This window comes from Tasmannia lanceolata, unplaced genomic scaffold, assembly GCF_043159265.1.
Source record: "Tasmannia lanceolata isolate RefF3 unplaced genomic scaffold, GAP_Taslan_0.1 ptg000003l, whole genome shotgun sequence".
Taxonomy (NCBI): Eukaryota; Viridiplantae; Streptophyta; class Magnoliopsida; order Canellales; family Winteraceae; genus Tasmannia; species Tasmannia lanceolata.
In genome coordinates this window covers 2084749-2228927 of record NW_027518680.1, presented here as the reverse complement: position 1 = coordinate 2228927, position 144179 = coordinate 2084749, and the positions used below count along the sequence as shown (strand labels likewise).

Below are 144179 nucleotides of genomic sequence, written 5' to 3'. Positions count from 1 at the left end.
ACATGTTACTTATTCATTTAATAATTGATCACAAAGCAAGCAAGCATACTGTTAACGTACCAACTTCTCCAAAAGCTTAAGCTGTTGGAGAAAGGCGTTATTTATCTTTTATACTTTAACACTCCCCCGCACGTGTGGCCCACTTGGCAAACACGTGGCGCATGTGGTCACACTTTGGGCCGACCATCGCATGTGGATTTTTGCTATCCAGGAGGTTTGAACACAAGACCTTGGGCTCTGATACCATGTTAACGTACCAACTTCTCCAAAAGATTAAGCTGTTGGAGAAAGGCGTTATTTATCTTTTATACTTTAACACATACTAATACGCATTTCTTCTTAATATCAATTTTATTTCTTGTTTTTTACTCCTTCCATTTTAGTTTGTATATTATGCTTAGTGAGGGGAAAGCTTCCATCATGGTATGTGTGCAAGTAGTTCATAAGTATAGATAACTTGTTCATATGAATTTTAATTTGAACTCGACTATGTAGATGCAAGATTTCCTACACGTATGTTCTCTTTGATTCTTGTATCTCATTTTTGACACTGATGTAAATCTGTGTTATTTCTTAGCTTTCTTAATGGATCATATGTGCCTGTCAAGGGCTTATGAGCAACTGGGGTAACTTCCTTCCCCCTTATCATATAGGCTACTTCCGAACTGATGCTGGGTCTTCCAGAAGTGAATGACAAGCCACTATGGACGTGCCAATTCACCCAGTTCGAAATGCAGTTTACACTTCAGCTTGGGAACACATAAAAATCCCTTAACTATTTGTTCCAATTCGGGCGAATTTTGGTTCACATAATGAAGTTTCTAATCGGACTATTTGTTCCCGAAGTATTGGAATCTGACATGGGTACTTCACCCATTCAGAAGATTCCGTATAGCATGGGTCATTTTCCTTGATTGTTTTTCACAATAATGTTTTCTTGGAAATGTTTTAAAGGGAGAGAACCGAATGAGGGAGATAAAAAAGTGAGCTAGCTTAATAAGTAATTCCACCTCGAACAAATCTAGTTATACAAAAGGATGGGTGTCTTGAGAGTAGACACTGACTTGGATAGACCAATATTTGCCTGGTGATCTCTTTTCCTTCACTCCTTAATGTATGTATGTGATTGAGTCATTCACCTCTAGTTTGATACTAAAAAGATTTCCGTAGATTCAATTCCAAACTCATCAGATTACTTTATGGGCTATTGAGTGAGTGCGTATTCATCTTCGTCAATCCATGAAAGCAGGGATGCATCTTGAGAAATAGTCAGAGCTCAAGAAGCAGAGTTGTGACCTCATTATTTATCAAATCTATAACCAGGGGAGCGACACAACATTTTCTTGTTTTCCCTGTGACTTTTATGTGTTCTTATATTTTCCTTTATTCGCATGCCAAAATCCCTATAGATTATTTAATGCATCATTCAGATTGAGGTTATCCAAAGAGAGTTTCATAACATCTGTTACAACTTTCTTGGGCAGGGAAGAGTACTCTCTTGAATCAACTTTTCCGTACCAATTTTCGGGAGATGGATACTTTTAAGGGGAGGTAAGTTTTCACATTATTGTTTTCTTACTTTAGACGGCCTCAACTTTATTTAGTGATGCTTGAGTTGAACTTTTTGAATGTTGGAAAAAATAAAGATTGCATCCGTATATGTTCAGGTCCCAAACTACTAAAGGTATTTGGATGGCAAAGTGTGTTGACGTCGACCCTTGTACAATTGTGATGGATTTGGAGGGTACTGATGGAAGGGAACGAGGAGAGGTGTTTATCCAAATCTTTATACCCTTTGACATTATCATTTATTTTCATGGCCTTACCTCAACAGAGGAATTAATGATATCATGTTATCACTTCATTTTAGGCGTTATCTTTATGCATTGCTGGTGATAACCACCCAATCAATATTATTATGGAATTTACTGAGTTGTAATGCTCTAATTTTAGTGTTGTTGACCACTTGATAGAACATATATATACAACTGAACCATATACCCTTTGCTGATAATGTCATAATGAAAAGTGACTATCATGCAGAATGCTTCTAGAAGATGGATGAAAATCAAGCTTATAATGGAATTTGGGAAAGTTAGATGATCACTATTTTCAGCAAGAACCAACCTTGAAGGAAATGGCTGATTACATAACTCAACTCAACTAAGCCTTTGTCCCAAACTAGTTGGGGACGGCTAATTACATACTAATTAAATTTTAGAAATATTTTAGTAAAGAGGAACAGGGAAATTACTGACATGGTTCATGGTTCATTTAAAATATAGGTAGCTATGGTGATTCTGAAAGAAAAAACTCTACAGTTAAACAAAATTAATGGCTAATTACTGGCATGGTTCATGGTCCAGAAAGGAAGAAAGTTAAAAAACTCTACAGTTCACAGAGACCTTCCATGTGGATATTCCGAAATTTCTGTAGCAGGAAGAGAAAGCCTTCTCTTAGAGCCACCGAATATTTAATGATGTCTAGAGGAAATACAGAACATGGACATAAATTTAATTTTTCCGTTGTCATTTCGTTTCTGAATCATTTAATTGTAGGAACCTCGATGAATAATTAGAGGTGTTCTCTTTTATTAGAGAATGCAATTAATGACCATTAGAGTTGGAATTGTAAAGTTCCCAAAAATTAAGCTAACCTCTTCTTAAAGAGGGAAATTTGATCTCAATATGTTTATTCTATCATGTTGTAATGGTTAATGAATTGCTAGGGCTTAATGAGTCTTTTGGTGTTCCAATAAGACAGCTTATAATTTCTCTTCCTTGTTCATTCTTCTCATTCTTAAACAAACCTCATTACTTTACTGAAATGGTCAGGGTTATGTTCTGTGTGTGTGTGTGTTTTTTATAATAATTTATTTTTAGAATTGATTGTTTACAGTGTCTTATGACAAATGCATAGCAAGTAATTCTTGCCTTTTTATTTGGATTCTGGTTACATTATTGAACTGAAGTTGAATAAAATCTAGATTCCCACTTACTCCGTATTATGTATTGTTTATGCTATTTTCAGGATGACACTGCATTTGAGAAGCAGAGTGCACTTTTTGCTCTTACAGTTTCAGATATAGTGCTTATAAATATGTTAGTATTTTACTTTATTAAAGTTCGCCATTTATTAGAAAGAAATAAAAATGAACCAAGGCGGCTTCTTTCTTCCTCTTGTACATTTTCCTGCTATTTTCTTGATGTCAGGTGGCGAGCAAGGTTTAAAATTTCGGTTTCGGTTTCGGACATAACCGAAACCGAAATTTGGTGAGAAAATGAATTTCAAACTTTTGCCGAAATTCCGGCTGAAATTACCAAAATTTTGGCCGAAAATTTGGAAAAAATCTGGCCGAAATATCGGTTTCAGGTAGTTTTGGTTATGGTCTTAATTTCAGATTGCGGTCGAAATTTAAAACCATGGCAGCGAGATGCTTTGTTAGTTTCCACTGGTAGACTCTCTGAAATACTTTTCGTTGTTTTAGGTGGTGTCATGATATTGGCCGTGAACAGGCTGCAAACAAGCCTCTTCTAAAGACAGTATTCCAGGTATTTTTGGTGCATATGCATGCAAGCAACCATTAAATTGAAAGATTCCAATTGTTGACTTTGGTTATGAATTTGTTACAACAGGCCATGATGCGGTTGTTTAGTCCTCGTAAAACAACTTTACTATTTGTCATACGTGACAAAACTAAGGTGCATATTCCAGTTTCTATCCTCTATTGAGAGGGGTAGTTGGATAAAACTCTTCTATTTTTATAGGTAGTTATTTTTGTGTAATTGCTTCTTACATTGTCTATTCTTTTATTGGGTATACGCAGACCCCATTGGAAAATTTGGAACCTGTTCTGAGGGAAGATATTCAGAAGGTACTGATCCACTCTTTCTGTTCTCTCAATCGATTTTCATATCATTGTTCCTAATGTTGTGGCCTGACCCGATATTTTGCTTGCAGATATGGGATTCTGTTCCCAAACCACAAGCTCACAAGGAAACCCCACTTAGTGAATTTTTTAATGTAAGATAGTTTAACCTCACCAATATAACCTGTATTTTTCTTTAATTACCCATAACTGCTTCTGTACTTGCATGGATTTTTTATTATTCCTTGAAATGGCTAGGTTCAAGTTGTTGCTCTTTCAAGTTATGAAGAGAAGGAAGAGCAATTTAAAGAGCAGGTAATTTACCAGATTTGATGCCAATGATTTCATCAATGTAATCTGCATTCAGTAAAACCTCTTTCCAAACTTTTAGTGTTCGATATTATTACCTTGAAGATGTAAGTTTATCTTGTAACCTGTATCATGTTCTTCTAGAATGCTATACAGGAGTCTAGTAGCTATCATTTGTTGGCAAACTTCTTTTGACATGTGATTATTAGTTTTGACTTTAATTTAATCACTAATGAAGGTCGCAAGTCTAAGACAACAATTTTTTCATTCTATTACTCCCGGTGGACTTGCTGGAGATCGGCGGGGCGTCGTTCCTGCCTCAGGATTTTCTTTTAGTGCACAAGAAATCTGGAAAATAATCAAGGAGAACAAGGACCTTGATCTTCCTGCCCACAAGGTCATGATGTAAATAATATCTTTGTTGGAAGCTACATTAAAAGATGTGGATTCTCTTTGTGTTGACTTTACATCATTCTATTTGTAGGTTATGGTTGCTACTGTACGTTGTGAAGAGATTGCCAATGAAAAGCTTAGTCATTTCACTGCTAATGAGGTATTTGATGTTCATCATGTACTGTGTAACATTTGTATCGTAATGTGACATTTGTAATGAAATCAGAAATTCTTTGAAAACATTGCAGGATTGGCTTCTGTTGGAAGAGGGTGTAAAATCTGGCCCAGTTCCAGTCTTTGGAAAGCAGCTCAGCTTAATCCTGGAAAGATGTCTATCAGAGTGAGCATTCTTTTTTGGCCCCAAAAGGACATAAATCTGTTTTCCAGTTTCTGTGATGTAGTTTTACCATGACTTGTTTTACTTCAACTTTGTGCTTACTACCTGTCTTCATTTCACAAAAAATGGATGTCCATGTATTATTACACATTAGTCTTAGCACGCCAATTCACTTTGCTAGATAGTTTTCATAGAAATTGATCTCATAGACATGTATTATGTTTTATACTTTTAAGTATCGTTTTATATCTTTAAACCTTTTTGGCTTCTTTTCTACTGTGAAATAAGCATTTTCAGTTTTCTTCACCTTAAGTAACCTATTTTTAATCACTTTCTGTTTACTAAAATCAACCACCCCCACCCCCCAACCCCATCCGCCCAACAATCATTTTCCTGAATAACTTATAATGCTCCTCTACCCATTTTACCCTTAGCTAAAGACAGACTTTTGTTTTGGTAGCAAAATAAAGAGGCACCTATAAAAGAAAAAGTATATATTAAATGGAAAAATACTGAATTATTTCCATGAAAAGTTCCTAAATGGCTTGTAATGTAAGGGTAATTTAGTCATACTGAATGTAATTTGTATGTCACTTATGTGACTTAAATAGAAAATTTGTTTTGGATGTTCCCATGAACCTTTTTTTTTTTGAATGGTGTTCCCATGAACCTTGTGGATTGGATTGTCATAATATTCATACTCATATTATAACATAATCCCTTTATATGGCACATAATTCATTACTTCTACGTCTTCCCTGTTACTAATGGCAACATAAAGCTAAAACCTGAATTACCATTAAAAAAAGCTAAAACTTGAATTTTTCTTATAATTTAATGTACTTAATTAGTTGTAATAGAAGGCTCTAAACATTTAAAAAATTTGTTTGTCAACACATCCATTTTTATGGTAGTAAGAGTAGCTTGCAAAGCTGTAACATATGTACCTAGTTCTAATGCCGAGACACGTTATCTTCTTCTGTAGGTATGACATGGAAGCTAATTATTTTGAGGAAGGTGTCAGGACTGCAAAGCGGCAGCAGTTGGAAGCAAAATTACTGCATGTATGTTATACATACCTCTACTCTTCTAAGAATTTGTCGATATGTTTTTTTTTTTTAGTAACTATACATATCCACAATGAAGTCTTCAATACCATTACCATAAACATAATTGGAATTTCCTCTCTCTTCCATAGTGGTTTTCATTTCTTCTGTCAACAGGAGTTTCTGGAAACTATACATTTTCTAGCTTCTGCTTATATTGATGCATATATAAGCACTAGATTAGTTAATTAATAATCGTCAACAGGTAAGGCTTGCTACTAGCACAACAAAGAGCAACCACGGCATGAGTGTCTGTCCGGGATGAGGTCAATCACGTGGATGTGATTGGGTGCCCTGATTATCTGGAGATTAGGATGATTAACCTGCTAAGATCGAAGATAGGGAATCTGAGATGAGTCAAACAAACCTAACAATCATTGAGGATAATTCTGCTTGGTGTAAATAAATCTAATTCAAGGTCATTGTCAGTTTTCTAGAATTACACCATGACGTGTATCATCCAACACGTGTTGGAGACCATAGCCTATGCACAAAGATTAATCACTAATTCCTATTAATGTGAGAGAAGGTGGTTCTTTAGGTAACCCTTGTGCCGTCAGCAACTCGTCAGTCGTCACCTTGTTAGGAAGTTGAAGTTTGATGATTTATATTTTGGCATGCTTACCTGTGGTTGTGATTGATTATGCTGTTGGGGCTTTGATATGAAACCCTAGTTGGAGTTTATAAAAAAACACATCTATAGTTTCATTTTACTCTTTAAAAAACCCTTCTCTCTTTATGTTCTTTTTCCCTAAGTTCTCATCTTCCACCTTGATCTCAGTCATCCATCGTTATTGTTCTGAGATTTAACGAGTGCAAAGGTACAAACACCCGAGAGGTGCATGTATGCACACCCTTCAACCTTCTTAGTATCAATTGTCTTCTGTCAGGTGCCACTCAAAAAAAAAAAAAAAAAAAAACTTCTGTCAAATTGTGGTCTCGATTGTGATAATTTGTGGCTACATGTCTAGTTAAGAAGATCTACGGTGGAATAATTTTATAAATCCGCTTCCACAACCAATCAAACAACTGAACTTTGTTCAGAAACTTTGAGGAAGAATATTTTTCTTTTAGACAGTTTTGAAGCTCCATTCATAACTTTATGGTGTGAGACTCTGACTGCTGGGAATAGAAATCAGGTATGGTTTTCTAGAGATCTTGAGAGGTGGAGACATTGAGAATTTGTGTGGGAACTTTAGGCTTGAGGGTGCAATTGAAAGGGAAGAAAATATCAAAAGGGAAGAGAATGAGAGAAGAAAGAGAAAAGGCAGGGGTATCATATGTAAGAAAGAAGAGAGACAGAGATGGAAGAGGGAATTGAGGGGCAAAACTAGGGTTACATTGGGTGCGCGCCTCAACTTAAATGAGGTGCAGAAGAGCAAAGAAAGGGAAGAAAAGGCCAAGGAAATTTGTAGGTATTAGGGAAGGGGAATTTGGGTTTTTGTGGAGAGGAAAAAATATAGGAAGAATGTTGAAAGATGGATTAAAGGAAAAGAGATATTTTATCAACAGGATGTGAATGAGAAAGGGAATGAGAAGATATATGCCCTTGAAATAAGAAGAGAAGTATGTGGAAGTGAACAAAGTACCTCTTACAGTTGATGGATTCTACCGTTGAGGCGTTGAGGTCTTGCCTGCCTTGGTACCAATACCATGTACAAACTGCTTGCATCAAATAGCATAGGGAAGAGAAGAGATGAGGAGAGGAGAGAATTCAAGGGGAGATAGATAATCATTTTATTAAGTCATAAAAAAATTTCACAATGAGACCTAGATACAATTTTTGAACCAAATGACTAAACTACCCTTAATGACGGGCAGTAGCACATAGCATTGCCTATACATATTTCTATCAAGAAGCAATTCTTTTGTTTTCATTGATCACTGTATATGAGATTTGCATAAATAGACAACATTTTTAGGACTTTCTTTCATGTACAGCATTTCAAGAAGTTAAACATGTATCTGAGATACAAATAAATCTGTTGGAGATGTCTCCAAATGCATGCCTGAATTGTTGCAGGTGCCAATTTCTGATCAAACAGATGGTTTCCAGTTTTGGCATGTCCAGTAACTTTGGTTCATAATTACATTAATTACCATCAGTATAGAAAAGTTACCAGTCCAGGGTATCTATCTGGAGTTCTTCTCATTCTTAAATTCCTAAGTTAGAAACTATGTTACTTTTCATGGGTTTCAATCATTTTTGAGTGATATAAGTTTGCTTAAATCAAGAAAATGTACGTCTACACTTTTTTTTATTGTCATATTTTGCTGAACTTTGTAGCTAGTCCACCCTGCTTATCAATCCATGTTGGGGCACCTGCGGTCAAGAACTCTGGATAATTTTAAGGAAGCATATGATAAGGTTCTGAATAAAGGGGAAGGATTTGCTGTGGCTTCTCGTGATTGCACTCAATCTTTTATGTCAATATTTGATGAAGGAGTTGCAGGTACTTGTGTACATCAGATTATTTATTTTTCATATTCTTTCGCTTTTAAATTTTAATTCTGATCATCACATAGAGTCAGCTTGCAATAAAATTGAATGTCTTTTGTGTAAGTTCATCCCATTTTATATTGAATCAGCTATCACTAACCTTCTCAAAACAGTATGTTCCAATTTCTCTTCCTTATCCTCTCAGTAGCTGCTAGCCAGTCCTGTTGGATCCATATAAAATTAGTCCCAAGGGTTTGTTTTTTTAGGAATCGTTGAAGGTTCATTTTTTACTCTGAAAGATGGTACTTATGGAATTATAAGCCTTCATTTTGAAACTTCCTACATCAATAACATATCATGCCAATTGAGGCCTGGCCATAACACATTCTAGTAATGCATGATTTGGGACATGATAATAATATTTTCTTTCTGAATGAACAAGACAACGCTCACAGACCGAGCTGCTCACAAGCAAAGAAACAAAAACAACGCCATGTCACGGGGGCTAAAATTTTGATCCAATCGGAAAGACCTTAGAAGCTAAACATGATAAGCATGGAATGTGGGCTCACAGAGTGTGCTTATATAGAACAACTCTAAACATGGACTTCCTCATTTTTATGTCAGTTCATCCTATTTTATATAAACCTTTCGTGTAATTACAATCAACTCTAATGAGTGTTTATATAGAGTAATCATAGAAAGCTAAAGATAAACATGGAAAAAGAAAAAAAATAGAATAATTCCAATCTAACCTAGCTACCTCATCTGGTCTAGTTGCCTAAAACAATGCCCAGATGATCCAACAGTGAGTTTTGGTGATCTCGTATACTCTTACATCCAACGGTGAGATCTCGTCAGTATATTTTAAGAGTGGCGAGAGTGAGGGTAACTGGTGATGAGAGGCAAGATGCCAGGGTGTTCCGTTGACGCATGGTGTTAATGGTCTTGAGGAAGACGATGGCAGTCATGAGTGATGACGATCGTCGAGGCTGGCATGTCCACGATTGTTGGTGAATGAGATTGCGGCATCGATGATGTTGATCGGGGATGAGCGGACTACTAGATCAAGCATCCGGCAAAAAACAAAGCTACTCGAGTAGTTTTCAAGGCACCATCCGTTGAACCTGCTCTGATACCATGTTAGAAAACAATTTCACTAATATTTCTTATGATTACAATCGACCCTAATGAGTTTTTTTGTAGAACACTCAAAGGACTTTCACAAAAAGATAATGATAAACATGGAAATAGATTAGAACAGAATAATCCTAATCTAACACAGCTACCTCATCTAGTGTAGTTGTGTAATCTAACACCTAGATGATTCAATGTTGAGATCTGGTGATCTCATATACTCAACATTGAGACCTCATATTCTCTAGCAAAACTAAACGACTGTGATTTGAAATGATCATCTTTGGAACATCATGCCGCTTTACCACTTCTTTGGAATAGACCCATCAAAATCAAGGAACTGACCTTTTCTTCTTTCCTAATGGCAAAATCAGTGATTCCCATAAAGTCGTGAGGTAACTGCTACATCTCTTTCCTGCATGTTCTTTAAGCAGCTTCAGATGTAATAGCTCTTGAGATGAGCTGGTGGATCTGAGCGACACAAAACCTTTATATGTTGCTTTGCCGCCATGAATGTTATGAATACGAATGATTATAATCACCTGATTTGATTTACAGAATGCATTGGCCTGCTAGAGTAAGAGTTCAATTTACAGAATTGTAGGAGGGTTAGTTGGACTTTGCTACAGAACTTTGACCCTGCCATGAATATTCTGTGGGCATAATAGTTAGTATATTACTTGGTGTAAGTTATACAATGAGATAACTATTAAAAAGGGGGGTTATACAATGAGATTGGGCATGGCTACCAAGATACCCCAAAGGTAATGGCAATTTCTTAGTAATACAACAGGACTGAAATTACCTGGTCTACAAACATAAAGTCATTACGATATCAACAAGAAAGAGGGTGGAAGTAACAAAGTCTAGCTTTGTGAAGAAATGGGTATTTCAGATGAGAATGATGAAAAAACTGAATTTTCATACGGTTTTGGGCATATAAAAGGATGTTATGACATGTCAATGGGCTGAACTTTCCCTACACATAACCAAATAAAACATTAAATTCCAACCAAAACATTCGTTTGGCACTTTTTCTTCTTTTAATCTCAAGTTTTCAAAGCATTGTTTGCCTAATTACTCATGTATAAATCTTTAGATTGCTGATTTTAGTTAAAACTGCAGATGCGGCTATTAAACAAGCGAATTGGGATTCTTCGAAAGTTCGGGAGAAGCTTCGACGTGATATTGATGCACATGTAGCTTCTGTTCGTGCTGCCAAACTGTCTGAACTTAATTCTTTGTATGAGGTATGAAATCCTGGTATTCATTTTTGTTAATGGTATTCTATCTTTCATGAGTAAAAGAGAGAAGAAGAGAAGAGATGGAGGAGAAGAGGTGAGAGAGTTGCCAATCTCCCTCTCACACGAGTATTTGAGGAAATGGTTTGTGTGCAGCTGCACAGATAAGCTATCTGTGCATGGCTGCACAAACCGCGGGCGGGGGGCGCACATTTTTTGGGGGATCCAAAGCATTCATTTGGAAGGCCCTTCCAGTGTACCAAAAATCAGCCCTTTAGGATCATCCTAACCCTGCCATTTGTGGAGGGAAAAAATGGGCAGAAACAGTGTCTGTCCATTTCCCCCTCCAACTTTGATTGGGTTAGGATGATCCTATAGGGCTGATTTTTGGTACACACCCTATCCATGGAAAAGGGCCTTCCAAATGAATGCTTTGGATCCCCCCAAAAATGTGGCCCCCACTATGGTTTGTGCAGCCATGCACAGATAGCTTATTTGTGCAACTGCACACAAACCATTTCCTATATATATATTTGCGTGTGTGTGTGTGGTGGGTGGGGGTTACGAGTAGAATGACAAGAATACCCTTATATGGGTATTTCATTACACCAACACTTCTAACAATTTTCATGGGATGGATCATTTTCTCTCAAGAAAGAACTTTTCCAGTGCTGGATATTGATTTTCTCTCTCAATATATCCATTTACTATCATCATTTTACGAATTAACGAATGAAAATTAAGTATGGATATGGAACCACTGGTGGCTAAGGAAGCTTGATATGTTTGCAGGGACAACTCAAAGCAGCTCTTGCAGAACCCGTGGAAGCTCTTCTAGATGCAGCTGGCAGTGATACCTGGCCTGCAATAAGAGTACTTCTTCACCGGGAGACTGAGTCAGCTATCTCTGGATTTTCTTCTGCCCTATCTGGCTTTGATATTGACCAAAAAACCATGGATAAAATGCTTGAAAGCCTTGCAGACTATGCAAGAAACGTGGTTGAGTTGAAGGCTAAAGAAGAAGCCGGGAGGGTCTTGAGCCATATGAAGGACAGGTAAGAGAAAAAGCTGGGATGGCCATGCATTAATTTATAGAAAGTGTTGTTTCTTGTACACAAAATGGAACTAAAAATTTAAACTGTTTGTAGGTTTGCTACATTGTTTAATCGGGATTCTGACTCAATGCCTAGAGTTTGGACTGGGAAGGAAGATATCCGAGCAATCACAAAAACTGCTCGCTCTGCGGTATATCACAACTGATTATTTGATATCTGAAAATAACCATCTGGAGTTCATTATAATTAATGTTTGAACTCCTGGTTTCTTCTAGCTTGAGGATCTCTGAATATCTTTTATTCTTGTTTGCAGTCCTTGAAGTTGCTCTCTGTTATGGCAGCAGTCCGTTTGGATGACCATGCGGATAATATTGAGAATACTCTCTCCCTTTGTCTAGTGGGTTCTGGTAACAGTGGTGTTACCGATAGGAGCATCACATCATTTGACCCACTGGCTTCTAGCACTTGGGAAGAGGTAGCATTTGTAGCTTTTGAAACTATTGATGTGTTAAATTTGTGATTATTTGTTTTAGCTATGCTAGTGTGTGTTTATGATGCAATTTGATTTCTTCAGATGCTTAGCAATGAAATCACCAATTGAAGAACAAATCTCAATCAAAAGAACAATAACTTTAATCCAAATAGCTAGAAATGGACCACAAATCATGATGGGGAAAATCGACAATAAATCAAAACAAATTCCTAACTTAGCCAAAAGACTCTCAAAAAATCCCTTGTAGGAGCTTAAATACTTCTCATACTCAACTCAACTAAGCCTAAGGATTCATTTCATAGAAGAGTGGCAAAGTTTACGGCCGGCTGCCAACCTGACGCCAAGCCTCCTCCTTTATCCTGGCTTGAGACAGGCTGTGAAAAACACAGGTGGAGTTTTAAATACTCCTCATAATAAGTCTAAAACCTAGGATTGATCCCTACCATTGATTCTAGGCCCATTCCATACAATCCCAAACAATAAATAACCACAAGGAAACGACAAATACAAAACTATAGAAGTAGTATAACTTGTTCTGAGCAATGCTCTGCCATTTCAATCCTCTCCTTTGCTAATGAGTCTGCCACTTCATTATGCTTTTCATATTGTGCTTGAGGTTAGGTAATAAATCTCTATGTAGGTCCCTTATTTCCAAAATTGTATTTGGTAAGAGTGAGAATTGACTTTGATTCCCCTTGTCCCATAACTGACCTGCCGTCTTCTCTTTGAAAATCCAGCATCCAATAGGTAAAGTTTGCACTTCCACTTTCTCCGAGTTTTAATTGCCTATAGGCCTGGAAATGCCAAGACGGCGTCCTTCAGATCAAATGCTTCTCCAATCACCGTCAACTTGGATAGCCAGTAGCCACAAGAGTTTCCACCAAATTTCGCTTAATGGTGCCTAGCGGTGTAGGTGTCTATCTAGCCTCAATCACATTCAATGTAGAGTGGCACATACAAATATCCTTCCAATGCTTATGTCTATGACCAATAGGCTGCAAAATTCTTTCTTTTCAAGATCCTTATAAATAATAGACAATTTGATTTATTTATTTTAATTTTCAAAAAAAAAAAAAATAGACAATTTGATTTTTCCATTCACTTTTCACGTAGTAGGTTCATGGCTATCAGAGATTCTTTTATTTCTTCCATTTTAGATACCCAACATATCAGAGAGAGAGAGAGAGAGATAAGCCCTTTTGCCATGTAGTAAATAGCTCAAATACCCTACCCTTAAAAACCCTGCCAAGACATTTGAGCATGGTGTCCCAATCCTTACCTTTCAATGAATAAAAATGTGATCTAAGTACTTCTTAACATGACACACATCCACTAACAAATCTGAATTCCTTACCTTTTAGTTTATTACATACATGCATTCACGTTTCTACCTAAAGGGATCCCAAAGCAAGCTACAATGAAAAACATCATTGGAATAGAACTAAAATTCTCGTGTAAATCTAGAAAGAAACCCCGTCATGGCGGCCATAGTTTTTTCTAAACCCAACCTGGTATATCAGTTTAATGTTAATAGTGCCAGATATATTTCTGTTGACTTTTCTTTAGAAAAATGAATGCAAACCCTAAATCTCCTAGGTATTTAAAATGGTATCAGTGTAGGGGTGTAACTTTACTATAATTCTATCTTGGTTATCTGCAGTTTTATGCAATTGGTGAACTAAATGATTCCCCATCTTGACACCAAGTTCTCTCTTTTCTGCTACATCCACCTAGGTGCTTCTTCATATTGAAATTTCTGAAGTTAAAAACAAACAAATAAATAAATATGAAGGACATGTTCCTAGAACCTGTTCAAAAGACAACTATAATCTAGTTCGCTATCCATCTTCAGCACTGCATTTGATGGGTTACAGAGACCATGACATGGATGCAAAAATTCCTAATCGACTATAATATAGTTTGCTGTATCTTGGATCTCTATGGTCTGGGAGATTATCATGAAATTACGGAAGCTTCAACCAACTAGAAAATGTCATAATTTCTTCTAAATTCCTAATCAAAGATTGCTGACTCTGTTATTTGAAATTTTGGTTCAGCTGTGTATCTTTTTTGTCTTGGATGAGTTCTCTCATACTGCTGACTTTTCATGCTCAGTCACTATGAGTCTTATGAGATGTTTGGATCCTAGATAACTTCAGTAGTGATCAATTATGTAACCCAGATGCTTTCATCTGGGTTCTGTACACATGACATTCTTGTGCCTTATACATTTATACCTGGATACTGTATGGTAATTGCTTAACGTATAAGTAATCATATGAGCAGAATTCATGAAAAATAAGTATACCGTTAGGGATGATCAAGGTGAGATTCTTAAAGGTTTTCCTGATCTGGTTGGCATGGCTGACTTGAGCAAAGTTGAGGCAAGAGCATTGCTTTCCACTTATCGGATCTTTTTCTGAGTTGGATGATAGATGTAAGATTTAGGGAATTTCATCTAATGTGATTTCTTGGGTGCTTTTTCATTGGCCAGGCTGGTATTTCCTTTTCATATTTGTAGAGATATGATAAGATGTAGCTGTCTCTTTGTTGAAACATGGTTCCAACCAAATTACAATGTTCTTTATGTGGAGGAATGAATCTCTACCCATTTTGTAATTTTTTTCCTTCTCTTTAGTAAGGCTCTTGTTATCATTTTTTTTTTGTTATTGTTATTATTTTTTCTTTTGTTTTACTTCCATATCCTGGACCTAACAGGTTATGAAGTTTGTGTTTGTTTCTTTAGTTCGTAAAGCATCAACGTTCTGTAAGGGCTGAATAACTAGAGGAATAGCATAAGAATCATGCTGAAGTTTAATGAAGAAATCAAATTTGGACATGTGAAACCTCAAAATAAACATGAGAATCAACATATGACTGCATGCATTGCTCACTGGTCCAAATATATAAAACAGGAAGTTTCTGGTTTTTGAGTTCCTATGAGAAAGAGTCTTATGAGTTTATACCATGAGAGAGAGAGAGAGAGAGAGAGAGAGAGATGCATTTTGGGGCAAAGAAATGCATCATTTCTTGGAAAGAATCATTTTCTAGGAATGGTCTTTATTGTATTGTGATACTTATGTTTACGGTTGATATTTTCTTACCAGGTTCCCTTGACGAAAACTTTGATTTCACCTGTCCAATGTAAATCTTTGTGGAGACAATTCAACACAGATACAGAGTACAGTGTCACTCAGGCCATTGCTGCTCAGGTAAACCTCATGTGTATTATGTTTTTCAATGCTATTTTTGTTATATTCTGTTAATTTCTTCATGTTATCCATGCTGAAATGGAAATATTATTGGCCTTTGGTTGTCATACTCATTTTCTTGTTGTAGTAATATAATCATTCTCAGTTTAACTGGTAGAATTCGTAGGTTTGATTTTAATGAATAGTGTTAACATTTAAATTGGCTGTCTTAATCGAGATGTTTTCTTGTAAGTGGTACTATGAAGTGCCTGATAGTCTTCTGAAAGTTCCTATTTTCCTGTGAGGGGTGCAAGTTATATTCCTTTCCGCTACCTAGTTTGAGTGAACTTATAAAGTTATTTGTTGAAATGCAATTCTGACAAGTCTTCTTGGATACTATGAAACAAGAATACATCAACTTTCTTTTTGCAGGCAAAGAAACTTGTGGAACATCTAATTTCTAAAACTGTAGGGTTATCTTTTTTTCGTGTTTTCAGTGGCAGCATCTAAATTAATCTATGGGTAAATGATAAAATCATTCCTCCCTTTTTCAATTTCTAAAGTCAACCTTCGAGTCATATTTCTAACTCTCCCTTCTGTTATATTGAGGTTAAGCCACTGCTTATATGGATGCTGTCATTCTGAAATCTGATATCGTTAACCCATTTTATGAAATGTACCCGAAGTTGGAGCCCACAATACCTGGCCTCTTTCCTTCCCGAACTCAGCAGTCAACGGATATAATCCCAATTTGTTCACTATCTCAGCCAAGTGATTGTCAACCCCGTCAATTATATAAGAAAAGCAATTATCGACTAAGCTCATAGTTAATCAACACCCTTTTTCTTCCCTAAAAGCAAGTGCAAACAACTAAGAATGAAACCCCTAGTATTCTCACCGAAAGTCATAATGTGAATACATACAAAGCTTGGGATAATATGATGATAATTCCTCGATTCATAATGTGAATACATACAAAGCTTGGGATAATATGATGATATTTCCGTCAATGCTCTTGCTGGAAATAAGGTAATAATTCACATAATCTGCACTCTAAAGGAATTAAGTTAATGAATCTCTCTTTATCCGAATCTATAACCCAATCCAACAATGATGGCCCAAGTTCAGAACTTACACTCCAAATAGTTTCTAGGATCTGAACCATATGCATATCAGTTTGCCAAACATGATAAGTTCCATGTAAATCCTCTACAATCTCTATATTTATTGGGTAACAACAAATCCATGAATTGGAGACAGTTTCCTATGAAACCAGGAACCTTCAAATGCGTGTGGTACCCGACTCAGTAAGATATGATAAGGATAAGGTTGTGAGATACATGTCGGATATGTCTCATCTTTATCCTTATTTTTTGCTTTGCTTTTGCTGCTATTGGTTAGGTGTTAGTCTTTCAAGTATAGACAAAAGAAAGATGACCTTTTGAACATAAACCTTCTTTTTTTCTTTTTATAAGCTAGAGAGAGGGGTCTCTAGAATAGGTGCTGATTTGTTGTATGAGAGAGGTGTGTTTACTTTTTAAAATTCAAATCCATGTTTGGTTATACTATTTTAACATTTTCTTAAAGGATTCTTATCTATATTCCACTTACCTATCGAATCCTTGCCATATCTATATCCTAATATTATATGTTGTATGAGAGATATGTGTGCGCTTTTTAAAATTCAAATCCATGTTTGGTTCATACTATTTTAACATATTCTTAAAGGATTCTTAGTTATATTCCACTTACCTATTGAATCCTTGCCATATCTGTATCCTATTACTATGGAGCTTAGAGAATCTTAGCACTAGATCCTTGCATTATCCGGTAACCGCACCCGTATCCAGGTAACATATGTTCGTTCAAAGAAGGTTGCAAAATAGTGATGTTCAATCCAAGAATGTAATCAATGAGTTGAAACCATCCCAAACCCTAGGATCGAACATAAATCTTTGCTTAGAAAATTATTTTGCGGACTGAGCATAGATTTATCAAAGTGTCTAATAGAGAGAACAGAACTCAAACAATCACAGAATGGTTTCAGGAATAAGAAGAAACTCCCTCCATCATTGCTCACCTTGTTGTTTCCAAGTAAAAAACTCAGAACTCCAACAAAACTCCACAATTTCGTACACTTCCAAACGACAGTTTGCAGAAAGCAAAGAATCGATTTTCCTTTGATTCCTGATGCTATTCAAAATCTGGGAAATCTCCTCCAAGATCTACATTCTATGGAAGACAATATGTTAGAAATCATTGTGGCTGCTATTCCCTGTTTGAACAGGGTATAAAGTATAAAGTGTATTTTCACTAATTTGATTCCTTAGAATGAACTCAGCTCCAAAGAGCATAATGGAATTCAGATCTGAATTCCAAACTAATTCCAAGCAACCATACAGTCAACAACGGAGAAAGATAGATAATGAACACTCATGAAAGCTTGTTTGATTCCTTATAATAATATCGGCACCAACAAGCATAATTGAATATGGATCTGAATTCCAAACTAAATGCAAGCAACCACTTGGTCAACAATGGAGAAGGATAGATGATGTCCATTCAATGAAATCGGTGATGTTTTTGCTTACAAATCAACTATCAAATGTGACATCTGACAGCAAATTCGATGACGTTTTCTCTGTTCAATGATCTTGAACCATGATGTTGCATCCAAGCATACATTAATGAACAAGAATAAGAAGCTTACCAAGCTACTGATCGTGCAATGATATTTCAGCAAGAAAAGTAATATGTTCATTTTGGTGGGGAAATGTTCTTAGAGATTGGAGGATAATATTATTATCAAAGACCATATAAACTCAGAGCTTGATGATCTTCTCCGAACTACTACAAACTAAACTTCAATGGCAGTTTAGACATCACATTGGGCGTAGATCTTGTGGAGGTGTATTCCCGGCCAATTGGCACGAAAGATTCAAACAGGGCAGAGAAATCAGCACTCATCACCGGGCTGCCCATCTTCAAAGGGAACTTCACCATGAAGCTCACTGGTAGTAGGGGACTCTACCAATGCACTTGCTTGGGCAAAGAGATCAAGTCCAGAGCTGTGGAAACTGTTGGAAATAATCCTTCAAGGAAGAACCTTGAGTAGTGATCTAAATCTTTCGTTTTGACAAATCCCAATACTAGCAAATGAACTAATGGATTTTTGGCAAGGGACATAGTACAATGAGCAGAACTGCATTTAAACTGCTTCTCATGTAAATGGAGGACACAAGTTCCCCATAACTCTTTTCCTTAACTTCTATGATGACATCTATTTATTGCCGAGATAACTAATTAAATATGCTATTATCTCTGTTGAAGATTTTCTGAAGCCGGTGTTTGTCGTGAGGATTTTATTGAGGGGCAATCTCTAACTGCCTTTAATTTTTATTTTTCTGGGTGGGCTTCTGTCCTTCTGTATTTTCTATTTTTCTCTTTAGGCTCTTTTTCTTTTGACGTAAAAATATTTTTATATTCATTTTTACAACATAAAACAAATTTTTCGTCCATTTTTACGTCGAAAGAAACGGAGCCTTAATGAATCTGGTTAGCTTCTTCAGGAAAAAATGCATAGATAATTGTACCCATATCACCTCCACATTCAGTAAGACAAAGCCCTAACCATCAAGCATTTCTGGTTAATTTTACTTTGCAGGAAGCCAACAAGCGTAATAACAACTGGTTGCCGCCACCATGGGCAATTCTTGCCATTGTTATCCTGGGATTCAATGAATTTATGACGCTCTTGAGGTAATTACCATGTATTTATGTAATTAGTGTGGATGCTGAATCTTTTAATTCTTGTCTCTCCCACACTGATCTATCTTACTTGACAGGAATCCTTTGTATCTTGGTGTTATATTTGTTGCTTTTCTGCTGGGCAAAGCCCTTTGGGTCCAGCTAGACATCTCAGGCGAATTCCGTAATGGCGCTGTGAGTAGTAAACAATTGAACTATTAACTATAGCCTTCTTCCTTGAAGCTTAATGTATTTTAAGAAGTCCCATTACCTGATTATCAAGCTTTATCTCTGAGTGCAGCTTCCTGGTCTTCTCTCCTTATCGACCAAGTTTCTTCCAACTGTAATGAACATACTCAAGAGACTAGCAGAGGAAGGCCATAAGGCAACAACTTCTGATCCTCAGAGGAACCCTGTGCTGGAATCGAATGGTATTAGGAATGGCACATATAGTGATTCAACATCAGACGCATCATCTAATATAACATCAACGGAGAGTGGGGCCGAGTACTCGAGCCCTCCTAGGCAAAGGCAAGATGAAAGCAATTAGAACAGCTCATTTGTACTGGATATGGTTGGTTACGACCATGCAAGAGCCCTTTCGCGTCGAGATGTGATTTCTCTTCCTTAAAGGTCGGAGAAGAATTTGACTCATACTTATATATTATGTGTTGGAATTCTCTTGTCCATTTATCTGTAAGTCTTGAGGGGCAGAGAATGATTCATCTGTTTGTGAGGGGTAGGGATAGAGCTCTCGTTTGTTGAAAGAAGGTTGAAGATGGCTTTGTCTATGAGGTTTTATTTTCTCACAGGGGAGGAGGGTTGTAATGCTCCCCACAATAGCCACTGTTCTGCTTTCTTGGTTAGGAAAGTTTGGTAGTTCTTTTCTAACTTACATTTCCCTTGCCCATTGTAAGTTGGACTTTCCATGACAAATCTGTTTTGAGTCTGTAATCTGCATGCAATGTTTGTTTTTGTTCCATGTTTTATAAAAAAATGATTTTTGTTGGGTTTCCTTTTTAGATAAGTTGGGTTTGTTTTTATCTTGTTGTCCAAAAATGCTTCATCTTCATGAGAACTTATATGGCCTTAATGGATGTTCATCGCGGGGATAGAAATACTTGGATAAGCTGTTATTAAGATTAGCTATCCTTCTTGGATATGTTTATCTTGAAATTATCTTTATCCAATGTTTATCCAATTTTTTTGTTGTAAAATTTTATCGTAGACCAAAGATTGATATTAACAGATGATAATAAGTCTATCCAAAGATAAAATAAACCTCTGCTTGCTATCTCCATGGTGAACTACCTAATTGTGAATGGGGTGCCCTAGAAATCTCTTCCATCAGGAGTCCTTATTCTCTGATAAATGGGAATTTTGTTTTTGAATCTAGACCGCCATTATCTCTAAAGAATTGATCATTTTGTAGTCACAAATAGATGAGTAATTTCATTTTAAGAGGGGAGATTTTCAAGGATAGCTCCTCTCCAAGTGGGAATGGATTCTTTGCAAGGCTAGGATGAGATATCTGTTTGGCAATCCAAACCCAGATTTTAAAATCTCATCTTATCAATCTTAAATCTAGGTAAATGATTTCTGCGCTATGGTTTTTTGAAAAACATGCGCTCCGTTTTTTGTCGTGTAGTATTTAAAGGGTTGTCAGAGGAATATTACGGTTCTCAATAAGCTCTTAAAGCTCTTAAGGCCCTTTAAATACTACACGATATTTCTGGAGCGCTGAAATCATTTCCCTAAATCTATCCATTGGTTTATCCCTCAAAAGCATGACCTCAGGAGAACCTGAGACCTTCCATTTCATTATTCAATACTCATCTATTAAACCAGTTTTTGGTGATGCTGAACTTCTGATATACCTTGCATTTTTTCTCTTTAAAAATGAAAGAATAATCAAGTTCAGGCCGTCCCAGCGAATAAATCTGCAACATCGTATTCTCTTTGAAATGGGTCCGATGGAAATTCCGCCTCTGCGAAAAATAAATCAAGTACAATACAGTATTTGTCTGGAAATCCAGAAATCAATTTACCCGATTAGACAAAGTGTTCATGCTTTTTATCCAAAGTGTTCATTCTCCTTTCCTATGTCTGGAAATACATTCTCCACTCCTATGTTTTTTTTTTACTGGCCATGCCATTTTCTTATGCTAATGTGAGAAGGCAAAGCATGAAAACTTTGGCTAATCGGGTAAATTGCTTTTACAAGAAATAGATAAAAGAAAACATAGGAAAGGAGAATGTCTTGTTTTCGTTTTTTCATTCTCAGGTGCAGAAAAAACTGTAAAACTTTGCTGAAAATGGAATGTATGGTATGATAATAGCGAAGTCAGAAAGAATAACTGAGATCTAGGATCTCCCATATTTATTGTTTGCTTACACTACGAAAATCAGAATGGGAATTCTATTGAAATGCACCATTGCTAGCCTATTCTCAAAATGACCTATCAGATCAACAGTTCTAATCCGCAAACACGTCTGATACATCTATGTAACACCACTAGCTAGTCTATCCCCAACAGAGAAAAAAAAAACCCAAGACAAAGACAGAATTATAACTTACATAATCAAGATTGTAAGATAGATCTAAAAGGCAACCATAGTTCTAATAACATCAGTCATTACAAATTCAGTACATCAAATGAGCAAAGAAGAGTAGAGCAGAAAGGAAAAATCCCATACAAAGTGCACCTTCAATTAAGCATCAACCATAAAAGATTCAGGGGCAGGAATGTCTTCATCAGATGGTGCTGCTAACTCCCACTCCCCATCTTCCCTTAGCACCATTCCCTTGTTCTTCTCAACCCACCAAGACCCTGGAACCAAATACTCATCCTTAAGCAACTGACTAGATTTATTAACGAGAGCAATGCTCCTCTTAACCTGCATCTTAAACTCCCCATCCTTCCCATTCCAACCTGCAACCACATTTAACATACCTTGAAGGTTATGCCAATCACTCGGGTTCTTCGAATCCTTCAAGTAAGGCGATTTCCTCGTGTCAATAAGCAGATCAATGCCCGTGTGTTGATAATTCAACAGCCTACTGGGGTAGTGTGGGATTATATCAATCTCGTTCCTTACGTTCAACACTCCGAGGCTTGGGAGCTTCTTCAAGATTTCACTGAAGGCCTTGTTACCAATTTGTGGTGACCCAAAAACAATGGCGCATACTGGGAATTCGGGCTTGTTTCCTACCTTAGACAGCCCATTTTCGACAATGTCAAAAGCGCTTAGTATCCCTAGACAAGCTCCAAGGCTGTGGCCTACACATGTTATACTAATGTCCTCATCTTTGTATAGTGATACCAATTCTTTGATCTTGGCTAGAACTTGGGCTCTAGCACTCAATTTTGTGAAGGTGGACTTGGGATCAACTGAATTGTAGATGGTGAGCCAACCCTTCATGACCTTGGGCGGCTCATCAGATTTGCCTAAGAGAATGTCGTACCAGTGGGAATGGCGGCTTTCTTTCGGGACTAACAATGGTTCTATTGATTCTTGCTCCGGATCAAGGACATCAATCCACTCAAGGTCTCTAGTAGTACCTGTTGAAGTGTAAATGATTAAATAACACCAACTCTAACAGATTAAGCTTTTGGAGTAATTAGTTGTTTCACATGGTATCAGAGCTATTTCCTATTTCCTATTGGCAGGTTTGGATTCTAAACCCAACTACTCCTTGATATTAAATTAAAACACATGTGTAAGGTCAACCCAAAATAGAGGGGACACAAGGACTCTAAACCCAACAACTCCTTCATATTAAAAATTCACGTGTACGGTCAAACAAAAAAAGAGGAGCTACATGTGACGGTGGAGTGTTGAAGTACAAATGATTAAATAACAATAAGGCCTTGTTCGTTTAAGATTATGACAACCTATTGTGAGTGCCAAACCGATTATTGGACCCAAAATTGCGTAATTGTAGCCCAATAATCGGTTTAGAACCCATAATCGGTTGTCATAATCTTAAGGCCCCGTTTGGTTGAGATTATGCCAACCGGTTGTGAGTGCAAAACCAATTATTTCCAATAATTGGTTTTGGTTGGCATGATCGTAAACGAACACGGCCTAATTCTCAATACCTCGCCACACAATGTAGATCTCACGTCTACCGGTCGACCGACTCGCTTCGTCTGAGGAAACTGCGATGTAGCCGATCCAATTGGATTCGCGACTCCACGCTTCACGCGAGAGGGAATGGAGGAGGAATCCTTCAGGCGCATCAACACTTGCTGTGGCATAGAGGAAGCTGGCGACTTCGTAATTGGATGCCGATTCGAGGGCGGCCTTTTGGAAGAAGGAGCGCTTGCCATATCGACTACTACCGGTGTACTTAGAGTGTTCATCGTTGTTGAATGCATCATATGTAGCTTGGCAAAGGTCTCCACATAGGAGGATGAGGTTCCTTAGGCTAAGGTTGAGAGGTTGTAGGAGACCTTCCCATTGGTTGCTCCCTAGCAATTCTGGCCAGGATGGCTCAACATGGTCTTCTTCCATGTCTAACAAATCTACCTAAGAGAGGCCTTTTAGTGGGAGATTAGAGAGAGAGAGAGAGAGAGAGAGAGAGAGTTTCAATGAAAAGTAAAGGGCTTAGTTTCAATGAAAATGCGGAGAGCAAGAGAGGAAAGGCCCTGTGGTTGAAGGTAAGTAGAGATGGCGCATAAAAAACAGGGAGGGCTAGTTTTTTAAGATATAATATGGGTGGTGATGGAAGAAAAGGGCCCCACCACAGACCCGTTTAATTTATCAAATATCTAGGCTGTTTGAAGTCTGAACACATTTAAAACTTCCACATTTGCCACTTGACCAGGTGCATCTAATCCTTCGAGTGGGCCCTACCATCATTAATGGGTCAGACCAAATCCGTAGTTTCTATGTGGAAAAGGTGATGCAGTAGGTAATTTTATATAAGGCAACAATACGAGGCCACACGGGCGAGTCGAGGCCCACCCCGAATAGACCTCTTGAAAATCCCATGTTGCAACGTAAGGGTATATTGGTCATTTAGGAAATAAGTTGAGGCTATTTTCGTCTGAAAAATACTGTCAGGTTTGGTGCCCATAAGGCCATAACCTGTGCAGGGTTGCAAAAATAAATCCTCACAAAAGCCAAAAATTTAATTTGGAAACGTTTTGAAAGTGTTTCCAGAGTCGAATCGAACCCAAGTCTCTGCATTCAAAAGTTGAAAGTGCAAAAATAACGCCGCTGCCGGGGATCGAACCCGGGTCACCCGCGTGACAGGCGGGAATACTCACCACTATACAACAACGACCGATTTGATGGAAACCTTTTGCACTTTTACTTCTTAACTCGATCTTAAAACCCTCACCCAAATAAACTTTTATCCATTCCATCTCAATCTTTCCACAAAATTATGAGAAGCCAATTAAAAAAGAAAAGACGAGTCGAGTATGTGCAGCTGGTAAAACATGATAGTGCCAACATCAGTAACCCATCTTTATCTTTTATCTTTACGAATGTAATGCCACCTTTTGTGGTTTTTGGCTTAGATTTCATAGGGATGGGACAAGGGTGACACATATACAGACATGCAATGATTCCAGTAAACATCCTCAGTCTCCAAGAATTTCAATGCTATATTGGCAACCATTGGCAACCAAACAAGGGTTTTGGCTGGCCTGGCAATCAAATGCCAAGCAAAACACCCTTTATTGAGTTAGTGAGGGTTATTGCAAAAATTGAGCTCCAACGGATTTCAGTTTCAAGGCTGGCGCACTGGGCTCGTGTAGCAGTAGACAGCATAGTTGTTAGACCATGTAGCGCTAGTCCTATGCTGCTTTGGCCCACGTGGTTCACTGCACGAGGAATAGTTGTTAGGTGTTCATTTAAAATTACCACAACAGATTGTGAGTTCTAAACCATTTATTAGACTCAAATTTAAACATAATTTTGAGTCCAATAATCAGTTTGGCACTCACAATTGGTTATTATAATCATAAACAAACAGGACCTTAGGACCTTGGGGCTTCTGCTCGGCATTGAGCCAACGCAGCACTAGGCCTCCATTTCAATTGGCTCGTGTACTGGATCAGTGGGTCCCATCAATAATTGGGCCCGTCTCGTAAAATTGATTTTGAAATTTCAATTACCAACCACATGCAGCTAGACCTGGCAAACACGACCCGTGGGCGCGGGTCGACCCGACCCACCCGCAAATTTGCGGGCACGGGTCTTAGTTTTAGTGACCCGTCAAAACTAACTCCCGCGGGTGACCCGACCCGCAAAAACACGGGTCGGGTCAGGTCAACCCGCGGGCACCTGTGGGTCACTTGGCTTTTTTAAGCGTGGTGATTTTGTTATGCTAATCTAGTTAGATGGCTTTTTTTTCTAATGCAAAGGATGATGACTTTGTCATGCTAATCTATTTTTTAAGGGTTTGATGCCTGAATAGGTTATGGCTAGCACCATAGGTTAATCCCAATCCTCCGATTTGAATGTTAGAGGGTTGATCACTTGATCCTAACCCTCTATAGATCGGAGGGTTAGGATCAACCTATCGAAATGATTTTTGGAGCAACACCTATTTAGCTTGTGGGCTATCTAATGGACGGTTTGGATCATCCCACGGTGCCGGCCATACCGTCCTCATCAAAATCCAGTGATAACATTTCCCAAAATAAACAACTGTTTGAATTTGCGGGTGACCCGCAAAAATGCGGGTAATTTCCTGACCCGCACCCGCATCACCCGCGGGTTGACCCGGCCCGACCCACCCGTTTGCTAGGTCTACATGCAGCAGGTCATAGGCATTGAAGCATGTCTCAATGGGCCATAACCATCAAAACCATCCAAAACAAAATACATCCTGGTGGGGAATTTCTAAATATTTGATTAAATCAAATGGGAGAAACTACTAGCAACTCGTGGATATTTTTTTCATGCTCTTTATCTCTCTCAACGAGCCTTGTTTTCATTAAGAACAACATTCATAATACACATGACCCCGTGTGTATGGTGATCTGGTCCGTCGATATTGTTGGCAATCTCAAATCCGGCCGTTGGTGCTACCACTATTGGATAATTCTAGACCTTTGATCAAGTACGATGAAACCGTTCAACATCAGACCTTGACCTGGACCCATTGGATCACCATGTGATAGACTAACAAATGTCATGTGTGCATTGAGTCGTCAACTTTTTTTCCTTTCATCAAGATGAGATTGTCTATTTGTCAATTATTTTTTTAAAAAAAAAAAATTTGACCCGTGGACACGAGTTCGAATGGCGTCACGGTTTTGCTCCCCGTAGACATGAGTTCGAATCCCCGAGCTTACCTGATGCACGTGGTTTACAGGTGATTGTGTGCATACGTAGGTAATAATCTTGCCCTAAACAGGGTGGGGATCCCTTATGTCAAAAAAAAAAAAAAATTTGTTATCAATACGGCCATGGGCTTGGTTGCCTATTTTAGAATATAATTTTTTTTTTTTAGTAAAAAAAACTCCATCCTCAATAAAGTGGCTCAAACTGTCGTATTTAAGTTAAGAAAATTTAACCCTAAGATAGAGGTATTTAGTAACTTTAAGAAGTTTATATTCACTTGCTTTTCTTCCCTAGGCCACCCCCTTGTAGTATAAAAAGAGTAGTCATAAATACACTAGAGGGGGTCTCACTTCCATAAGAAATGCAAAATAGGAAAATATAGCATATTGTCTGCTTGCTAAAACATCAACGTGGTGATAATGGAGTCTTGTGGGATCTTGGTATACGCCGTATGGAAGTTAGCCTTAAAAAAGAGCCTTCCTAACAAAACCCACCAAAAAAAAAAAAAACTGGGGAATAATGAAAAAGAGTCGATAATTTGGACATAGGGAAAAATATATGGGGGGTAGAATTTAAAATTCGCCCCCCATTTGTTCCACAACAAAGAGACAAAAATTGGACTACTGTTGGATCATTTAGTGGGTGTGGTTGGGCATCCAAGAGATGTGCACTGATTGGATGGCATGTACTGAATTTAAGTGTAGAGTTCATATGCAGGATCTTAACTCTAAACACTTAAAATATCATTTTTAGGCCCTGTTTGTTTTGGATTTTGAGAAGTGATTGTGAGTATAAAACTGAGTATTGGACTCAAAATTAAGGCCCTATTTGTTTTGGCCTTTGATCGAGATCGATTTTGAGTCCAATCATCAGTTTTGGACTCAAAATCCAAAACAAATAGGTCCACAATCGATTCTCAAAATCCAAAACAAGCAAGGCCTTAAAATGTTCGCTGATTAATCTCAAGAGTGGATTATTGATTGTTAATCATAACAATTCCCCAATTGAGGAAAGATACCCAGATTTGTAAGGAGGCATTGATTTCAATAATAAGCAATAAAATATAGTTATCATTATATTATAATCTATAACAATATAAAATTGTTAGAGTTTCTACTACCCCATTATCTGAAATTATTCAGGTAATATAAACAATTATCAATGAGCAACCTCTATCAATCAACAACTTCTCTTCCCCTCTATCAAGAACCTTAGTTTCATTTTCTGATACTCTAACTTAAAGATGCTGCCCGAAAAGACACAGAATTTGCCAACTTCTTTGCTAGCTCGGCGAGCATCAAGTGGAGAAATCAAGAACTTGGCTACAGTTTCTAGCAGCCTCTTGCCTGCGTTTGGAACAGTAATAGACGACGGCCACTCGCAGCTTCGGAAATATATAATCGCCCCATATGATCGACGTTATAGGTATTCTTTCCTTTTTACTTTCTTTTTGTTTTTGCCTTGTTGAAGCATCATTTAAGAGATCAGACAATGTGAAATCCTTTGCTAAGAGTCCAATACATTGATAATCGCCACTCTATATTGTTTTGACAATAAGAAGTTAGTTAATAACGTTCACTAATGTTCGGTGTGTATGCTATTCAAGGATAGGCTTGATTTCTAGACTCTCTTAAACTAGGCTATGGCTTGTTTAGGGTCTCTTTGATCGCCTCTAAAGATTATTTGCATAGAATCTTATTAGCAAATGGTTTTGAAGTTGAGTGTGATTATTTGAAAATAATAGGTGTAATATAGCTTTTAGAAATGATATAAGGCTTCTTTGGGTGCGATCAAAATTGGTCCTTAATTATTTTTAATTTAGGTTAATCTTGTCGGTAAATGGGACATTAAGGCCTCGTTCGAAGTCATTAACTATATCATTTCAAGAACTATCATAAACATTATTTGTAAATATTTTATTTGACTTGTAAACCATTTGTATATAAGATTCTATGCACAGAATTTCAAGGTATCCAATTAAAAAGGCCCATATCATTTCTAAAACAATAATAAATATTATTTGAAAATAAATTTACTTGATTTCTAAACCATTTATATATAAGATTCTATGAAAATTCAAGGCATCCAAAGCGGCCCATAGTTAATTACTTCCAAAGAGGCCTTAAACATTCCATTTCCCGACAAGATTAAATTAAAATAATTTTACTTGTAAATAATTAAGGACCAACTTTGATACAAATCAAAACCAAAGAAGCCCTTAGTTTTTTAACTTCTTATTTTTCTAGAATTTGATAGAGAATAGAATTGCATGGTCTAGTGGGTTTCTAATTTTCCTTGAAAATAGGGAAATTTTTCAATTTTTGGAATAAATTTTCTTGCATTTGGTAAACTCATTTTCCAAGGAAAATTTCTTTCAAGTTCCAGTGGAATTATTTCCTCAATATATAAAATATTCCCAGTTTCCAGGGGAAATTGTAAGCCTACTATACCCTGGACATTTTTTTTCATCCAATATTATTTTCCATGGAAGGTTTTTTCCCCTAGATCCAAACACCCCCTAGGGTGAAATTTTAGTCAATTAGGTGAGAAGGGAAGTTTAGGAAAGAGCAGTTGCTTGGGTATTATGTTTTGGATTAAAAGGGCTATTATCATCAAATTAATCAGAAGGGCATTTACTATTATTCAGTGTATATCCAGTGACCGACTTCCACTAATCTGTGTATACCAAGCTTTCTCTTTATCGACGCTATTTGGTGAGCATCCAACGAAAATCACATTCCGTTTCTTAAAAAGTAAAAAATGGACGTAAATTTTGTTTTATGTTGTAAAATTAACATAAAACAAATTTTACGTCCAAAGAAACATAGCCAAAGCAGAAGAGGTGCAATTGCAAACAAAACGTTTCTAGACACATTGGGAAGTCTTTCCCATAGTTAGCAAAACGTGATTCAGCACAAGAACAGGACGGCAAAAATTCGAGTTTAATACGGTACTGGTTCATAAAACATATTAAAAAAAACGGAAACACAAGAAAATGAGTTTAGAATTTTGTCATTTACAAAATATGGTCGGGGGCCAACAAAACGTGTTGAAAACGTTTGCCTAAAAAATAAAAATAAAAAGGAGTTTTATTCGCTGTAAAAGTTTTAAACAGAGTTCTAAACGACACACCGATAAAATGAAATTTTTTTTTTTTTAAATGCCGATTAAAACGGAGTTTTGCTAACTATGGTCTTTCCTAATTCTAGACAAATGATTGAAATCTGCCATAGATGGTTGCTTTTATTTGTTTATTTATTAGCTTTATTGGAGTGAGATTAGCCACCATTCCACTTTCACAAGTTACTATTGAGCATGAAAGGTAGTGAGATGACGAGAATGATTTTTGTACCATATTTTTGGCGAAGTATTGCTTTCAACAGGGAAAAGCAGGGCAGAAAAGTAGAAAGCGTGGTAGCCTTAAGTTCTCATATTATTTAATTACTAGCAAGAAAGAGGGTTGAGTTGGGTAAGGTGGAGGATAGAAGTGCGCCTAAGTCCAAGTCCCTCCACCCAAACTTCAGGAAATTAATGTTAATTAGCCTCCCTAAAAAGTAAAAGGGGAGATTCACTTTAAACTTATGCTGTTTGGACTGCAAGGATATTATTATAAATTGAAGGATCTAAGTAAAAATTGGATAGGTTCAGTTCAAGTTAAGAAATATTGTGCCTTTCCAAACTTTTTCGGAAAATTCCTCCAATCTATAGATGGCCTAGGAAATTGATTTTAATTGATTCACTTAATACTTCTGTAGATATTATGGTAGTGTGCAATTTCGCAAAAACACTTTTGCAGACCCTCTTTTCTGATAAGAATAAATGAGCAAGGCATTCAGCAATGAAGTGGCAGTTCTGACTTGAAAAGGAGAGGCCAGCATATTCCTGTGCGAAATTGCCTATGCAGTCCGAGATAGTATATTGTATATTATAAGGAAGTGTGTAGGGAAATCTCACAAAACCCATCCAGCATCCTTCTTAGCCCACATAGGTGGCATTTCTCTAGTGAAAAAGAGGGGCAGTGAAATGGGTTTTGCAAAGTCGCCTAGACATTCCCATATTATAGATAAATAATATGAGGAAAAGGTTTGTGAGCAGCTGCTCAGATAAGCTTATCTAAGCAGAGCTCACAAACCAATGGGGGGCCGCATTTTTTGGGGATCCAAAGCATTTATTTGGAAGGCCTTTTCACAGATAGGGTGTGTACCAAAAATCAGCACTATAGGATCATCCTAACCCTGCCATTTGTGGAGGGGAAAACTGGGCAGAAACATGGACACACAGTGTGTCTGCCCATTTTCCCCTCCACCTTTGGTTGGGTTAGGATGATTCTATAGAGCCGGTTTTTTGTACACACCCTATCCATGGAAGGGCCTTCCAAATGAATGCTTTGGATCCCCCAAAAATGTGCCTCCTATGGTTTGTGAGATCTGCTCAGATAAGCTTATCTGAGCAGCTGCTCACAAACCATTTCCTCAAATAATATAGATAAATATAATTATTTGTTTTAAGAGATCTTATATTGTGTACTCATATAGTCCCATACAGTTCCACTATAGATCGGAGGGTTGATATCATCCTATAGAAATGATTTTTTGGGAACACCTATTTACGTTGTGGCCCATCAGATCGACGGTGCTGTAGTGTAGTCCGTACAATACTTTTTGAAAAATACAGGACTATAAGGGCTTACACCATATAAAATCTCTAGTTTTAAAATCATTAACTGTGATTACTAGTAAGTTGGGAGGGGGTTACATTTTATTGTGCAGATGGTGGCAAACGTTTCTTGTAATCCTGGTCATCTACTCTGCGTGGTCATCTCCGTTCGAGGTAGCTTTCCAACATACAACATCTGGCACTTTCCTGTTCATTGATATGGTCGTCAATCTTTGCCGTTGATATCATTACCACCTTCTTTGTGGCCTACTTGGACAAATCGACCTATCTTCTCGTTGATGATCCTAAGAAGATTGCTATACGGTACACACACCCACTCTTAATTGCTAATATACAGAGAAGAGCTTGTTTCACTTCCGTCTATTCTAAGTGTGCTTCCCCAAAATCATCCTTTCAATTCAATGTTAAGGGCTGAGATTAATCTCACTAGAAAATATCTCTTTTAACCTCAGCCCTTCTCATTGATAAGAAAGGCTGATTTCTGGGTAAAGTACTTAGCTTGTTAGTTAGTACTAACTCATCTTGTTTTTATTATTTAACACGCTGTCAAAGGTTATTACAATTTCAAAAAAAAAGTCTCTAAAGTCCATTTAAAAAGAAAAGACAAGGTGAGTTAGTGTCATTATCAAAACATGGCAGCGTATTGGCACTACCAATGTTAGATATTATTTAAATAGCTGTCGAAGGTTATTACAGTTCCCAAAAAAATCGGGAAGTGATATTTACGCACCTTTTGATCACCGGGGACACCCAGCACCTGTATACGTGGCAATCAAACCCACTAGATTCTTCTGACGCCAAGTACATCAGCCCCCCTTTAGTCATTGATACCCTGGCGCTGGGTGTCCCTAGTAATCAGAAGGGGCATTAATATCACTTCCCAAAAAGATCTCATAAGCCGATTAAAAAAGAAAAGGCAAGCTGACTTTGTGCAATTATTAAAACATGGTAATGCCACCATATATGGGATTTGCTAGGGAATTATGTTGAAAGGCATTTTGGGGCTGACTTTTGCACGAGAGAACAGCCACCTCAGATGAATTAGTGAGCATGTGTGGTTGTTCTCTCGTGCAAAAGCCGTGAAATTGCCTTGTTTGGGCGATGCAAACCATTCATTTGATGGGCCCTGACATACATAGGGTGTGCTCAAAAGATCGTCTCCATAGGATCATCCTAATCCTTGATCGTCTCCACAAGTACAGTGCCACACCAGTTTAGCAAGAAATGTAAGCCAGCTTTCTCTTAGAATGATTCATAATGAAGAATAATGTACTAATTAACCAAATGTTAAGTAAGCTATGGATGCACCTCAAAATTGCACTAATAGAAATATCCCAAGATTTTGTGTCCTCCAAACGGGTAGTGTTTACATCCTATTCTTGATAATGCAAATCCTAACTCCTATTTCTTCTGGGATGTCTCCACCTTCCTAAGAAAGAAACTTGTCAGGTAAAATAGATTAATAAAAGGCAGCTCAACTTGTATTTTTATTTTTTTTCAGGTATGTTTCGAGGTTATGGTTCACCATGGACGTTGCATCAACTTTACCGTTTCAGTATATTTATCGCATTCTCACCGGAAAACTACATGGTGGTGCCGTTTTCAGTTTTCTCAATTTGCTCCGGCTATGGCGACTCCGGCGTGTTAGTGATCTTTTTGCAAGGTAGTATCATCATATTACTTTGAAATATCTGTCAAATAAATGCTATATCTATGTAATCATGTACGTAGGCAGTTGACATACATTAAAATTATAGAAGAAATGAGTTCCACAAAAAATGTTTCCTATTCTCTTCCAGCCGACAAATCAAGTAAATATCCAGTTTATATGATGAAATTATATGCTGCTTCTTTATCGGGGACTTTCTGATCTTCTTTGTAGTTGAAGCTTCAACGACCTTGGCTTCACTATTTTCCATTAAAAGTTCTGCTAAGCTTTTTACCAGCTAAAACATCATATTCTCGTCTCAAGAGATTAGAATTGCCGCCACATGATCTCCCCCATTCATGCAGGATTAAACAACCGACTCCCCCTTATCGGGGGAAGGTTTCATACCCATTTCCCAACTCCCCCTTATCGATAACATGTAAAGAAGAAAGGTTGATCCACCAATCACAGATTACAACTCTATAATACAACCATATCTCATTCTGATAATGCTGAGCTTATTCAGATTTATCAAATATCTTGATCTCATGACGATAAAATTCAACACCCAAACGTGATGCTCTGAAATTGTTACAAGGGATCCATGAAGCTTTGGAAATGGTGTTCATGCTAAAAAAATCAATTCTATCAATTCCCATGACAGACATCCTCTCAATTTCCATAGAAATCATGTCTCCACTCTCCAATAATACACTTTCAAGATAGCATGGCTCCCACATTTGCTATCATTTGGTCAATGGCTCTCTTGTTAGGTATTCCTATCCAAATGAATACCTGGGATCAATTTTTTACGAGAAAATGCAACATTGTGTGAAATGAGCATTAGAATGTGGGTGATGGTCGCTTTCTGATACCACCATTCGGCATTTTGCTATATCTCTATGTTGCAAAGTTTGTCCTCATGTGTGAATTTCTCAATCTTAGCATCTTCAAGATCTCACGTTGTCGTCCTTGGCTTCATACCAAGGTTCCATAGTGAATCTCATATCTACTCATGCTCTGATACTCAACTTGATGCAGCCAAAAGCAAGGTATTGGGGAGAAAACCTCCTTCAAGGTTTCTCTAGCTTGTCAATAATGAAGTCTTTACAGCTCTTAAATCCCCTTTTTATTTCTATGATAAACCTACACACATATGAGCTATTATAGGTACATGCGAATGTTTTTCCCTTAAAAATAATAGCATGCAAAAGTCCAAGTCGGTGTTACGTATTGAGTGACCATGGATGGTCATGCTCCAAATATCTCTTTCCCCCATAAAACGATCTTAACCCTCTAATTTGTGGACACTTCAGGCTAAATGTCAATTGCTGCTTTTTATATTTATATATGTACATAAATATGTCAGTATATACATGTAGAAAGATAGGTATGTAGAGATGGGGGTGGGTAGAGAGAGCATTTAAGGTAAATCATGCTATTTAGAATAAAATAGGAATAGTTTTGGCAATTATTGTTTAAGATTATCTACCAGCTAACCAATCAGAAAAGAACAATTACCTTTTCTAAATAGTATTTATTTTGCAGGCTAGAGAAAGATACTCGTTTCAGCTACTCTTGGACAAGATACTGCAAACTTATTTGTGTAAGTATCAATTCCAAAAAATCCTCCCCGCTATCATCCTATTGAGCAAAATGTTATGACAGTAGAATTTTTATTTCTCAAACAAACTTACAAATATATCTGGTTGAAGTTTTAACAATTTTCAATTGAGCATATGAGATTCTCAAACTATTCAAGTGGTTGAGGTTCCTCTTGCTGTATCCAAAGCCAGAATGACTAACCCGAATTGTGACTGGATTAGAATGTTGATGAGGTTCTAAACAAGCAATATCTAATCGTCCGAATTTATTCAGTGTACTTACCAATATGGGGCATTTGTACCTTTCGTGGGCAAGTCTAAGAACTACAATCACAATTTTGAGAAAGTGTTTGTTTGAAACGGTGATGCAGTCCCAGGAAGGGTTTTACGAGCCAGATAAGTCAGATGGTTGCCGAAACAGATCTAAACAATCACAAATTTGAATTAACTATCACAAGACGATAAAGGCACGAAAATTGCCAAAACTACCCAAAAGAATAGATTTAGGCCAGAAAAAGGAGATCAAGAAAGAATAGTGCAAGGATGAGGATCGACATGGATGGTGATAGTCCCGGACCGCAATGAACTCCGAATGGATGACGGGTTCTTCTTAGTTATGGTCATACAAGAGATATTAGAGGAGTTATCTGTGGCCCAATAAAAAAGGGGATGAAAAGAAGGGTATTCTCTTGGAATCTTCGTCAAACGAGGTGGGGATGGGGGACTAAATGCATAAATTGGTAGTTCACACCGAGATGCTACCAGGCGAGAGGAGGGAGACCTTTGTGAGTCTCAGTTTCCTCTTCTACACATGGTAGAGGAGTGGAGGGAGATGGTCCCCATAGATAGAGGGGGACAAATGGAGATGAAAAGATTTTAAACTTCAAAATAAAAGGGCGTCATTCGAAGTGATACCCAAAAACCTACTTTTTGGAGAAATTTGCTTGGGAGATGAGAGGAGGGAACGATTGAAAAAGTAGGGTGCCACGTACGAAAAAATCTCATGAATATTTCCCCTTGATGTCTAGAAGTCAAATGGAATTTCCACTAAAATTTGGCAACCAAACAGCATCGGGCATTCCATATTCCACAAATTTTCCAGCCGTCATCCACAGTTTTGGCAACCAAACAGGGCCTTAGAGTGTGGTAAGAGAAAAGGATGGGGTGATGGGAATGCTAGGGTGGGGAGACAAGGTTGAACGGTTGTAGAGGGAGAGAGAGAGAGAGAGAGAGAAAATGGGTGTACTCTAAAGAAAGGTCAGACAATGATTGCAACAAAGACGAATGTTACAATAATATAGTCTCGTCACCATCTATGATGCCTGGATACTTGCCGAGTTTCAATGTATCATCTCTGACACGATACCTACAATCGTATGGGATACTTCATGAATACTTTTGTTGATAAAATAAGTATCATGTTTCAATATACAACACTCTTCAAATTATCGATCACTCCTTCTTCTTGTCATGGAAGCACATTCTTTTACGTAATAGGAAAGATCTTGTTGGTCATATTGAATGGTGGGCTTCTTCTCACATTCTTCATTAGGGAGACCTCACAAATGGTTCTCCAACTTTTGAGAAGAAGATTTTAGAATATCACATCAGCATAACCTCATCAGTACATGTTTTTCATATGGATGATTGAAGTTGCCACAGGTCACAAACAGGGTACATCAAAATTTATATTATAGTTGGTTGTTTTGTTGTCATATACTCATATTCTTATTTTCCCTAGAAGGAGGTCTCACTTTGTGGAGCATTCAACTTTGTTCTGCCTTCCAAAACCAGGTTATCCATTTCATTGATGGGTCAAGACCACGATACCCGACTCTAGCAATTAATGCATTTTGCATTTGCTTCTGCCCACTTGAAAAGACCAATTGTCCTTGTCTTGTCAAATTAGGTATGCCTTTGTAAAGCTCTTCAAGCTTTTCCACATTACATGCTAATCATATCTGCAGAACCCCTTGACCATTACACATCCATCCATAAATGCAACACCCTAATATGTGAATGTTGAGCAAGATGAACTAAACAACACCAAAGAAGACAAACTTTGGGATATTTCAGCTACTTTACAGGAGAATCTAGTCCTTTTGTCTTTTAGAATGAATGGGAATCAGGTCAAACAAGAAAATATGCACCAAGTTATCATTGTGTTTAGTTATGATAACCACTTGCAGCAAAACTTTATCAATTTAAACATCTTATGCATTTATTGCAGGTCACTCTATTCATAGTACATTCAGCAGGTTGCTTCTACTACTGGCAGGCCACCCAATACCGAGTAAAACAGAACACCTGGATCGGAAAACAGATAAACAATTTTGAAAACAGAAGCATCTGGCTAGGTTACACCTATGCATTGTACTGGTCCATCACCACGCTCACCACCGTGGGCTATGGAGACTTGCATGCAGAGAACACTGGGGAGAAGATGTTCAATATCTGCTTTATGCTCTTCAACATTGGCCTCAATGCTTATCTCATCGGAAACATGACAAATCTTGTTGTACACAGTGCCACACGAACCTTCACAATGGTAAGGCCACCTATCCTCTTTTATTTGTTAGAGGTAGTATGATTAAATGCTGAGGGTTCTGATTATCATAAAGGACTTAAGCATGCACCCATGGGCGCAACTCTGAGATAATAGAACAATAATCGACTATGTTGATTCACTTAATAAACGAGGTATTACAAAGACTATAGACTATACAAAATAGAGACTAGACTCTCTAGATGAAACTCTCCTTGACACCAAGGTTTCAAATTTCGGTTTCGGTTAGAAATTTCGGTGGAAATCCTGTAAAATCACAGAAATGTATGGAAACATATGCAAATGATTGAATTTTAAGATGAAACTTCAGAAAATGTTAGAATAAGCACAAATACACACTTAGAAACCATTACATAAGAAATACAAGCACCCATCATGATTTAGCAACATCAAACATGACTGATAATTCAGTACATACCACATTTCAAACGTAATTCATATAAATATGTATACATAATAAATCTATTACATGTCATTCATCTAAACATAAGTATGTAACACATACTAATATAATATACCACTAATACACTTATGATTTTGGTTTAGTTATGTTTTGAAGTTTCGGTAGGGAGGGAAACGGAAACATTTTGGTCATTTCATGTTGGTTTTGGTAGAAATTTAAAACCACGCTTGACACCACTGCAAAAATCTTACTTCTACATCATAATTTATTCGATATCACTTTCTTAGCACCACCATCAAAGACCAACTTTTATCAAAATGAACAAAAAAAAGACTACGTTAAACACCAAAAAATAGGTCAACCTTGTAAAAGTGACTTGCACCATCCTATATTTCAATCTAACGAAACCTATCATAAGCTGATTCATATCGTGATAAACTTATTTATCAAGTGATTTGAGAGAAATTAATTCTGTTTGGATGTGCAGAGGGATACCATCAATGAGGTTTCGCGGTATGCAAGCATGAATCGACTTCCAGAGGGCCTTAAAGAGCAAATGATGGCACACTTGCAACTGAAGTTCAAGACAGTGGAGTTGCAGCAAGATGAAGTATTTGCAGACCTTCCAAAGGCAATAAGGTCGAGCATCGCACAACATCTTTTCCAAAGAACTGTTGAAAGTAGCTACCTTTTCAAAGGAGTCTCTCAAGATCTGATAATCCAGTTGGTAATTTCTCTCCCTATGTGATTACAGTATGTAGGTTTTTCATCCAATCATGACAAGAATCATCATCAACATCGTCGCCATCAACATCATCATAATAATAAAAGTAATGATTATAATAAATAATAAATAATACCAACCAACCAACAAATAATAATAATAACAACAACAACAATAAGGAAATGAAACCCGCACTCCCTTTTTCTTAATAATGGCACTCCTTTCTATATTTTACACTGTCTGATGAGCTGTTAAAGGCTGTTACAATTCCTAAGCTCTGTCAACAGCTAATCAAAGAAGGTTTAATGAAGTGAGAAGTGCCATTATCAAAACAAGGGAGTGTATCCTTTCCCTAAGAATAGTAATCATGACAAAGCAACATTGAAAGCAGTAGCAATAATTTAAATACCATTATAAGTATTAAATATTAAAATCCCTAGCACAAATACTTACAAATACGCATTCTATCAATCTTGTGTGTGCCCCATTCTTCAAGATTAATGTGTAGATACTAAGATGTACCAACAACATATCTTTGTTGTATACCATTAAGGACAATAATATTACTGTAAAAGTAAGTAGGTAAAGATTCTTCAAAGTTCTTACTGTTTATAAAAATCTGATTAAAGTTTATTCGCAGGTTTCTGAGATGAAAGCAGAATATTTCCCACCTAAAGTTGATATTATTCTACAAAATGAGATCCCTACAGACTTCTACTTTGTAGTCTCAGGTGCAGTGGTAAATCTCCGTCCCTTGCTCCCCCATGCATCACATAGATGCCTTCTGTGAGCCCTTTAAGCGTTGCTTACTAAAACTACCGCCTAATCCTGCAGGAGTTGCTAACATATAAGGATGGAACAGAGCAGGTATTTCCGAGATTTGTCTCGCAAGTTGGTTATTTATTTCCTTATATTCTTTTTGTCCTTTTTTATATTAAAAAGTAAAATATTATAAACACATTCTCACAATTTTTTTTTTTTAAAAAAAAAACTCATATTTGGTTCTCAGCTGTAAGAATTGACATGTTTTGAGAAATTAGAATAAATCCAATACAGCAGAGCTGCACCAAGAAATGTGAATAAGTCATTACAATGTATACAACATTGTTTGAAATCAGAAATCCAGAAGAAGTTGAGCTCTTTTACACTAAATTCATGACTGCAAGAAACATGAAGACAAAACAGAAAAAAGAAAACAAAAATAATTTCACTGAAGCGTGATATCGTCCATAAACATTTTTAGCAACATAAATGGGGTACATGATGCTATGAGTTCGACAATTTTTGTAACACACAAGTTAGAGTGTTGGTTGGATAGTGTGCATGTGTTGGAGGCAAATGCACATCTCAATTAATACAAATATCTAGGGGAAAGAATCATTTAAATGGTATCAATCATCCTACAGTAGCATGATATATTTTCAGGTTTCAATCTCCCATAGAAGGAAGAGAGCAACAATCCACAAAACTGAATTCTATAACTGGAGAACCTTTACAGTGGTAACAGATAGTGTGCCAATGATAAACTTTGCTGCGTTCTTAGGATGATACAAACACACAAACAATGCGAAGTCATACCTTTTTGAATTAGAGAGAGGTACTTCTGACTCAACCACAAAATCATTCTGTCAAAGACAACAAACAAACTGCTTTAATTGGTAGCTCTACCACCATTAGAAAAACACGAAAAGATATTAGTTTCAAGCTAAATGATCATTACAGCTTACAAACATACAATCATGTATGGAGCTCTGCAGGAGCAGGTGAAACACACTCAAGATAACAAAAAAAAATAGAGTTCCTACAGATGAACCTTAATATCCATAAAGCTACTGCTAAAAACTGAGAAGAAATGGCATGACACTTCCAGAAGAAGACATGCACTTGGGAAAGTCAGCATCGCGTGATGATGGCAGTTTTGCTATGAAATGGGGATAGGTAAAAATTTATTGGTATATATTATAGGTTGGAAAATACCAGCTTTTTTACAAACTTAATAAGTTTGTGCTCCCACTAATATGGTTATGTTAAAAGTTTTGAATCGTTTACAATTAGTATGGTCATTTCTAAGCATAGAATATAGATAAGCTGACTCCAAATAACTATTGAACGGAATAGGTAATAAGTAATCGAAGCTAGAATGTACGTAGTATACAGCTTTTATGATTTATTTTTCCTCGAATGTCGAGGTTAACCAAATTCATGTCAATTTTCAGTTTTTGACAAAAATAGGAGCTGGAGACATGGCAGGAGAAATTGGGGTGATTTTCAATATCCCCCAGCCATACACAGTGAGAAGCAAGAGGCTTTCCCAGCTTGTTCGGATAAGTCATCGAGATTTTAAGCAAATTGTGCAGCACCATATTACAGATAGAAGGATAATTATTTTGAACTTTCTTCAGGTATGGAGCAGAAAGGGGAAAAAAAAAGATTTATCTCAAAAAAATGGTCCTGTTTATTTTCTGGGCAAAAATTTAAAATAGCTGCTTTAAGTGAAATTAAATAAACTTGGACTGCCCTTATTTCACAAGTTCCATTTTTTTTTTGTGACTTTGGATAGCCTAAAATGTCCTATCCATGACATCCCAAATTTACTTGTAGCCTAAATTGACATTTCAATAATTCAATAAATAAACTAAAATCAGATTACAATAACTCCCTATTAATATTTCAAAAAAAAAAAAAAAAAACTCCCTACATGGATCTGCTCACATAAATGTCCCAATCTTTCCCTACATTTGGTGGAACACTCCAATCTTTCTTGCAAAATTAAGTGCATTTTTAGCTCATATAACATATTTTATCCAGCCTGAATTTACTAGCCAATTTTGAAATGGAAAAATATTCAGCTTTAATTTATAATACTGATGACTCTTCCATATTCAGCACTTGAAAGGCCTAAAAGAAGAAACTCTGGAGCAAGTGCCATTTATAGGAGAATTGCTGAAAGACATGGATACTGAGGTAAGTTTAAAAGAGAACTTCTCAAAGACACGGACACTCAAGTAAGTGCTCATCTCAGATCAAGAAATAACTGGCGCAACGTGTTGGGAACTAACGTTCTATATACGTCTGTCTTCGTCTTTCTATAAATCTTTCTGTTAGTCCAGGGAGACTCCAGATTTCATCAGTTTTACTTTTCAGTGTAAATGGATTAAACTCCCTTAAAATAAAAATTAAAAAAAGATTAGAGATATGCTAGTTATTCCTACTAAGGGTTATCAACCCATTTTCAGTTTTCCACATCTGTCAGCATCAGAAAATTTAAGAACATGATCAAATGAACAAAACCCCTTCTCATGAAAAAATTAGAGTAAAGAAATGTGATGTGCGCTTCACTTGCCCATAATTTTTGAGGAGTTGAATGCAAAGGAAGATAGGGACACATCACATATAAATGCTCTTCAAGGTTCATTCATGATGACAACCGTGAGCTCAAAGCACACATCCAACCTGGTACAACACTCCCCTCAAGCTGGTGTGGTGAATACATAGTGAAATACATAAAAAAAGGGACAACGGCCACAGCGAGTACAACAACGAGATCAACGGCCACCAAAACAAGTGAAGATGATGCAGGTGCATTCCCATTACAAGCTTCTGGACCGTTTTTCAACAACGATTTTGGGCTATTAAATGAAAGAATTATGGAAAATGATAAACTACAAAGTTTTAGGTCTTTTTGAGATCTTTCCAACAAGTACTCATGGTCGGAAATTGGAGCAGTGGTTAGAAAGTTATGTCAGTTTTAGTAGACTGTGTGTTTTGATAACCTTGACTAGTCAATGTTTTGAGTTCCTCGGCTATTTATTATATTTGTAAGTCCCTAAACTAGTTAGTGGGCAAGCTTGAATGTCCTCTCTCATGTATTTATCTATTTAAAGAGTAGCAAACATCTGTAATGCAAGTTTTAGTTGAAGAAGAAAAGCTTTTTAAGCATTTTGCCAAAATTCTACTTCTTGTTTCCCTCCACAACCCTAAGGAATTGCGTTCGCTGATCCAAACGGTATCAGAAGAAATATATCTATTCTTGAAGAGATAGGAAGATGTTTTTTCTCTTGCGTATATGATAGCTGCGTGGCAGTGTTACCAAATGCTTCCTAATACAGCAACAGTGAAATATCTGATTTTCTTTTATAACCTAGTAGGTTAAAGTGAAACCATTTAGTTATAGTAATTATGATTATGATTGCTTTAAACAGGATCCCAAATCAATCGAGGAACAACAGAATTGTGAAGCATCAACAACAAGCTGTGGTGGAGATGCCAACATAGAAGGTTCATATTGTCTATTCTTGACTAACTTCTTGAATTATATGGATGATACGTTTCTATCAGAGAAAAAAATAGATCCAAATAATCATGTCGTAAAACACTGGATAGAGAGAATTTTTCCTTAAATATTAATAATCCATCCGATAACACACAAACTTTCCAAAGTGAGGGGACATCTAGTCTACCATCTGAGCCTACATTAGAGAAACTTTGACTTCCTACATTTTCCAAACATGAGACCAATTCTTGTCCTAGCAATTCACCAACACATGTGCAGATTATACATGCATCATCCGACCACATGTACGTTTCAGGCATACTCGATGGTCATATGACCGTTAATGTTAGTCATAGGGCCTGATGATATCATTGATGCATCATACAATCAATGGCGTTGATATCCCTTGGAAAAAATGTGAAAAAACCCTATTGGTATGATTGCCGGGATGATGGCATGTTTAAAAATTTAGTTAAAAATGTGAAAAATTCTTTGCTCTGATACCAAGATAGAGTTATTAGAGGGTAAAATAGTAGAGGGAGAGAGAAGAGAGATGAGATGGAATGAATGGAATACTTCCCACGATGGGCTTTTCCTGTATATTAATGATAAAACCCTACATGACATGAAGAAGACATAAATACCTCTCAAATACAATCTTAACTCCTATACAAGAAATTCCCCTTATTTCCTACAAAGCTCTGTGCAAGGCATAAGATATCAATAAGCTAAAGTGGGAAATGGAAGGTTTGTGAGCCAGTAGGACTGCCACAAAAAAGTGTTCTTTTGGCCATAGAGACGAAGAGAAGGTGAGGAAAATCAAGAATCCTGTGTTGACAGCCTGAAACACAACTCACGTGATGTGATAACCCTAAGCCAAAGAGGCCAAAAAAAATGATGTCCACAAAAGACTTAAATAACAAGTAACCACTAGACCTGCAAAGAAATCTATTGGACAACACTTGAATGAGAGAATCAGTTACTTCACGACACTCCATAATATGGTGTAAGTCTGCAAGGGCCAATAGGTACTGCAGCACTAGATTCAAGGATTGCTATCAGTGATCAATAGAAGCAATGTAAAACAAACAGCATGAAACTTGTTAATGTGATAATGCAATAAGGAACAAATAGGAGAATCGCGGGATCTTACAAAGGATGAGTCATTGCAGGTATTTTAGGGATTGAATTCATAGAACTTATTCAACACCAGATGAATGGAAGAAAGGAAAATAGATAAATACACCAATTTTAATAGTCATGACATATGAATTGTAGTGTGGTAGTTTGCCATGAGATCCAAAAGCCAAACAACAAGGAGAGATGCACAACAAACTCAGTAGTGTAACCACAATTTCTTGAATTAGAGAGAAAACATTAATCCATGCCTCCTGAAACCATAAGTACAAGTTAAATATCAAGTTTTCATGAACATGATTATTGGAAGCTGTGAGTTAAGAATTGTTGGTAAAGCTAGCATGAACCAGGAGGTTATGAGTTTTAAAGTCTTGAAGCAAGGTCTCAAAAGTGGATTAAAAATACTTCCACACAAAGCCATGAACAGTTAATCAAATTTCATTAATCTTAAATTCCAGCAAGGTATGTTTCCGCAAGTTCAATCTAGAGACTGAAAAAGTACAACTCAGTCCTAATACCTTGCATGCAAGATATAGCAATTGAGAGATAACACCATGATTCCGAGTGAGTTGAAATTCACAGATTATGAATTGAAGCAACGAAAGAAAATTAGTGGTTTGATACCATCATCTTGAAAGAGAAGCCCAACCACACTCAAGAAAACTAGTGTTCCTATGAATGGTTATGAGGGCTTAACCCCTACAAATGTGAAGTAAGAAGAGAAGTTGAATGTGAAGTAAGACGAGAAGTTGAATGTGAAGTAAGAAGAAGAGAAGTTGCATGAATGGCATGATAGAGTGATCTATATAGCATGTCAATAAATATATTCTAAATCCATATCAATAAGTACACGGATTTAGAGGCAGCCCCCATCTAAGCGCAAAGCAACAATTAATAAGACTAAAGCAATAGGTAAACCACTTAAGTAACGGTAGTGGTGTTTAAGGGTAGCTTGGTATTTTGAAAGGGAGAATGGTAAACTCCGTTGAGCAGTGTTGGTTTAAGTTATTCTCCTTAGAGGAGGAACATCCATTCCTTCATGTGTTTATGAGTCAGGCTGAAAATTTTGGGACTTCATAAGTGAAAATAGTCAAAATACCAAAAAAAAAAAATGTACCATTGCCTTACGTAATAAGGAAGTAGCTGTATTCTGTCCTTTAGATTGTGGCATGTTTCAGTGCCTCATTGTGTAGTGGCATTTTGCTAGACGGTTTGCCATGGCAAGATTCTTATTCCCTATCACTTGATCAACCGTAATCAATTCATTGTGACTAGATGTATCATGTGTTGTGCAGTAGTTGAGTCAGCCAATCACTTGCTTATTGCCAGATGGTGAGCTTTGGAGATTTTCTGCCAGTTGTGAGGGTTGGATTGTGTGATGCCAGCATTTATTGATGAAGTGGTTGACTCTGTGGCGCTGTCCTTGCTCCTGAGAGAGGTAAGGTTTTGTCAAACATTGCTATGGTTTCTTTGATGTGGCTAGTGTGGTCGGAGTGCGACAGGCGAATCTTCAAGGGATCAGCAAAGTTTATTGGCAAATTGAAAATTACAGTTTTCAGCACTATCATATGATGAACTGCTGCTTCGAAGGATTTTGGTGGGATATCAGTCTTTGATATGCACGTTTCATGGGGTACCTTGCGCCATAGCTAAATTTGAGGTGGTCCCCTCCTCCCCCTTGTTGGCTTAAACTGAATTTTGACAGATCCAATTTGAGGAATTGGACCCTGATGAGATGGGGGACACTAGAGGGCATGAAAGGCATGCCATATGAGTGTTCTTTGGGTCTATTGGTATCAAGGATTCGGTTGAATATGTGAACCTTTCATTGTTGTAGAGAATAAGTTGTTGCTCTTTCCAATTTTGTTTCATTGCTTATGGAAGTTAGAACGATAAAAGCTAAGAAGGAATTCACGTGAAGGTTCTCTGATGCCATTGAGGTATTTGATTGCATTGGGAGTCATAGTGTCTTTTTCCAGCATGCCGAAAGCTCGGTGAACTCAGAGGCTAACTCTCTGGCACTTAGTGGTATTTCTAGAGGTTCTTTGGTTGTTAAGAGATTATTTCCCATTAGAAGAAGATGTATGAGGTGCTGTTGCAGTATATGGATTGGTTTCTCGTGACCAGATTGGTCATGAATGCATTTGTAGCTTCTGTTATTTTGCATTAATATAAGTTTACTTCATCATCCAAGAGAAAATACCAATTGTATATTGTGAATTATATAGTTCTCATTTAGGGAAAACCTAGGGACATGGGTAGCCTTAAAATAGTAGATGTAATCAACTGTAAACAGAAACATGTTTGTCATTTTTTATCAAAATAGCTACGATTAGCTATAAGTTTCATAAATACTTCTATTTTTTGAAATAAAAAAGGTAGATGAATTCATGTTACAATCTTGCAGGATCAACAACAACTTCCTCCAGTCAATGCTCAAGCAAACAACCCATGAGAGTGGTAATTCATGGGCATCATCCAAATGAATTTGATATAATGGAAGGCAATAAGCTGGGAAAACTTATCCATCTTCCAGACTCAATGAAAGAGCTTTTACAATTGGCAGGTAATACGAGATCCATGCCACAACAAATTCCAAAATTAGTTGATTTTATATATTACACCCAAGAGAAGTTTCTTATAAAAACATAACATTCAAAGATTTTTGTCCATAATACAAACCTCAATTAATTTTCCTTCACAAATAACAATTTTCATAAAATTAGTCACTATTATTCCAAGTTGACCAACATGAAACCCCATGGGTTGCATAAATAAATGAGTTACTTAGACTTCAAAATGTACCTAATTGTTTTCAAGAAAAGTTTAGCAGTGTTTAATCTCTCATTCTAATAAAGAAAATGTCTCATTTTTTCAGGAAATAGATTTTAGATGGTTGGAATTGCTTGAAGCATTTTATAAAAAGTTGCATAAAAAAGAAATTCAAAATTGGCATTAGGTTTGCATATAACATTTACAGCTCATCAAATGAAAAGAATGACTGATTAAGATTATCAAATTTGGTGGATGCAGAGAAAAAGTTTGGGAAAGCAGGGAGTAAAATTCTCATTGGCGACGGCTCACAAGTGGAAGAGTTGGGTGTCATACGAGAGAATGATCACTTGTTTCTCTGTTAAAAAGGGAAAAAAAGATTGCTTGGAGCAACAGGTGCCAATCTATCAATGCTTGTTGGTATAAGGGGCCATTTATAACAAAATTGTAGATAAAGCTTGACCTGAATATGAAAGAAGAATAAAATAAAATTAATAACTAATCAACAACAAATTGAATGACCTCTGAAGAGTTGGGAAACTCCTAATATCTATTAGATTCTTTCAAGAGAGTTTATATGATGCTTGTGTGTATTTTCCAGGTGAAAATACCAGTTCGTAAAGGTACAGATGGGGTACCTGTTTAATGATCCAAAACCATCCATTTCCTAGACCCATTGTGGACAGACCAGGAAACAAAAATCTCTGGATTTGATAATATGTGTCTTTGTCTGGACTTTATGTGGACTGTTAAGAAATAAAAAGGGCAACAACAAGTCCAAATTCAGCAACAAAATCTACAAAGATCAGATGGCTAGCATTTCTCAATTGGAAAGATTTCCCGTGGACAGCCCATACATTGTGAGGGCCAACATATACACGAGTTGTATCATCAAACTGGTGGACCCCACTTATACATGTGCCCAGAAGTACTATTCCTTGAAAAATAGGTGTGAATAGTATATCTGCTCTCTTCTTTCAAAAGCTTGACAAGAGTCATGAGAAACCTTGATGAGTCATGAGAAACTTTAGCAAAAGACTGCTAAAGGCCAAGAGGATACGAGATGCCAACTATGAGGAAGGGTCAAAACCATAGGGTAAGGTTGCATGAGGTTCCACATATGCTGCATTAGTAAACTTACACCAAGAATGAAATACAAGAAGAGATTAAAAAATTGAAACTGGTTGAGAAAAAACCTTACATTAGTCTGGTGGTAATCCGTTTAACTAGAGGAGAAAGAAGCAATCAGTAGTGGCTGGATCTAGTGCAAAGGCAGAGTTCAGATCCATGGCTCATGGGGTGTGTGAGCTATTGGGGCTAAAGAAAATGCCACATGAATTGGGACTAGTGTTCAGGAACCTATGAGTTTGTATTGTGATAATAGGGAAGCAATTAGCTTTGCTCACAACCCAGTTCAACATGATCATATAAAGCATATTGAAATTGATAAAAACTTTATTACGAAACTGGGGGCAGCTCAGGTTTGTACACTCTATGTTAGAATGGTAGAAAAAGTGACTAATATTTTGACTAAAGGTGTGTGCAAGGCTCGTCTACAAGAAATCTTATGCGATCAAATGCCAGGGCTTCCAATCCATCCTTCTTTCGTGTACTAGTTTACAACAAGATACAAGTAAAAGGGTCTTCATTCAAGTACTTGTTTAGTGAACTTTCCAGCATTATGCAAATGGTAGAAACTAGAAAGCATCATTCCTAAGACACCCATCTCTGCACTTCAACACTTTCTTGTATGCAGTCACTTGTACAAGATACGTATGAACAATATGACATCTTATTGTCATAGTTTCAATAGTGTTAACCGTTAACAAACATGAGATGGCATTTACCGGAACAAAAGGAACAAAATTGAAAAAAATTTACATGAAGTGGATAACCCTATTGCTTTCTATCAATCTCATCCAAATTGTTCCAATAGTACATGTCGGTACTAATCACTCATGACAACAGCACATTTGAAATTTTTCATTTAACCAGTTTCTCTCAATCTCCTAGTGCACTTCATTCATCATGTGATGTGAATCAAAGAAACAAAAATATGTGGAATTGGTGCCAACAAATAAGTAAACCATTGAATAACAAGTATGCATGAAATGAGAGAAAAAACTGGAAGCTCACAGCTTTTAACTGATCTCTCCAGTGTTCAGCATCTCCAATGCAGTGAAAGCAGCCTTTTGGAAGCATTCTTTCTCATCATTTAACATTCTCCTTCTCTCAACTGCAGACTCTTTGCACTTCTCTATCTCTTCCATTATTCCAGCAGAGCTTTGCTCTATTTCACTGAAATTTTGGTTTTAGTGAAATTGGAAAGTTCATCAAGGAGGGGAACGAAAGAGAAGAGAAAAGAAAGAAGAAGCTGACAGAAAAAACAAGAAATTACAATGATGTGAAATTAAAGAAGACATCTCACCTTATCATCTTAAGCATGTTCCCCATTGCTACTTGAACCTGCCGTGAAACATCTAAATTTATCCAGAAATGAGAAGAAGAATAAAAGTAAAAAGACAAGGAAGATAATAAGAATATTTCATGAGAACAAGAACGTAAAAATCTTGACGTCCAAAATGATACAGCAAAATCTATCCAAACAATAAGCAAACCTATCAGAAAAATAAGCATAGGTCCAAGCTCCAAGAACTTACTTGCAAAACCAGAAGATTTGCAATTTTTTTAAAACATTGAGCAGATGATCGGATCTTTGATCATTCTAGTCAAAAAATTGAAACATATAAAATAGATTTTCCACATAACACACTTTAGGGAGTGAATTGATGGAATATATCAAGTTTTAAATTTTAGCCATCTAACCAGTTCTTTCATGATTATCCACCGATTGCTTATTCGCACAACAAACTAGATATTACAATTGTAGGAAGTCCTTAATCATATGACCAGAACATCAAGGACATCCACATAACCTTGGAGCAGTTCACCAATTCCCGACAATATTTTCTAAGTCATTATGCATATAATAAAAAACGGTTATTTTCAAATTAAAATCTCTAAAAACTAAAAAAAATATATAAATACATAAGGAAACTGAAGCTCTTTTAAAGAAAATAACCTAATTACTACTGAACACCGCAGAAACTCATTAGAAGTTAAAATTTCTTGAGAGATTTCATAAAAATCAAACCTAAAACCGTATAATAAGATCCAGATAACATCCACCAAATTGCATTGAAATTGTATGACCTAATTTCAACAGAATCATCACTAACTCAGTCTAATTTCAACAAAATCATCCCTAACTCAGTTTAAGTATACTGGATGAATTCTCAGTCTAAGTATACTGGATGATTTTTTTAATCGTAGAGCCCGTAGTAAGATCGGATGATATTCACAAACTTATACGCATTCTCGTAACAAAAATTCCTTCGAAAATCACACAATCTTATAGTTTCAAATCAAAATCTCTAAAAACTGAAAAATATATAAATAAATAAGGAAACTGAAGCTCTTTTAAATAAAATAACCTAATTCCTACCGAACACCGCACAAACTCATTAAAACATTAAAATATCTTGACAGATTTCATAAGATTCAAGCCTAAAATTGTATAATAAGATCCAGATACCATCTACCTGTTTGTATTGAAATTATATGACCTAATTTCAATAAAATCATCACTAACTCAGTCTAATTTTGAAAAAATCATCACTAACTCAGTTTAAGCATACTGGATGAAATCTCAGTCTAAGTATACTGGATGAATTTTTTTAATCGTAGATCTCGTAGTAAGATCAGATGATATTTACAAATTTATACGCATTTTCGTAACAAAAATTCCTTTGAAAATCACAAGATCTGACAGGAAATTAACTTTTGGAGTGAATTTTCCATCTATCTTTGGAAAAATTGAAGGATACCGTATGAATTTTGTTTTCATTTCAACAAAATCTAATCAAACTGAAATCCGCGTAATTTCACATAAGATCAAAATGCTAGGGACAAATTCATCAGGTTTAGATCTTAGAAAATGTGGAAAGAAAAATCAGATCATCAGGGAAAGAGAGAGCGTACCGTAAATGAGAGTTGAAAGTTGAGAATCTGCTTCGGGAATGGAAGAAAGGTGAAGATTTTCCGAGGGAGAAGAAACAGTTACTAGAGCTTTTGAAGCTTCCATGTCCAGATCGAGATCGAGATCGAGATAGGGTTTCGACTTTATATAGATAGAGGGGGTGAATGACTGAATGATATTTAGAGGGAAATGTGGGGCGCGGGGCTTAAAATTTAGAACGATACCAAGACGCGTTTGTTTTACGATTGTCCCAAACAGCTCTTATGGTGCTGCCACGTTTACCAAGTTAGGAAAGCTTGGACCGTAACCCAGATATCAGCCTTTTACTATTCATGCCTTTTGAAGTTTTGATGATGTGAAACAACCTCGCCTCTAACTCTAAGGCCTTGTTATAAGGCTCCCTTCGTTTTAGATTACTTACCCAATAATCAGTTTTGGACTCAATCGATTCTCAAAATCCAAAATGAAGAGGGCTTAAAAGGAAAATATGCTAGTAAAAATAGTGATTGTTGCATAAAAGCCTGGATGGCTTGCGTTTTTTGTTTTTTTTTTAAAATTGACTTTTATTAATAAAAACTATAACAAGGGACAAGATGTGCCCTGAAATAGTATATATAACATCCCAATTACATCATGATGGTTCCGTTAGTCTACATAAAACTATTCCCGAAAGCCTCGGGTACATAATGGATGACCATGTCGTCCGATGTTACACCCTTTTTCGCCAATTCGTCGGCCATTTCATTAGCCGAGCGCCTTCTATGCACTATCCTCGGTCCTAACTCACGCACCAGATCCTTAATTTCCGCGACGAGACAATGTATCCACCAGGGTGCTTTTGAAAAGTTATTGGCCAACACAATTGAGTTTGTGGAGTCCCCTCGACAATCAACCGTTTTGAGCATGTAGATGAGAACAACTTTATCCCGAACAAAAGTGCCCGTACTTCCGCCTCGTTGGCGTCACATATCCCAACTGGACCCAAGTAGGACATGACAACTCTGCCCAACTCGTCACGTATAACACCCCCTATTCCAGCTTTTCCGGGGTAGCCAATCGAACTTCCGTCGAAATTAAGCTTCAAAAATCCCGTTGGGGGAGGCTCCCATTTTGGGGTTTTCTTTATCACCTGTTTCCTTTCTAGAATGATGGCTTGCAGTTTAGCTTGGCATTTGGGCGTCATGTAAGCAAAACTCCTTGTTTGGTTGCCAATTTAGCATTGATATTCCAGGAGACTACTATGGATGTCTCAAGTCTCCTTGTTAATCTGCTTCATGTCCGGTGGTGTGTCAGTCTTGTCCCCTCCATTTGAAATCCAAGCCAAAATCCCTCCAAGAGGTGGAATTTTGTTTGGATTTCCTATAAATGATGCTTTACTTTCTTTCTTTCTCTTCCCTTTTCTATTTCTCTCTTCTATCTCTACATTGGTAATGACAACCCATCCCTCTACTCTACAAGGTTGACAACCAATCACTACATACCACTATTCTGCAAGGTAAGTTCCACGTAAATCCAATGCTTGTCTCCTCTTTGTTGACTACTTATACCACTAATCTACAAGGTAAGTACTTGCAATCAAACAGAGCCACGAACGCTCATTGGGCTCTGCTTATGCCACTTCCATGTGCAAACTATTTTTTTCTTTTTTCTGTTTTTGAAATGGTGGGAAAAGAATTCCATGTGATCAAACAAATGTCATCCTAATCTCTCCACTTTTAAAAGGCAGGGTAACTTCGGCTCTTTGGCTTAAAGTCATGGGTATGCTCCCAGTGACGAGAGTTCGAATCCCCTGTAGTAAACCCAATGCGCATCGTTTACGGGTGACCAAAACCGAAATTTCAGCCGAAATTTTGAAATTTCGGACTAAATCAAATCAGATAATATTTTATATCGTACAAGATCATATTTTAATTAAAGATTAAAATCCAAAATTTTTGGGAGATTTTCCTAAAATTTCGGTCCGAATTTCGGACCGAAATTTTGTACCATTTCGAGTTTACCCAATTTCGATTTCGGGGTTGACCAAAACTCGAAAGTTCAGTCTGAAATTTCAGATTTCGGTCGAAATGTAAAACTTTGATTGCACGCATCCATTGGAATTAGTCCTGCCTTAAAATGGCGTGGGAATACCATATGCATCAAAAAAAAAAAAAAAAAAGAAGGTAGGGTAGCTTTGATACTCGAATATTATGAGGACTGTGGCTGTTATGCTCATTCCTAAGACACTCAGTGGGCCCTGCTTTTGCCACGTCTATAGTTCTTTGTGATAGGATCCTTCGGTCCAACAGCCAATCAGAATTACTTCTATGTGATAAGATTCCTTGGTCCGAAAGGTGATCTGAAGTCGTGCCAAATGACATTGAGTACATCCTGATCAACGATCTTAAGTCTAATAAAGCATCTTTTTGGTTGCCGGGTTTTTTTTGTTCTTGGGAGTTATGTGGGAGAAAAAAATACCCTGGGAGATAGGTGGGAAAAAAAAAGTCCTAGAAGTATCCTGGTAAAATAAAAATCCCATGTTTGGTTGACCGGATAATGGTGGGGAAAAAAAAAACCTTTGTTTGGTTGCTTGAACTGTTGGGTAGAAAAAAATTCTTCTCAAGCTTATTTTTGGTTCCTGAGTTTATTTTTGTTCCTGGGGTTATTTTGAGATGGGATGTAAAGGCAATTATTACAAAAGTGGGATTAAAAAATTCACCACACAAGCAATCATTACAAGAGTGGGATTAAAAAAAACCTAGTGCTAAAAGGCAACCAAACATGGGATGGGACCAAAATTTAACTAACTCTTCCTGGGACAAAAATTTAACTGGCAACCAAACGGAGCCCTCCGACAACAAAAGCTAAACTGATGATTTCTATAGTTCTTTAGCTTACATATGGGAAGTCCGTTCAGTATGGGAATCTTCAATCACAAGTAAGTTCTATTCTAAGGTAATTACCGTTTTGTATATCTTGATCAAACTATTCAAATTGATCCATCAAGCCTCTGTTAAGAAAAGTTCATAAATCATTGATTTTCTAGGAAAATGATACCCCAACGTTTCTGTCAGAATGGTTCACTGCGTTAGGATAAATTCACCCCATTTAACGTTTTTCTTTGCCTTTATAACTTAACGAATAACATTCGCGGGGGAGGGGGGGGGGGATACCATTCCCCTTTTTCTAAGGGAGATGATATATTCAATCCCCCGTACTCTTTTTAACGCCAGGGTAGAGAAGGGGGCAAATATATCATTTCCCTTTTCCTAAACCTTTATTCTATGAATGGGATGCCAGTTCGGCATGAGATCAAGAATGTGGGTCGTCTACAAGATCAATGGTGGATTATACTTGCATTTCTTATGGGACTCATAATGTTGATAGCTAAGATTGATCGCAAGGCGGAAAAGAAAGCAAAATTGGAAGTCATAACACGACAATTGTTAAAGTTATCATACACTCATGAATGCCAGTGTGTTGCAATTTCTAGAACCTCTAAATTAAAAAATGAGAAAATTAAATAGAATGTTTAGAAATAAATATATGCTGAAGTTAGCTACAAGGACCTTCATAATTGATTATATCCAAACATTTGAGAAACAAACAAGGTTTTAAATTTCGGTTTCGGAGATAATTTCGGTCCTATCCAAAACTGAAATTTTAGCCAAAATTCCGTAACGGGCGCTCGAAATGTCATTTTTATTTCGGCTGAAATTTCGGTTTCAGAATGTTTCAGTTTCGGTGTTGACTGAAATCGAAATATAAAACCAAAGGCTTTATAGTATCTACGGCCATCCAGAGTGCTTTTTTATTGCTGCTTGGATATTGGTCTCAAGTTCATAATAATGAAACAAAGCAAAGATAATCCTACTTTTAAATATTTTTATTGACCCCACCAGCTCGGATAACACCAGATTGCCCTTAGACATCCCATCAATATTTAATTTAAGATCTCCTATTTTTGGCTCGTCCTTATACACGCGGATAAATCTAAGCATGATCTAGGAATAATCTATATTGTGCCTACAGCCATCTCTTCCTAAGAGGAGCAATCAGAAGATTGAGAAAATGAACCAAGTAACGAGCAAAGGAATTACCCTTAAAACAACCCCCCCAAATAATGTTTTATTTCTCCTCTTAGAGAACTCGATCTATTAAAGCAACCTCGTATTGCTAATTCTTTTTTTAATTGACTTCTGAGAGCTTTTTGGAAACTTCAATAACCTTTCACAGCTATTTAAATAATAAAAGACAAGTTGAGTTAGTGCAATTATCAAAACATGATAGTGTCGGTGTTTGTAGCAGCCATACATATATATACATATAAATATATTTATATACATGGGAATGATATCCACACTGCCATAATTTGATAATAGCACTGCTCACCTTGTTTTATGCTTTCTAAATTAGCTCTAAACGACTGTTATGATACTCGAGATGTCAGAAAATTGCAAAACAAAATATGGTAGTGTGGATATCAGCTGCCTAAATGCTATGATCCTTGGCCCATGCTATGCATGTGTAAAATAATGGGACCCACCCCATCAAAACATGAGGGGGTAAAATGGTGAGCCCCACCGTATGCATGGGCTCGGGTGGAGCGTGGAACACATCCACGAGTTAAAATGGTGGGCCCCACCTAATGCACGGGTTTGAACGGAGTTGGTGCGACCCACCCTTTCAAAATATGTAATAAAATGGCAGACCCCACTCCGTGCAAGGATTCGGGTGGAGATGGAGGGACTCACGGGTGTAAAATGCTTGGGCCCCCCCATATGCATGGATTTTGGAGAGGTAGTAGGTAGGCCCTGCCATAACAAAACATTAGGTGTAAATGGTGGATCCCACCAGTGTTATCGGCCTCATCTTATCAAAATTTGTTGTAAAATGATGGGGCCCACCTATCCTGTGAATGAGATGTTAAAATGTCCTCCGTAAAAAAATAGTAAACAATTTCATTTAAGATTTCAAATAAAACTTGTTTACTGAAGAAAACGGATGACAATGAAAAGAAATACGTTTTGTATATATTAATTATTCATAGATTTACATATAGATAAATAAGATAAATATAATTATATGATGAATGAACTTATAAACACATAAATTGAGGTAGTACGATAGAAGTACCACCCTTGATATTTGATAGGATGGGACGATGAGTACGTTTTTATACGGCCATTCGTCATATAATTTCTAACATAGATAGATAGATAGATACTAGAATTTTTATGATGGGTGGCTGTGAAAACACGTGAAGTCTAAAAAAGTCGGTAAGGCCCACTTTTTTTTATGATCCAAACCGTTTATCTGTTTGGGCACAACGTAAATAGGTTGTGCCCCAAAAATCATTTACATAGGATGATACTAGCCCTCCGATCTGAACTGATCTGAAAATGGAGATTTCTTAAAATGATTTATGGAATCTTCAACAGATTGGAGGGCAAGGATCATCCTATGGAAATGATTTTTTGGGCACAAACTATTTACGTTGTGCCCAAACAGATGAGCGGTTTGGATCATAAAAAAAAATTGGGCCGTACCTACTTTTTTTAGACTTCACGTGTTTTCACGGCCACCCATCATATAAATTCTTGTATCTATCTATCTATCTATTTATGTTAGCAATTATATGACGAATGGCCGTATAAAAACATAAATTAAGGTAGTACGATAGAAGTACCACGCTTGATATTTGATAGGATGGGATGATGAGTACGTTTTTATACGGCCATTCGTCATATAATTTCTAACATAGATAGATAGATAGATACGAGAATTTATATGATGGGTGGCCGTGAAAACACGTGAAGTCTAAAAAAGTAGGTACGGCCCACTTTTTTTTATGATCCAAACCGTTCATCTGTTTGGGCACAACGTAAATAGGTTGTGCCCCAAAAATCATTTACATAGGATGATACTAGCCCTCCGATCTGATCTGATCTGAAAATGGAGATTTCTAAAAATAATTTATGGAATCTTCAACGGATTGGAGGGCAAGGATCATCCTATGGAAATGATTTTTTGGGCACAAACTATTTACGTTGTGCCCAAACAGATGAGCGGTTTGGATCATAAAAAAAATGGGCCGTACCTACATTTTTTAGACTTCACAATATAAATTATCTGTAGATACATAGAATGGAAGATGGATAGGTAAAGAGGGGTACAACTACATATCAAAACTACGAAGTAGAATGTATGACTCCCTTTCGGTTACTATGCCTTTATTAAATTCGAAAATAATCAATTTTTATACGAAGAGCATATCTTTATGCAATCCCTTTCCTTGAAACTACAGAAACATTGGAATAAGAAAGAAGAAAAAGATAAAGAATGCCCTTTCTTTGAACTGCCTATCGAGTGGAATATTTCGTTGGTTGTGAAGGGAGCATCCTGTTATAATAATTGGAGTGCGGTAGGGAAAAAATTTCATAAAAAACCATAAGAAAGGGAAGTGATATATTCTCCCTCTTTTCTTCCTTGGGACAACCCCCTTTACGACTACTCTTCTACAGTAGAAGGGGCTGTCCCAATTAAGCAAAAGGGGCGAATATATCATTTCCCGAATAAAATACTGGCATTTGCTCTGTCTCGAAGACGAGTAGCAGTTAAACCTGTTCGAAATCCCGAATACAAAAAGAAATATAATAAACTAAAGTTTTTGGGTGAGTGAATAATATTTTTTAAATAGGGGATTTACTAGGCAATTTCGCGGCTTACTTTTGCACCAGAGAACAGCCACATGAGATGAATTAAACCAATAGGACAAAATCTGCAGAAAAGTAAGACTCTGTGGCTGTTGTCTTATGCAAAAGTCTGCCTCGAAATGGCTTTCTACAAAATTTCCTAGCAAATCCTCCATTTTTTTTCTCATCCCCATTATTGGTGGGGCCACAAGTCAGATTCATACACGTGCGGTGGGCCCCAGGCGGGAATCTCGACGCTAGACCGTCAGATAGCGTGGGGATGCTCGTCTGGACGTGACACGTGTCGATGGATTTATGCCGCACGAAATCATGAAAAGCATTGAGTCATGCAAGACGACAAAAAGGACTGTACTTAAAAGAAAGAAAAAAAAAAGAAAAAGGGTTATGGAGTTAGGTGAGTCCTCGGGTAGGGATACCCTTTACCTTAGGTTTGAAACGGTCGGAAGTGATGACGTGGCTCTTGAAAGGGACCCTTGGGAATGATAAGTTAACGGTTAACTGACGCCGTTTGAAAACGGAGTCTTTAGTTTTGACCACTAAACGGCGGTTATCATTCTCAGCTCCGTTGGTAGATATGCACACACATATCGTGACCGTAGTTGGAAAACGTGACCAACAAGGAATGTATGGCTGTAAGAATCTAATTTTGATATTGGCACTACATAGGGGCTTTTCTCCGTGGGGGGAGGTAATAGCAAGCTTGGGTTTTACTACATCCTTGGATAGATAGACTTGCTATCTACCTTTGTTCGTGGATAAAACTCTAGTTAAGGTTATCTTAAAATTAGACATTATATTTTGGAACAAGCTACCGAAAATTAATTACAGAGATCAAGTTTGGGCACTCTGGGGGCCGACTGGTACTGGGAAGTGCTAAGGGACGATAGGTGAATGACGAGATGGGTCTTTTCTAGGCCAATTGGGATTAAAGGCTCCAATGAAGCTCAGCTTAGATCAGTCCTACAAGGCATTAGAATAGTGGGGGAAGGCATTCTCAACAACCTAATTGTTAAGGGAGAATCACTAAATGTAATCAGGTGGTTGGATGGTGTTTGCTCTCATCTCTCATGGTTCGATGAATTGATAGATGAGATCTAGAAGAGGATAACTGATTCTAGTGTCAAATTTCAACATGTTAGAAGATCAGCTAATGTAGACATAGATTGGTTGGCTCATTAAGGGTGCAACTTGGGTCGGGTTAAACTCGAGGAATCCTTTTTTTTTTTCCAACCTGAACCCGACCTGAGTTCAATCCGACCCAACCTGAGTTTTTAAGCTTACCAAAAAAAATGATAAAAAAATGTCGGGTGATGGGTTGAATACTCAACCTGAACCCGATTTTTTTTTCGGGTTGAACCTGATCTGAGTTGCACCCCTATGGCTCGTGGAGGGGTAGGGAAGGATGCCTTGGAAGCTTTTGATTTCCTTCCTCCTTGACTGTCATTTCTCTCGTATTTCATTTCTGTTTCTTTAATTTGTTATATCCTCGTCGCAGGCCCCCTTTTCTTTTTAATAAAATTTTATCTCTTAGCCATTCAAAAAAGAAAGAACCAATTAAAAAGAGGGTAGTGCGTTCGGTTATCATCTCCCTCTATAGGATAATGTTATCTTAATTTAATCTCATCTGCAAATGGGACGCTTAAGGCTTATTTGGAAGACATTGACAATGGAGATTGTTTCACCTCATGACTAATCATGTCGCCTAAAAAACAGCCTTCCACTTTGTTGTGAAGGGTTGGGATTAATAAATGTCTTTTTAGTGAGATTAATCTCAGCCCTTCACAGAAAAAGGAAGTATGATTTCAGACGATATGCTTAATCGAGAGGCAAGACAACCTCTTAGCTAAATCCCTTTTATAACTATTATAACCGTATTTGCAAATAGTCATACTTAACGTTTAACTTTAAAACCAGGGGCTGTGCTTTCTAGCTCAATTGGTTAAGACTATGTTCTGAAAACTCGAGGTAAAAGGTTAAATCCCAGCTCACCTACCAAAACAATAAATCCTTTAAAACCATTAGCATGTGAGATTCTATGCAAGTAAATTTGAGGTATCCAAGAGGTTCTAACACATTGTCTCCAATGTTTTTCTAGAGATAATATTTTCATCCTCCTTTCTACCATTTCCACCCCCCTCCTATCTGTCTATTCCTAGTAAATCGTTGCATTTCCACCTCCTTTTGTTTTGTCTTCTCTTGAAAGTAAAGACATTTTCAAGAAATGAGTTCCAAAAAATGAGGTGGAGACATCGAGAAGGAATGGAAAATTAATATCATTTCCCACATTTCCCCTCATATGAAGGTTATGTGAAAGGGAAATGATATACCCGTCCCCATTTATTCATCGGGCCACTTGTATAATTCATAAATACACTAGAGGGATGGCCCAGGGAAGAGAACGTGGCGCATATGTCACTCCCCTTATTTGAAATTATATGGTGTTTAATAGTGGAACAACATAGGTGCCGTCCTTGATATTTGATCCAACGGCTGTGTGCATGGATCAGATGACGCCCTGATTACCCAATGGGGACGTCATCTAATTAAAAACTCTATAAAGATTCTCTTGTTCTGTGTGCATGATGTTACGAATGTATATTATTTCTGAAAAATTGGTTGAGAGAATGGTCAATTTATAGATGCATTTAAGCCTGTACAACCTACCAATTGAGTGATTTTGTTTGTGGGACCTATCTGTGAGTACGATAAGGATATGAAAGTAATAAGGGTCACCACATTGAAAATAATGACTTGCTCTGTAAAGGGATGCATAAACAAACAAACAAAAAACATATTCAGATAAGCATAATTCAAAGAAAACCCTTTACAAACCCTTCCCTTTTGAACAACCATTGTTTTGGAAGACATAGTGTAATACATTTATATGCGGGAGAAACAAGGTAATAAAAAAATTCAATAATCTTATGACCCAAGAACATAATAGACATGATTCCTATCCCTCTCGTGAGATAAAAACAACATAAAATACATAGAGAGAGCTTAGGTCGCTAATTAAATATCCTAAAATGGGGATTCGAATAACTTTAATTGTCCTGATCATGGTTTAAAATTTTGGTTTCGGTTACCGTTTCGGACATTCGGAAAACCGAAATTTTGACAGAAATTTGGTATTCCTGTTCGAAATTCCGGACAGAAATTCCGAAATTTAAAAACCATGGTCCTGATTACTAAAGATATCCAATTCCATATTTTAGGGTGAAAAGGATTGTTGTGGCAATTGCCCCCCTCCCATTTTTGTCTACAACGTAAACGCGTGGGCCTATGAAAAGAATGTGATGGATGATTGGTAACTGCTTCAAATTTGCTATTATTGTATCATTTTGTAAGAAAAAATCATCATAAAAATATTTGGTGTTGCTCGGTTGCAGCTATGACACTGTCCAGAATTGCCATAGATTTCTAGATAGGTTGTCTTATATAAGATCTATCTCATATTATTTATATGCTAATGATATTGGCTCTACCCTGTTTTGATAATTGCACTAACTCATCTTGTCTTTTATTGTTTAAACAAACTATCAAAGGTTATTACAATTCCCAAAAAGCTCTGGGAAGCCAATTAAAACCGAGAAGACAAAGATGAGTTTGTGCGATTATTATTAAAACATGGTAGTGTCAATTCCTCAAAACTAGGTATAAATACAATTCCTCATCTTTTTGTGTATATGACATGTTATTATAGAATAGACCTTATTCTCCAGGCGCTGATATCCCCCCCCCCCCCACGGCCGGCTAACGTTAAACGTTAGGATTTAATGTATATGTCACTTTCCCACCATTTGACCTCTCTCTCTCTCTCTCTCCACACACACACCCACAACAGGAACAGTTGGTGGGCCCAACAGAAACCGTTGGTAGAATGGTGGGCCCATCTTTGAACAGCGTAGGCCCCTCCCATACCACACCATAGGATAATTCAAACCGTCCATTTGATGGGCCATAAACGTAAATAGGTTGCGTCCCAAAATATCATTTCCATAGGCTGATCCTAGCCATCCGATCTAAATAGAAACTACATCTTATGCAACCTCTATAGATTGTAGGGTTGTGATCATCCTATGGAAATGATTTTTGGGGCACAACCTATTTACATTGTGGCCTATCAAATGAATGGTTTGGATCATTCTATGGAGTTGGTCGTAAAGTAACATTAAGGCCCATCCACAACATAGGACGATCCAAGCCATCCGTGGTTTGGATAATCTTATGGAGTTGGTCATACAGTAACATTAAGGCCCAATCGTAGGCCCTACCGATATTTTTTCAAATTGAAGTGTACCGTCCACAACATAGGATGATCCAAGCTGTCCATGGTTTGGATCATCCTATGGTGTGGTTCGTACAGTAACATTAATGCCCAATTTAAGCCCCACTCATATTTTTGAAAATGAAGTGTACCGTCTAGACCATAGGATGATCCGAGCCGTCCATTTGATGGGCCATAACGTAAATGGGTTGTGCCCCCAAAAGGGTTGGCCCATCAAATGAATGGTTTGGATAATCTTGTGGTCGTACAGTAACATTAAGGCCCGTCCACAACATAGGATGACCCAAGCCGTCATGGTTTGGATAATCCTATGGAGTTGGTCGTACACTAACATTAAGGCCCAATCGTAGGCCCCACCGATATTTTTCAAATTGAAGCGTACCATCCACAACATAGGATGATCCAAGCCGTCCATGGTTTGGATCATCCTATGGTGTGGTTCGCACCAATTTAGGCCCCACCCATATTTTTAAAAATGAAGTGTACCGTCCAGACCATAGGATGATCCGAGCCGTCTATTTGATGGGCCACAATGTAAATAGGTCGTGCCCCAAAAATCATTTCCGTAGGATGATCACAACCCTACAATCTATACAGGTTTGCATAAGATGTAGTTTCTATTTAGATCGGAGGGCTAGGATCAGCCTATGGAAATAATACTTTGGGACGCAAACTATTTACATTTATGGCCCATCAAATGGACGGTTTGGATTATCCTATGGTGTGGTATGGGCGGGGCCTACGTTGTTCAAAGATGGGCCCACCATTCCACCGACGATTTCTGTTGGGCCAACCAACTGTTCCTGTTGTGTGTGTGGGGAGAGAGAGAGAGAGAGACCGGTCAAATGGTGGGAAAACGTTAGGCAGCCGTCAGGTGGGGGGTGGGTGGGAGGATATCAGCGCCCTATTTTCCCAACAAGTGATGGATAAACGCTTATCTTGAAATAACTCTTATTCACGATATTTTCGCACAGATAATGGATACCTTCTATGATGGAATAGATTTTTAGAGGACAACCATCCAGCAATAAAAAATAATCCCTGTTCATTACAATCCTTATCCATTGTATGATATTTACTAGGTGGTATTAAGGATAAAAATGAATCTTCAGGTTCATAAGCTAATTGTGATAATTAGAGAAGATCTCGATGCTTAGGTCCCATTCTTTTTGGATTTTGAGTCTAGATCTGATTATTAAACTCAAAATTGTGTTTAATTTTTGAAGTTTCAATAATCACTTCTGGAGGGCTTTATCATTCTCTCAGGTTTGTAGTTAGTTTAGATAGTAAATTGATATCCACAATCCCTCTTTTTATTAATTGCACTCCTTTTTTTAATTTGCACATCTCCAATTAGCTTTTAGAGGCTGTTATCATTCCCTCAATAGCCAACTAAAAGGTGTTTAAGTGAGGAGAGCCATTGTTTCTGAAGTATTATCAAATAATGGATTAAGCAAATATGAGGTTATTTTAGTCAGGAGATAGTAATTTTGGAGAACCCTCCTCCCTAACTCAACAAATATTATAAGACTTCTTTTGGCCAGCCCTCTATAGTGTATTTGTGACTTTCCTTTTACCCTACAACAGAGTGGCCCAGGAAAGAAAAAGGGGTGAATTAATCATTTCACTTTGTGATTAACCATGGTTAAATACTCCAGTTTTTTTTTTTTTTTCCACCGCAGCAGTGAGTTTTGTCTTTTACTGCTGACTGTCGTTGAGAAAAGTAATGGAAAAATACATTTTCATTTGAAAAAAAATTGAAAATGATGACACCTATATATTTCCAGGTGAAATACCGTATATTAATACGTATTCTGCGAACTCATGAATGAGAAGAGGAGTATTTCAGAAGCCTGACTGCTTCTCTGATTTTGATGCATGCAAAGGCAAAAATAGGGGTAAAAAAGATAAAAAAAGAAGAAGAGTTAAAAGAGAAATAGAGTACTGAGGAAGTTTCATACCTTCCTTGTCTACATATTTTACTACATTTAGTTCTCTCCTTTCTCTTCATCCCAGAGGAAGAAACCTAAACAGGTGGGTTCTTCATTCTTCTAAAGGGACCTTGTGTTTTTTATGAAAATTCTCAAAATGTATTTATGTAATCTTTTTTTGTGCAGGAATTTTTCTGGGTTTTGTTGGGTTTGAGATAATGCTGAGGAAGAGAAGCAGATCAAATCATAAGGATCAAAACAAGAGTCATCTCATGTCTGATTCTATTTCAGATGCTCATGTTTCATCTGATTCTTTTTCTGTTCAGAAAAACAGAACCAGGCCATTTTTCAGTGTCCCTATAGGGTTTAGTTCCAAAACTTTATTGGATTCTGATTCAGCTAACAGCCCTACATCCCCACTAGATTGTAAGGGTTTTTCCAGACCCAATGGGCCTCATAAGAGTTGGGATTGCAATAGAGTAGGACTTGGCATTGTTGATTCTCTCAATGATGAATCCAAACCTAAAATTTTAGGGTTTTCAGAGAGTAGGAGTATACTTTTTGGATCTCAGTTGAGGATCAACATCCCTAATTCCCAAAATTCTCAGCAGAATTCTCTAGATTCTTCTGAATGTTCCAAAATATTTCCCAAAAATTGCGCGATTTTGCCCCCAAATCAGATCACTTCTCCCTTTCCCCAACCAAATTGCCCTGGATTAGGATCTAATCTAACCCTAAAGCTTGAGGGGATTGGAAAAATCCAATCTTTTTTGTCAGATTGTGGTGGATTGCCGTCACCCTTGACTAGTTTAACAAACTCTAACCCTAAGTTGAATTCCGATAATTTTTGTTCGGATTCGGAAAATACCCAAGTGGGTTCTTTTCAATTTGTTGGAGACCCAAATTTTGAAAAATTTTCTGGTTTGAAATCTAATTCAGTCCCTATATCCACTGGCTCTGTCCATGGATTTTTGGGTTCTATCTCTGCTAGTGAGATTGAGCTTTCGGAGGATTATACTTGTGTCATTTCTCATGGTCCAAATCCTAAAACAACTCACATTTTTGGTGATTGCATTTTGGAGAGTCATTCAATTGAGTTGGATGATTGTAATAAGAAGGAAGAATGGGGGATTGGATCACCTCCACCAATGAAGCTCTCAGGCGATTGCATGTCTTATCCTTCGGATGAGTTCTTGAGCTTCTGTTATTCTTGCAAGAAGAAATTGGAAGAGGGGAAAGACATCTATATTTACAGGTTGGTTTGAAGATCCCCAATTGGTTGTTTTCTCTGCTCTTTTGACGTATTAGTGACCATTAAATGTTTTCTCTTTCCACTGATTTCTGCATTTTCTGTTCGATCTTCAATGCCATGTATATAAATTTTCCAGTTGCCTGTATTTTTTTAATCCCTGAAGATTGTTTTTAGAAGAAACCTATAAGCAATGACAAGAGAGACAATGTCAGTATAAAAACTCCCTCTTTGGCGAGGAGTTGGCCAGCGCATTGGCATCTCTCAGAACATGCTAAAAAGAAACATGGAACTCTTTTACATAAATCGAGGATTTCATTAACTTGGGAGGATGTCTAACATGGGTTTTTTCAGTTACATGGGTGAATCTCTAGAGGCCGGGGCTATGATTTATAGCGTAAGTCATAGCATTAGAAGAATCCTCTTCTACCCAATGCTTCCTTTCGAGCTCTTCAATGTATGTAATGTATGGTGGGGAGAGCTTGAGGTCCTCATTAGTCTTAGATAGCAAAGATCATATAAACTCTTCAACAGCTCTCCCCTCACAGTTCTAAATGCCCCCAATATTGGCGGAGCTCAGATTACCTAACAAGTCTCCATAAATTGTGCTTCAAAGAATTAGGAGGTGGAGTTATGGAGCAACCCATCTAAGAGGAACTCTTTCAACTCTTGTTTGTTCGTTATACTCAGTCAGCTCCAATTTTATCCGCACAAGATGTATTTTTGATGACTTATTTTCCTATAAAGTTGCTTGATTAGTGTCCAGCGTTTCATACAGCCATCAATGTCAAGTATCAGATTGATTTCAAGTTTTTTAGCAACTTTTACTTGTGGGTTCAATCATTCTAGGTCTAGATTGGGATAGCTACAAGTTTCTGATTTCTTTGATCTTTTGCAGAGGTGAGAAAGCATTTTGCAGTTCCAGTTGCCGATCACAGGAAATTTTAGTCGATGAGGAAATGGAGAACCCCACTACTAATTTTTCTCAATCTCCAAAGTCAACCTGTTGTGAGGATATCTTCTTAATAGGTATGGCTGTTGCCGAGTAAACTAGGCAGCATAGGATGCCTCCTGACTCCAAACCCATGATCAATGAAACTGCTGTGGTAAACGGTTTGACCATCTGTTTATGAAGAGCTGTTTATGTGAATTGGTTGCAGCCATAGATGGTCGTTTTGTATATCCTTTTGTTTACTGATTATGTTTCAGCTTCATGATATTGGGTGGGTCATGGATTCCAGTCTTTTTTCCCCCACAGTTGGAGTATGGATAAGAGTGGACTTCTGTCATATAATTTTGATTAGAAAGGGTTGTAGCCACTGTTCTGGCGCCCCACTTTTCGATTTTCTGTTTTTTTTATTTTGGGCAGGGATAATGCATAAGCCTCTGAACTCTATAAATTCATAATTGAATATGAGCTACTTTTGGATATATCTTCATTATGTTCTTTAATGATCTATAATTTTTTTAGTTTGTAATAATTCAAGGTACAGCAATGGCATGGTTTGAGAGACATGATGTCTTTTACTCCCATGTCCACAATCCCGTGAAAACAATCGAAACAGTGCAATATCACTAGCAGATGTAACGGGGTCACTATGATTGCTTTTGTTCATCATGGTTCAAGCATTGTGCTTCATATCATCATGAGAATGCCCTCGTCTGTGAAGAATGAAGGCTACACACTGACCCTCTCTTATCTATTCTATTATACTAAACGTCTTCGCTAGCTCACTTAGAAGGACATGAAATTCTAGGGTCACCAATAATCTCTACAAGAACATAACCCACCCTGGAAATGGTGGAACCTGTGGTTGCCCCTGATGACAATCTGCCTATCATATGCCTTTGATATGAGCTTCATAGGAGATCTTCCAATTGAGAAGATCTATCGACCTGAGACGAAGAGAAAGTTCTATCTATTTTATTTAGTTATTCAGTTAAACCATTGGAGCAGAGAGTAAGAACCATTTCATAGGACATGCATGTTCTTTATTTTCCAATGGATTTCTATCTTTCATTAATTGAAATTGTTTGATGTAGTGAGTAATAGGCTCTGGTTGTTCGCTGTTCAAGAATTCTCATGGTTGTTCGCTGTTCAAGAATTCTCATCTCTGAATGACGATCAACACACACAAATATTGTTCACAACCCGAATAATTCTAGTGTTGCCGATAAGCCCGAAAGCAACAGCTAACTTCTCGCTATGGTAAGATGTTTCTTGTTCCTCTTCATCTACGCGAAGAAACAATTGCAAGCCATTTGTTGCATGACCAGCATAGCTCAATCTTGTTCTCATGTTATCCTGCGTGGAATAGATCTCTGTTGAATGAGATTGTGAGTAGTCTCCAGCTGTGAACTCATGGACAACTCCATTATCTTCTATCAGAATGCATCCCACCTTTGTCTTCAATGAATTTCATTGCATCTTTAAACTCCCAAACCCTAGCAAGGAGGTCAACAATAAACCCATAGTGCTGAACTGTGGGGCTAATTTTGTAGGAATTGCTCCTTTGATGAAACATATTTGTGGCCCTGTTTCACCAATCCACCTTGACTAGACACAGACAAGAGAGCAATGAAAGTGATTCCATCAGGTTGTATGCCTACTCTATCCGTATCTCAGTAGAGATCAATGGCATGTTTTGCATTCCCTTTCATGGAATAAGCTGTAATCATAGCAGTCCATGTCAATAATGCTCTGTTTGGATGCTAGGTTTTTTTTGTTCCCAGGATTTATGTGGGTAAAGTTTTAGTGGTCACATCAGCTTTTTCTTGCTGACATCAGCAAAATCTTCTCTTGAAAATGGTGTTCTCTCTTTCTCTCTCTACCCTCTCTCTCCACTCATCATAATATCTTTCTCTAATTAATTCTTGTCCCCTCTTTTGTCTCCTACCTTTACCCACATAAATCCCAGGTAAAAAAAAAACCCGGCATTCTTCTCAGGTATACTCAAAAATACTTTGAAAGCTCTCTCTCTCAACACATCCACACTAGGTTTACATGTCTATCAGGGCAGTGCCCAACATGTCCGCTTCTATGTCATGCTTTTCGATATCAACATGAACTCATTTGTCGTCATCAGTGGCTCAAACATGACCACAATGGCTCCAACATGACTACAGGATGATAGCACACTGATCAGGGCAAGCGTCTTTGGTGGCGGTATGTTAATCCGCATCAAAAAATAATCTTGCTCCACCCAAGTCTCCGTGGCATTCCTAACAACATCTCGATAAGAAGGTCGATCCAAACCTTCATAGGCACTATCCTATCGTTTGCATATCATTTTTTTCCGTTAAAGATGACAATTTTATTCAAAAAAGAGGCAAGGGGAGAGTCCAGAGCTCCCTGTAGATAAAAGATCGAGAGCCTGTGGATCGGGGCTGAACCATATCCTTTTTCTGATAACAGATTACAAGTGCACTTCGGGAGTAAAGATTGCCCCATAAAGAAGGATCAACTAGAAGCTCATTATTTGACAAGACAATCAGCCAACCCATTGGTGCTTCTAGGAATGAGAGAGCAATCAATTCCTCGTTTCATATACATGTCTAATCCCTAGAAAGCCACCCATTTCCATTCCACTTTTCACAAGCAGTGGATGGATCTTACCTAATTTGCAACCTGAAAGAACTGTCACAAAAAGCAACCTCTTCAGGTTCCACGTTTGCAAACTGCATGTTTCCAAACACCTCTAAACTCTCGTTGAAAAGCCCACCTTGAAGATAATCAGCCATCATGATAACATGAAACCATTAACCTATCAAAGAAATAAGGGATTTGCTAGAGACCATAACAGAAGGCATTTCACGGGCAGGCTGTTGCATGAGAGAGCGATGTAATTGGATAAGACAAAATCGGTTGAAAAGTGAGCCTATGTGGCTGCTCTCTCATGATGCAACAGCCGGTCCGCAAAATGACTTCTGCAATGGGGGTCCCCAGCAAATCCCAAGAAATAATTTGAAGAGTAACCCATTTTCATAAAAAAAGACTTTATTTGAAATAACAAACTTGTCTGTTTCAAACACAATTTTGAATAATTTCTTTAAGCACTGAACTAGACATTAAATTCTTTTGAATATCTACTACATGAAGCACTTCACCGAACTTAGTCTTTTCCTTGACTTTGCTATAGATGATAATGTTTTTACATAAAAAGTTACCTTTCAAAAAAAGAAAATGTTCACTCGCTATCTCCGACTATCTTGTAAGGGTCTGTTTGTTTTAGATTATGACAACCGATTGTGGAGTCCCCAACCGATTATTGGACTCAAATTTAGTGCAATTTTCAGTCCAATAATCGGTTGGGGACTCCACAATCGGTTGTCATAATCTAAAACAAACAGTTGTCATAATCTAAAACAAACAGGGGCCTAAGAGGATAATACACCGATGTACCTTCCGGCCCTAATGCCCAACTACCAATATTTTATATCATCGATTAGGTTCACTTCAAGCCTACAAATACTAATTTTTGAGCCATCTTTGTTTGAGGTGGTCATATTCACTCAGCATTCGGACGAGATTGCATCCTAATAAAGCATTTTCCAATTGGGAAATGATATATTTACCTCCTTTTCTTCCAGGGGCCACCTCCTTCTAATATAAAAAAGTAGCTATAAATACACTAAATTTGGGTGGCCCGAAAAGAAAGTGGGGAGATTATTTCACGTCTCTTTTCTCTTTGTTTTTGCCTACTGATATTAGCACTACCGTATTTTAATAATTGCATAAATTCATCTTGTCTCTTCCTTTTTAACCGGCTGGTGAGTGCTTTTGGGAACTCTAATAAACTTTTTTTTTTGATAAGTAAACTTTGACATGTCTTTGAGTAATAAAAGTCAAGATGAGTTAGTGTAATTATAAAAACACATGTGAGACCTTCCTGAGTGACAGATAGTAAGTTAGTAACCAAGGTTTAAAATTTCGGTTTCGGTACCGGTTTCGGACCATGGAATTTTGAAATTTTGACCGAAATTTCAAAATTTCGGTGAAAATCTGGTACATAACCCGAAACAAATATTTATTTAATATTAAATTTCGGCCAAAATTTCGGTAAAATATTAAAGGAAAAATTGTTAGAAAAATGCAAAGTTTTGGTTAAATTGTCAAGTAAGGGTACGTTCTTTTTATTTGTGAAATAGGGGCTGTCAGTGTTTTAGAAATCCCAAAGGACAAGAATACCCTCTCTATCCCTATGCACTTATTACCTTCTCACCTACCACTTTCTTCTTCCTCAAGACTTTTCTAACGTGGAAAACTTCATGGAAAGGTTTTGAAGGTTGCCATTTACAACAGAGTTTGGCAATCGTGAGGGAGAGAGAGAGAGAGTCGGACTTCCGAGTCGGGAACAAGGTTTGGTAATCATGAAGGTTGCCATTTACAACAGGGTTTGGTAATCCAATTTCTTTGCATTTTTTTATTCTAAAACATCAAAATCAAGCTTCAATTTATAGTTGCCTGCATGACACTAAGATCACAATGTATATCCTTATTATCCTTCGAATTTTTACTCAATTTGAAAATAAAAATCTTTGGAATTCTCCCTATTCTACTGGCTTCCGTCGAAAGTCCGAACAAAGCTTCGGACTTCCGAATGGAAGCCAGTATACATAACCAAAATATTGGTTACATTCGGAAGTTCGAAGGTTTGTTCGGACTTCCGAACAAACGTTCGGACTTCCGACGGAAGACAGTCAAACTTTATAGTTCGGTAATTGTCATATGTAAGTGCATCCTTTTGGTATTTTTTTGTAATTTTAATACTTTGCTTCCATTTTTTTGTAATTTTTCATTTAAAACTTAGCACTTCAGCCACAAAATCCGTAATGATTTCTATTTTTTGCAAGTAATGATTACTATTTTTTGCAATTATGCTTTTGCTAGCCACTTTTGCACCCATATTACTTTTGCCAATCTTTGCATCAAAGGATGGGCCACAAGTCGAGAAGTTGCTTCGGCAAAGGTGGCTAGCAAATTCCCATAAAAAAAGGGAAATGTTATCCACACTACTGTGTTTTGATGAGGGCACTCCTTTAATTAAAAGTACGGTATGGCCCCCATAGGATGATCCAAAGCGTCAATTAGATGGGCCACAGCCTAAATTGGTTGTGTCCCAAAAATCATTTCCATAGGTTGATCCTAACCCTCCGATCTATAGAGGGTTAGGACTAACCCTCTAACATTCTGATAAGAGGGTTAGGATAAACCTACGGAAATGCTTTTTGGGGCACAACCTATTTAGGCTGTGGCCCATCTAATGAACGGTTTGGATCATCCTATGGTGCGGACCATACCGTACTTTTAATAAAGTGAGGAATGTCCTCATCAAAATACGGTAGTGCGGATATCATTTTCCAAAAACATCTTAAAAAATACGGCAAAAATCCGGGTGACACGCGGGTCAACCCGGCCCGTACGGGTCCGGCGTGGGAACCACATTTTCTACCCCGGAACCACTAGGGAACCAAATTTTATACCTCAGAACCAATAGGGAACCACATTTTATACCCCGAAACCATTACGGAACCACATTTTATACGCCGAAAACACTAGGGAATCACATTTTCTACCCCAGAACTACTACGGAACCACATTTTATACCCCGGAACCACTACGGAACCACATTTTATACCTCGGAACCACTAGAGAACCACATTTTATACCCCGAAACCACTAGGGAACCATATTTTCTACTCCGGAACCACTAAGGAACCACATTTTATACCCCGGAACCACTAGGGAACCACATTTTATACCCCGAAACTACTAGGGAACCACATTTTCTACCCCAGAACCACTACGGAACCACATTTTATACCTTGGAACCACTAGGGAACCACATTTTATACCCCGGAACCACTAGGGAACCACATTTTATACCTCGGAACTACAGGGAACCACTAGGGAACAACATTTTATACCCCGGAACCATTAGGGAACCACATTTTATACCCCGGAACCACTAGGGAACCACATTTTATACATAGCAACCACTAGTGAACCACATTTTATACCTCGAAACAGCTAGGGAACCACATTTTATACCCCGGAACCACTAGGGAACCACATTTTATACCCCGGAGCCAGTACGGAACCAGATTTTATACCCCAGAACCACTACAGAACCACATTTTATACTTCAAAACCACTAGGGAACTAGATTTTCTACCCCGAAACCACTACATAACCACATTTTATACCTCGAAACCACTAGGGAATAAGATTTTCTACCCCGGAATCACTACAGAACTACATTTTATACCCCGGAACTACTACGGAACCACATTTTCTACCACAGAACCACTAGTGAACCCCATTTTAAACCTCGGAACCACTAGGGAACCACAATTTCTACCCCGGAACCACTTGGGAACCACTTTTTATACTAGGGAACCACTAGGGAACCACATTTTATACCTCGGAACCATTAGGGAACCACATTTTATACCCTGGAACCACTATGGAAGCACCATTTATACCTCGGAACCACTAGGGAGCCCCATTTACACCCCAGAACCACCAGGGAATCACATTTTATACCTCGGAACCACTAGGGAACCACATTTTATTCCCCGGAACCGCTAGGGAACCACATTTTATAATCCGAAACCACTACGGAACCACATTTTATACCTCAGAACCACTACGGAACCACATTTTATACCCCGGAACCACTACGGAACTACCACAGAACCACTAGGGAACCACATTTTATACCTTGGAACCACTAGGGAACCACAATTTCTACCCTCGAACCACTTGGGAACCACATTTTATACTAGGGAACCACATTTTATACCTCGGAACCACTAGGGAACCACATTTTATACCCTGGAACCACTATGGAAGCACCATTTATACCTCGGAACCACTAGGGAACCCCATTTACCCCCCGGAACCACCAGGGAATCACATTTTATACCTCGGAACCATTAGGGAACCACATTTTATTCCCCGGAACCACTAGGGAACCACATTTTATACCCGAGAACCACTACGGAACCACATTTTATACCATGAAACCACTACGGAACCACATTTTCTACCACAGAACAACTAGGGAACCACATTTTATACCTCGGAACCACTAGAGAACCACAATTTCTACCCCGAAACCACATTTTATACTAGGGAACCACTAGGGAACCACATTTTATACCTCGGAACCACTAGGGAACCACATTTTATATCCTAGAACCACTATGGAACCACCATTTACACCTTGGAACCTCTAGGGAACCCCATTTACACCCCGGAACCACTAGGGAATCACATTTTACACCCTGGAACCACTAGGGAATCACATTTTACACCCCCGAACCACTAGGGAATCACATTTTACACCCCCGAACCCCTAGGGAATCACATTTTATTTCCCGGAACCACTAGGGAACCACATTTTATACCCCGGAACCTCTAGAGAACCACATTTTATACCCCAAAACCACTATGGAACCACATTTTCTACCACGGAACCATTAGGGAAGAGAGCTAAAAAGGTGATAGGGTAGGTGAAAATGCATAGGGAAGCGAGCTAAAAAGGTGAAGGGAAAAGAGAAGGGAGGGTATTCTTGTCCTTTGGAATTTCTAAAAGCACTGACAGCCCTTATTTCACAAATAAAAAGAACGTACCCTTACTTGACAATTTAACCAAAACTTTGCATTTTTCTAACAATTTTTCCAATATTAAATTAATATAAAAACAGTTTTTTTGGGTCAAATTTAGGAAAAACCGAAATTTCAACCGAAATTCTGAAATTTCGGCCGAAACAAATGACCGTTTCGGTTTTGGTCCATCTCGGTGTCGATCTCCACCGAAATCCGAAATTTCGGGGGTCGGTCGAAATTTAAAACCATGTTTATATAGTAACTTAGTAACCGCGTTATTTGACTTAATTCTTTCTATCTGCCGGTTTTCCCAAAAAAGTAAGGTAAACGTTGCCGATTAAAAATAAGACGATGATATTTTTACCCCCCTTGAAGTATGCATTCGCCCCCTTTTTAACGTTTGACGTCAAAAAGCGTTAAAGTTGCACACTGCTCCGTGCTCACGTTATAATAGGGGGGCGAATGCGAACTGCAGGGGGGCGGGGGGTTTTATAATATCATCCCGGCAAAAAACGATCAAATGTCACACATCAAAATTAGGGTTCTCAGAAACGAGAGCTAGGGTTTCAAATTCCGGATTTCTTTCTTCCTCCAGATTCTCCTGCAGAGAAATGGAAGACAATGAAGACGATGCTAGGTATCCCTCTAACCCTAACCCTCTAAATTTTCATCATACCTTCCCTTCTTCTCACCGTCCAAAACTCCCCGTCCGAAATCCCTCTTTTGCCCCTCCAATCAGCAATAATTTCGACTATGAAGATGAAGAAGAAGAATACGAAGAAGAAGAAGAAGAAGAGGAAGAACAAGAACAAGAACTAGACGAGGAAGAAGAAGAAGAAGAAGAAGAAGAAGAAGAAGAAGAAGAAAATGGTATAGAGCGAGTCGTTGATGAAGAAGAAGAAGAGGAAGATGAGGATGGGGACGATTATTGGAGAATTCAGCCTGGACCTCGAGGTAAGAAGCAGAGATTAGATAAATTCGCTTTAGGGTTTGAATTCGCTCCTCGTGTTAAGGCATCAATACCACAGACTATTGCAACCACTACTCCTGCTCCAAAACCTTCATTTGGTGGCCGGAATTCCCCGGCCGATTGGTCGGAGCAGGGGACTTTCGCCCTCCTCGATGCCTGGGGGGAACGATTCCTTCAACTCGGTAGAAAGAGTCTTCGATCAGAGGAATGGATCGAAGTCGCTAAGAAGGTCTCACAGGCGTCGAAAACTCTAAGGACTGAGACTCAGTGTCGCAATCGATTGGATACATTGAAGAAGAAATATAAGGCAGAGAAGTTGAAGATGTTGGAAAGTGGGAATTCTAATAGTAAATGGGTTTATTTTAGGAAGATGGATATGTTGATGGGATCATCATCATCATCATCATCATCGCCTCCTCGGCAAACTGGGCTTTCGTGTGGGTTGGATTCGGGGGAGTATGTGTTTATGAACCCTAGGGTTTATCTTAATTTGTCGAATGGAATGGATGAGTTGAGGGATAGTCCTGATAATTCTGAAATTTCGGAGGATGGAGAGGATGGGTCAGATGATGATCTACCACCTAAGAGGAAGAGACTTTCGAAGGATGATGATGGGGGGTCGTCGGTTAGATTGCTCGCGGATTCGATTCAGAAGTTTGGGGAGATTTATGAGAAGATTGAGAATAGTAAGAGGGAGCAGATGTTGGAATTGGAAAAGATGAGGGTGGATTTCCATAGGGATTTGGAGCTTCAGAAGAGGCAGATTCTGGAGCGGGCACAAGTGGAGATTGCGAAAATTAGGCAGGGGAATGATGAGGAGATCGATGTTTCAATCGAGGATACCAGCGGATGATGTACGCTTTCTTTTATTGATTCATTTATGACAATCTTGGCATGAACTTACTTTATAATATTATTGCTTCTATCTTTTGTTTTTGCATTCTTGGTTTCTATGTGTTAAAGTATATGTTAACTTACCAACTTCTCCAAAAGCTTAAGCTATTGGAGAAAGGCATTATTTATCTTTTTATACTTTAACACTCCCCAGCACGTGTGGCCCACTTGGCAAACACGTGGCACATGTGGTCCCACTTTGGGCCGACCATCGCATGTGGAATTTTGCTATCCGGGAGGTTTGAACTTGAGACCTTTGGCTCTGATACCATGTTAACTTACCAACTTCTCCAAAAGCTTAAGCTATTGGAGAAAGGCATTATTTATCTTTTTATACTTTAACAGTATAAAAGATAAATAACGCCTTTCTCCAACAGCTTAAGCTTTTGGAGAAGTTGGTTAGTTAACATGGTATCAAAGCCCTAGGGGGTTTTTGTGCCCTAGGGTCCATTGGAGAAGCCCCCCTTCTCCTTCTTCTCTTTCTTTTCTCCATTCTCTCCCCACCCCACCTCCCTCGCCCATCTTCCTCCCTCGCCCCTCCCCCCACCTCCTCCCTCCCCCCACCTCCTCCCTCGCTCCCACCCAACCCTCTCTCTCTCTCTCTCTCTCTCTCTCTCTCTCACACACACACACACCCTTCCTTCTTATCCCTCATACACACTTAAACCCTTAACCCCCCTTCCTAAGTTTCTAACCCTCTTTCTCCATATGGTCTAAATTTCTTTCCCTTTTCTTTTCTTCTTTGTTTGCGACTCCGACCTTTCATCTTCTCCATTTATGCCCTAGAGGCCATATTATGTCTTCGTTTTCTCCTCTCACTCGTAGGAGTCGCGTCACATTATCTTGCCACACATAGTGGTCTCTTTACGCCCTAGAGGCATTCTCCTTTCCATTCTCTCTTGCCTTGCCGTCGTGTGTTTTGTCTATTTCACCTTCGCTCCTTCTATGGACCCCCTACTATAGAAAATCCCTCTCTCGGACAATCCCTCTCCTCTTCATCGGGTGATGCCTCCTTCCTCCCGATGACCACAATCAAACTTGATGGTTCTAATTACATGAATTGGAAAGTGGCGGTGGAGGTTTATCTCATTGCCAAAAGGAAGGTCTACACCATACGTCGTGACCCTCCTGTGGCTTCGGATCCCACCTCTGAGCAGTGGGAGACAGATGATGCTCATATCCGTAGTTTACTCTGGCAGAGTATGATCCCACATATTTTAGGGACTATGATGCAGCTTCCGACTGCAAAGATGATTTGGGATCATACTGCAGTTATGTTTTCCGGCGTGGGTAACCTCTCCCGTATTTGTGCCACCTATTCTGAGTGGAGGCATCTTCGGCGTGGCGACACCCCTCTTTCTACATACTATGGCCAGTTCGTCTCTCACTGTCAGCAGCTCGATGTTTTCATGCCCTTGACGACAGACTTGGCCGAAGCCGCACGGCAGCGGGATCAGCTCCGAGTTGTTCAGTTTCTTGAGACCTTGGGCCCCGAGTTTGTCTTTTCGCCAGCAGATTTATGGTTCTGGTACTATGCCTTCCCTCGACAGTGTCTCGGTGCAACCTCTTTTACTCCTGTTGTTTTTTATGGTCCTGCTACAGCGGCATATGCCGCAGGAGATCGGTCTACCCGTGGTGGTGGGACGTTTGGCCGAGGCCGTGGCCGTTCTTGTCCATATTGTACACATTGCCGACGCGAGGGCCACCGTGAGGAGACCTGTTATGTGCTCCATCCTGAGCGTCGGCCGCGATCTATAGCTCATCCTCGTCGGCCGAGATCTACATCTCATCCTCATCGGCCGAGATCTACAGCTCATCCTCCTCCGCCCGCGCCGTTGCAACCGGAGATCCCACCTTCCACATCTCAGGTACCCATTTCCCCTACTTCAGATTCTCCCATTGCTTCTCGTACTCGTTCTCACAATAATGCTCATCCTATTTCCTCTGTTGTTTCATACGATTCTCTCACCCCTATGTTTCAGAGTTTTTTCCCCTCTTTGTCCTCTGTTTCTTTGCCACAGTCTTTCCTAGCCGCTCTTGATCATCCGGGATGGCGTGCGGCCATGGATCTTGAGATCAGGCCCTCCAGGCCAATCAGACATGGGGGTTAGTTCCTCTTCTTCCTGGGGCTCGTCCAGTTGGTTGCCGCTGGGTTTATGCCGTCAAACACTTACCTGACAGTACTATTGAGCGCCTTAAGGCGCGGTTGGTGGCCAAATGATATACTCAGACCTTTGGTGTTGATTATTTAGAGACTTTATCGCCGATCGCTAAGATTCCGTCGGTTCGCGTACTTCTCTCTCTTGCCGTTACACATGACTGGCCTCTGCATCAGTTAGATGTCAAGAATGCCTTCTTACATGATGAGCTTACTGAGGAGGTGTATATGGAGCAACCTCCTAGGTATGTTGCTCAGGGGGAGATGTCTTCCTCAGTATGTCAGTTGCGGAGGTCTATATATGGCCTCAAACAGTCCCCTAGAGCCTGGTTTGGACGATTCAGTGATGCTATCATGCGATATGGCATGAAACAATGTGCAGTTGATTACTCCGTCTTCAGTTCTCATTCTACTGCTGGTTGTGTGCTATTGATAGTATATGTCGACGACATCATCATTACAGGCAGTGATTCAGAGGGGATACACAGGCTGAAAACCTTCTTGCAGAAAGAGTTTTCAACCAAAGATTTGGGTCGTCTCAGATACTTTCTTGGCATTGAGGTTGCATATTCTACTAGAGGTCTCTCCCTCTCACAGAGGAAATATGTTCTAGATCTTCTTGAGGAGACAGGTCACCTTGGAGTGAAACCTGCGTCTGCTCCCATTGACCCAAATGGGAAACTCCTTCCAGAAGAAGGAGATTTATTAGATGACCCTGGCAGATACATGAGGCTGGTGGGTAAGCTCATATATCTTATAGTCACTCGTCCAGATATATCTTTTGCTGTTGGTGCAGTCAACCAACATATGAACTCACCCTGTACTTCTCACTGGGTAGCAGTGATTCAGATTCTTCGCTACTTGAAAGGAGCGCCAGGGAAAGGCCTCCTATTCAAGAAGCATGGTCATACCAGAGTAGAAGGCTTCTATGATGCGGACTGGGCAGGATCTCCAGTAGATAGAAGATCCACCATTGGATATTGCACCTTTGTTGGCGGCAATCTAGTGTCGTGAAAAAGTAAGAAGCAGGACATAGTCTCCAAGTCGAGTGCCGAATCAGAGTATCGTGCTATGTCTCATACCAGTGGAGAGCTTATTTGGTTACGTTCTCTACTTTCAGAGATTGGTTTCTCTTCATCTGCTCTAGCTCAGCTTTATTGTGACAATAAAGCTTCTATTCATATAGCTACCAATCCGGTCTTTCATGAGAGAACAAGCATATAGAGGTTGATTGCCACTTCATTCGCCAGAGGATACAAAGAGGCGAGATTCATGTTTCTTTCACGAGATTAGCTGATCAGTTAGCTGATGTATTCACAAAGCCCTTAAGCTATACAAAATTAAGTGACATATGTAACAAGCTTGGAATGTACAATATATACATTCTAGCTTGAGGGGGAGTGTTAGAAGGTATTAGAAGATATATTACATAGTGTACATAGCCCAAGGTCATAGTGGTCATTTGTATGTTCTCTTTCTATATATATCAAAGTAAAGTGAAGTGGGCTTCACTTCTTCTTTTTCTCTTCTTCTCATTCTCTAACAGGATCATTGCTTCCTTTGTCTTATCTGATCTTATTTCAAATTAGAAAATTGGATGTCAGATTTTGGAGAGATTGTTGAGTGGCTATGACCTCTTTGTAGGGTTCTATGACTTTCCTGACCATTCAAAATTTGAAAAAAAATGAATGATCATGAGAAATGTGCAGGACTGCTGGTTTTGTTTTATCCTTTTATTTTAGTGACGACCCGTTTACTACTGATAGGCATAGCTTGGAAGGTTGTGTTGGGAAAAATGAATATAGGTGAGACACCCATATCATATGGACTTATGATGTCTTTTCACAGTTTTTTATTGTTCTTTCCGTAAGTGTCTTTCTTATGTGGAGGTTTGTGTCTCCTGAAATTGATCTGTTACCATTTGTTACCCTGCTTCCACCCCAATAGCTATATGACATTCATCTGACTTGCATGTCAAGAGAATATTTTTCCCAAGGCATGCATTAGCAATTGAGTCTTCCTTGCCGATGATCTCTTTATTCCTTGTGGTCTAGAGAGCAACTGTGCTTGATTTTCTGTTGTGGGACTCTTTGTAGTGCAATGGCTCATCCTTTATGGGACTAATCTCTACGACACTGTGTTACTAGGTTGTACTATGCTTTGGGAATCTATCTTCTGGGCAACTTCTATATGATGGAATTAACATTTGTGACTAGTAGATTTCCCCTTCTGAGAAGCTTAAATTTAATAGTAAGAAATGGGGAATAAGGGTCCTTTAGGTGCTGGCGGTCTCTCCTCAGACTTTGTAGCTTCTCTTTCAATCTACAAGCTACAAAGTCTGAGGAGAGACATAACTTCATGCCTAAGAGATTCTGTTTTTACGACTGTGCCTTTTTTCTTTTGTTGGCTCTACAAAAGGTAAGAACTCCCAATCATGAAACACACTCGAAAGTGCTTGTTCCTCAGTTATTGGCATTGAAATTGAGTTCGAAGGCCTTCTGAAGTGAATGATGATGGAAGTTGTGCAAATTTGGACACTGTGTAAAGCAAAGCTCTAGAATAAAAAATTCGATTGTTAAAGCCACCAAAAGGTGGAAGGACTGCAAAGCTTTGGGATGCATGGTTAGGGGTGCAAATTGTCACATACTTGATCTTTCCAAGCCCACCCGTGCAACACTTTAGGCACTCGTCATCCCTTAGAGTGACTAAGTCAGCATTCTTAGCTAGCAATACTGTCAAGACTAGTGAGCTAGAGAAGAGAAGGATGTAGACACAAAACACACTCAAGGGAAGAAGACACTTTGTATTGCTGTCAAAGTTATGCAACTTGCTTGATTGAGTACAAATGATGGCTTCATCTCTTTATATAGGTAGTGATCTAAGTAATGCGGGGTCATGCTTATAACAAGTGTCATACAACCAATGAGTCTATAGAAAAATCTCTCTAAAAGTATCTTTCACCCCATATAGTAGAAATGTCGAATTCTCTTAGGAAGTATCTAGAGTATTTACACGCCCCACCTTCTAGAGTCTTCACTCTTCTAGAAGGTTCTAGAATTACCTACATAAATCTAGCGATGTCTAGAACATTGTAGAAATCACTAGATATATGTATAACATTCCAGAATTTTCTATATGATTCCAAAGATGTCTAGAAGCTTCTAGAATTTCCTACATGATTCTGGAGATCTCTACATGGTTTTAGAATATTTCAAGGAGCTTTTACAAAATTCTTGACTTCTAGAAGGTTATCCACTCCTCCAGGCTTGTCTTGAATTATAACAGGATATGTAGTGAGCCAAATTGTTACCCCGTGACAATCCTCCCCCATCTAATTTGGTGACGCGCTTGTTGTGTGTCTCGATTGTGTCCTTGAACTGTCATAGTGTCTCCTTAGGTTCCAGCTTGTCTCGCTGTTTCGTAAGTTCTTCCACTTCACCGTATGATGTCACTATGACTGTAGAGGCTCTCTTAGACTCACCTCGATTCTCACGGGGTGACAATTTGGTTCACTACATATCCTGCTTTAGACCTATGGGAAGCTTAAGACAAGCTTGGGGAAGTGGAGAACCTTCCAGTAGTCTACAGTTTTGTAGAAGATTCTAGAACCTTATAAAGATCTTAAGAATCATGTAGGAGATTCTAGAAGCTTCTAGATATCTTTGGAATTATATAGAGAATTTTAGAATGTTCTAGACATCTCTAGTGAATTCTATAATGTTTTAGACATTTCTAGATTTATGTAGGGAATTCTAGAGCCTTATAGAAGAGTGTAGAAGACTGTAGAAGGTGGGGCATGTAAATATTCTAGTGACTGCCTATGAAGGTTAGATATTTCTAGAGAGTTTCGCTAGAGGAGGTAGAAGATACTTTTGGAGAGAGTTTTTTTCTAAAGACTCATTGGTTGTATGGTACTTGTAATAAGCATGGCTACATATTGCTTAGGCCATTGCCTTATAAAGAGGTGAAGCTCTCATTTGTACTCAATCAAGCAAGTTTTATAGCTTTGAATCCAAGCATGAAGTTGATATTGTATGCCTCTTGTCACAAGTTGACAATTGGCCTCACTTGATTTCTTTTTACATGCACCGAGGATGCTTAAGACAAGCTTGGAAGAGTGAAGCCTTGACTTGTGTAGTAGAATCTTAAGAGAGCTGAAATTATAGATAATTGTAGGAGTTTCTAGAGTACTCTAGATGATTCTTTCTTGGGACAAGAGTAGAGAGAATTATAGTGATTCTAGAAGTTTCTAGGTTGGTCCTGGAGTGTTGGATGATTGCCAAGTGGCACGAGCCTCCATAATGGTGTAAAGTAGGGATCCTATAAATAGGTGAGACCTCATTTGCAAATCAGATTTGTAACCATCGATTACTAGATTTGGTGGGATGAGTCTAGACGCCCAGGTACTGATCTTATTCTATTTGCTTTCAGGAGAACAAGAACATCATTTCCTAAATTCTCGTGCCTTTTGGCCAAATTGGAGCCTGTGCTAGATTCATCCATTTTGCAGCTGGTTTCCTCCTTAAGCTGGAATACTGATCGGAGCCTTTTTTATGTAAGGTGAGTGATATCCCCCTTTTCTAATTAAGTAGCGAGCCCAACTAATGGTAGATACCAACCAATACCCATTCTTTATGTTTCATCTTTCTTTTCGTTTTTGTTTGATCGTCGGTAGAAATGGGTAAAAGTGTCTATTCCGAGGAAGAAGGTTCTGTACCCATGCAGTCAGCGCCGGCCACACCGGGGAATGTCACTAATTTGAAGGAAAAGGAGGGCTTTGAACCATTGTGGTTCAGTTCCTCAGAATTCCAATCTAAGTCTATTCGCCCCGATGCATGCAAGCCGATCGGCCTTACTCATGGCAGAGTGGCAAACATACTGAAAAGTCACGGGCCAACGCTCGATACAATCCAATACCTCTTTGATGGCATCGACAATTCTCCACGGATAACTAGCCGCCACGCCCCCCCATCATTGATTGAGCGCCTTCCACGGCCAAATTGTCAAGGTCCTTGTAATCATCCAGATGGATTCCAAGGCACCCTGCCATTGATTCGGTCGAAGGACTCTTTGACTATGATCTCCCACTTCTTCAGTGCTATAAACTAATCTTGGAACATGTCTTTCAAGGGCACTTCACCATACCAGGCATCTGAATAGAACTGGACTCTTGTCTCTTTTTGCAAACCCTGTATCAAGTTCCTCTGATAAAATGGAACTTAATTTTCAGAATGTCTCTCCAAGCCATAGCATTCATAATGTCTCTGTAAACCATAACACCCAAATTCCTGTAACCATCTAAAAAATTCCAACCACCAAAGCTAGCCCCATACTTCTCAATCACACCACCTCCAGAGAGGAGATCTATCCTCCCTCCTCCCTGAATCACCTCAAACATTTGCCCAATAATGTTTTATTCATAGCTTTGACGTTTCTAATGCCTAGGCCCTACACATCTTTGGTCGCGAGAGCTCCTTCTAACGAGATGTAATCTCCACCTATCCATCGAATCAGCCTCAAAGAAATTTCACAGAAGGTGGTCAATGCGCTTGAGGACCCAAATTGGGCATTTGAACAAGGACATGTAGCATGCTTATGGGGAGGTTAGGTAGGGGCAAGATTTATCACAGTGGCCTTGCCTCCCAAAGAGAGAAGGTTCATCTTCCGCGAAGGACTACTATCCACTTTTTCAATAATTGAAGCCCAAAGCTCTCTTTTAGGCCTCCCACCATATAGGGGTAGACCCAGACATCTGATGGGGAACTACCCCACTTTCACCTAACAAAACGGGAGCCCTTTCGTTAATGAGATGAGTTCCCATCATAACTGATTTACTAAAATTGGTTCCCTAACATGCCAACATCTCATAACATGGGATGATGACTTTCAAATTCTTGATTTTTATTTCGTCCATGTTACCAAAGACTAGCGCATCATGTGTATACTAAATGTGGGTAATCTCCACCCCATCCTAGTCTAAAGCCCTTGATCAGTCCGCATCTCCCAACTTTCTCAAAATACTTTTTAAAGGTACATCCATCGGGGTGAAAAGAAATGGAGACAACAAATCTCCTTACGGAGATCACAAGAAGATATGAAGAAATCATATGGCAAACTGGCAGATGAAACACATGTGAACATCCATGACCGCCACCTTATGCCAAAGCCCATCCAGCTCATCAGATAGTCCAAACATCCGTATTCTTCTGTTGTATGATTTCTCCATATCAATTTTGCACACAACTCCTTTCATCTGATTACAGTTGTAATAATCCAATCTCAGCGTTCAATGTTTTGCTGAGGATCTTTCTGCCCTAAGTGAAGGCACTCTCTTACCATTCAAATAAAAAAGAAGAAAGAAAAGTGAAGACTCTCTCTTTGTGAAACGAATTTGTTTGACTTTCTTCACCCGATCGGTCAGGACCTTAACCAGCACTTTGTACACAAACTCTACCACGCTAATAGGATGGAAATCAGAAGGTGATTATCTCCTCCTTATTCTAACTTTTGACGGGATTTGAAAAGTAACCAATGTCCATCCAGAGTTGAATGGGTGTTCAGAAGCAACATAGCCTTTTTTGGTTAGTTTTTTTTTTTTTTTTTTGAAAGAGGACGTTTATTACCAAAAGGAAAAGTTACAAAGACAGGGGACAAGATGTCCCCACGTGGTGTAACACCCAGCCCAAAGGCTACATCTTAACAAGAAATTAAAAAGAAAAAATTGATCTAACCAAGGGCGGTACCAATCCCTTCGCCTTCAGTCGAACAAGTGACTGACATTGACTCCAAAAGAACAGCAGCCTTTGCAAGATTGTCCACCATTTCATTAGCCGATCGCTTACGGTGTTCAATCGTAGGGCCAAGCGAACGAACAGTATCTTTGATTTCAGCAATATAGTTCTGAAGTCTCCATGGTCCTTTTGCTTTGCTCTCAGCCCACACAATTGTGTTGGATGAATCGTCTTCAATGATTAGGGTATGATGATAATTTGAGGCATACCATTTGATTCCAAATAATAATGCTCTGACTTCTGTTTCGTTTGCGTCACAGACACCTGCTGGCCCTGAGTATTGCATCCATATCATGTCGCTAATGCCGTAATTGATTCCCCGCTTCTCCTTGACCCAGCTGATAATCTCAATCTTAGTTTCCACATCTCCCTCCCGGAATCCCCGAACATTCCACCCGTCCAATGAAGTATATCGTCTGTTTTAGCCTTTTAGGGAACACCCATGCCACACCGAAAGTCCTTATTATATCCATCCATAACTGATATGAGAATGGGCAGTGAAGGAAGAGATGATCCAGCGATTTCTCAGTTTGATTGCATAGAACACATCTAGATCGATTATACAGAATCAAGGTCGAGAACTATTGGAGGGGTTAATGTTGTGTACTAGAAATCTGGTGAGGAACTTGGATGGTAGGCTATTGGTGGAAGGTGCCTCCCTAAATTTCATTTCATCAACATTGAAAAGGAGGTTAAATCCTTGTCGGTTGATGAACTCTAATAATTGGTGCAGTGCTGTCCTTGGTGCTGGGGTAAGTGCTTCTTATTGTCAGATTTTCTGGTGGCAAACAAGGTAGTGGATGGCTTCAGGTTCATCAAAATTGTTGTTTTGTATTGGGCGAGCTCTGGCCTTTGTGTAATAGCTCTTGTCTTCTATGCCAATGTTCCTTTCAAGATCTTCATTTATTGATTTTTCAGTTTTTGTTTAATGATACCGTTCTAAGAATAATTCTTGATAGGCATAATATTTAGGCTGTATTGTTCTTCCGTTCAGTTCTACAAGGTATAATTCTTGATACGTATAATGTTTAGGTTGTATTGTTCTTCCATTCAGTTCTAAAAGGTGACGTCCTGTTAAGACTTAAGAGGACCATTGCATCTCTTATGGCTGAGGGATCGTCCCACTATTCAGTTGGTGAGAATGGTGAAAACATAATTTTTAAGTCAGTTGTGGTGGTGCAGTGCATTCTATCATGGTGTTCACCCAGCTGCCATTGCTTTTTTGTTTTCAGCTTCATGCTTGGATCCATTTTGAAAGTGTAGGGGCCAAGTTTCCCTATGGAGTTATACAATGTGCATTATTGCTTGACTGGCATGAAATTGAAAGTTTCCATTGCCCTTGGATATAGCCAATCTGTTATATTAGTTGGAAATAATGAGTGTTCTGAACTCAATTGTGAACATGCACTATTTTAACTTGATGAGACAATAAACTTTTCTGGAAGCATTGGATGCATAGTATGTTTTTGTTGATTGTTCAATTGTTCAAACTTTTTTGCTTGATTCACGTTTTGTTCCCTTGTTTGTAGATTGAAATGATTATGTGAATTCATGGAGCAGTATAAATTCAGATGGGAAGATTTTCAAACTCCTGATATATTGGTGATGTTCTATAGACTCAACTCGAGTTTCATCATATTAGTAGTCCGACAACATTCGCTGGATTTATCTGCTCATTATTAGTCATTGTACATTTCACTGCCTTAAAAATTGTGCATTGAAGGACGTCGCTGTTGAAACCACCGCACATTTGCCAGACTCGGCAAAATTGGGTTAGGTTTCCTCAGGGAATGACAAGGGGTACCATGGCAGTAAGCAGCAAAGGGTAGCACCATTGCAGATGCTTTTACCAGTTCAGTTTTTAATGTAATCAGCACTTAATAATCCTTGTAAAATTACACCTTGAATGCAAATGTTTAAATTCATTCATTTACCTATATGCCTCTCTGTTTCCGTGCTTATTTTCTGCTCCTCCTTGGTCTATGTACTTAGATCATCATCTGCTCGTGCCTTTTCGGCGTAAAAGTTGCATTATGGAAGTTCAGCTGGGGTGATTGTTTTGCTGTTGCAGGCCTGGTATTGGCTTATGTAGCCTACATCACCTTTCTTTCCATGGTTATGCAATTGCAATTTTGGATGTGAGCCCTACTATATGGTAAGACTTGCATTCTCACCAAAGCATTTTGGACCTAAATAGCCCTAAACATAATAATCAGTCGAAACTTTCTCATCACCCTCCTATATGGTAAGACTTGCATTCTTGGGACAGCACCCTCTAGTGTAAAAGAGTAATCATAAATACAGTAGTAGGGTTGTTCCAAGCATGGTTTTAAATTTTGGCCGAAATCCGAAATTTCAGATTTCGGTCAAGTTCGAAACCGAAATGTATCGAAACCAAAATTCTCAAAATTTACCAAAAATTTTGGAAAAATTCCCTTTTTTTTATTTCTTTACTGAATTTTGGCCGGAATTTCGAAATTTTGGGACTTTCTACTGAATTTCAACCGAAATTTCAGTTTTGGCAAGGACCGAAATCGAAATTTAAAACAATGGTTCCAGGTAAAAAAAAAAAAAGGGGGTGAATATGTCAGTTCCCTAAGAAATATTCATGAGGTGAAAACAAATGCAGCGTCTGGCTGAACTGTTCCAATCTTACGTACACCCTGTTTGAATTGCAGGAAAATCAGTTCTTATGGAAAAAAAAAATTAATTTCTTTTCCATGATTAGAGAGAAATTAGGTGGTTATGGCTTATTTAGAGGGATAGTATTATAAGCTGGACGTCACACTAAACAAAACTTGAGCTGATATAGTTCAAGCTGCCCTTTTCATTTTGTGTAATCAAACAATGGAAAACCAAGAAATTTTGGAAAAAGTTTTTCTTTTCCAGACTCCAGAAAATTCCTGCAATCACAACAAACATTTACTAAAGTTATAAATAACACCGCTAAAATATGTACATGAGGACCGCATAGCGCAGTGGATTAGCGCGTTTGACTTCGGATCAAAAGGTCGTGGGTTCGACTCCCACTGTGGTCGTGAGAAAAAAATATATTGCAAAGCTTTTTTTTCCTTTTTTGGAATGTTGAATGTTCGTTTCTGTGAAAATGAAAAAGAAGTATTGTTCCATCTCTGTTACGATTAAGTGTACCACCCAAAAATAAGCCCATTCACTATATTTTGAAGACTCAGATTGAAAAATGTGTTTCCCGTAAGACTAATCACAACAAAGTAATTGGGCTGATTTCGAGGATTGTTAGAAACAGGCATTGTAATCGATCCTATTTCGATTCTAGACTGATTCCGGTGTTTGGTAAAAAAAAACTGAACGTAATCAGGAGGGCGGAAATGACATGGGGCTGCATTAAAGGTGAGAAAAATGTAGAGGTGCAACTCGGTCGATTTTTGGTAATTAGGTTGAGCTTTTACCATAAAACCGGGTCGTGTTCAATATCACTCCAATTCATTTTTTACCAAATGCTTAGCCAAACCGGACCCAAATTACATCCCTAGAATCGGTGGCGGAGCCAGGATTTATGCATAAGGGAGGCAAGCTTATACAGGCCTTCAAATTTTAAAGGGGCTGGCCCCAATTGAGTTGGATCTATTAAGGATTTGGCCCAACTCAATAGGGGAAACTTCCCCCCTTATGCTACATGTACCCCAATTGAGTTGGGCCTATTAAGGATTTGGCCCAACTCAACAGGGCAACTGCCCCCCTTATGCTACACGTACCTCCGCCCCTGCCTAGAATAATGTCATAATTAATCAGTTTCCTACCCTAAGAAGTGGTATTTTGATTCCACTCCAACCATAATGATTTTTTTTGAATAATCAACTCAACTCAACTCAAGAAAGCCTTTTTCCCAAACTAGTTGGGGAATGAAATTTTTTGAATAAATTTTATTTTTTCTATTCAGTTACCATGGAAATCGACAATTATAATTCCTCATTCCAGTAATCCAAATGCCGACGGAGGTGAAGCAACCTCTTTAATGAATACTAATTTTTCCAGTGGACAGAAATATAAGTTAGGGTGACTTGTTCCACGATCCTAGCCATTTATCTATTAGATCGTACTATGGAAAATTCAATTCGGGGTACAACTTGGGTCGGGTTCAGGTTGAGCTTTTGCTAAAAAAAAAATGAATTGGAATCAACCCGAACCCAACCCGATTTTAAGGTCAAAGCTCAACCCATATTCGGAAAAAATCGACCCGAGTTGCACCCCTAAATTCAACCCTATTTGCAGCTTCTGGGTGCGGTTGGAAGATAAAAAAAAGCAACGGTCTATATTGATGCTCAGAAGCTCTATAAATTAAAGGCTCAGAACTGTCTGAGGAAGAAAAATTCTGGTGAATGGCACATCCATAGCAAAGCCTATCAAATAGATATCTTAGACCATTGAACAAGTAGGCCTCACTCGTACTTATATTTTTCCTCTCACATACATAGCATAACAGCCTTTTTTAATAGATGGTAAGGAATATCCAAAGTATCACATTGTAGCACTCATTACAAAAGAAAAAAACGAAGGGAGAATACGTTTTCAATGAAAAGGAGAAAGCAACTGAGTTCCCATCAATGTCACAAATGTTCTTGCGATGAATGGAAACCGTTTGGTTCAAAAAAGAAAAGAATTTTGTGAAGAAGAAAAGCAAAACCAACGGTCAGCTTTTCCTCCACTCTCCTACCAAATAATTATTCCACATGCATACAACCTTCTGCATCTTTTCTTTTCGCCCACTGGTCGCCGCTTATCTATTGATTCTATTACATATGTGTGTTTCTTTAAGGCCATGTTTGGCAACCATCAAATATTATTCCATGGAATATTCGTGGAACAAACTGTATTGGGGCTGAGAAGGAGTTAGTGAGAGAGATTTGAGTAGGCATGAGCATGGTTTTAAATTTGGGCCGAAATCCAAAATCTCGGATTTTGGTTGAAACCGAAATTTCGGATTTACCAAATTTCAGCCAAAATTTCGGGAAATTTCGGTCTAAATTTCGGGTTATAATAAAATATTATTTTTATTTTTTCGATTGCTGGATTTTGGCCGAAATTGGGACCGAAACTGAAATTTAAAACCATGGGCAGGAGTAGATATAGCATAAAAAAATCCCTAAAAAAATTAGTAAAAAGAAAATATTTATTTAGAATTGGTTTTTTTGTTTTCTTGGTTTTTAGGAAACCTTTTCATGCGGCTCTCCTCATTCACACCCTCTCAAGTCTCGCCAACTGTCGCCGCCGTTGGCCCACAAATATTCCATGGAATATTTTTTCATGGTGGCCATACATGGCCTAATTAAATATGTACCACTAACCAAAAATAATTAGGAATGATCCGTGGTAGAATCTTTCGCACAGAATAGAAACCATCATGACCGTACCATGTGTTTTGCTGGGTTATTTCGTGCCAAAAAATATTGTACTGGTCAAAATGTTCCTAACCTTTCAATCTCAATCAATAGCACAAAGTTATAGTGCAATCAATAGAAATCCATTGGTGCAAATCATGAAGCTATCCTATGGATTGAACGGTGTGGAACAACTAATTACTCCATCTGTTGGAGTTGGTGTTGTTTAATCATTTTATACTTCAACACTTGATGATGTAATTATAGCAACATTATTGGTTTAACCCTACCTTAAGATTGATTATCACCACACCACCGTTGGTTTGTAATTGGGTTGCTTGCGACCTATTTTTAAGATATAACATCACTTATTACGAGTCTTTGACGGTGAGCTCTAGAGTGGTTGAAAAACAGGAAAAAATAAAGTACTTTACATAGAGTTTCAACAGTTCTCCGTTTTTCAGCAACTTTCTGTCTCCTCACTCGTTCCATCTACTACTCTCCCTATGCCTCTCTCACCACTTGACAAAAAAAATTATTGTTGCCAAACATGGCCTAAAAGTACTAAATCACAAGAGTTAGGGGGCGTTTGGGTACGTGGATTTTATAATTTAGGTTTTAGCTTGAAAACAGTGTAAAAGAGGGATCATGATCAAGCTACCTCATGCTGTCCTGACAGCGTTTCTTGGATTTTAAGTAAGAAATCAAGGTTTTAGAAATCTCTCTCCCATCTTGAGACTTCTAAAACCTAGAAACATGGGATGATCTCCTCCTCTCTTGCTGTCGGAAAAAAAGGGCGAGAAATCAGATAACGACAGCTGGTCTCATTCTTCTCTCGTCTCCCATCTATAATTTTGAGGAAAATCAAGATTCTAAAATCCGCATACCCAAACGGTCACTCACTGAGCATTTGAAATTTGATTCACTAAAATGTACACTAAGGACAAAAACCTTTAAAGCTTTTAAAGATTATACAACTCGCCTTAGTGCTTCCACCACTTTCTCCCAACTATTTGATTCAAAAGAGAAGTGTCAATCAAATCTTATATATAAAGCCATGTTGAAACTGCAGTTGCTTTTCGTTCTTATATTTCAAGCTTGCCTAAGTTGACTTGAAGATGGGAAAACTAGGATACTCAAAAAAGGAGTGGAGAAATCAATTTCAGTATGATTGAAGCTTGGAAACACCATGGCTGTTGTGCCTGTAACTGCACCACCGCATTCTCTTGGGAATATCCAGAGGATATTCTCCAAGGAATGAACCCTCTGTAAGCAAATAAATGTGGGGTTTTTAGGGTTCTGTGGGTTTTCATTATGAGGAATTCTAGCCACTAGTATTGGGGTTTTATAGGGTTTATATGGGTTTTCTTTATGAGGAATTCTAGCCACTATATTGAGGTTCTATGGGTTTTCATTATGAGGAATTCTAGACACTAATATTGGGGTTTTAGAGGTTTATATGGGTTTTCTTTATGAGGAATTCTATCCACTTTTGTACTGAGATTTCTCAGGGTGGGGAACTCACCAAGGGAATCCATGGACTAGGAAGCTGTCTAGAAGCCTAGAACTTTTGTAATTCATTTATTTTTAATTCCACTCTATTAAAATAGTAAAAATTAAATATGAAAATATCAGAGAATTGATATCTGCACTCCCTTTCGCAATTGGAAAATGCTAAATGGATAGGGGACGCTACGCTTAAATGCTTAATAGATATGTGGTGGGACCTTCTTGTCCCACTTGCATGTGATTGGAACCGTTGATCCGAAAGGATCCAATCAAGCATAATTCCGGTTTAGAGGCAAGGTTTCTATGTCCTCTTCTTGTAATTTTTATTCCTATTAATATAATTTGAAGCGCCAACCCGGTTTCGAAGATAAATTCCGGGTTAAAAAAAACTTAATCAAGGTATCAAAGTAATATTTTAACAATTGATTTTTGTAGTACTTTATCTTCAGCTCAGGATGGATGAATTCATGATATTCTACAAGATCAATGGTCTTAATTTTATGTGTCTGTCCCTATAGACCCGATAATTGCCTCTTAATCCTCACAATGACTGTCAAAATAAGGGAGTGCCAATATCATTTTCCTTATGCCGGGGGCATCTACTAAAGACTCCAGCTTGTGGCAAAGGAAAAGGGGTTGATATGGCACATCAAATTTCAACCTACTCAGGACCACCTCGGTTCTACCTCGGTTCTGTTTTTACACATATATATATATATATATATATATATATATATATATATTCTGTTGCCCTTTTCAAAAAAAAAATTTCAACCTACTCAGGCGCTGATTGTTTTGCATTTTCAGAACAGATTGAGTCCAAAACTGATTATTGGACTCGATTTAAACATGAACTTAGTCCAATAATCACTTCTGGACTCACAACTGCTTCTCAAAATCCAGAGGTCCTGTCCGTTTAAGATTATAGAAATATATTTTGAGTCCAAAATTGATTATGGGACTCAAAATTCTGTCTAATTTTTCTCCAATATTCAGTTTTGGACTGAAAAAATCGATTGTCATAGTCTAAAACGAAAATGGCCAAAGCAAACAGGGTCTTTGAAGTATGGGTCTCCGGTCTTGATAGGGACTCTTCATTAATTACATTTTGAAGTGGACTGTTTATTTTCATATGAACTATTTGCAACCTACTTATAAGGATGCGTTGAAATGGTGGGCCAAGATCTGATTCTGATTGAAGTGGACAATCCAGTAAGAACAACCTTTTCCTTGTTTTTCAAACTTGGAGGACTTTAAGAAGCTATAACAGGAGTTTTATATGGTGCACCTCGAGTGGCCCGCATTGATGGGTGACCCAAACCATTCATTTGTTGGGCCCAGACGTAGATAGGGTGTGCCTAGAAAATCTTCTCCGTAGCATTTTCTTCAATGTTTATCGGGTGGGTCCCAGGCAGGGTTTTGAGAAAATGATATTCCCATCACGTTGTACGAGCCATTTTTATTTTTGAATGTGTTCAAGAAATGCTCATCTTTAGTGGATCATAAGCTAGAAATTAAGGTTTTTTAAGGTTGGAAAATTAGACATAATTATTGAATACATTAAGAACATATCCTAAATCCATTTCGAAAAAAAAAAAAACAAAAACAAAGAAGGAACAACGGATGCTTGGTTGATTACATTGAGCCCTAACGAGTGCAGCACTCGAAGGATACACATAGAAGATGATGATAAAGATAAGAAAAGATAGAGATATAACATATCCTAATCTAGTAGGTACCTACTCAAGTAACCTAACAAAATTGATATGGCTAGATGTTGGTACACTCTTAACATATCGTCACATTCCTAATCTAAACTAGTTGCTTTTTCTAGCTTGATTACCTCATCTATCATCAAGCTCTTAACATTTAAAGTTGTTTTTTAATTTTTAGTTTTTATTTTATTTTTGAGAGATGTAATGAGGATAATACGTTCAATGGCATTTTGCTCATTTTGCCTAGCTCCACTTCCTTAAGTTATTAAGTCTACATTTTTCTATACCTACTATCACTTACCTAAGCCATTAATTATCCACTTTCCACTGACCATAATCTTCATTTACTTCTAGTTGCTGGGATTTTTGTAGTCATTTTCAACTATAGAGACCTCCATTGAAGCTCCATTGGGTGCAAGCTTGTGATTTAAAGCAAAGAGCCAACTTGCCCATTTTATCTACGTTTTAGAGTTTTTAAAGTTGTTTATCTATGGGGGCGCATGCATGTGTGTTGAGGTATATCTATTTTGGTAATTGTTCTTCTTCTATTTCTGTTGTGAATCTTGGGCTAGTGCAAACCTTGGTTTCACAATTTGAGAAGCGGATATTCCGGTGTTGCAAAATCCAGCTTTCTCTACATAAGCACCTAATTAATCTAACAAAATTGATACGGTTGGATAACATGTACTGTAATGCATTCGGCAGCCCACTTCTTTTTTTTAGTTCTTACACAGAAGACTTACTCGTATGGTTAGGATTATGTCCTTGGTGTCATGTTCAGGCAAAATAAATTTAAGGCCACACTATAGCCTCAATTTGGTAGTGAAGATTACTAGGCATATTTTCCCTACAAGAAAGCTCTGAACGTATAAACACAGAGTACTGCACTTGTGACTTCTTTACAGTCTAAACTAGCATACCGGTATGTGAAACAATCAATCAATCCAAAACCTTAAGCTGTTAGAGTTGGTGTTATAAAAACGGGCCCATGGTATGCATGGCCGTGAAATGGTGGGCCCCACACCATCAAAACATGAGATGTAAAACGTAGGTCTCCCCCCATAAAAAATAAACCCGAGGTGTAAAATGGTAGGCCCCACCCCATAAAAAACATAGTGGCCTCATAATAGCATCAATAACATTAGGTGTATAATGGTGGACCGCAAACTAATGCATGGGTTCGCATGGAGATGGTGGGCCCGTGACATTAAAACATGAGGTATGAAATGGAGGCCCACCCATCATACCATGAGGTGTGTAAGACCCCACCATATGCATAGGTTTGGGTATAGATGATGGACCCACCAGATTAGGTGTAAATCCTTGGCCCCCATTCAAGCTATGCTTGGGTATAAAATGTTGGGTGTCACCCTATCAAAACCAAGGTTTTAATTTTCAAGCGAAATATGAAATTTTGGGTTTTAGTAGAGGACAAAACCGAAATCGGGTATACCCGAAACGGTATAAAATTAAAATTTCGAACTTAATTTTGTTTCGGCCGAAATTTAAGGAATTTCACCCAACAAAAGAGATTTTTCCTGTTAAATAATACTTTCCGAAATTTCAGCGCAAAATACAGAAATTTCTAAATTTTCTATGGAATAAAATGTTGTTTATTTGATTTCGTGGATTCCGGCCTAAAATTTCGGTTTCGATGAGGACCGAAATCACCCAACCGAAATTTAAAACCTTGTTCAAAACTAGGGGTGCAACTTGGGTCTGGTCGGGTTTAGTTTTTGCTAAAATGGAATTGGAATCAACCCAAATCCGACCTGATTTTAAGGTAAAAGCTCCCAAATTCCACAAACTCAACCCGAGTTGCACCCATTATTGTAGGAAATCTAACTGGGTAGAACTCGCCCCTAAAAGCCAGTTGTTAGAGGGAGGGTGCCCATTCCCTTATTACACATCCACATCCATTTAACATGTATGAAGTGTGACTATTGCTTTTGTGTGGAACCCCAACAATCTCCCCCTCCATGAGGAAGCAATGTGGACCATCTCACCCCTCCACGCGGCCGGCAACGTGGGAACCATGAGATCTTCTCCGAGGGAATTCCACCGTCCTGGGAGGCACACCGGGGTACCTAGATCTTCCCGAGAGTTACCACGCCCCAGCTATGATACCATTTGTAGGGAATCAAACCGGGTTGAACTCACCCTTAAAAGCTAGCTGTTAGAGTGAGGGTGCCCATTCCCTTATTACCCATGCACATCCATTTAACATGTCCGATGTGGGACTATCGCTTTTACGTGGAACCCCAACACTTATTAAAGCAAAACAAGGGTAAAGAAAAGATTTCCTATAAAAGAAATTCTTGAAAAGAAAGAAAATAAGAGAGATAGTCACTTATTTTCTTTCTTGCCCGGTGCCTAACCAAAGAAGAAAAGGAAAGGAAAAACATGGGTCAATGCAATGCCTACCGGCGTAAAAAGAAGAGAAAGTTTTGATCGTTTGTCCCACTCTCACTCCCAAGGAAGATGAAAAGAAAAACCACGGGTCAATGCCTACCCATCTAAAAAGAGAAAAATAAAAAAAATGGAGGTAGCACTGAGAAAGTGTAAACGAATCGAATAAACTCAAAACCCCTTATGCTTCTTACACGTTATCTGACCTTATCTTTCTAAATTTTCATAATCGTTTTCCTCATGGATCTCATAGTTTCACTTTCGGCTCCATATCTTGCAACGTAAAGTGGGCGTAAAACAAAATTTACGCCCATTTTTTCCACTTAAAAATGGGCGTAAAATGTGTACATCCAAAGAAATTGAGCCTACCTAAAATTATAGGGGTTCAAAATATCTGTTGTCATTTTATTGATTGCTTTATTATTTGAAATATCCTTCAATCACTTCTAAAGTCGTGATACTTTTAGCCTAACAAAATTTAAACGTGGTGTTTTCTCATATTAAGAGGGAAATGTTATCAGCAATTCAGCACAACCTATTTTGTTATCTGCACAAACCCAGCTGTCTTTTCTTCTTTAATCGGCTCGTGAGAGCTATTTGGGATGTAATAACCTTTTGACAGCTCTTAAAATACTAAAAGACAAGATGGGTTAGTGAAAATATCAAAATATGGTGGTGCTGATATCATTTTCATTCGGGCCTCAATGTAAATAGGGTGTGTCCAGAAAATCATCTCCATAGATTTCCCCCCAAAAAATAATTTAAGGGGAAAGAATCAAGATTTTAGAGTTACTTGAATGGCATTTATTTTTGAAATGATGAAAATTTATTAGAGAAGAAAGAACACAAGCAAGAAAGACGATACTCCGAGGACATTTTTGTTAAACAAATAAATATATCATAAGACAACATAAACAGCATTTTGGGACTTATAATAGGAAATATTTTTTCTAAGAAGATAAACATTTTTTTTGGTAAATCATTATTATTATTATTATTATTTTGAAATGGCGGATCTTTATTAAAGAGAAGAAAAAAGTGACGTATATTCGGTAAATCATTATTCATGTTGACAAATGGTTATATAATTAACAAGAGGAATGATAGATACAAGGGAGCCCTTGCATAAAGAGCCAAAAAAGAGCTATTGATTGGATCCACATCATCAATTGTAACTGATTTTACTTTTTCAACCAATTTTAAAATGTAACTGAAAATGACGTGGATCCAATGAAGAACCCTTCTGCGGCTCTTAATGCAAGGGCTCCCTTGTATCTACCATTGCCCATTTAACAAAGTAGGGATTTTGAGTAAAAATCAATTTTATATGTACTAACTTAACAATTTCCCCTTTAATCTTGGATCGACCCTCCAACCACTAGGTTGGGAGCTCAATCCCTAACTTAGCAATTCCTGAAAAAAGGAATATCATGTGGGCCCGAGAAGATAGTTCCTAATTCCTTATCAAGCAAGAGTATGTCTTTCTTTTGAGATTTTATTATTGGCTCTTCTTTGATCACCAAAATGTGTCACCCACGACATACCAAACCTTGGTCTTTATGGGTCCTAGAAAGTAGAAACGATGCCATTTTATATTCACCAAAAGTTGAAAAGTTTGTGCTTTTCCTAATCTTCTATTAAAAAGGTAAGGGACTTGTGTCTTCATGCCTAGAGTTAACTTTTTGGGATAATTACATTTACACCCCCTCTAGTTTCTACACATCCACTTCCACCCCTATAGTTTAAAAAGTGACAAATACATGTTTGGATTCGGGTATGGGCCCACATTATTTGGATGATCCAAAGCGTTCATTTGATGGGTCCTGACATAGATAGGGTGTGCCAAAAAATCAGCTCCATCGGATCATCCTAATCCTTCAATCTATGGACGGACCTTCAGCTGAGGGGGCAAACCTTAAACAAATTGAAACTACAGGGGTGTATTTGTCACTTTTTAAACTATAGGGGTGGAAGTGGATGTGTCAGAAACTAGAGGGGGTGTAAATGTAATTATCCCTAACTTTTTTTATGCTTGTTATTGTTCCGTGTGTGCCAATATCAAAATAAAGGTGTGTGAACGTTCTTAACAAAATAAAGGGATACCATTACCAGCCCAATGTATGCAATAAGGTCTAGGGAAATTATATTTTCGCCCCCTTTTCGTCCATGGGACACCCCCTTCTAGTGTATTTAGGACTATTCTTTTTACGCTAGAAGGGGTGTGGCCCAAGGACGAAAGGGGGTGAATATATCAGTTCCTTACTAATTGAATAATTAGAGGGCACAAGAAAACAGAGAGTATTATCCAAACACTAAGACAAACATACCACAACAATGATTCATGCTGCTTATTATTTAATAGGGATAAGGTAGTTTTGTTGGCATTCAGTAATGACTTTAATATTTCGGATAACGACAGTAGCCCTCTAGAAATGAACCAAGATTGATCACAGCCGCTCATCTGGTAGCCCCATGTTAGATCGCCACAGCCAGAAAAAAAAGAAAGAAGAAACACCTGCCAAAGAGGGCAATTGATATTGGTGCTACCATGTTTTGATAATTGCACTAACTCACAATTTTTTTTCTTATTTAATTGGTAATTGGCTTCTGACAGCTTTTTTGGAATTGTGATAAACCTTTTTTTTAATGGAAAAGAATTAAATTGATATCAAAAGGAGGGTGTGAAAACCCCAACGATCGAGATCGGATACAAAGAAGAGCAAAACAGAAAAAAAAACATGCACAATGCAATAACCCCTCCGTGGGATCAAAAGTTTCTAGCTCAGCCCTAGAAACTCTCTCACTAGCTAATTGATCAGCCTCACTATTCGCCGATCTTCTAACATGGTGAAATGAAATAGATGAGCCTTCCACGATATCCAAAGTCTCGTCAATCCACCGTGTTAGAATAAGTGAGATCTCACAGTGAGATTAGGTTGAAATACTACCGTTGGATCATCACGGTGGTAGATTAGGCAAGTTGGTTAAAGGGGTAATCTTGCTAGATTAGGCACTCAAATTAAATCAGTAGTTAGGTTAGATTAGAATATTCTACCAATATCCCATTCCATGTTTACCATGGTCTTCTTTCTATGTTTATCATCTAAATGCTCCATATTAGCACTACTTGATTCTCTTGTAATTACATTCAAGAATAATAGAAATTCTCCAAAATTCTTCACACCGAGTAACCCTTGAAGGTTGAGAGGAGCTTCCCTTCAACCAATTTATCACATTCAGGGAGTGACCCTCCACTATGACCCTATCAAGAACATTATGATTCCTTGATGCGCCGCTCTTATCTCTGCCTCATTGTAGTTGGAAATTCCAATGGGGCAAAGAAAGCCCATATCGTTTTGCCTCATTGTAGTTGGAAATTCCAATGGGGCAAAGAAAGCCCATATCGTTTTGCCATTGACATTTCTCATAAGACCACCAACTCCAATTAGGTGGAGGAGTTGCAATAAACTTTGACAGTTGATTAACAAAGAAAAGACAAGGTGTAGTGCCAATATCTGATATTCTAGCTATCTTAGATGAATTAATTCGCCATAACCAAAAAGGGATTTGAATTTTGCACAAAGGCATTTTGGCTGCTGACTTTTTCATGGTCGAATAGCCACCTCAGATGAATTAAATGATCTGAATCATTAATCTTTGGCCTTTGATATTTGTTACATCAACAACACCACATCGTTGGATTGTTGGACGGTTAAGATCATCCAATCTGCATGATTTTTGGCCGAGATCATAACCCAGATGTGTCCTAACAGATTAACCTTCTAGAAGAGTACGTAGCCATACATGGTAAGAGAAGCCAAACTAGTAAAGATAAGAATGAAACATGTTTTACAAAAGATTTTGGGGCGTTTGGGTCATTTCACAGAATCACAATAAAGAAGAACCCACTGAGGATTAGTGCTGAGGACTGTTGGAAATATCATTTCCACTGAGGGTTGGAAAATGGAAATGCTGAAGAAGGAGGTGGAAATATCATTTCCAGGGTAGTGCCAATATCACCAGCAAAGAGTGTAACGACAATAAACACATCCCCCCCCCCCCCCCCCCCCCTCTCTCTCTCTCTCTCTATAAATAGATCTTCCAAGCCCTTGCTCTGTTTGTAGTCCTTTGTGGTTTTTTTTTCCATCCCATTTGGTGATATTTTAGAGATGGGAGGAAGCTTTAAAAGAGTAGAGAATTTCCCTAATGTTCCTGAGACATCTATGCATATACCAGTTACAATAGAGCCTTTGGAAATTCACAAGGTCTGCTTACCTCCAAACAAAACAGCCTTCCAAGCTTTCAAACAAAGTTTCTCTGAGATTTTCTTCCCAGATGACCCTCTCCACCAATTCAAAGACCAGACATTCCTAAGAAAACTGGTTTTGGGTCTTCAGTACTTCTTCCCAATCTTTCAATGGGGTCCAAATTACAGCCTCAAGTTACTGAAATCTGATTTGATCTCAGGGATCACCATTGCAAGCTTAGCAATACCACAGGTAAGGAAATAAACTACCATTTTATATATGGTGAGTTTTGGTAATGAAATTTCCGTGAAGAAGAAAAAGAAGGAAAGAGAGATGTTTTAGTGGGTTGTTTTGAGTTAAATAGAAATGCTTAGGACTGGTCTTATTTGGGTCATTTCATTTGGTTCTAACTGTTTGTGAATGATCATATTTGAGCCATTTGGATTGGGTTTTCTGAAGTAGAAACAACTGTTCATCTATTTGAATTTATTGAATGAGTTTGAGGATGAAACTGTTTGAGAATGATCTCTTCTCTTTTGTTTTATTTCAGGGAATCAGTTATGCAAAGCTTGCAAATTTGCCTCCCATTATTGGACTCTGTGAGTAAATCATTCTATTCACTGTTTTTTCCCATCATATTCTCTATTATGGATCAAATTTTTATTTTATTTTTGTCTTAATTTGTTTTGTACAGATTCAAGTTTTGTGCCACCACTGGCATATGCTGTTCTAGGGAGTTCTAGAGATCTCGCCGTTGGTCCGGTTTCGATAGCGTCTTTGGTGATGGGATCCATGCTAAGAGAGATGGTGTCTCCTCTCAAGGAGCCTGTTCTCTATCTTCAATTAGCTTTCACAGCTACCTTCTTTGCTGGTGTCTTTCAGGCCTCCTTAGGTCTACTAAGGTAGGAATTTCTTGGCAACTAAACGCCCATATCACAGGTTTTCCATTATAGTTTCTGTTCCTTTTCCATTTCGTCACGTCAATTTCCTTTCCACAGAAAATAATTGAACAGAGCCTAAGGTTCTGTTTCTTTCGACGTAAAGTGGGTGTCAAACAAAATTGACACCCATTTTCAAGTAAAACAATGGGCGTAAAACAAATTTTACGGCCATTTTACATTGAAAGAAAAGGAGCCTAAAGTTAAATTTGCTACATGATTTCCTCACTTAGATAACAACCAAATTACCAGCTTTTCAATACTGTCCAAATTACCAACTTTTCAAAAACGTCTTGATTTAACAAGTTTTAAGTTTCTAAGTCATTGTTTTCTTGGATGGAACTCCAAGATTATATCAAGAAGTGTTCCCGTTTCAATCATAGGGCTTGTAGCATTCTTTAACTTGTAAAATTAATCACTTTGCTGCCTTCAAAAAAAAAAAAATTAATCACTTTGCTTAGAGGTTAATCTAATCTTGGGTGAAATTTTGCTTTCCTGGCCTTGCTTTCCTCTGTAAAAGGAAGGAAATGTCTCAGTCCATATCATAATGATGGGATACATATAACCACATTGCTTAGTGGAAAATCCAATTTAATCATATTGCTTAATGGAAAATCCAATTCAATCACATTGCGCAATGGAAAATTCAATTTTAGTTTCTACATTTATGTTTGACTATAATGTTCAGAGTGTCAAGATAACTTCATGACTCAACTTCTAGAAAGAAATCAAATTAGGAAAATAAATTGATTTTCTTATGTACAGGTTGGGTTTCATCATTGATTTTCTCTCCAAAGCAACATTAATTGGTTTCATGGCCGGGGCTGCGGTCATAGTTTCTCTGCAACAGTTGAAAGGAATGCTTGGGATAGTTCATTTCACTACTAAAATGGGATTCTTGCCTGTAATGTCCTCTGTTTTAAGTCACAGAACAGAGGTAGGAATTTTTTATTTCTTCATTGAAACTAACTTAGATATATCTTGAGTTTCACTGATGAAAATCCAATAACTGTTTATCTACAGTGGGCTTGGCAGACTATTCTCATGGGCTTCTGTTTTCTGGTTTTCCTGTTGGTGGCAAGAAATATTGTAAGTTTCATATCACCCCATTATCTCTACAAATGTAGAAATCAATTTCAAATTTTCTTTTCTTTTTCCGTAAGCTATAAAGAAAACAAAGAAGTTGGTGAATTGGGTTACTTCTAATACTTCTTTGTATAAATTCTGATTTTTATGTAATTACTGTCTTTTTTGCTATTCTTTCCTGATAAAGAAATAACAGAAAATACATTTCCCTTTTTCTTTTTTGCTATGCTTTCCTGATAAAGAAATCACTGATGCAGAGCTTAAGAAAACCAAGGCTTTTCTGGGTTTCAGCAGCAGCACCATTAGCCTCTGTAGTTCTTTCTACCTTTCTAGCCTTCATCTTCAAAGCTCAGAATCATGGCATCAAAACAGTAAGAACAGATAATTAAGCTATCTCCTTTGCAACGATGCACTTTTCAGTGAACCCAACTCTTATTTTTTCATCTTTATCTCACTGACTCACTCCATGATTTTTTGCAACAGATTGGGCATTTGGAACAAGGTCTGAACCCACCTTCAGCAAACATGTTGTATTTTCATGGCCCTTATTTGGGTCTTGCTGTTAAAACAGGGATTGTTACTGGGATCTTGTCCCTCACAGTAAGTTGGCAAAACCCATTATTTTCTTTATACAATTTAGAAGAAAATGATATGATTGTGCTTAATTTAGATGAATATCATTCCAACAGTACTGTTTGAACCTTCCATCTGGTGGGCTGACTGTGGATAGGCAAACTTGCAATAGTCACACCGACTAAGGCCCTGTTTTGATTCCAGGATTTTTCTGGAAAAGTTTGGAAAAGGAATTTTTTTCCAGAATTTCTTGCTCGTCCACTGTTTGATTACACATGAAAAAAAAGTAACTAAAACAACTGGAGTTCAATTTTTATCATCATTTTATTTTATAATGGTAAACCCTCTAAATAAGCCATACCCATATCATTTACCTCTAAGTTGTGGAAAGAAAAAAAAAATTCATCGGAAAACAAATTCCACAAGAAACATTTTTCTTGCAATCCAAAAAGGGATCTCAACCATCTGAGCTGCACCCTGCAAATGGACTATAAAATTTTGGAAATGTGAATCTTATTTTACAAGAACCATACAGTGATTGATTGATGGTGAAGATGGTTTGAAAAGTGAGTTCAATCTATATTTTATGCTTATATGGGTTGAGATTTTTATATTACAGGAAGGAATTGCTGTGGGAAGAACATTTGCTTCTCTAAAAAATTATCAGGTTGATGGAAACAAAGAAATGATGGCCATTGGTTTGATGAATATGGCCGGTTCATGCACTTCATGCTATGTTACTACAGGTGTGAGCGCAATTTAAGATTTCTAATTAAATTTCTTATAGCCAAATCATACTAAGCATTGTCACAGATATTTGTATTGGGAATTTCTCGGGAAGGGTGTTTTTTAAATATTTTAGAATCTCAGGAAAATTTTGGAAATTTGTAATTTTATCAAAAAATTACAAAATATCTTAAAATTTTCGAAAATTTTGTGGAAATGTTACTAAGTAATCACATATGATCAAATCTATAAACTCTTGTCTTACTTTTTATTTATTTTTTCTAAAATTTCAGGATCATTTTCTAGATCTGCTGTAAATTACAATGCGGGATCGAAAACCGCAGTTTCTAACATCATATTGGCGTCCACCGTGCTAGTGACTCTGCTGTTTCTGATGCCCCTATTTTACTACACTCCTAATGTTATTTTAGCCGCCATTATTATAACGGCCGTGATCGGCCTGATTGATTTTCGGGCTGCATTTCGCTTGTGGAAGGTCGATAAATTTGATTTCTTGGCGTGTTTTAGCGCCTTTTTCGGTGTACTCTTCATCTCAGTGCAGATGGGACTCGCCATTGCAGTAAGCTAGCACTCCCTAACTATTTATTTTATTTTATTTTTATATTTTTTGAATGGTGAAAATGGGATAATTTTTTTATTTTTATTTTTTGGAACCTAAATCTGAATGAAATACGAGACATTTAAGCCATGTTTGGCAACCATGATTTTTTTATTTATTGGGAATATTAGTTTGGCAACACTGGGATATACTAACATTCCTTGGAAAAATATTTCATGGCTGCCTAACATGGCCTAATTATGTAGGAAGCGCTGAGAATAGGGGTGTAAACGAGCCGAGCTTGGCCTAGCTGGGCTCGGCTTGGCCAGGCTCGCGAGCCTTACCGAGCTTGGGTTATACTAAGGTCAATGATATATTCACACCCCTCATCTTCCCTGGACAGCCCTATCTAGTATAATTTGACTACTCTTTTTACACCACGGGGGGTGGTCCAAGTAACAAATGGGGTACCAAAAAAGAAGTGACATATTTTGCCTCCCCCTATCACTCCCTGGACAACCCTTATAGTATATAAATTAATATATAATATATATTTAAATATATTAAATCCTTAACGAGCCGAGCCGAGCTCGAGCGAGCTTCCGAGCCCGAGCCAAAATTGACACCCTTAGCTGAGAAGGAAGGAGAGGGAGAGAATTGAGTGAGCAAGAGTAGCCATAGCATAAAAAAATCCCTAAAAAAACAGCGAAAAGAAAATACCTATTTAGAATTGGTTTTTTGTTTTTCTGGTTTTTACTAGTTTCTTTATGCTCCCCCTCACTCCCACCCTCTCAAATCAAATCTCTCCATCTACTAGCCACCCAAACATGGCCCACAAATATTTCATGGAATAATATGCTAAATTGTTTATGCTAATCATTCACAACTCACAAGATGCCCAATGCAGATTAAATTATAGGTTTGTACTTAATCATGTTTATTATTCGTTTTTAAAATACCCTTAATTACCAAGTACACTGTAAAATTGTACTAATTATTCCCAAAATACCTCTTCAGACCCATTAATTCCAAAAATGACCTCAGTAATCCCACTCATCTTGTGATTATAGGAGTATAGAAAAGCGGGAAAAAAAAAGTCGTGATTTGTGTTTGGTGGGATTTTCAGGTGGGAATATCGATGTTGAAGATTGTGATGCATGTTACAAGGCCAAACACAGTGATTTTAGGAAATATTCCGGGGACACAAATCTACCGAAATATCGGTCACTACCAAGAGGCTACGAGGGTCTCTTATTTCCTTATTCTCGCCATTCGATCTCCCATCTACTTTGCAAATTCAACTTATCTTCAAGAAAGGTTGGTTTATTTCGGGCCTCACCTTGAAATGATATTTCCACTCCCCTCTTTCATCATTTCTCTTCTTATATATTTGAAATGATATTTCCACGGTGGCCAACTTGGTCCGGTGGGCCACCGTATACTATGATTAAGATGGCCTAGGCTAAGCCCGTGGACCCTATTTTTCCTAATTAATTTTTTCTTCATCCTAGGATTGATTTAAATAGAATAAAACACCCATAAACTAATTGTTATGTTTTTAATGTAAATATTGGCAGGATTTTAAGATGGGTGAGGGAAGAAGAAGAGAGGATCCAAGCAGCCAAGGAGAACACTCTAAAGTGCATCATTCTGGACATGGCCGGTTAGTCTTTACTATAATCAAATTCTTTTCCTTATATTTTCAAAATTTTTTTTTTTTTTTTTTCCATTTAAAATTGCTCGAGGAGGGCCCGCTTGATGGGTCCCGCTGTCTAATCAAAATTGTTTCAAAATATTGAAAAAGGCATTGTGGTGAAAACTGAACTCATATTCTTCTGTGCTTATTTCCATAGGATGATCCTAACCCTCCGATCTACAGAGGTTTCCATAATATGCAGTTGCCCTCCGATCTATAGAGGTTTCCATAATATGCAGTTCCTCTATAGATTGGAGGGTGAGACCATCCTATAGAAATGATTTTTTGGGCACAACCTATTTACATTGTGGCCCATCACATGGATAGTGCGGTCCTAACAGTACTTTTTGAAAAATACGAGACCATAAGGGCTTACACAGTATAAAAACTCGCTTTTTGTTGTGTCATATGTAGAAAAAAATAAGTATACGTACAGCGGTACAGTACATACACCTGGTGTAATTGTAAAAATCAGGAGGAATGCTAAAGAAAAGGGTGCCCTTGCAAAAGAACCAGCCACTAAAGCGCTCCCACTGTACAATTTCGCTAAAGTGCATTTATTATTCATTTTATTTGATATTTTTCTGTGCCATTATAAATGCACTTTGGTAGTATTGTCCAATGGGAGCGCCTTTGTAGCTGGTTTTTTCAAGGTGCCCTTCACTTTAGCATTCCTAAAAAAACGGATGTATTTTTTCTAATATGTTTTGAACTTTTCCCAAAACATGCAAACTCTTTTCTTTGCAAAACCTTCCAAAAAACCCTATCTGATTAATTTCAAATCTCTTCTCACTTGTTAGCTGTGACGGCCATCGACACGAGCGGCATCGGAGCATTGGTCGAACTGAAGAAGACGTTGGAGAAGAGATCACTTCAAGTAAGGAGAATTTCATTCCACACCTAAATATTAGATAACCCTAGAGATTATTTGAAAATCTTATTATTTTTTGGCAAGATCCTGGCAACTATTTATAACATAAGTTTTATTTTTCCAGTTATATTCCGGCAACTATTTATAACATAAGTTTTATTTTTCCAGTTATATTCCGGCAACTATTTATAACATAAGTTTTATTTTTCCAGTTATATTCCGGCAACAATTTATAATATAGTACAATAATATTCTCATTTTTTTTTTTGTAGCTCGTGTTGGCGAATCCCATCGGAGAGGTGATCGAAAAGCTCCACCGATCTAAATCCACAGAGACCTTCGGATTTGACGGCATTTATATGACGATCGGAGAAGCCATTGCGTCTATCTCGTCGTTGTTGAAAGAACAACCCTAAATCCTTCATCCTTCGCGGCAATGGAGAATTGTTGTGTTGCAAAGAGATAATTCACAGTAGGTATTGTGAAGCAACACAACACAACATGCGATTCATATAGTAAAGTTGTGTCTTGGAGCTCTTCTCAGAAGAGGTTTTGATAATAGTAAAAGCATTTTTCAGGAGTGATGTTTACTATAAGATACTCTTAATATGGTTTAATTAAATTAATCCAATACCCGTTTTGTCTTCTCAAATATTTTATGATTTCATTTCTTCACTGGGCGGTTTCTCAGTCATGTTGCGGCTCCTGTTTTTCAAGAGAGAAGAGCCACCCACCTTGTAGCTGAATTTGTCCTTTTCAATTAGGCCATGTTTGGCAACCATGAAAGGTTTTTTTTTTTCATGAAATATTAGTTTATGAAGTGGTGGGAGACAATAAGGGAAGAAGGTGAAAGAATCTACCCTGCTCAAATTGACTAAGTCTAATCCTGACAATACTTGGGTTCGTCTACATGGATAATTTTCTTCCATTCTCTCCTATCCAAGTTCATGTTCTCTGTTATGTTCCTAGCCATCAAGTCTTTCCTTACTGTTTCTACGCAAGTTGTTTTCGGTCTGCCCCTACCTCTTTTTACTCCAACTTGGCACGAGTCACTTCTTCTCACTGAAGCATCCAAAGGCCTACGTTGGATATGTCCAAACCATCTTAAGCAGTGCTCTCTCATCTTTCCTCAATTGGTGCCTTGCTCTCTCATCTTTCCTCAATTGGTGCCTTTTTACATATGTCTTCATTTTTAATTCTATCCGACATTGTATCAAGTTAAAAAATAGGGCATATAAAAACTCTACTCAAAATAGGCTTTTCGTTTTCCTTACGCAGAGAAATGATATTTGCAACCCCACCACCCCATTTCCCACATTTCCACTCCTTGTTTGCCTTTTCCTAAAAATAGCTGCATTTCCCACATTTCCACCCTTTCCTAAAGTATCTGAATTTTCACCCCATTTTGTTTGTCTTCTCTTGAATAATAAAAACGGGGTAAGAGCAGGTGTAAGGTGTAAAATAGAAGGCTCAGAACAAAAATTCCAACAAGCTGGAGCGTTAGAATTGTACACTGCAGGACACCTTCGGCCTAAGCCATATCAAGTACAATGCCAAACTGTTGGTATACACTTATTCAGTTCGGCAATGAGATATAGAACAGTCCAATAATGCAATCCAATGAAATGCATTTGGTGTATATGTAAAAAGTCCCTGCCTGACTAAAAATCAAAGTGTTTACGAGGTCCACACAAGTCCAAAAGCTGGAGGAGCTGGTCGACCCACTCTGGCAACTGATCATGATCAAATGGAGAAAGTCATATATACCAGTAATAAGTGTATATACTATCTTCCCCTCAAAAAGAGTACTCACATTTACTATACATACTTGCATAGACACCGAAGAGACAATCCTAACCATCCAATTAATTTGGATTAACGTGAATAGCATGTTTTTAACAACCTATGTAGGCTACTGATCGACGTATAAGATCATCCAATCCTGCAACAAAAAGTTATGACATCTTACACAAGATGAACAGTGGGCAATTATACAGAGATCTTGTGTATGCACCCAATTGTGAGGGAGGGTGGTCTTATGGGTGGAGTCTCCAAATAACATTCCAGAGGAAAAAGCTTCCCCTCTCTCAGGCCTCAGATCTCATCTTGGCAATGGATGAAACAAGACTAAATACTCATTCAGCATGTAAAGGAATTAGGGGTGCAACTCGGGTCAGGTTGAGGCCATCCCGACCCTACCCGAGGAACCCTTTTTTTTCCAACCCGAACCCGACCCGATTTCCAACCCGACGAGGTTCAACCTGACACAAGGAACCCTTTTTCCCAACCCAAACCCGACTCGAGTTCAACCCGACCCAACCCGAGTTTTTAAGTTCACAAAAAAAAAAAAAAAAAAAAAAAAAAAAAATCATTAAAAATATCGGGTTACACTGGGGTTGGGTTGCCCAAAGCCCCAAACCCTCAATCCGAACCCGACCCGAACCTGAACCCGACTTGACTTCTTTTTTTTTTCGGGTTGAACCCGACCCGAGTTGCAACCCTAAAAGGAATAGAAGCAATAGAGGAATCTTACATTGATCTATTTTTTTTTGAAATAAGATCATGAGAAGTCAAAATCCAAAGAACAGAATTCTTCTAAATCCTTCCAAAACAAAAACAAAACAGAAAACCTTGTGAAAATAGCATGATACAAGTGGGATGCTTCCCCTCTACAATTCATAAAATCAAATACCTTGTAATTCTCTTGATCTTTGAAGCTCCTCCCCAACTTGAGATACCCAATTGGGTATCTCGTGCCATTATGAGAAGCATTGATCGTTCATGAGAAAAATGCTCGACGTTCTCGGCCTATAGTGTTCTGCTGATCAAACATCTGCATGGGAGAGCTCTTGGATTAGTTGTACTGGTGTGTAGATAAAACAGGATTTAATGCTGACGCTGGTACAACAAGTGATTCAACAATGTATAGCATCATGGAAGTTTTCAAGGGTTGCCCAGCAATTTGTTTACGGGCAAATTATATAAATTCTTTATGCACGAGAGTTTCCATAACATCCGTTCAATTTTCATAGGAATTTCAACCAGAAAACTGAATTTTTAAATCTTCTGTGTATGTTCGTAAGAGTTACGTAAATTTTATAAGTACAAGCTTCCAAGTTCCTAACACTCTCACCAATCTCCTTGGGTACCCGCTGGCTGCTTGAGTCTTTGAGGCCCTTCTCCACACATCTAGATCCACTATTGCTCTCATACTACTAGCCACCCAAATCTTCAATCACTGTCGTATGGCTTTTAGTTTTTGGAAAATGATTTAAGGACACTGCCCGGCTTGATGTCCTGCTATCACTCCTTTTTTTTTTGGTCATACCTCTGTTTGATGAAAATCATTGTCTTACTGGTTGATGTCATATGTCAAATCTGTTCCTAACGATGTGTTCGGAAAAAAATAACTGTCCGATTACTTCTTTTTTTTTTTTCGGAAAAAACAATGGCTATTGGCATAAAGATGGGAGAGAACTCTCAATGCCTTGCAGAGCAGAACATGGCTATAGAAAACAACAACCAACATGGCGTCTACAAATGGAAAAGCCACACCAAAAAACATTTGTGGATAGAGTTCTTTCGATGAGATTCGCTGCTGTTTACCCACTCCTCCAGTGGGAATAATCGGGACCATAACAAACAGACACAACAACTAACATACTTCCAAGTGGAAAAAGCACACAAACATGTTAAAAACAGTGTGCTTCCGACCAAGATTTTGTGTTACTCCATAGGTCTGACAATGAACACCAAATGGTGTGGCTCGAATTACTCTCATTTCCTACTCCACTACACTCACTCAAGTAAGCTTCCAAAGGCTTGAAACTTCCTACTGCCATTCAATACGAACTTTCAGTATAACGGTGGCTCCAATTACCAAAGTATGAAGGATGGACACTTCATATGGACAGCCATTATGAAAAAAAGCCTCAAGTTGATCAAAGAGAAGATAACTTGCTACTCATACTTCCGTTGCCTAATGTCCGTAAGTGTTGAAATTTTAAGCATCGATCTTGCTTGAGCTCAATTATATTCTACATAAGGAGAGATTGAAGGGGATGTTAACCATAGAATAAGAGTAGGTTGGTTGAAGTAGAAGCTTGCCTCAAGAGTTCTGTGCGACTGTAAAATCCCTACCAAGTTGAAGGGAAAGTTTTATAAGACAGCTGTGAGGCCAGCCATTCTGTACGGCTCAGAATGTTGGGCTACTAAGAAGCAGCATGTGCATAAGATAAGTGTAACGGAGATGCGAATGCTTAGATGGATGTGCGACCACACAAGGCTAGATAGAATTAAAAATGAAGACATTCGTAAAAAGGTGGGGGTGACTCCAATTGAGGAGAAGATGAGAGAGCACCGCTTAAGATGGTTTGGACATATCCAACGTAGGCCTTTGGATGCTCCGGTGAGAAGAGGAGACTGCTGCCAAATTGATGGAGTAAAAAGAGGTAGGGGCGAAAACAACTTGGGTAGAAAAATTGAGGAAAGATTTGATAGCTAGGAACATAACAGAGAACTTGACCTTGGATAGGATAGAATGGAAGAAAATGATTCACGTAGAAGAACCCAACTAGAACCAAGATTAGAGCCGGGTAGATTCCTTTTATCTTCTTCATGAGTTTTTTTTAAAGGATTCATTTAGCCGATCCCAACTAGTTTGGGACAAAGGCTTTGTTGAGTTGAGTGGAGTTGAGTTGAGTTGATCTTGCTTGAGCTCCAACAAGCCCAATCACCTATAGCCCAGCTTTCCTTCACGTTTGATTCCTCCAGATCATCTTCCAGTCTTCAAATTCCCAAGCCTCGACCTCCTTACTTTCCTGCGAATTATGTCACCCCGGAGACTTCTCCCCGCACCCTCCTTCTCGATACAACATCTTAGGTAGAATCTTGTCTGCTGAAGTTTGCAAATCCACAATAAAAACACTTCCAACATCTAGGTCATCAATGTTCCATTCCTCTTTGGGATAGTCTCCTTCCTTGTCCCACTCTCCTGCTTTGATCCAGGGTTTTATGTTTCAATTTCAGTATGTGATCGTGATGGAAATGGAAACATGCCGGTTTCAAATGGAAATTTCGGTGGAAATCCTATAAAAATTATGAAAACATATGGAAATATATTGCTTGTTATTCAATTCAATGCCTCTCTGTTGTCAACTTTAACTCTAGTGGATTCCTTTAGCTATTCTACGTTCCAGCAATCACGAACTTTGCAGCAGTTTGACTAATTTATGAGAACAAAATGATTATCATGTATTGTAGCGAAACTAAGTATGGTTTAAACAATATAGTGTGATTTGTCATTTTAAAAAATAAAAACAATAAGAACAATGTAGATAGAGGCTATGATAAATGGGAATAAATGCTAAACACTACATTTATGACATGGAATTAATAAATATGAGATACATGGAAAAAATAAAACAAAAAGAAAAAGAGGAAAAAAACCTAAAATATGGCATGTAAATACCAACACATATGGATATAGGCATGATTTATACTATAAATACATGATGGGATAAAATAAAAAATGAAAAAAAATAATTGATGGTCCAATAAAAAAGAACCCTCGAAATACACAGTTCATTATTGTCAAGAAGATGCTTTGTTGGGTTTTTTTTTTCATGGTTGTTGTTTTGGGCGGGGTTGTAGCATAAAGAGAAATTGTAGTAATGCATTAAAAAAAAAAGAGAAAACCTCCCATTGAATGGTTAAAGTACAGTTGGCAACTGTATCTGCCCTATTTTATAGGTAGGGGTGTAAACGAGCCGAGCCAAACCGAGCTTGGCCGAGCTAGGCTCGGCTCGTTAATGTCAAAACTGGGCTCGGCTCAACTCGGCCAGGCTCGCGAGCCTTACCAAGCTCGTTAACAGGGCCGAATTGGGCTCTTTTTTTACCTGTCATGTACAAGTTTATCAAGGAATTATGGGGTAATGGGGGTGGCAAAACCAATTCATCAATCTATGTTGAAATATGTCATAATCTTACACTAAATCAAGTACTAAGCAAGAGGGAACATAATCAAATTTGTAAGGAAAAAACCCAACTCATCAACAACAATTTTTATCCCTACAAGCTACAAATTAACACCCATCATAATCAAGTTCATGGGTGTAATTGCATTCTAAACAAGAAATGAGACAATACAAATACATTGTCCTCATACTAAAACACTGGAATCTGCAGAGATTTTACCAATTAGTCTTCAAAGCTTACAGGCTATATCAAGTGATAAAAAAACCCTTCCCAACTTGTCTAATACCAACTACACTTCACAATCCCCACAAACAAGCACATATATTGTTCAATTACAACTTCAAAACAAAAATCACTATGCATGCATAGCAAATCACTACAAATCTTTCAACATAACCAATACTTCAGAAGTTCCCATAGGTCATAACCAAAAGTCCCACCACCTACAAAACAAATAGAGAAAAATTGCTAACGAAACAACATTATGCAATTAAAGTGGCACCTCTAAAATAATAAAGGCCAATGCGACAACATTATGCAAATAATGTGTCACACCTAAAATAACAAAGGCCACAAATGCTCATTAGCCTCATTTCATTACATACCCACTTTGAAATCTCCGCTTTTGAAAAATCGATGTATACTTAGGTAATCTGATTTTCAGGGGTGCAACTCGGGTTGATTTTTGAAAATTTGGGTTGAGCTTTTACAATAAAATGGGCTCAGTTTCAGGTTGACTCCAATTCAATTTTTAGCAAATGTTGAACCTAAACCCTTGATATTTGATCCAACAGCAACTTTGGTTGATTTTTGAAAATTTGGGTTGAGCTTTTACCATAAAATGGGCTCGGTTTCAGGTTGATTCCAATTCAAGTTTTAGCAAAAGCTCAATCTAAAGCCTTGATATAATGATATTTGATCCAACAGCAACTTGGGTTGATTTTTGAAAATTTGGGTTGAGCTTTTAGTCTTTTACCATAAAATGGGCTCAGTTTTAGGTTGATTCAATTCAATTTTTGGCAAAAGCTCAATCTAACCCTTGATATTTGATCCAACAGCAGCTGCTGTTGGATCAAATATCAACGTTGGTACTTCCACCGTAAGGCCTTGCACAGTTGCACCAAATAATTTCTCTTGAAAATGAAAATTTGGGTTGAGCTTTTACCATAAAATGGGCTCTTCTCTGTTTCAGGTTGATTCCAATTCAGGTTTTAGCAAAAGCTCAACCTAAACCCTTGATATAATGATATTTGATCCAACAACAACTTGGGTTGATTTTTGAAAATTTGGGTTGATTCAATTCAATTTTTGGCAAAAGCTCAATCTAACCCTTGATATTTGATCCAACAGCAGCTGCTATTGGATCAAATATCAAGGTTGGTACTTCCACCGTAGGTCCTTGCACCATATAATTTCTCTTCAAAATGAAGAGAAAACCACCTAGAAGGGCAGTGATATTTCCCCCCATAGAAAACCCATAAAAAGCCCTAAAAGATTCTCAAAATGAAAAATAAAAATAAAAATTATGAACCAAAATAACTAACCTTGCTTCGAATGATCGAATCTGAGGCGAGGAGGAGAAGAAGGTGACGAAGAGCACCGGCGGGGAGCGAAGATTTGGAGAACACCGACGGGGGGTGGAGATTTTCTCCTTCTAGGGTTCCGTCAAAGAGAGAAAGGAGATAGAGAGAGAGAGATGTTGGAGTATGGATGGGGTGCCGGATTTAATGGAGCTCGCCGGAGTTAGAGATGGTGGAGAAGTGGAGAAAATGGGTTTAGATATGTGAAGAAGATGGTAGAGATGGAGAGGGTTAGATCTAGGGTTTAGATGGAGAGGAAAAGATGAAGAGGTGGAGATGGAGAGGGGGATTCCTTGAAGGTGGCCGGATCTCCGGTGGATGGTCGGAGAAGATGAAGAGGCGGATCTCCGGTGGGATGGTTTTTTCGCCCAAATGAAGATGCGGCTGATTTTCTATAGAGAAAAAGTTAGAATGAGATAAGGTCATAACTCATAAGGCTTTAACCCTAAATTACTCCTTATATTTTTCTCCCCAGGCCACCCTCTCTGTGCACATTCACCCCCCTCTTGTTAAATCGAGCCTTAACGAGCCGAGCCGAGCCTGGCCTAGCTCGGGCTCGGCTCGGCTCGTTAAGGATTCGAGCCGAGCCCAAACCGAGCCGAGCTTGAGCGAGCTTCCGAGCCCGAGCCAAAATTGACACCCCTATTTATAGGTATACTCATTTTCCATACAGTTCCCATTTTATTTTTTCCGTTGGATGGGAATACCTTCTAAATTCTAACTACATCAGATTAAAGGGTATTTTAGTCCATCATTGGATGGGACTTCCGATCACTTGTCAGTTCACAAGTACGGGAAACTACTGGAGTGGAAAGTTTGTTCATTGGATTTGTTGAGAACCCAATGGTCTCAAGCTCTACTCTTTTTGTTTACCGGGCTCACTAGCAGATCTAGACGATTTAGTAGTCTTTCGGATGGTATAACAATAACAGCCTATAGAATGATTAGATAATGCTAAAATATCTTTTTAAACATAGATTGTATAATTTTATTAATGAAATCCCGATGACCGAGGTGGTAAAGAGGCAGATTACAAGCATATGAAAACAGTAGAGCGAAGACTAGAAATATGCGTCCCCAACCTAACCGCCCCACCAAACTAAGGAAACAACACCAGTCCCTAAAACTCCCCCGGATTGCCTCTCAAGGAGGTAGATAATGGTAGAATCGTGAAATCGATACAGTAAACGGAATAGAATTAGGAATAAGTGCTCACTAGTAGGGTAATGGCAAGGTCCAGTATGACATGAAGACAGTAAATAACAAGAACCGTTTTAAGCTCAAGAAGAAAGTTTCAACAATAAAAAACAAGAAGAAAAAATCCCAACCTATAAATCAGGTATAAACACCAAGCAGAACAGGTTTAAACACCACAGCAAAAGAGTCAGGAACATAAATCGTTCAGAAATAAAAGGAGGCAGCTAGACAACCGCAAAAAACTTGTATCACATGACAAAATAAAATATATCACCGACTTTAATTGGATAACAGATCAATGTTTCATAAAATGATCGTTTTTTTTTTCAAAATATTAACAAAAATAATATGACACCAATTTTCCATACATGCATATTTTGACTTTAGTAGGTACAGAAGAAGAAGAAAAACAAGTTCGGCTTACTTGAACGTAGTCGTGTTTTAGGAATTTCTCTCAACTCATGATTTCTGCACAACCGTTCACCAAGCAAAACCGTCACTGCAAAACCAGTGCCATTTACAACCCACCATGTAACTGAGGATGGCCACCCTCCATATAAAATGCATATAAAGAGATGGATGGTGTAGAGGGTTGCGGAAAAATCTAAGCACTTTATAGACCTCTCAATCAAATAAAGCATATAGCCAGCCCTGCTCAAGCATAACAGTTATACACAGGTTAGCTGTCGTCCATTTCTTTAAAAATATTTAACCAGATTCAAGTTATAGTGCAATATCAGTTCTTGAACATAGAAGCCAACAGATAAAATAACGGGGGAAATCACATGTCCCACGCAGCATAAAGCAAGAAAGAAAACCACTGATCAGTTTCCAGGAAAGTTCCTTGGTTCCAATTAACAAAGACAGGAACATTGATGGGACACAAGCAAGACTTGATGAAAACTTTAAAAAGAAATAGAAAGGGATCCAAGGTGGATTCAATGAAAATTTTACTGTTCAAAAAGAGAAAGAAATAGAAAGGGAGTACAAGTAGAAGAATAATAAAAAGCTATAAGAAAGAAAATAAGCCCTCAGAGCAAAGCAAGCTCCTTGAGACTCCTTCAAAAATGAGTCCCCAACTACAATAATCTATAAACATGAAAAGAGAGACATCTAGGCTGTGTTTGGATTGCCAGAATCAAACACTAGAATCGGCATCCTATCCTGATTCTGCCCAATTCCGATGTCTGGTTCAAATAAATGAACAGAATAAGGTGGGCGAGTGGGAGGAATTGAATCTGGGGAGGAATATAAGGGGGAAATGTCAGACGCTGTTTCCTGCCCAAGAGGTGGTATTCTGATTCCGCCCTGGTTGGAATTAAATTTTTTATCGGAATTCTTTCTATTCCATTAACAGGGGAATCAGAACAGAGTGCTGACTTCGATTCCTTATTCTGACTAACCAAATGCAGCCTAGGGACTGAAATATCATAAATGTCATCCAACTCATTCATAAGTACACATAGAACTTAATCAATTCGACTTGTCTATGAAAAAACAATTAGTCACCATGTAATAAAAAAACAAAGGATCTCACAAAGACTCAAGTTTAAGGCCATCCACAAGGCTCCCATTTTCACTACTAATGAGTCTGCCAAATTGATTGTGCACGCAAAAGCAAAACAGAGCTTCCCCTATTCATTTATAAGGCTTCCACATGCAGGAGCATCTTCGTCTTGACAAATTTCTAAAGAAGCATGGAAGAAAGAAGGGAAGAACAAAACGGGGACATTTGATCTTTTATAACACGTCATTTAAGTTACAACGTTATGAGCCCTATCCCAGTCATAGGCTTTGTTGTGAGTGTGGCTGGGGGAGTTTTAAATTGTAGGGACATAATAGGGTTTTTCCAGTTTCATTGGATTTTAGGAATATATCAAAGTCTCACTCAACCTTGGTAGTTAGTGGTGTGATGCCCCAAATATGAATGTTGAAATGCTATTCAACATTTGATCAAGTTCTCTGATTAGATACTAGAATTTCCAGATATATAAACTTGTTCCTTTAGGATAAGATACTAGAATTTCCAGATATATAAACTTGTTCCTTTAGGATAAGAAAAATATGAGCTACATTGTAAGAGATAGACTAGCAAGATGGTGCCATATTGGCTGACGAGAAAGGTTACATTTAACGATAGATGCGAAAACGTGTTTAATGATAGGGACTGTTGAGTTGATGGACCACAACTAGCCTACCTAGTGGGTCTAGGTCCTGTGTAAACAAGGGGACCCATCTGCAAGATTGAGGCGTACAAACCAATGTTGCCTAGAACACAGTATGTTCCACTACGCATTATCGGAACATGTATGTGGACTTCCCCAATGTGTAGGACGTGGGTTGTGGGGGTAGGCTCATTTGGTTCCTCCTTGGTACACAAAATGCTAGAGGAGGATCACACATGTATTGGATGTAACACAAAATCCATACATGACAACTGGTTACATCTGATACACCCAAATATCACATATCCTTGACTTGAGAAAAGTATATCATCCATCCAAAGGTAAAAGTATAATTTTCACTCCAGAAAAAAGATAAAATGACTAAATGAGTATCTTTTTCCAAACATTACTCGCTGCATATTTTATTTTTTTCAATCCTGGTTGCGTGTTTTTCTCATTTCTTTGCAAATATAAATTGTATAAATAACCATTTTTAACTGCCTTATTCTATGGGTTCTCACTTAGGAACTAAAGAGACGAATCACCTCGCTGAATTGAAAGCGCGCACGCACATACACACACATATATGCATATACATAAAGAAGTAATATGTATTGAATTATAAAAATTCCACATTCTTTTCTAAGGACGATTGAATTTTGAAAAGAGAAAGTAAAGGAAATATTATATATGGTGCACACAGTGTTGCAAATTTCCTAGTTGGCAATTCAAATCCCATGTCACTTCAAGAAAACAATCTACAGCTCATATAGAATTACATTTAACAAAATCACACATGTAGTCATACCATTCTCAAAAGAAGTCAAAATAATCATGATTGATAATGGCTTTAATTTCACTTGGAATATGAAATGGAATGCAAGTAGCATACTCAGACTAACTTCTTTTCCTGTCAAACTGGCCTAGATGTTTTATACAGTCCATTGCTACATTAAAAAAAGTCAAGAATGTTAAATTTGACTACTATTTGAAGTAGAACGCTAGAATGGGGTAGAGTTGAGCACTATCACAGTTTCCAATTTTTTGCTAATTTTATGCCACAACATTTTAAAAAGTTGATTCAATATTTCCCTCTTATGATTTTATGAGATAAATATACACTTGCTTTAAATAGTTTCCTAAGATGCTTAATAAGGTAGAAGAAGACATATAATGCCAAGTGTCTGTCCAATACTTAACTAGAACAGTACAGCCCTTGATGTGTTATTCAAGATAGTTTCCCAGCATGCCTAATAAGATAGAAGACACAACACTCCCAAATGCCTGTCCAATATACAATACAACCCTTGACATGTTGATGCAGTGCCAACATGGCAGCCATGTCATGCCTAGGTGGTTTTGGTGGAGTTCCAAGGTGCATTCCTGCAGTAATGTTGCTGGCCCGTTTTTTAACCTCTTTTATGGACCTCTAAATGGCAGAATTATGGAAAGTGGTAGACTACAAAGTTGTAGGTCTCTTTGAATCTTTCCAACAAGTATTTATGCTTGAAAATTGGACTAGAGAGTAGAAAGTTATGGCAGTTTTTGTGGACTGTGTCTGTGGGTTCCCAAAACAGTCAAAGTTAGTGAGTTCCTATGCAATTAATGTTATGTTAGTCCCTAAGCTAGCTAGTGGAGGAGCTTGAACGAATTTGCTTTGGTTTTCTTTTATTTAAAGAGTTAGAAACTATCTTGAGAGGGGATATTTGATGTTGATAAACTTCTGTAATTAATGGAATATCAATTGGGTTGAGCTTTGCTCCCATTTTCTTCTTCTTCTCTTGTTGTGTTCTTGATTTCTATTTTTCTTCTTCTTCCCTCTTAAGCACCCGCATTATCTGGTATCAGAGCCAACGTTACTCTCTTGGGCTAGCATCAATTTGATTTTCATGGCGGCATGAAGAGGTAGAGGAAGGCGTGGTAACCAAATGATGGAAGATTTGAGAGATGAAAGAGATGATGAACTTCAAGCACTTCGAAGACAAGTTGAGCAACTTACCATGCGACTTGAACGCCAAGAGACTCGTAGTGAGCATGGTAGATCAAGCTGTGGAGGTTCTAGTGATGAATCCGATGTGAATCCCTTCACCAATACTCGTGAAGAGGCTAGGTTGGGAAGGTTCTGTCGTGATTTCGACACTGTCAAGATTGACTTGCCGGAGTTCCATGGTCATCTACAACCCGAAGAGTTTCTTGAATGGCTTAGTGCCATTGAGAAGTTCTTTGATTACAAGGAGACACCCGAAAGCCAACGTGTGAAGCTTGTGGCTACAAGGCTTCGTGGCTACCCTTCAACATGGTGGGATAAGGTTCAAGAGATGAGAATCCGTAAAGGAAAGCGTAAGATCTCTTCTTGGGAGAAAATGAAGTCAAGGCTTAAGGAGAAATTTCTTCCGTTGGATTTTTCCCAAATTATCTTTTCTCAATTCAACAACCTACGCCAAGAATCCAAGAGTGTGTTGGACTATACCGAAGAATTCTACAAACTCATGGTTCGTAATGATATTCAAGAGGGTGAAGATCAACTTGTGGCAATGTATGTTGATGGTTTGAAGTTTTTCATTCGTGATGAGGTGGAAATGCACCGATCATTGAGCGTCAATGATGCTTACCAACTAGCCTTGAAGGTGGAGGCTAAGCTTTCTCGTTGTGGTGCTAAAAAGTATGTGGATGTTCGTAATCTCTATCCTTCTTCTAAAGGTGAATCTTCACATGGTAGAGGTACAAAGTCAAGGTCCGACTATTTCAACAAAATTTTTTCAAAATCAGCCCCTACACATCAAGTTGGAAATCAGCCCAATCGCCCCAACAATTCAAATGCTTGTTTTAAGTGTGGTCAAGTTGGCCATCGTTTCAAAGATTGTCCAAAGAGGCAAGTAGTGGCCTTCGGTGATGAAGAAATGATGATAATTTTGTTGATGATTCAAATCAGCCCATATATGATGAGGAAAATGACATACAACATGAAGAAATTGAACCCGAAGAAGGAGAAAGCTTGGTGATCCAAAGAGCACTTGCTACACCAAAGGTTGAATCCGATGATGATTGGCTCCGTTATAATATTTTCAAGATTCGATGCAAATCTCATGACAAGGTTTGCACCATTGTGATCGATGGTGGGAGTTGTGAGAACATCGTATCTCATGACATGGTGAACAAGCTCAAGCTCAAAACCAAATCACATCCAAAGCCCTATCGGATTGCATGGTTTAAGAAGGGTAATGAGGTAAAAGTTACTAAACGATGTTTAGTTTCATTTTCTATGGGTAAGAATTACCATGATCAAGTTTAGTGTGATGTTGTCCCTATGGATGTGTGTCACATACTCTTAGGAAGGCCATGGCAATATGATAGAAATGTTACCTATGATGGTCGTAAAAATACATATATCTTTCGAATGGGAAAAGTGGAGATTGTTCTTTTGCCTAGTAAGGAGGAAAAGACACCCAAATCTTTACAAGAGGGTAGTAATTTTCTCACTTCATCAATGTTTGCAAGAGAAAGTGAGAGTAGTGGTGTCATTTACATGCTAGTGGAGAAAGATTTGGGAATGTCCTTTAATGTGCCTAGTGAGTTGGAACCTCTCTTGGAGGAATTTAAGGATGTCACACCCAATGAGTTGCCCAATGGACTCCCTCCTTTAAGAGACATTCAACATCAAATTGATTTGATTCCCAGTTCTAATCTTCCCAACAAGGCTCACTACCGTATGAGTCCTAAAGAGCATGAAGAGTTGAATAAGCAAGTCATGGAGTTGTTGAAGAAAGGTTACATCAAAGAAAGCATGAGTCCTTGTGCGGTGCCGGCATTACTTACTCCAAAGAAAGATGGAACATGGCGTATGTGTGTGGATAGTCGTGCCATAAACCGGATCACTATCAAATACCGGTTTCCCATTCCAAGAATTGATGATATGTTTGACATGCTTGCTGGTGCAAAGATATTTTCCAAGATTGATCTTAGAAGCAGCTACCATAAAATTCGAATCAAGCCGGGTGATGAATGGAAGACCGCTTTCAAGACATGTGAAGGCTTGTATGAGTGGCTTGTTATGCCATTTGGTCTATCCAATGCCCCAAGAACCTTCATGCGGGTAATGAATAAAGTCCTTCGCCCTTTCATTGGAAAATTTGTTGTTGTTTATTTTGATAACATTCTTATTTATAGTCATGATAAAAGTGAGCATGTAGAACATTTGAAGGTTATTCTAACCACTTTGAGAGGTGAAAAAACTCTATGTAAACCTCAAAAAGTGTTCTTTCATGACAACTAGCCTAGCTTTCCTAGGCTTTGTTTTAACTTCAACAGGGATTAGAGTGGATGATGAGAAGATCAAAGTTGTTCAAGAATGGTCTACTCCAAAGAGCTTGCAAGAAGTGAGGAGTTTCCATGGATTGGCCTCATTTTATCGCCGATTCATAAGAAATTTCAGCACTATATCAGCCCCCTTGATGGATTGCATGAAGAAAGATAAGTTCAGGTGGACTATGGAGGCCGAAAAGAGTTTTCAACTTATAAAGGACAAGTTGTCTAGTGCTCCTGTGCTTGCTTTGCCGGACTTTGAGAAGATGTTCGAGGTTGATTGTGATGCCTCTGATGTGGGCATTGGCGGAGTACTTAGCCAAGAAGGTCATCCCATTGCCTTCTTTAGTGAAAAACTCAATGAAGCAAAGAAGAAGTACTCTATCTATGATGTGGAATTTTATGCCATTGTTCAAGCACTTCGGCATTGGCGATCGTATCTTGTTCAAAGGGAATTTGTTTTGAATTCCGATCATGAAGCTCTCAAGCACATCAACAATCAAGGAAGCCTAAATCGAAGACATGCAAAGTGAGTTTCTTTCTTACAAGAATATACTTTTGTGTTAAAGCATAAGAGCTGAAAGTGCAATCAAGCAGCGGATGCTCTTAGTAGAAGAGTGGCTCTTCTTAATTCCGTGAGTGTGCAACTTGAAGGGTTTGATACCATTAGAGACATGTATGCAAATGACTTTAAGGGGAGTCGCTTATGCATTCCAAAATGCTCACTTAGAGAGTATGTTATAAAAGAACTACATTCGGGAGGTTTGGGAGGACATTTTGGAAGAGACAAAACTATTTTGCTAGTGAAAGAAAAGTATTTTTGGCCGACCATTTACCGAGATGCGATGTGTTATGTGAAGAGATGCCGAATATGCCAAACATGCAAGGGACAAACTCAAAACACCGGTACCTACACTCCACTTCCACTTCCTAATGCTCCATGGGAAGATGTTAGTATGGATTTTGTGGTTGGCTTGCCGAGAACTCAAAGAGGTAATGATTCCATCTTCGTAGTTGTTGATCGCTTCTCTAAAATGGTCCACTTCATTCCTTGCAAGAAGACTATGGATGCTTCTTATGTTGCTAATCTTTATTTCAATGAAGTAGTTAAAGCATCATGGTGTTCTAAAGTCCATTGTTTCGGATAGGGATACTAAATTCCTTAGTCATTTTTGGAGATGCTTATGGAAAAGAATTGGTACTCTTTTGCTCTATAGTAGCGCCTATCACCCTCAAACCGATGGACAAACCGAGGTGGTGAATCGAACTTTGGGAAACTTGCTTAGGAGTTTGGCGGCAAAGAGGCCCAAGCAATGGGATATGATGCTCCCTCAAGCGGAGTTTTCTTATAATTATGTTGTGAATCATTCTACCGGTAAGAGCCCATTTGAAGTGATTTATGAAAAAACTCCAAAACACTATCTTGATCTTGCACCCATTCCCGATCTATCATTGTCCAACAAGAAGGCGGAAGATTTTGCTACTACCATGACAAAGATTCATGAAGAAGTGAAGAAGAATCTTGAAGAAAATACCGAGAGGTACAAGCAAGCGGCCAATACTCATCGCCGAATCAAAATCTTCAATGAAGGTGATCTTGTGTGGGTTTATTTGAAGAAGGAACGATTTCCAGCCGATCCTATAACAAGCTCAAGGAGAAGAAGATTGGTCAATGTCAAATTCTCAAGAAAATCAACGACAACGCATACAAGATTGAGCTCCCTCCAAATATCAATACTCATCCAACTTTCAATGTCAAAGACTTGACAACTTATCATGCAAAGCTTGATGAGAACTCGTGGGCGAGTTCTTTCTCACCCGGAGATAATGATGCAGTGTCAACATGGCAGCCATGTCATGCCTAGGTGGTTTTGGTGGAGTTCCAAGGTGCATTCCTGCAGTAATGTTGTTAGCCCGTTTTTTAACCTCTTTTATGGACCTCTAAATGGCAGAATTATGGAAAGTGGTAAACTACAAAGTTGTAGGTCTCTTTGAGATCTTTCCGACAAGTATTTGTGCTTGAAAATTGGACAAGAGAGTAGAAAGTTATGGCAGTTTTTGTGGACTCTGTCTGTGGGTTCCCAAAACAGTCAAAGTTAGTGAGTTCCTATGCAATTAATGTTATGTTAGTCCCTAAGCTAGCTAGTGGAGGAGCTTGAACGAATTTGCTTTGGTTTTCTTTTATTTAAAGAGTTAGAAACTATTTTGAGAGGGGATTTTTGATGTTGATAAACTTATGTAATTGATGGAATATCAATTGGGTTGAGCTTTGCTCCCATTTTCTTCTTCTTCTCTTGTTGTGTTCTTGATTTCTATTCTTCTTCTTCTTCCCTCTTAAGCACCCACATTACATGTTATTAGACCATGGCATGTAAGCATGCATTTCCTTAGAAACCATATACACAAAGTGTGGTTACATAATTCAGACATACATAAATGAGTGTGTATATAAATTGGACAAATTTTAGATATTAAAGCAGCCAAGAATTACCAACATAAAACAGGCGTAAGAAGGTTCTAATCAAAATCATAAAACAGGAAGTGGAATGGAGATCTTACCCTGCTACCGAACTGAGTAGACACGAAGAAATGGTGCAACGACCAGTGATCGTAGAAGCATTAAGAGCCGAGTAATCAAAGAAATATATGAGGCTCATCCGAGACACACGAAACCCGACAAGAATTGATAGGAATAGTCCAAGAGTAAGATAGTATAAGCATTGAAGGCAAACAATCTGAGCAATAATGAGCCAAGGATCCCATACTGTCGCCCCATAGAACATGACTTTTATCTCTCTGAAAACTACAGTGCTCTTAAATTTCCTCTTGAAACCCAAACCTTAAAAGCTCGAAATTCTATCAATAGATCGAATAACCTAAATTCAAACCTCAGTGCCAAATCCCTTGTTTATTAAACATTTAGAAGCTAACAAAACAAAATTAAACCTCCCAGTTTATAAGTCAATCCAAATTCTTCGAATTTCGTGGAAAAGCATAAAGACAATGGAAAAAGGAAAACCCTAAATTTCAGTATCCTTTAAATTCACCCAATTTTCCAGCCTAATAATTTGAATTCCTTACTTTTATAATCTGAAACCCTCTGTTTCTTCATAAACCCCAGTTTACAGAAAACAAATCGCTAAGAAACAAAAAAACAAGCAAACTGAAATCGAAATCCATAACAAAAACTCCAGATTTCAGACCAAAAAAAAATCTACAATTCAGAACAAAAAACCCTAAAAGGAGCTTCTTACAGATTGTGACGAACAGAATGATTGAATTTCCTGAACTGCCTATGCCATATCTCGATCGGAAACCCTAATTCCTTGATTCAAGAAATGAAATCGAAATTCAAAGAGGAGAGAGAGAAAGGAGAAACTACTTTTATGAAGGTGCTCTTGTTATTCCTTGCAACACATACTTAGCATCATTGGTGTATAATCAGTTAATGACCAAAATGACACGAGAACGAAAGGGAGGTGATAAATTCGCACTCCCTGTAGGATAATTCGCACCACTTGTAACGTGAATTGACAAATTTTGGCTGACTTTCACGCTTTTTGACGTCAAATCACGTTAACAAGGGTGCGACTTATCCTACAGTGGGTGCGAATTTATCATCACTCAAAACGAAATTGTCCTCCTCATGGACCACGATGCATTTTGCACAGCCACAGGGTCAATGGTTAGAGAAGAGGGTCACTCGATACTTCGATGAATGATAACTAGAAATGGTTCGAAAAAAATGCACGTCTTCTTTTACTACACTACAATCAAGTAAAAAATCAGGGTATTTTTGTAAAATAATGCAATAAATTCGGATTTAGATAATGGTGCAACTCGGGTCGGGTTCAACCCGAAAAAGTTGCGTCAGGTTGGGTGTGGTTTGGGTCGGATTGGGTTTTCCTAACCTGGGTAGATTTCGGTTCGGGTTGAGGGTTTGGGCAACCGGACCCTGTGAAACCGGACATTTTTATTTATTTATTTATTATTATTATTATTATTATTATTTGCAGTTAGCTTAAAGGGTTGGGTTGGAAAAAAGGGTTTCTCCTGTTGGGTCAGGTTGAACCTCATCGGGTTGGAACTCGGGTTGGACCCAATCCAACCAGAGTTGCACCTCTAATTTAGAACTCTCCCACGGGCTTTTGTTGGTTGCTTATGTAAATGTAAAGTTTACATCAACTATTATATACCGTACATACGCAAATATCTTTCTAGATATCAGATATCGTATACATGCAAATTTCCCTGTAACTACTAAATGCCTTATATTCTTAATGCTCTTGGTCTATTTTTACCTCATAAAAATTTGTTTTGCATGATTAATGGCGAGAAACGATAATCTCTAAAAAAAAGTAAATAAAAAAAAGAAGAAAACATAACATGCAATCAACCTCAGGTGAAGCAAACAAGAAATGTAAAGAAAAAGTAGGACTATAGTATGTACATAGTTGGTTAAGCTAGAAGGATTAATGTAGGTAAGGGTTACAAATAGTAAAAAAGATTTACAAGTTTTAAGGATGTATAGTTTCACATATTTTATTCACGTAAATTTAATGTTGAGTTTTTAGAAAAGGAGATGATTTTTTCACACCTCCCCCAGTAGAATAATGCACACCCACCTCGTAACGTGATTTTACGTTAAAAAGTGTTAAAGTTTGCCCAAAATTCACGTTAAAAGGGGGCGCATTATGGTATAAATTCAAGCTCTAATTTAATTTTGTGGCAAGAAACACAGAAGGAACCAAAAAAGGAAACATAGAAAAAGTTAAGAGAAAACGGATCACGGTGAGGAAGTAAGATTGAAAAGAGGGATTTGCCATCAACGACTGAGGAGGGAAGCCGGTTAGCCAAAAAATTGGCGGTAAGGATGGTATCGCTCCAATAGGCTTTAGGAACCCGCATTTGGAAGAGGAGAGTGCTGGCAATATCAAGCAAAGACCTGATTTTGTGTTCGGTTTCACCATTCAGCTGCGAGGTGTAAGCATAAGAGGATTGATGGATAATACCATGAGAGGATACAAATTATTGAAAGCCATTAGAGGCAGGAAAAAGTACTCTCGAGCATTATGGGTAAACAAAGATTTAAGATGACAGTCATACTGGGTGGTAATCTCGGCATGGAAAGTATGAAAAGCTAAAAACACTTGGGATCGATCCTTAAGGGGAAAGAGCCAAGTCATACGGGAGAAATTATCAACAAAAATGATGAAGTATCGATAACCTAGAAGAGACATAATCCGGGAAGGACCCCAGACATCAGAGTGGACTAGCTCAAATGGACGCGAGACACAACTAACCAGCCTCGGCGGGTAGGAAGTATGATGGTGCTTCCCAAGCTCACAGGCCTCGCATTGGAAGGACTAAAGAGGGCCAGAGATAACAGAGGACTGTTGAAGTCGCTGAAGAAAAGGATGGCCGAGAGGGCAATGCCATTGATAGGTATCAACAGAGCTTTGTAACATATCACGAGGAGGATCATAGTCAAGGTAATAGAGACCATTGGCCACACGACCAAACGCAATCGTCTTCCCAGTGGAAAGGTCCTGAAAGACACAATGAGAGGGGAAGAAAGGGACAAAAAATGATGAGTTTTGGTAATTTGGGTCACAGACAGTAAACTAAAGGTCAACTTAGGAACACAAAGGACCGATGACAAGATAAGACCTGGGTGAGGAGGAAACAGTGCCAGTACCAGAGATGGGTGCAATGATCCCATCGGCTAAAGTGATAGTAGAAGCGAGCTAAAGGAGCTGAAACGAGTGAAGGGAAGCAGGGTTACTCGTTATATGGTTGGAATCCCCGGAATCAATAATCCAAGGACTAGAGTTGTAAGAAGCGAAGCAGGTGGACTGTTGGGTTGTGCAAAATGGGCAATATGGGTTTGGTGATGCGCATGCAGGTGCAAAAACTCATCATAGTCAGCGCGGGAGATACAAACTAGTCCAGTGGAGGGGGAAAGACAACCACCGCCACAGCAGAAGATCCGTCACGAATATATGCTCCAAGAATAGAAGCCCAAATCAAGGGGGCAGAAGTCAGCAGTGGAAAGGGAGCCGAAGGCGGGCAAGTCGATCCGGTAGTACGAGGGGATCTAAGATGAGAATCCATGATGATAGAAATATAGAGACAACCTCAAGCACACTACCATAGAGGATAGACAAGAGAGAAGTGAAGAATCACACGAGGAGCTTGACTATAATAGCGTAGCTCCGACGAAGAGACAGAGCATAAGAAAACATAGGATCACTAGCCATGAGGAGAGGAGGGAGAGGTTAGGAGATGAAGGCGGAAGCACAATAGCTCACTCAAACATTTCAGCAAACACGTGGTGTACACCTTTGATGGGAAGAAGAGAAAGGGTAGGAAAAACAAGGAAGGAGGAAGTAAACAATGAGAGAAAAAGGAGTTTAGAAGGGCCCAAAAGACATACTACGGCTCTGGAGAAGAGAGATAGTAGAGGGAGGCATACAACTACACGTCAAAATAAAATGGCAATCTAGTGGATTAGGTCACTAGGAAAAATAGAAAAAGTTGCGAAGGAAAAAAAAATAGGAGATTTAAATTATGGTTAGGGTTAGGGCTTTAAGAACAAGGAAGCAGTATAAGGTGGGGGCAAGGTTTGGATGGGGCGTCACTATTCACGGTACTGTTCAGGAATACTGTCCACGGGTACTATCCACGACACTATCATAGTTACTGTTCAAGGTACAGTTCACGGCATTATTTGCGGTATTGTTCACGGGTTAGGGATAGAGATAGAGAGAGGGAGGGAGGAGAGAGAGCTGAGAGGCGGAGGCAAGACAATGCGTATGTGGTCCCTAGGGCATCGTAACCCTAGGGCTTTGATATCATGTTAGAATAAGAAGAGGAGATGATAATGAGAGAAAGAAAGAGTGAGTTGAGGATATCTCCAAATCTATGAAATCAAATAAAATAATATTTTATTTCATAGAAAATTTCGGCCGAAATTACAGAAACTTAGGGAAAGTATTAAATAATTAAAAAATCTTGATTTTTGGGTGAAATTAAATTTCGGCCGAAATTTCAATTGAAATTTCGAACGAAATATTGTAGGGTTGCTATTCTTGAGTTTTGAATCTCTATATTATATAATGGCATGAGGAAAGAAATGAGAGATTGAATAAAGTTTACTTTTGGGATATCACTTGTGAAGAGAGCATTGGCTCTTTCACGTGGGTGAAGAAGCTTCACTCCTTTCACGTGTTATATTGGAGGTTTTATCCAAACCGTGGCATGGGTTTTCAAACCCCCATGAGATTATTTTAGTTGCTTCTTATGTTGATCTCCATCTTGTGTTGCCGCTCGACGCTCCCTGCGTCAGTTGGTATCAGAGCACAAGAGATCTCTGACGAATGCCCGACGGAATGAAGAAGTCGTTGCACCTAACATCGGCCAGCTTGATCTAGCCCCAGAGAATTGATCCTCCCTCTCAAATAAGGGCAAGCATTGATCCTCCCTCTCGTTGGTAATCCGTTCAGGCTCTTTATCCCTTCCCCTTCATCCACTTGCATGTCTGTGTTGGCCCGTTTCTGACTTGAGTGTCCGGAGCCACACCTCCTGGCCCACTAACACTTTCTCTGTGAGCGCAGGATCACAGGCTCTACCAGGCTAGATCAAGTAGCTGGATTCCAGGGATCATCAATCATAATATGGAACGCAATTGCAAATGTCGGTGTGTTAGAAATTTGATATTTTAAAAAGGTTTTAAATAGAATTGAAATTTGGGTATCCTGTACAAATTATACATCCAACTAATTCCTCACCCCTTATAAAACATTGGATAGTCTAGATAAAGTATCTTCTTTGAAAACTTATCCATGTAAAATTACGCAATTTGTTAAATGATGAATCTTTTTAAAAATATAGGGAGATGATATTTTCACCTCCACGCCCAAAATATATCATTGATTCTCAGGATCTGAGTTTAACTAAGGGTTAGTTTGGTGAGAAATTATATGATGCCCGACTGTCACGTGACAACGGTACTTGACGGTCGGGCACCATATATCTAGACAGACCAAGGCTGGCTGGGCAAAATTTGAACCAATAGACAACTTGACTAAGCTAGGGTCAACATGTGTGAAGTGTCTAGTTTAGGTCCAACCAAGAAAAAGGTCAAACCAATGAACAAGCAGCGCTTTCTGGTTTTTTTTTTTTTTTTTTTTTTAATCGTTTGGCACTTTGGCATTCCTCTTTAGGACCACCTTCATAAACTGTTCTGCCTCCTTCAGTAGGGAGTCTAGGGATCATGGTTTTAAATTTCGGCTGAAATCCGAAATTCGGATTTCATTTGGATTTTGGTTGGGACCGAAACCGAAATTTCGGCTGAAATTTTGATAAATTGAATTTTTTTCAAAAAAAAATTTTTTCCTGAAACTTCGGGCGAAATTTCGCTAATTTCGGCCGAAATTTACTAAATAATAAATTAATACTTTTTTTACCGGATTTCAGCGGAAATTTTGGTGGCCGAAACCGAAATTTAAATCCTTGGTAGGGACACAACACAATTCTTTGTTGTAATTTCGTGTTTGGTCTCTGGGTTGGTTCTACACATTTCTATTGCTACCAGTTCTTTGCAACTTGAGTCAACTCGGGCGAGTTTTGAGTTAACGAGTTTTGGTAGTATGTTTGATCCAACAAAATAGACACAATAGAACTTCATTCAATCTCTTTCTTGTCTCATCATCAATTATCATTGTGCTTGATGTGTACATAGACAGATAAGGGCCAGTCACAATCGCAATAGTTTATTAAGTTTATATATACACCATCAAACAATTACATTTTGTTGTAATTAAAGAGGTTTACTCTATACAATGACCTTGGAGTCTTGCAACTTCTTTCTCCTTGGACTCTTGAAGCATTGAATTACACGACGAGATGGCCTCTCTAACCGACAAAAAGACCCATTCTTTCCCAGTCTTCTCGAGAAGATCAGATGCCACAAATTTCTCTGCAACGTCAATCCTGGGATTTGTAAATGCGACCTGCACAAATAAACCACAAAAATATTTAGAGTTCCATCTACTCTTTATGGAATGAAATAAGGAGAAGCTATATCGTACCTTGATCCCTCTTCTCTCATTCCTTCTTAGAACTTCATTGAGCATATCAATGCCAGTTTTATCAATGGATGTGACCCCTAAAAGAATAAAGATACTTCAGTAAAGGAACCGTAACACACATAGACGAAGTAATAACTGTGCACTTTTCTCCACTGTTTTGGTGGTGTGAAGCTCACTACTTTCTAAGGAGCTGTGGACTAATCTAAAATAGACCCATTGCTCAAGCAGTTGGTGGGCCTTACAACCCCACCAATTCACCAAAGCATTGGGATTCAATGGTGCTGAAGAGCACATACACCTACTATTCCTTGTATGCACAATAGGCCATTTTCCAATCATAAAACCACTTTGTTTTCTTCTGAACTAAAGTTATTGCAACAGAAGAACTTACCACTCAAGCCATTCAAAAAAGAAAAAAAAAGAACTTACCACTCAAGTCTAGTATGATAAATTGCAAGTCATCCCCTTTGGAATTTATATTTTTCTCATCTTCTTCTTCGACCCATCTCGTAATCCTGGTGAAAAGACATAAAGAATCTTTTACTTATGGACAATGAAAAATCCCAACTGTTAATATAATCTCAGATCAAACCGTAATCAGCAGTGTGCCTATGTCCTAAGGAAAGATAGGAAAGTTTTAAATTAGGGCAACAAGCTTTTCTCTCGGTCCCCCAAGCTATAACTATTTCACATCACCTTAAATTAAATCACCCTTTTACAATAATATAAATACTCTCGGTACAAATACTGAAGATACCCCCTAATAATAGGGTAGGCCTAAACTTAGGGGGCTAACCATGGTGATCACTTGCCAATATATTACAAGGCAACTATCTTTACGTCTTTAAAGTGGAGTGCAATTTGGGTCGGGTTGGGTTGAGTATTTGCTGAAAAATGAATTGGAATCAATCCGAACCGAGCGATTTTATGGTAAAAGGTCGACCAAAATTCCCAAAAATCGAGTTTCACCCCTACTTTAAACCCCATTAAGATCCACAAGTGGTTTTTTTTGAAAAAACTATGGGAGCTGATAGTACTGAAAATTGGACATCAAGTGAATCAATATGACTATTGGTATTAGCATTTACCTTTCTCTTATGTAACCAGCGTTTGCAAAGTAAATTGGGGATCCTAGTTGAAGAATTAACATGCTTGGGACCCCAACCATGCCATTATATTGCTCCACATCACGATAAATTGAAGTGTTTGGTACATTCCCAAGCTTAGCCACCCCAGGTCTAGCTACATATAACAGTGCTCTGATTATAGAAAGTCCTACCTGCAAGTTGCAACAAATAATAGAAACATAAATAAATGACAATAACAACTTGCTGCATTCCTCGCCCAAGATGCTAAAAAAGAATCCAATATATTCCCACCAAACTTGCCGATTATGTAATTTAAGATTATTGATCAGATTGAACTCTTAGCTTTAGTGCTCTGTCTTTTGTTTATTTCAAGGTTTGTATCCCCCCTCTCATATGTTCCGAGTTGGATGATAACTTGTTCCTAATGTGCAACATCTTTATATTTATCTAATAAACAGGTGGGGGTCCCCATCAAACTCTCGCTTATAGATCAGATCTCATAAGATCATTGGATTGTGTGGGTGTTGAAGTAGGTGACTTGATTTGATTAGGATGATCTACTCCTAATCTAATCTGAATCTTTATCTCCTTCCTTGTTTATCACCTTGAGTGTTTTGCCGAGCTCAGTCGCGTGAGCTTGTAACTCCATGCGGGGGGCTTTAAGGTGGTGGGATATTTGTTCCTAACCTCATTGGCAGGGTGGTGCACACAAGGCATCGAAGTCCGACTTGCCCGTTCTGACATAGCTCCGGGTACTAAGAGCAACGACTCCGGCTTGAAGGCAACAAGCCTCGTTCCCCACAACACCGTGTCCTCTCAAGGCTGGTCTCAATTGGACCACCACCTTCCATTTCAAAAAAATCACCGTGAGTGTTTTACATAAACACTCGTTAGGAATTAATTGAAAATTAACTAAGATTTGGCAGCCATGAAAGTTTTTTCAATGGAATATTGGTCTCTCAAGCGGTGGGAGAGGATTAATGAGGGTAGCGGACAAAGAGAATTGAGAGGACATAAGTGAGGAGAGGGTGGTGAGACGTGGCTAGAAATAGGAAAAAGAAAACGTGGCAGCCATGAAAGTTTTTTCCTTGTAATATTGGTTTCTCAAGCGGTGGGAGAGGGTTAAGGAGGGTAGGGGACAAAGAGAATTGAGAGTACCATGCCAAACAACCAATTACTCCAAAACCTTGGGTTTAAGATTATTACAACCGATTGTAAGTGCCAAACCTATTACCTAAACGAGTCCAATAATCAAGTTTAGCATTCACAATCGGTTGTCATAATCTTAAATGAAGAACATGCCCATAGAGTTGGTGTTATTTAGGCCCTGTTCATTTGGGGTTATGATAACCGATGATGAGCCCTCAAACTGATTATTGGACTCAAAATGAATGTAATTTGAGTCCAATAATCAGGATGGGGGCTCACCATCGGTTGTCATAATCCCAAACGAACAGGGCCTTAATCATTTATACTTCAACAATAACAATAGCAGAGATAAAGATGGTTACCGACATCATGAAACCAACGATCATGCTAAAGAAGACAACGCCAATAAAGGCAGCCATGCAAATAAGAAAATCAAACTTGTCAACCTTGAAAACATGGTAAGCCTCCCTGTATTCAATGAGTCCGAGCATGGCGTTGGTGATAATCGCTGCGAGGGCGACTAGAGGAGTGTAGCTGAAAAGAGGAGCTAAGAACAAGAGTGTAAGCATCATGCAAATTGACATCACCACATTTGACATTTGGGTCTTAGACCCCGAGTTGCAATTCACCGCAGATTTTGAAAATGGCCCTGAAAAATCAAACACATCCCCAATTTATGTTAGGTTTTGCCACCACGGTTATTAGTTAGTACTTGTCCATTACAATGAAAGTATATGTATGAGATCATATACCTCAGTTTTAGTTTTCTATCTAAAATCTTTAGGCAGTTATGTGGGAATAGTACCATAATTCTACATATACTACGATCAAAGGGTCATTTTTTTTGTAAGCCAGCCCTTTCTTTAACAAGTTTCTGTTTCTTTTCCTTCTTTTTCTGATTTGTCTCATAATTTTAATTGGTTATTGCACTCTCTCTCTCTCTCTCTCTCTCTCTCTCTCTCTCTCTCTCTCTCTCTCTCTCTCTCTCTCTCTCGATAAACTTCTCATAAATCTCTCTTTGTATGGTGCAACCTCATTGTAATAAAATGAGGTGGGCCCAATGAAAATGGTTTCTAACATCTTGATCTCGTTTTGTTTGTAACATCTAGGCCTCCTTTTGTTTGTCTTCTCCTAAAAAATGGTTGTATTTCCACTATCATTTCACGTTAGTAATTTGATGGCCCAGATCATTGTACCCGTGGTCAAGTAGCATGATGTGAAAGATCCAACGATGTTCATCATCCCAAAAGCTATCATCTCCTTATTCCCATCTACGTGGTAGTTTTTCATAACTGCAAAGATCCTCCCAATTGCTATGCCTTCCTGCATTATAAAATAGATACTAATCACTAATACTGAAAACCAATGATACAATTATGATAAACATATGAATAAGTTTCTTCTGAAAATTGTTGAGAAAAAGAGATAAAAATACAATCCCTTCTTCTCAAGTCTCTTACAGTTAGAGCTAGGGTGCCCGTCAGTAGCCCAGCTTTTAAGGTTGCTGGAAGATATCGCGAATCGAAGTTCAAAAGTTTTAGAGATGAAGGATTTATTCCTTTTTTCAAGTGACCCACCTACCAAAAAAATTATATATCGTCAGATTATGCATAAATTTTGAAGAATATTCTAAAATTACGAAGAATACTCTATAAGGCTGTTTAGAATCCCGGATTGTAGCTATTTCAAAAAAAAAAAAAAAAAGAATCCCGGATTGTAAGGATTTTACAAGATAAAACCAGGATCTTATAAGCTAAAACCATATTTTTTTAATTCAGGATTGTAAAATCCAGGTTACATAAAATCCAAGATTTACAATCCTGGATTATAAAATCCATGTATCCAAACAGCCCCTAAATAGTTACATTTACAAGGTATCTAATAGGGCTGCAACTCGAGCCGGGTTTTACCCGACCCGCATCGACCCGACCCGAAAATAGCTTGGGTCGGATTCAGGTTTCATGGGTTTCGGGTCGAGCCGGGTTCAGCATTCAAAAGCCCGCATGAATCTCGGGTCGAGCCAGGTTTGAAGGGGCCCGACCCGACCCGAGTTACATAAGTTATAGTATGTACATTTTTTTCTATTGTTAGTTAAAAGTTAAAGGGATAATTACATTTACACCCCCTCTAGTTTCTGACACATCCACTTCCACCCCTATAGTTTAAAACGTGACAAATACACCCTTGTAGTTTCAATTTGTTTAAGGTAGGCCCCCTCAGCTGAAGGTTCGTCCATAGATTGAAGGGTTAGGATGATCCGAGGAGCTGATTTTTTGGGCACACCCTATCTATGTCAGGACCCATCAAATGAACGCTTTGGATCATCCAAACAATGTGGGCCCACATTATTTGGATGATTTTTTGGTAGTGTTTGGATTCGGGTAGAGGCCCACATTATTTGGATGATCCAAAGCGTTCATTTGATGGGTTCTAACATAGATATGGTGTGCCCAAAAAATCAGCTCCATCGGATCATCCTAACCCTTCAATCTATGGACGAACCTTCAGCTGAGGGGGCAAACCTTAAACAAATTGAAACTACAGGGGTGTATTTGTCACGTTTTAAACTACAGGGGTAGAAGTGGATGTGTCAGAAACTAGAGGGGGTGTAAATGTAATTATCCCAAAGTTAAAAGTGAAAACCCACGCACCCACTGTATGTGAGTGTAATTTCTGCTTCTATGAGTTGAGTTGATTCAAGTGTTTGATTCAGCATTGTTTGATTGTAATTACAACATTGTTTGATTACAGCATTGTTTGATTCAAGTGTGATGTGAGTGTAATTACATCATTGTTTGATTCAATTGTAATGTGAGTGTAATTTCTGCTTCTATGAGTTGAGTTGCCTTGCCAAACAAGAATTTTCCTTAAAAATTTGCGTCAACGTGAAAAAACCCGACCCGACCCGAACCGACCCGAGATTTATCATGGGTAGGGCTGGGTTTGGGAATCGTGGGTTTTCCGAAAAAAAACCCGACCCGACCCGACCCGAGATATTTCTCGGGTAGGGTTGGGTTCTCCAAAACCCGACCCGCCCGACCCGAGTTGCAGCCCTAGTATCTAACATTGCCATAAAGAAACTTTCATGTATAAGACATTTAATATTTAAAAGAGATTTCACTTTTTTTAAGGTTTTAACTTTCATTTCCCATCCGAATGATCGATTGATCGGGGCATGAAAACAAACTGATCATCAAGCTTGGGAAACCTAGAAGGGTCTCTTTTTCATCATCCTTGATCAAGGGACTAAGATCATCCGATGATAGTGGGACCCAAACACCATATAGACTGGCTGTTGGCTTATGTGGTAGGATCAGATCTACCAAATTTACATTAGCATATCTATAAGTAGAACATTAAAATAGGTCCAGATAAAGGGTCCAGATCATGCTAGAATTGTAAAAGTGGGCTCCATGAAGTAATATCATCCCCTAAGAAAGGAGAACCAAACCATAGAAACAAAAAGAGGGGCATATCAAGTATTAATATCGAATAAATATGTGGATAAGGGGCACTTAACTATATGAATCCCATGCTTCTCTGCATCGGCGAAATAAGCGATAAGACAACCCATCACCACGACTAACATAGGGGATATGGCTGAAACCCAGAATAGCTTTGGTTGTCTTTTTCTCTGCATTAATTTACACATTGTTAAGGTTTTAATAGAAAATTTCCATATATATGATTCAATTAAAACATATTTTCTAAGATGCAGTAGCGCAAGAAACCCTAACCCCAAAACTACACTCTCCCATCGCCACTGCACACACACGAAAAAAAAAATAAATTAGGACCCACCATACGGATGGTCTAGATTAACGATAATTGGTTTGCCTATGAGCATGATAAAGTGCAAATCAAGTATGTTATATAAGAGATTTTATATGGTGTAAGGCCTTACAACACTACGGTTGGGGTACTGCCCTTGATATTTGATCAAACAACAGCTCACTTTTTGAGGAGCTGCGGTTGGATCAAATGTCTAGGGTGGTACTTCCACCGTAGAAAGGCCTTATTGTTGTAAGGCCTTACACCATATAATTTCTCGTTATATGTAATTGGAAAACTTGGGTCAGCCCCAAGGTTATTTAAAACAGAGGAATGATGGACACAAGGGCCCTCTCATCCTGGGCCGGAAACATAAAAAAGAATAAAAAAGGAAACAGAGAAAAAGAAAAAGATGAGTTTTGTATTAAAAATAGGCAAACCTCGCTGGTTTGGGAGAAGATAGCTTCCATCACAGAAACTATATCAGTTTTCGTCGTAAAATGCGTCAAACCAAGCATGCTCTTCAACTGTTGAAGGATTATGATGATCGCAGTTCCGCCCATGAATCCGAGTATTGTCGAGCGAGACAGAAAATCTACCAAAATCCCGAGCCTGTAAAAAAAAAAAAAAAAAAAAAAACAGAGGAATTCATTTTCCACAATGCAATCTGAAAAAACAAAACATCTAAAAACAGAACATCCCTTCCCTCTATACCTGAAAATTCCCAATGCAGCCTGAAAAACTCCAGAAAAGAAAGCTGCGGTGAAGAACAAATGTTGATACAAATCGGGATCTTCAGTGAATGAAACTTCTTTTTCTATAATGGAAGCAGCAAGTAACGACGCTGCCGCGACCGTTCCCACAGCGAGATGCCTTGAAGTTCCGAACAATGCATAAATCAAAGGCGGCACGAAGCTCGAATCTACAACAAAATCACCAAAATAAAAAATAACCATTAATATGAGACTCCTAATGTGTCCCTATATTTCACATAAAGGTTTAATGCTATATTTTTTCTGTATTTTGATGGGTTAGAAGCAAGGTTGAATATCTCTTCTTTTTATCTTTTGTTCTATCTCATTAATAATATTCGATTTAGGGTTGGGTTTAGGGCATTCGTTAGGGTGTATTGGAAACATAATTTTACACATGTTTCGAATAAAAAAAAAAGGGCAGTGATAAATCAACCCCCCAAAATGATAAATCGACTCCCCATGTGTCTATCTCTCTCCTCTTTCTCTCTCTAACCCAGAGATGAGAAAGACACATGGGGAGTCGATTTATCATATTTGGGAGTCGATTTATCACTCCCCAAAAAAAAGTCTCAATACATTTGTAGAAGTCTCCTAACATTCTCAAAACATGAGTAAAAAGAAAAAGAAAATCATAAAGAGGCACAAAAACAAGATGAATCGAAACACAATAATAAAAGGGGATGTTACCACTCCCAATTTCTTCTTTTTTTTCCCCTAAAAATGCCCGCATTGCCCTTCTTTATTCTTCTTTTCCTAAAAATAAAATCATTTTTAGGCAAACAAAAAAGACAAAAAAGAGGTGGAAATGTCATTTCCCAAGCAAAATTCTTAAAGACAAAAATGCCCTTTTTTTCTTCTTTTTTTTTTCTTTTCCTTGCATCCCACGCCAATGTTTATTTATCTTTTCTCAAAAAATATTCATTTGTCAGGAAACAAAAACAGACAAAAGTAGTGAGGAAAAATCATTTTACAAACAAAATTCTTACAGAGGCCGATAATGGGAGGCAGATTAGCCAACTTGGCATAGCTGATCCCTTGAGGAATTGCAAGGCTGGCGATAGTAATTCCCGAGAGAAGATCATAACGGAAAAGATTGAGTCTGTATTTGGGTCCCCATTCGAGAACTGGTAAAAAATATTTAATCACCTTGCCCACTTTTCCCAAAGCCGATTGGTTTTTAAATTGACGAAAAGGATCATCGGGAAAGAAAGTCTCTTTCAGTGAGGATTTGAAAGATGTCTCAAAACCTCTTGTGTTTGAGAAATTCACAGTCACCGAATGATTATATCCGTCATTGTTTCCCATGGCTGAAGAAAAAGGGGGCAAGGGAGTGAGAGAGAGAGAGAGAGAGATGCAGAGAAGATTGTGAATGATAGGAACGAGATTCTCACGTATTTATATTTCACCTACGTGGAAATGGAATGGGTGTGATGCCTAATTTTAGAAGGGGTTATTAGGGAACGTGGAAGGATTTGATTGGATGGTTAGGGTCGTATTCGTGTGATTAGTTGGAGATTATCCGGATCATGCAAAAATGGGATTTTAGTCTTTGGGGGATGGGATATTTTGATAAGATCATAAGATTAAGAAAGAAAAAGACCAGGTAGGATTATGTACCCTTGACCGGACTCATTGCCATGTAAACAATTGGGAAGTGAAATATTCGCCCCTTTTTCTTACCCGGGCCACCCCCTATCTTCTGTTCAAGTCGACCGTTATTCTTAGATGAAGTATTATCTGAGTAACATTGGTGAAAAGTAAACAAGATGGTTTGCTTAACCAAGGATTTCTATCCTCTTGGTGAACAGCCCTTCGGAAATAAGCAGAAACATAAGGTAAAAAGGAGTGCATGCAGCAGATGTTAGATATTAGGCAGTGGGTTCTTTTATTTGCTTTATAGAGAGTTTAGTGCAACCAACTTTAGCATGAAAATAGGCCCAAGTAAGATGAGGGGGCGACTATATCACTTTCCTTCTTATAGCAGGAAAGCAGTTTTACAACAGCAAATATACATTAGAGAAAAGTACGGAATGTGGGCCGATGTTTAGTGAAAATACGGATTGCGGGTACCTTTTAAAACAAGAACAAAAAACGGGCTAATATTTAAAATTGGGTTGGAAAAAGACCTTGATACCATTCTGACATCAACAGAAACATCATTAAGCCTCCTTTTTCATTACGGCGTGTTTCACGAGGTTCTTTTGGTTCGTTTGGTTTTTGAACCGATAGAAGTCACAGAACCTTGGGTTCGTTTCTATCTTGCCCGTCAGAAATACCTAGAGACGGATGGATGCCTGACACGTGTTGAAAAACTTTTTGAAATGCTAGCGGCTCTATACATAGTCGGTTTGATTTGGATTGAAATCTTTCTGTGAACCCAGAGTCCTTGGGTTCCTTTAAATCTTGGCCGTCGCCAATATGAATAGACAGTCGGATCCACGCCACGTGGACATCAATATGAAACAGTGGCGTCTTTTAATAATACCCCTCTCTGTAACTATTATTCCCTTCTCTGTAACCATTATTTCCATTGGCATACCCATTATTTCTGTCGGCGTACCCATTATTCCCCTCTCTATAACCATTATTTCCATCGGCGTACTATTCATCTTCCCCTCTCTGTAACCATTATTTCTATCGGTGTACCCATTATTTTCGTCGGCGGGTACCCATTATTCCTCTCTCTCTGTAACCATTATTTCCATCGGCGTACCCATTATTTCTATCTTGACTGTCAGAAATACCTAGAGACGGTTGGATGTCTAACACATGTTGAAAAAATAAGTGAGAAAAGATAACGTCTACCGTTCTAAGCCAAAAGATATTGTCAATGTTCCAAAAAGTACAATAACATCGGGGTTCCAAAAAGTTTTCCAACGCGTGTCAAGATCCATCCGTCTCTAGTTATTTCCGACGGCCAAGATGGAAACGAACCCAAGGTTCTCTCGGTTCAAATACACATTTAAATGAACCAAAGAAGCCTCGTGAATCGTGCCAATTTAAGTGGCAGTAATGAAAAAAGGAGGATTCTGTCGATGTCGGAAGGGTATTTGGGTTTTTGACCACCCGATTTTGAAGTTTAGCCCTTTTTTTGTTCTTCTTTTAAAAGGTGCCCACAATTCGTATTCTCACTAAACATCGGCCCTCATTCCGTACTTTTCTCTATGAGGAATGATAGATACAAGGGAGCCCTTGCATAAAGAGCCAAAAAAGGGCTCTTGATTGGATCCACATCATCAAATGTAACTGATTTTACCTTTTCAGCTAATTTTAAAATGTAATTGAAAATGACTTGGATCCAATGAAGAGCCCTTCTGCGGCTCTTTATGCAAGGGCTCCCTTATATCTATCATTGCTCTTTCTCTATATATTATCAAAATTTTTTTAATTAGGCACATGAACCGAGAAATGGGTTCAACATTCATTAGAAAAAGGAGTGAAGTGGGGTCCCAATAGGTGGTGGGCCCAGCATGCATCGTGGATCCTTTCCCATACAATGCGGGGGGGGGGGGGGGGGGGTGGGAGTACTGGAGAGAAGCAAAATTTAGGCACGTGTGTCATGTTTTCATTTAGGCACGTGTGTCATGATCTTCTCTCGGGAATTACTATCGCCAGCCTTGCAATTCCTCAAGGGATCAGCTATGCCAAGTTGGCTAATCTGCCTCCCATTATCGGCCTCTGTAAGAATTTTGTTTGTAAAATGATTTTTCCTCACTACTTTTGTCTGTTTTTGTTTCCTGACAAATGAATATTTTTTGAGAAAAGATAAATAAACATTGGCGTGGGATGCAAGGAAAAGAAAAAAAAGAAGAAAAAAAGGGCATTTTTGTCTTTAAGAATTTTGCTTGGGAAATGACATTTCCACCTCTTTTTTGTCTTTTTTGTTTGCCTAAAAATGATTTTATTTTTAGGAAAACAAGAATAAACAAGGGCAATGCGGGCATTTTTAGGGAAAAAAAAGAGAAGAAATTGGGAGTGGTAACATCCCCTTTTATTATTGTGTTTCGATTCATCTTATTTTTGCGCCTCTTTATGATTTTCTTTTTCTTTTTACTCATGTTTTGAGAATGTTAGGAGACTTCTACAAATGTATTGAGACTTTTTTTTTGGGGAGTGATAAATCGACTCCCAAATATGATAAATCGACTCCCCATGTGTCTTTCTCTCTCCTCTGGGTTAGAGAGAGAAAGAGGAGAGAGATAGACACATGGGGAGTCGATTTATCATTTGGGGGGTCGATTTATCACTGCCCTTTTTTTTTTTTTTTTTATCGAAACATAACCCTAACGAATGCCCTAAACCCAACCCTAAACCGAATATTATTAATAAGATAGAAAAAAAGAAAAAAAGGAGAGATATTCAACCTTGCTTCTAACCCATCAAAATACAGAAAAAGACGAGTAGGCGTTTACTTTCGGCCGTCATCCGGTCAGCGTCGGACCTTCACGATGCTGGAGTTGAGTTCAGAAGGAGCAAAACTAAAAGCATAAGAAATATTACATTTAGTAATGGTACTGTGAAACAACCAATCACTCCAAAAGCTTAAGCTATTGGAGATGGTGTTATTTAATCTTTTATACTTCAACACTCCCCCACATGTGGCTCCTCTTTCTAGGGTTGGCCACACGTGGCACATGTGGCCCCTCTTTTGGGTTTGGCCATTGCATGTGGATTTTTGCTATCAAGGAAGTTTGAACTGTGGACCTTTGGCTCTAATACCATGTGAAATAACCAATCACTCCAAAAGCTTAAAGCTGTTGAAGATGATGTTATTTAATCTTTTATACTTTAACAGGTATCCTTAGTCTACCAGTTTTCATAATTGAAGGTGAAACCGCGTCCTTCTACCTCAATGTTCTCGCCTTTGAGCGGCTTCACCCAACCATAGGCCGCTGTGAAGTGAGTTCCTTCGTTGTCTTCATGTATGGTTTGATCAATTCCAAGGAGGATGCTCGGTTACTCCGTTCGCTAGAGCTTATACAAAGCACGATTGGTTGCAATGAATCTATTGCTGATCTAACTAAAGAGCTTGCGACGGACGTGTACTCTGATCCTTTTAGTCCTCTATGTGAAGTGCGAGATATGTTGAATGAACACTATGTGAAGAGCACGAAGAGGTGGAGCAGAAGAATTCGTGAGTGGCGTTCTAACCTTATGCAAAACTACTTCAAGAACCCTTGGACTTTAATCTCTGTAGTGGCTGCAGCTTTCCTTCTTGGCCTCACCATGACTCAGACCTATTACACGGCCCTCGGCTACTATAAAAAGAAATAATAACTCATAAAAAATGCTTCATATATATTTCTTTTACTGTAGAAAAAAACAGTCTCTTTCAATAGATTTTCTGATACCATTCTTTTGCTCTCTTTTATTTTTGGTGCCTAAATATTTCCTTGGTTGTAACTGTAATGGGCATGTTTGGAAACAATGAAAAAAAAAAATTCCATGGAATATTAGTCTGACGTGTCATGAGAACTGGACAATGAGAGAGATACTTGAGAGGGTGGGCGTGATAGAGGCATGAAAAGCCCCTCAACAACAGGGGAAAACCCCAATTTGAAGTAGGAAGTAGGGTATTTAATTTAAAACTGTTTTACGGATTTTTCATGCTTCATCCCCTCCAGCCTTCTTAAGTCCCTCCCCCACGCCACCCCACACAACAACCCCCCCGCCTTGGCTCTCTCAATTGGTCCCATGAGTATTCCTTGGAATAATTGTTCACTGTTGCCAAACTTGCCCTATATATTCATAGTCTAAAGATCAACAGATAGGATTGAATCTTGATGATCAACATTGGGCCCCACATGAAAGTGTGTATAATATGAACCCTTGACATGGTTGATGATCTTGTGATGAGTGATGACCCATATGGTCCTGGTCTCATGGGGCTCAGATCATTAGATCATGCTAGACCAATGGCAAGTTGCTTGAATTATTTTTGTGGTTCAGATCACATTCACATGGCACATTAGCATGTCCAAATGTGAGTGGGCACGTCGGGTTATCATTTCTTTTTAAAGATTCGGTTGGTTAAAGATTAAAAAATCACTAATTATTAGTGAGTAGAAGAGCAATTAAAAGTTCTTGGAAAATAAGATATGGGAGGCATCTCTCCTGATACATGGCAGGATTGGAACAAAGTATAATCTGAAATAAGTAAGCTGAGACTAGGAAATAATTTCAATCTTGAAAGGGCAGTTAAGGGAGCATGAAATTGAACTACTTAAAGGCTCATGATTTGACTTTAAAAATCGAGGTATTATATTCTGCTCGTCTATTTCTACTCAAAGTAATATGGACAAGCAAGATACAAGTGGTGGCCATTTCTTCTATTATCCAAACCATTCATCTTGTAAGATTTAAAATTCATAGGTGATGTCCTAAAAGTCTCCCAGCTTAGATAATTCTTACCGTATGAACAATGGAGATTTACAAACTTGATATGAAGAATTGGTTTATGTTGGGACCAGGGTAGAACTCACCCTTAAAAGCTAGCCCTTAAGGAGAAGGTGCCTAAGTCCTTATAGGCCTATCCACATCCATTCACTTATCTGACATGGGATCTTTGCTTTTGCGTGGAACCCCCAACAATCCCCCCTCCACACTGAAGCAACATGGAGAATCTTGCCCCGCCGTTGTGGAGCAACGTGAGAACTACGAGATCTTCCTCAAGTGTTTTTGCGCATCTTCGGGGGCATACCGGGGTTATCGTGATCTTTTCAGAGGGATTTTTCCATGAGGCACACTAGGGTTACCACGCCCCGGCTCTCATACCACCTATTGGGACCTAGGTAGAACTCACCCTTAAAAGCTAGCCATTAGGGAGAGGGTCCACGTATTATTACAAATAGAAGGATGCTTGGGATTTGCTAGGGACCATCGCATAAAGGCATTTCGCAGCTAGCTGTTGGATTTAATTCACCTTAGGTGGCTGCTCTCAAATGCAACACCCAGCCGCGAATTGCCTTTCTGCAATGGTCCCTAGCATTCTAACTTTTAATTACTTAGGAGTGATTTAAAAAAAAAAATAAAATTTGTGGTTGAACTCGATTTAACAACACGCATCATGGATGTCCGCATGGGATGGCATCCGGCTTTGATCCAGACAAGCCATAGGGTAGTGCCTGCCTCACATCTACCATGCCCCCAAAATCACATTGGTAGGTTGACCTTAACTATTTGATTAAATATATTTCTAGCCACCCTCGTGTTTTTTTTACTTTTACTATCCATTCATTTTGATCTTATGATTAGATCATCCAATCACAGATTTTTGGCAAATTGGAGATCCATGTCTTTGATCACGTATGGGATCCACCAGTTCACCTATTTGCAATGTATCATATTATAAGTTTTTACAGTG

At 38.3% G+C, this 144179-nt stretch overlaps 8 protein-coding genes, 1 non-coding gene and 1 pseudogene across 15 annotated transcripts in view; 6 read left to right on the top strand and 4 right to left on the bottom strand.

Annotated features, from left to right (window-relative positions):
• The window catches only part of LOC143847397 (protein ROOT HAIR DEFECTIVE 3-like), a 23144-nt gene extending 2812 nt beyond the window's left edge, over positions 1-20332 (top strand). Inside the window, exons 3-23 of the mRNA XM_077356214.1 lie at positions 1485-1551; positions 1668-1770; positions 3031-3101; positions 3488-3551; positions 3636-3701; positions 3827-3874; positions 3961-4023; positions 4127-4183; positions 4416-4574; positions 4662-4730; positions 4819-4910; positions 5893-5971; positions 8301-8466; positions 10716-10840; positions 11624-11886; positions 11980-12076; positions 12200-12361; positions 15487-15591; positions 19235-19329; positions 19416-19512; positions 19619-20332. Of these exons, the coding sequence (XP_077212329.1) occupies positions 1485-1551; positions 1668-1770; positions 3031-3101; positions 3488-3551; positions 3636-3701; positions 3827-3874; positions 3961-4023; positions 4127-4183; positions 4416-4574; positions 4662-4730; positions 4819-4910; positions 5893-5971; positions 8301-8466; positions 10716-10840; positions 11624-11886; positions 11980-12076; positions 12200-12361; positions 15487-15591; positions 19235-19329; positions 19416-19512; positions 19619-19867 (2297 nt within the window). The 3' untranslated portion in view covers positions 19868-20332. The remainder of the gene's footprint in view (positions 1-1484; positions 1552-1667; positions 1771-3030; positions 3102-3487; positions 3552-3635; positions 3702-3826; positions 3875-3960; positions 4024-4126; positions 4184-4415; positions 4575-4661; positions 4731-4818; positions 4911-5892; positions 5972-8300; positions 8467-10715; positions 10841-11623; positions 11887-11979; positions 12077-12199; positions 12362-15486; positions 15592-19234; positions 19330-19415; positions 19513-19618) is intronic.
• A 1549-nt stretch (positions 20333-21881) lies between these two features.
• Positions 21882-23938, bottom strand: LOC143847390 (phospholipase A1-IIdelta-like). Its single transcript, XM_077356205.1, has 2 exons — positions 23421-23938; positions 21882-22880 (listed from the first exon to the last, which is right to left on the bottom strand). Exons 1-2 carry the CDS (start codon positions 23833-23835, stop codon positions 22030-22032), a joined length of 1266 nt encoding a protein of 421 aa, XP_077212320.1. The 5' UTR covers positions 23836-23938; the 3' UTR covers positions 21882-22029.
• Positions 23939-27797: 3859 nt separating this feature from the next.
• LOC143847371 (potassium channel KAT3-like) lies at positions 27798-46946 on the top strand (annotated as a pseudogene). The gene is made up of 13 exons (XR_013235028.1): positions 27798-28047; positions 31392-31602; positions 32801-32962; positions 34496-34553; positions 36782-37099; positions 38008-38247; positions 38885-38983; positions 39079-39111; positions 40461-40646; positions 41131-41208; positions 42447-42522; positions 46062-46220; positions 46688-46946. The product of XR_013235028.1 is annotated as a potassium channel KAT3-like (transcript).
• Positions 39424-50640, bottom strand: LOC143847382 (uncharacterized). The gene is made up of 4 exons (XM_077356193.1): positions 50468-50640; positions 48855-48906; positions 48563-48724; positions 39424-39869 (listed from the first exon to the last, which is right to left on the bottom strand). The coding sequence occupies exons 1-3, from the start codon at positions 50568-50570 to the stop codon at positions 48568-48570; spliced, it is 312 nt and encodes a 103-aa protein (XP_077212308.1). The 5' UTR covers positions 50571-50640; the 3' UTR covers positions 39424-39869; positions 48563-48567.
• Positions 50641-63452: 12812 nt separating this feature from the next.
• LOC143859849 (FCS-Like Zinc finger 8-like) lies at positions 63453-65679 on the top strand. The gene is made up of 3 exons (XM_077370403.1): positions 63453-63482; positions 63566-64634; positions 65527-65679. Exons 2-3 carry the CDS (start codon positions 63598-63600, stop codon positions 65675-65677), a joined length of 1188 nt encoding a protein of 395 aa, XP_077226518.1. The 5' UTR covers positions 63453-63482; positions 63566-63597; the 3' UTR covers positions 65678-65679.
• Positions 65680-73731: 8052 nt separating this feature from the next.
• On the top strand, positions 73732-85992 carry LOC143847358 (trihelix transcription factor ENAP2-like). 2 transcript variants are annotated; one of them, XM_077356174.1, is made up of 2 exons: positions 73732-75066; positions 84316-85472. In XM_077356174.1, exon 1 carries the CDS (start codon positions 73854-73856, stop codon positions 75063-75065), a length of 1212 nt encoding a protein of 403 aa, XP_077212289.1. In that variant the 5' UTR covers positions 73732-73853; the 3' UTR covers position 75066; positions 84316-85472. The 2 variants fall into 2 exon arrangements, with proteins under 2 accessions (XP_077212289.1, XP_077212283.1); XM_077356168.1 differs by lacking the exon at positions 84316-85472 and adding an exon at positions 85585-85992 and having other exon boundaries at positions 73733-75066.
• A 1027-nt stretch (positions 85993-87019) lies between these two features.
• TRNAR-UCG (transfer RNA arginine (anticodon UCG)) lies at positions 87020-87093 on the top strand. Its single transcript has one exon. It is a non-coding gene; the product is annotated as a tRNA-Arg (tRNA).
• A 12065-nt stretch (positions 87094-99158) lies between these two features.
• LOC143847351 (putative sulfate transporter 3.4) lies at positions 99159-106393 on the top strand. The gene is made up of 13 exons (XM_077356155.1): positions 99159-99544; positions 99843-99891; positions 99987-100194; positions 100996-101167; positions 101254-101319; positions 101574-101687; positions 101800-101916; positions 102509-102635; positions 102909-103195; positions 104301-104491; positions 104752-104837; positions 105671-105747; positions 106014-106393. The coding sequence occupies exons 1-13, from the start codon at positions 99215-99217 to the stop codon at positions 106155-106157; spliced, it is 1968 nt and encodes a 655-aa protein (XP_077212270.1). The 5' UTR covers positions 99159-99214; the 3' UTR covers positions 106158-106393.
• Positions 106394-108260: 1867 nt separating this feature from the next.
• LOC143847328 (uncharacterized) lies at positions 108261-124466 on the bottom strand. Of its 5 annotated transcripts, none has more exons than XR_013235016.1 (5): positions 124216-124466; positions 123521-123757; positions 114919-115145; positions 113262-113689; positions 111878-112160 (listed from the first exon to the last, which is right to left on the bottom strand). XR_013235016.1 is itself a non-coding variant. In XM_077356143.1 (3 exons), exons 1-3 carry the CDS (start codon positions 123742-123744, stop codon positions 108567-108569), a joined length of 459 nt encoding a protein of 152 aa, XP_077212258.1. In that variant the 5' UTR covers positions 123745-124403; the 3' UTR covers positions 108261-108566. The 5 variants fall into 5 exon arrangements, 2 of the variants coding, with proteins under 2 accessions (XP_077212258.1, XP_077212250.1); XR_013235014.1 differs by having other exon boundaries at positions 123521-123764; positions 124216-124465; XR_013235013.1 differs by having other exon boundaries at positions 123521-123817; positions 124216-124461.
• A 5218-nt stretch (positions 124467-129684) lies between these two features.
• On the bottom strand, positions 129685-138141 carry LOC143859833 (putative sulfate transporter 3.5). The gene is made up of 11 exons (XM_077370401.1): positions 137803-138141; positions 136776-136983; positions 136502-136673; positions 135811-136053; positions 133751-133867; positions 133487-133613; positions 132653-132939; positions 131142-131332; positions 130483-130568; positions 130054-130130; positions 129685-129975 (listed from the first exon to the last, which is right to left on the bottom strand). Exons 1-11 carry the CDS (start codon positions 138119-138121, stop codon positions 129793-129795), a joined length of 2010 nt encoding a protein of 669 aa, XP_077226516.1. The 5' UTR covers positions 138122-138141; the 3' UTR covers positions 129685-129792.
• Between the last annotated feature and the right edge of the window lie 6038 nt (positions 138142-144179).

Bases quoted from the DNA above. Each gene is read 5' to 3' on its own strand.
- LOC143847390 (XM_077356205.1), bottom strand. From the start codon at position 23,835: ATGGAAGAAGACCATGTTGAGCCATCCTGGCCAGAATTGCTAGGGAGC. The intron at 22,881-23,420 runs GTATTGAGAATT...ACACTTCAACAG, and splicing joins GATCTACATTGTGTGGCGAG to GTACTACTAGAGACCTTGAG.
- LOC143847382 (XM_077356193.1), bottom strand. From the start codon at position 50,570: ATGGAAGCTTCAAAAGCTCTAGTAACTGTTTCTTCTCCCTCGGAAAAT. The intron at 48,907-50,467 runs GTACGCTCTCTC...GGATAAATTTAG, and splicing joins ACTTTCAACTCTCATTTACG to ATGTTTCACGGCAGGTTCAA. The intron at 48,725-48,854 runs GTGAGATGTCTT...CCAAAATTTCAG, and splicing joins AACATGCTTAAGATGATAAG to TGAAATAGAGCAAAGCTCTG.
- LOC143859849 (XM_077370403.1), top strand. From the start codon at position 63,598: ATGCTGAGGAAGAGAAGCAGATCAAATCATAAGGATCAAAACAAGAGT. The intron at 64,635-65,526 runs GTTGGTTTGAAG...GATCTTTTGCAG, and splicing joins AAAGACATCTATATTTACAG to AGGTGAGAAAGCATTTTGCA.
- LOC143847358 (XM_077356168.1), top strand. From the start codon at position 73,854: ATGGAAGACAATGAAGACGATGCTAGGTATCCCTCTAACCCTAACCCT.
- LOC143847351 (XM_077356155.1), top strand. From the start codon at position 99,215: ATGGGAGGAAGCTTTAAAAGAGTAGAGAATTTCCCTAATGTTCCTGAG. The intron at 103,196-104,300 runs GTAAGCTAGCAC...TGGGATTTTCAG, and splicing joins AGATGGGACTCGCCATTGCA to GTGGGAATATCGATGTTGAA. The intron at 104,838-105,670 runs GTTAGTCTTTAC...CTCACTTGTTAG, and splicing joins CATCATTCTGGACATGGCCG to CTGTGACGGCCATCGACACG.
- LOC143847328 (XM_077356135.1), bottom strand. From the start codon at position 123,744: ATGTTCTATGGGGCGACAGTATGGGATCCTTGGCTCATTATTGCTCAG. The intron at 115,146-123,520 runs GTAAGATCTCCA...ATGCTTGAGCAG, and splicing joins CTACTCAGTTCGGTAGCAGG to GGCTGGCTATATGCTTTATT. The intron at 112,161-114,918 runs GTAAGCCGAACT...TTTGTTTTGTAG, and splicing joins TAAAACACGACTACGTTCAA to GTGGTGGGACTTTTGGTTAT.
- LOC143859833 (XM_077370401.1), bottom strand. From the start codon at position 138,121: ATGGGAAACAATGACGGATATAATCATTCGGTGACTGTGAATTTCTCA. The intron at 130,569-131,141 runs GTAAATGCTAAT...TCTTTTCACCAG, and splicing joins GCTGGTTACATAAGAGAAAG to GATTACGAGATGGGTCGAAG. The intron at 130,131-130,482 runs GTAAGTTCTTTT...TTATTCTTTTAG, and splicing joins TATCATACTAGACTTGAGTG to GGGTCACATCCATTGATAAA.